Source organism: Pecten maximus, chromosome 15 (assembly GCF_902652985.1).
Source record: "Pecten maximus chromosome 15, xPecMax1.1, whole genome shotgun sequence".
Classification (NCBI taxonomy): Eukaryota; Metazoa; Mollusca; class Bivalvia; order Pectinida; family Pectinidae; genus Pecten; species Pecten maximus.
Window position 1 is genome coordinate 15,742,423 of NC_047029.1, and position 144,179 is coordinate 15,886,601.

The 144,179-nt window shown below is 37.0% G+C and overlaps 6 protein-coding genes and 1 long non-coding RNA gene across 9 annotated transcripts; 5 read left to right on the forward strand and 2 right to left on the reverse strand.

Annotated features, from left to right (window-relative positions):
• The first annotated feature begins 15,200 nt into the window (after positions 1-15,200).
• On the forward strand, positions 15,201-37,458 carry LOC117343250 (uncharacterized transporter HI_0519-like). The gene is made up of 10 exons (XM_033905594.1): positions 15,201-15,698; positions 20,057-20,201; positions 20,743-20,934; positions 25,540-25,701; positions 25,886-26,011; positions 26,961-27,091; positions 27,512-27,680; positions 28,276-28,533; positions 28,976-29,156; positions 34,546-37,458. The coding sequence occupies exons 1-10, from the start codon at positions 15,211-15,213 to the stop codon at positions 34,560-34,562; spliced, it is 1,869 nt and encodes a 622-aa protein (XP_033761485.1). The 5' UTR covers positions 15,201-15,210; the 3' UTR covers positions 34,563-37,458.
• An 899-nt stretch (positions 37,459-38,357) lies between these two features.
• Positions 38,358-52,795, forward strand: LOC117343719 (uncharacterized transporter HI_0519-like). Its single transcript, XM_033906190.1, has 11 exons — positions 38,358-38,396; positions 41,985-42,495; positions 43,605-43,749; positions 43,997-44,188; positions 44,340-44,501; positions 45,140-45,265; positions 45,786-45,913; positions 47,830-47,998; positions 48,350-48,607; positions 48,762-48,931; positions 49,079-52,795. Exons 2-11 carry the CDS (start codon positions 41,990-41,992, stop codon positions 49,122-49,124), a joined length of 1,902 nt encoding a protein of 633 aa, XP_033762081.1. The 5' UTR covers positions 38,358-38,396; positions 41,985-41,989; the 3' UTR covers positions 49,125-52,795.
• Positions 52,796-58,150: 5,355 nt separating this feature from the next.
• Positions 58,151-67,964, forward strand: LOC117344325 (L-galactose dehydrogenase-like). Its single transcript, XM_033907050.1, has 10 exons — positions 58,151-58,263; positions 59,608-59,714; positions 60,471-60,616; positions 61,155-61,316; positions 61,936-62,066; positions 62,974-63,076; positions 63,295-63,426; positions 64,246-64,328; positions 64,811-64,897; positions 65,406-67,964. The coding sequence occupies exons 1-10, from the start codon at positions 58,151-58,153 to the stop codon at positions 65,506-65,508; spliced, it is 1,167 nt and encodes a 388-aa protein (XP_033762941.1). The 3' UTR covers positions 65,509-67,964.
• On the reverse strand, positions 67,146-83,342 carry LOC117344324 (tubulin gamma-1 chain). Of its 2 annotated transcripts, none has more exons than XM_033907048.1 (12): positions 83,189-83,342; positions 82,004-82,054; positions 81,662-81,723; positions 80,934-81,170; positions 80,685-80,764; positions 78,993-79,119; positions 76,037-76,123; positions 75,675-75,824; positions 73,220-73,372; positions 72,424-72,585; positions 71,580-71,771; positions 67,146-69,355 (listed from the first exon to the last, which is right to left on the reverse strand). In XM_033907048.1, the coding sequence occupies exons 1-12, from the start codon at positions 83,235-83,237 to the stop codon at positions 69,332-69,334; spliced, it is 1,374 nt and encodes a 457-aa protein (XP_033762939.1). In that variant the 5' UTR covers positions 83,238-83,342; the 3' UTR covers positions 67,146-69,331. The 2 variants fall into 2 exon arrangements, with proteins under 2 accessions (XP_033762939.1, XP_033762940.1); XM_033907049.1 differs by lacking the exon at positions 67,146-69,355 and adding an exon at positions 70,511-71,008 and having other exon boundaries at positions 83,189-83,237.
• Positions 83,343-83,773: 431 nt separating this feature from the next.
• Positions 83,774-104,080, forward strand: LOC117344326 (reticulophagy regulator 3-like). 2 transcript variants are annotated; one of them, XM_033907051.1, is made up of 9 exons: positions 83,774-84,170; positions 89,440-89,547; positions 89,821-89,927; positions 94,900-94,930; positions 95,787-95,913; positions 96,835-96,919; positions 99,446-99,574; positions 99,764-99,979; positions 102,632-104,080. In XM_033907051.1, the coding sequence occupies exons 1-9, from the start codon at positions 83,998-84,000 to the stop codon at positions 103,213-103,215; spliced, it is 1,560 nt and encodes a 519-aa protein (XP_033762942.1). In that variant the 5' UTR covers positions 83,774-83,997; the 3' UTR covers positions 103,216-104,080. The 2 variants fall into 2 exon arrangements, with proteins under 2 accessions (XP_033762942.1, XP_033762943.1); XM_033907052.1 differs by lacking the exon at positions 89,440-89,547 and having other exon boundaries at positions 83,777-84,170.
• A 5,053-nt stretch (positions 104,081-109,133) lies between these two features.
• Positions 109,134-113,552, forward strand: LOC117343523. The gene is made up of 2 exons (XR_004536039.1): positions 109,134-111,167; positions 113,248-113,552. It is a non-coding gene; the product is annotated as an uncharacterized LOC117343523 (long non-coding RNA).
• An 18,824-nt stretch (positions 113,553-132,376) lies between these two features.
• LOC117343788 lies at positions 132,377-143,459 on the reverse strand. The gene is made up of 3 exons (XM_033906286.1): positions 143,342-143,459; positions 136,481-136,569; positions 132,377-133,352 (listed from the first exon to the last, which is right to left on the reverse strand). The coding sequence occupies exons 2-3, from the start codon at positions 136,539-136,541 to the stop codon at positions 132,619-132,621; spliced, it is 795 nt and encodes a 264-aa protein (XP_033762177.1). The 5' UTR covers positions 136,542-136,569; positions 143,342-143,459; the 3' UTR covers positions 132,377-132,618.
• Between the last annotated feature and the right edge of the window lie 720 nt (positions 143,460-144,179).

Here is a 144,179-nt window from a genome sequence, read left to right on the forward strand (position 1 = left end):
CCCAAAATTTAGCAATGTTCACTTCTTCATCCACATGGTCAACCAATACCTTATACACTCCTGTTTAAAATCAGAGTTGTCCACAGTACTGCTGGGTCCTGATAGCAAGTAGCCAAGTTTTGATTTCACTGCTGTTGGTCCGTTTCCACGTATAGTGTGGTCCATGACGAAATTCCAATAGTAATCACATCCGATGAGTATCTGTATTTCGAAAGGTTGACTTCCCGGGTTTTCATGCGCAAGGTTCAGATTTCGAAGATACGGAAGTCTTGTAATGTCGGTTGAGTGTGATCGTAGCGGAACACCAATGCTAGGTACTACTAATGCCTCTAAAGGTATTCTTTGTTTATCTTCTCCGATTACGTATATTCGTACTTTGTCGAGGTGGCGAATTTCCCCTGTTACCGATCCTAATCCTGACATGTTTAAGATCTCCTTTCCAATAACATTCAACTGGAGTTGATCTGCAACTTTCTTTGTGATAAATGATCGCTGGGATCCTTCGTCGAACATAATATTACTTTCGAATTGATCCTTCTCTCCGATTATTTCTGTAACCGCCGTCTTGAGTAAAATCTGCATTGACGATGATGTGGACGAATGCATACTAACTACTTGTTCCGGTTGAGATGACGTAGATGCGGATACATTCACAGTTTGATCCTTATTCCCTGGACAAATACTGGTATGATGTTTCTTTTCAAATTTTTTGCATTTTTTCGTCGATAGTTCATAGTATTCGACGTCCTTGTAAGCTCGTGGCTTCTGTTGACGCATCTTCATGGTTGTACACTCATTTTCATGTTGCGCAGAGGACACGTATACAACTTTTATATATAAACATTAGTAGCAAGAAGGTAAAAACTTTACTGGATGATTGACCCAATGCTTATTGAGCCTAGATTTAAAAGTATTAAGGGACGGGGAAGTCAATTCCATGTATTTACAATCCTATTTTTAAAAGCTTGTCCCCTAATATTTGTGTTGTACCTAATCTTTTTAAGTTTTTTGGAATTCCCTCTAGTATTGAGGTTATCAAGTGTAGGAATTACTTATTGGTTAGATATGTCCAAATTGTTAATTAGTTTATAGGTTTGAACCATGTCTGCTCTTAATCTCCTATATTCAAGTGATGGGAGTCCCAGATAACGCAGGCGTTCTGGATATGATAGAGCTTTTAGTGATGGAACTAATTTAGCAGCCCTTCTCTGGATGTTTTCTAGAGACACTTTGTCTTTCTTTAACATAGGAGACCATGTAGTGATATTTGTTTCTAAATAGGGGCGTACTAGTGGCTTGTAAAGGTTCAGAAACATTTCTACATTTATACAACTAAATGTCTTGAATATTGGGCCCAAATTTCTGTTTGCCTTTTTGACTACTGTGTTTACTTGCTCACTGAATTTTAAATTTTTTGTCTACAAGTACACCGATATCTCTTTCACATGTTACTTGATCTATTTCATGTCTAACACCTAGTTGTGTTGTTTCATATTTATTTTCGTTTTTCTCTTGGCCCAAGAATAGTCGCAGATGCTTGCACTTATCCGAGTTTAGTTCCATTAGCCACTTATCTGTCCATTCACAGACTTTATCGATATCACTCTGGAGAGATGTTCCATTATCACCTTGAATTGATGGTTTATATAGCTTGGCATCGTCGGCGAACATTTTGATCTTGTTGCATAGTGAATCCTGTACGTCGTTGATTTATATGAGAAAAAGTAAGGGCCCCAGTACACTCCCTTGTGGAAGTCCACTGGTGACATTTCTGGTGGTTGAGTGCTGTCCGCTTACAATTACTTCCTGCGTCATATCCTTGACGAAATCTTGTATCCACTCCAAAAGTTCTCCTTTAATACCGTACCCTTCTACTTTTGTTAACAGCCTTTTATGTGGGACCTTGTCGAAAGCTTTTTTTAAAATCTAGATAAATGGCATCAATTTGTTGGTTTTTGTCCAGGGCTTCTGTCCAGTCTTCCAAAGTTTCTAAAAGTTGTGTTGTACAAGATCGTCCACTTCTGAATCCGTGTTGGTTAGTTGATAGTAGTTTGTTGTCTTCAAGATGTTTTACAATATCATCTCTAATAATTGATTGTAGAAGTTAACCAACGACTGATGTTAAGATGATGGGTCTATAATTTCCTGGATTTTTTTTACTACCTTTTTTGAATATTGGTGTGACTAATGCATGTTTCCATTCAGCTGGCAATTTCCGTGTTTGTATCGATTTCCGAAAAATAATTTACAATGGTTTGATAATCTCATTAGCTGTTTCTTTGATAAGGCGGGGATGAATTTGGTCTGCGCCTGGAGATTTGTTGGCTTTAAGTTTATTTACGGCTTTTCGTATTTTTTTTCTGTGATGACAAGGGAACTGATGGTGTTTTGTGTCCGGGTGGGAAATTCAGGAGGTTCGTTTGGGCCTTCGTCGACAAATACACTGGCAAATTGATAATTCAGAGTCTCTGCCTTTTCCTTGTCATTAGTTGTCAATTCTCCATTTGTTTTTTCTAGCTGTGTAACTTTATCTTTTGTTTTTGTTTTTTTTTTTTTTTTTTTGCGGACGTAATTCCAGAATAATTTGGGATCGGACTTGATTTTACTGGCCATTTGCTTTTCGTAGTGATGCTGTGGGCTCCTGATCGCTTTGGCTGCTTTGTTTCTAGCATCTTTATACTTTTTGAAGTTTTCAGGAGATTTGAGGTGTTGGTATTTTTTCCAAAGAGTTCTTTTTTTCCTAATCACTTCTAGCGTTGTTCTGTCTAGCACATGGGTACCTTTCATGTTGCCTGGTCGTTCTTTGCTCACTGGTATATGGTGTTCAGTAACTATTGATAATGTATCAGCAAAAAAATTCCAGGCTTCATCCAGGCCCATGTTGTCCATAACATCCCAAGTTACTGCTCGGAGATTGTGGCTTATAGCATTGTAGTTTTCTCTGTTATAATTTTTCTTTGAGTTTGAGGGTGGTGGTTTTCACTAAAACATGCGAGTTTAAATCTTAATGACAGATGGTCACTGAGACCTAGGCCGGCATTGTACGAGATGTTTTCTATCATATTTTCCTCATTGGTAAAAACAAGGTCGAGCAATGAGGGTTCATTTCCTTCTCTAAAACGGGTAGGTTCCCTTACATGCTGGTATAGAAAGTTATCCATTGTTAAATCGAGGAATTTTGAAGCAATGTGATCCACTCCTACTGACGTGCTAAATGTTGTCCAGTTAATTTCCTTAAGGTTAAAGTCACCTGTAATCAATAGATGTGATGGTTTAATATTTCGAACAGACCGGAAGTGCTCTACCAATTCTTGGAAATTTTCTTGAGTGCTGTTTGGGCTACGATAAATACATCCTAAAAGCAGGGAGTTTTTACTGCTTAGTTTTACTGAGCACCAGACTGATTCCTGATATTCTAAGTTGTCAATCTGAATACAGTTTATATTGTTTTTAACATAAACTATAACCCCCCCCCCCCCCCCCCCCCCCCCCCCCCCCTTCTACAGTTTGAATATGCGCTGTTATTGAACTGGTTGTAGCCCTCAATGTTGTAAGACATAGACCAGGGTTCGAATTTGGATCTTTTGGGAAGAATTTCAGTCAGCTAGATTATATCCGGATTGGTTTCCTCAACAATAGTCCTTAATTCCTCTAGTTTTGGTGTGGTCAATGTGTCAACGTTTGAATAAAAAATGGATAATCCTTCCACTCGTGCATGGTTAAAAACAGAATCCTAACTCGATTCTAGGAATCCAGTGGTGGGTAACCCTCCAATAACTGTTTCTTCTGGGTCGAGCATTGATTCTTGACTCGATGGTGGTCTACGAAGGCTATATGGTAGTACATTTTGTTCAGGGCTCCAGTTCCTGATTTTAGCATCAACACCTTCATTGTAATTTAAAAATATGGATTTGCAATCCGAAACTTTGTGACGTCCCAGACAATTGAAGCATAGGTTGTCGGACTTGATTTTATTGATTTTCTCTTCTCGACTCGTTTTACAATCAACCGGGGCATGCATTTCTTTACAAAAGACGTATGGACGTCTGCTGAGATCGAATTTTTGAGGTAAATTTGGCTGTTCGTGTGCTTGTTTAGCTCTAGAGAGGAAAGTTGCCGTTGTCGCTTTGTGGAACGCAGGCTCAGAAACGGCGTTTATCGAGTCGTGCACATTTAATTCCCGTTTTATAGCGTCTCGCAAAGAATGAAAATCCCATTTGTCACTGTGGTTTTGGCGTGTAATGTCCCTAAGGAAATCTCGTGGAAGTTTCTTCAAAAGTATGGGTACGAGTAGCGACGAGTATGTTTCTATGTATACGCCGAGCGATTCCAGACCCCGTGTATATGTTTTCGAGTTTTCCTCGATGCGTACGTAGGTGTGAAGTTTGGGGCGTTGAAATTATGCACACTACTCTCGCTGTTTCCTTGTTTTCTGTGAAGCGTCGTCATCGATGAGATGTGGATTTGAAGAATTTTCCGGTTTAAGTTTACACAAAAATTCATTGATTGTAAGATTCAAATTAATGTTATACTCATCTGCTTCTTGAATTTCAATCTCTATTTCATCAGCCTCTGTTAATCTGTCCAATATTTGATCATCCAGCTGTTTGAAAATGCTTTGCTTCGTTGTCAGAGTCTGCACAAACTGCTCTAAACTTTTGTTGCCACATCATTCCGCTATCCGCTATTCTAATCGCCTTTTGTCCGTCGTCGTGCGTCGTGCGTCCGTTAACTTTTTACATTTTCGACTTCTTCTCCAAAACCACTTAACAAAATTCAATGAAATTTGGCAGAAAGTTTCTATAGCTGAAGGTCAACCAAAATTGTGAATTATATGGTCCCCACCCCCCAGGGACCTGAGGGGTGGGGCCAAAAAGGGTCAAATTGACTAAAATTTCAAAAATCTGTTTCTCTACTCTCAGATATGGTAGAATCAAATACTCTTCATAGATGGAAGGGTCTTAAGGTGCTTTACCAAAATTGTGAATTTCATGACCCTGGGGTCTCACGTTTGCCCCTGGGGAGGGGGTAAACTTTACTATAGTTTATATAGGGAAATCACATTTTTGACTATTATTTGTTGGATTTGTATTGGAATTCATTCTAACTTGGTTCAAATTATCAGCATTGGATTACAGTTTGATGATATGTACATGTTGGCCCTGGTTGACCCCCAGGGGCTGGTGGGCAGGGCCAAAAAGGGTCAAATTGACTGAAATTTCAAAAATCTTTCTCTATACTCTCAGATATGTTAGAATCAAATACTCTTCATAGATGAAGGGGTCTTATGGTGCTTTACCAAAATTGTGAATTTCATGACCCTGGGGTCTCACGTTTGCCCCAGGGGAGGGGGTAAACTTTACTATAGTTTATATAGGGAAAAAACATTTTTGACTATTATTTGTTGGATTTGTATTGGAATTCATTCTAACTTGTATCAAATTATCAGCATGGGATGACAGTTTGATGGTATGTACATGTTGGCCCTAGTTGACCCCCAGGGGCTGGTGGGCGGGGCCAAAAAGGGTCAAATTGACTAAAATTTCAAAAATCTTCTTCCCTTCTCTCAGATATGGTAGAATCAAATACTCTTCATAGATGGAAGGGTCTTAAGGTGCTTTACCAAAAGTGTGAATTTCATGACCCTGGGGTCTCAAGTTTGCCCCTGGGGAGGGGGTAAACTTTACTATAGTTTATATAGGGAAATCACATTTTTTACTATTATTTGTTGGATTTGTATTGGAATTCATTCTAACTTGGTTCAAATTATCAGCATGGGATTACAGTTTGATGTTATGTACATGTTGGCCCTGGTTGACCCCCAGGGGCTGGTGGGTAGGGCCAAAAAGGGTCAAATTGACTGAAATTTCAAAAATCTTCTTATCTACTATATGTTAGAATCAAATACTCTTCATAGACTGACCCCATTAGGACTGATGGATGGGGCCAAAAAGGGTCAATTTAGTTGGCCGAAATATTTCAAATCTCCGGTGACCGTTAAGGCCCTTTGGGCCTCTTGTTGTTGTTGCCCTGCGATGGCCCGTCCGTATAGCCTTTAGTTTTCCGATATCCATAGTCTCCTGTGATCACGGCATCATAAATGTATTGTGGTTTGTTAATACCGAATTAACCAGATAAATGATGATAAAAAGAACGCCTTTTCCGTTTGACAATTCAATTTAATATGAGCAAAACGTACAACGTAATGACGTCATAGAGAATGTGACGTCATGTAATCACAACAAATATATAGCGCCAATTTCTATATACATAAAATGTCCGTAATTCTCGACACTTGTAAATCTGTAAATGTTGGTATTGTTTTATTTAATATTACGTTTTTACTAAAGCTCTATTAAAGCTGTATTTTTTACCAAATTACGAAACTGGCCAAGTTTTTTAGCCCACCATCATCAGATGGTGGGCTATTCAAATCGCCCTGCGTCCGTGGTCCGTCGTCCGTCCGTCCCTCCGTCCGTCCGTCCGTCCGTCCCTCCGTCCGTCCCTCCGTCCGTAAACAATTCTTGTTATCGCTATTTCTCAGAAAGTACTGAAGGGATCTTTCTCAAATTTCATATGTAGGTTCCCCTTGGTGCCTAGTTATGCATATTGCGTTTTGAGACCAATCGGAAAACAACATGGCCGACAGGCAGCCATCTTGGATTTTGACAATTAAAGTTTGTTATCGCTATTTCTGAGAAAGTACTGAAGGGATCTTTCTCAAATTTCATATGAAGGTTCCCCTTGGTGCCTAGTTATGCATATTGCGTTTTGAGACCAATCGGAAAACAACATGGCCGACAGGCAGCCATCTTGGATTTTGACAATTGAAGTTTGTTATCGCTATTTCTGAGAAAGTACTGAAGGGATCTTTCTCAAATTTCATATGGAGGTTCCCCTTGGTGCCTAGTTATGCATATTGCATTTTGAGACCAATCGGAAAACAACATGGCCGACAGGCAGCCATCTTGGATTTTGACAATTGAAGTTTGTTATCGCTATTTCTGAAAAAGTACCAAAGGGATCTTTCTCAAATTTCATATGTAGGTTCCCCTTGGTGCCTAGTTATGCATATTGCATTTTGAGACCAATCCGAAAACAACATGGCCGACAGGCAGCCATCTTGGATTTTGACAATTGAAGTTTGTTATCGCTATTTCTGAGAAAGAACTGAAGGGATCTTTCTCAAATTTCATATGAAGGTTCCCCTTGGTGCCTAGTTATGCATATTGCGTTTTGAGACCAATCGGAAAACAACATGGCCGACAGGCAGCCATCTTGGATTTTGACAATTGAAGTTTGTTATCGCTATTTCTGAGAAAGTACTGAAGGGATCTTTCTCAAATTTCATATGAAGGTTCCCCTTGGTGCCTAGTTATGCATATTGCGTTTTGAGACCAATCGGAAAACAACATGGCCGACAGGCAGCCATCTTGGATTTTGACAATTGAAGTTTGTTATCGCTATTTCTGAAAAAGTACTGAAGGGATCTTTCTCAAATTTCATATGTAGGTTCCCCTTGGTGCCTAGTTATGCATATTGCATTTTGAGACCAATCCGAAAACAACATGGCCGACAGGCAGCCATCTTGGATTTTGACAATTGAAGTTTGTTATCGCTATTTCTGAGAAAGTACTAAAGGGATCTTTCTCAAATTTCATATGAAGGTTCCCCTTGGTGCCTAGTTATGCATATTGCGTTTTGAGACCAATCGGAAAACAACATGGCCGACAGGCAGCCATCTTGGATTTTGACAATTGAAGTTTGTTATCGCTATTTCTGAGAAAGTACTGAAGGGATCTTTCTCAAATTTCATATGTAAGTTTCCCTTGGTGCCTAGTTATGCATATTGCATTTTGAGACCAATCTGAAAATAACATGGCCGACAGGCAGCCATCTTGGATTTTGACAATTGAAATTTGTTATCACTATTTCTGAGAAAGTATTTAAGGGATCTTTCTCAAATTTCATATGTAAGTTTCCCTTGGTGCCTAGTTATGCATATTGCATTTTGAGACCAATCTGAAAATAACATGGCCGACAGGCAGCCATCTTGCATTTTGACAATTGAAATTTGTTATCGCTATTTCTGAGAAAGTACTGAAGGGATCTTTCTCAAATTTCATATGGAGGTTCCCCTTGGTGCCTCGTTATGCTTATTGCATTTTGAGATCAATTGGAAAACAATATGGCCGACAGACCGCCATCTTGGATTTTGACAATTGAAGTTTGTTATCTCTATTTCTCAAAGTACAGAATGGATCTTTCTCAAATTTCATAAGTAGGTTCCCCTTGGTCCCTTGTATTGCATTTTTGGACCAGTCTGTCCTGAAAACAACCTGGCAAACAAACAGCCATTATCGTTAAATCTCAAATTTCTTATATAGCTAGGATTCCCTTGTTTGAAAAGTACTGGAGGGATGTCTCAATTTGCACAGATTAGTAAAATGAAGGGAAAAGTAGAGAAAAGATCAATCTGACATGGAACCTATGAAGATCATTCAATGGTGGGCGCCAAGATCCCTCTGGGATCTCTTGTTTTTTAAATAATTTCATTTCCACTGAATCTATTGTAGCTGGGCGAATCCCTTTATACCCAGACTTTACATTTCATCGGTGAATTCATATTTCCTCTAATGGTCATCAGTCTAATGACATTGAAGGAATCCGATTGTTTATAAGTGTTCAGAAAATGATGTATGTTATGCTTCATAGTGTAATGTTTTTGCATTAATCATCAAGATTGCATTTTTAAACGGGAATTATCAAATAAAACATTTTCAAAAATATGAAGTTGTTTGTGATGTTTTGAAAAACTCGCTAATATATTTTAACACAGTGATTTTTTCTGATTTGTCTCTAAATATGATATTACTATGTTGGTTAGAAGAGTATACACACTTCCAAGCATTTGATGCATTGCCATTTTCAGCTCACCTTGTGTCATGGTGTGGCGTCCGTCGTCCGTCTGTCGACTTTTTAGTTCTCCATCATCAGACGGTAGACTATTCAAATCGCCTTGCGTCCGTGGTTCGTGGTCCGTCCCTCCCTCCGTGGGTCCGTAAACAATTCTTGTTATTGCTATTTCTCAGAAAGTACTGAAGGGATCTTTCTGAAATTTCATATCTATGTTCCCCTTGATCCGTAGTTATGCATATTTCATTATGGGACCAGTCGGAAAATAACATAGCCGACAGCAGGCAGCCATCTTGGATTTTTACATTTGAAGTTTGTTATCACTATTTTACTGGGTAATGAAGGGATCTTTCTGAAATTTCATATGTAGGTTCCCCTTGGTCCCTCGTATTGCATTTTTGGACCAATCTGAAAGCAACATGGCCGACAGACAGCCATTATCGCTAAATCTCAAATTTCATATACATGTATAGGTTCCCCTGGTTTGAAAAGTACTGGAAGGATGCTTCTCAGTTTACACAGATTAGTAAGAGGAAGGGGAAAAAGGAGAGATAATCAATCTGACATGGAACCTATTAAGATAATTCAATGGTGGGCGCCAAGATCCCTCTGGGATCTCTTGTTTTTATAAACGGCTACTAGTCCAGAACACCTGAATGGTTTTTGATGAAATTTGGTCTGGTGAATTATTGAGCGAAAGATCAAACGTATAAACGTAGGATATGGCTCCCCTGAAGCCGAAGGGGTGGTGCCCAATAGGGGAAATTGAGGTAAATCCTTTAAACCGCTACCATAGTCCTGAACAACTGAATGGATTTTGATGAAAATCGGTCAGAAGCACCATTGGGCAAATGAGATCTAATGCTATGTAAACAGAGAGTGTGGCTACCTGGGGCCGAATATAAGTGCTCGTTTACTCACGTTCGCTTCTTTTCTCGCTTCAAATCCGCCATTTTTGTTACTACAAACTAAATTAAGACGTTTACAAACTAATTAGGCTGGACCCCCTGTTTCTAATGTTTTTAGGTAATATAAATCATGTAATAAATTAAATGCAGACTTTACTTTCGGGCAATCATTGGTTTTACGGAACTGCCCTAAGGACTTCGTCCTCGGTTGATATTTTTTTCTTATGTTGATATAACCATGTATCGACCTCATCAACATGCCACAATTATATAGCATCAAACATATGATACGTCAGTGATGTTAAATGCTCAAAGTGTGATAATCAAAATGTATCTTCATTTTACTCCTAATTTGTATGTTAATTTACATATATTGGTCCAAAGATAAACGATACCTAGGGAGACTAGACAATGTCTGTAAGACAAAGATGTCCCCACTTGATCCCCCAAAACACATATAAGCGGACATTATATAAAGTTTGATAAAAATCTAGGAAAAAATGTTGTTACTAGATGTTAAAATTAAAAGAGTAAATGATTTTCTATATCTAGCAACAGTAACCTAGACCTTGACATTGGAACCATGAAACAGGATGTGACGAATATTTGAAAGCAGAAGGACTTGTGTGTTAGAAAAGCAGTCTACCTACATATGTACGTCGACAAGACCAGATAAACCACATACATGTTCTTCATCTTACAAAACTCCACATTCTGTTTTCGTTGGTGTTCCTTATCTGTTCTGCCCCTTTCTATCTTTATTCCTGTCTTCGTTAAAATACAATATAAGTTGAAATAATCTGTTGCGTGACGAATTTTGTATATTTCCCTTGTTACGAAAAGGAGGTAAGTAAGATGTACAACTTTTGTCCAATCCATTTGCTTTTATCTGCAATAAAATTGATTTAAACAAACTATGAAACACGGCAATGTCTGTACTAAACTCATACTTGACCTTTGTATAAAGTTTGATGAAATTCTTTCAAAGAATGAAATTTCTAGGTATTACAATTGAATCTGAACGGGGCGGGGCGGACATGGAGAATGATATTTGCCCACCCTCTTAGTATAACCCAACCACATGTACGTACCAATTTCCATTAAAATCGGACATTATATAGATTTTGATTAAACAGAAGCCGTCATTTGGCGGCCATATTGAATCGTAATTTAGGTGGGTTTTTTTTTCATTCGTTTAAAATTAGGGCTGTAATGTTATCATCCCTCGTATCAAGTTTCATTGAGATCCATTAAATAGAACAAAAGTTTTGAATGCATATATATTTCAGCCGATCAGAGGTTGTGGCGGCCATCTTGAATGCTTGATCCATTAAAAAAAGAGAAGGTGCACAACAAGACATCATACTCATTATGCATGCTAAGTTGGTGAGGATCGCATGACATTAGCTAGTTACATTATATTTCATCGGGACGGCACGCGACAGGCCGGGACAGGCATAAGTAACACTGTATGCCCCTCATTTCATGGCAGAGGCATAAAAATGGGTCCTCAGGACTAATTATTGCACAAGGGACTGTTTAGCTCGCCTGTCCAAGAGAGAGGGAGCGTACATGTTGTCAGTCCGGCTTTGGTGTAAGACTTTTCATGTCAAATCTTATTTAGTTTCTGGTGCATATGTCGAAAGGCATCAGCAAACGCCTTTATAATTGTGCCGAGTTTTAATGTTTGGTTTCAGGGTTGCTGTGGGGATTAATTATTACTCCCCAGAGTCAGAATGAATACGTTTCGGGAAAAAAGGTTGGCTTTTCATGTCACCTGAGCGAAGCTCGGACAGCTTTTGCGATCCAGCTTCGTCCGTTGTCGTCCGTCGTTAGTTAGCATTTTCACATTTTCGTCTTCTCAAAAACTCCTCACATTATATGGTCCCTGTTATTTGGGTCACATTTTGAAGAACATGCTCCTATGATGGCGTGCACAACGTTTGAAGGTCAAATCATCAAAAATGACGTGGATATGGCACGTTGAAAAAATGGTTTCCTGCTGATATTCAAAATTATAGAAAAAATGCATCATACAGATTTGGTAGAATCAAATAATCTTAATGGATGGAAGGGTCTTAAGGTGTTATATCAAAATTGTACATTCCATGGCCCCCATGGTTTTACGTTTCTCTCTGGGAGGGGCTTCACTTTTCTTTAGTTTATGTAAGAAAATCACATTTTTAGTATAATTTGTTAATTTCCAATGGAAATGATTAAAAATTTGCTAGAATTATTGGGAAGGGGCGAAACTTTACAATCATTTATATAGGAACCGTTTAGAAATGCATTGTAAATACATAGAAAATTGTTACATGTTTGAGACTCAGGTGACCGTTAAGACCAATGGGCCTCTTGTTTAACATTTTTTGACATAGACTTTTGATATCAAATCTAATGTTAAATTTTTGGTGCAAGCATCAGTCGACTCCTTTATAAGTGTACTAGGGTTTTAATATTTACTTTGAGGTTTGCTATGGGGTAAACTATAGCTTCCCGGAGTCGGAATGAATAACTTTTTAAAAAATGGTTGACTTTAGCCTTTTTGTGCCAAATCTAAAGTTTTTGGTGTAATTTGGGTTTCCATCAATAACGTCAAGCATAAGTGTATGTTCTGACCTCAAGTCCACCAGGAGTATCTACCACCTGCAATCTCAAATAATTATACAAAAGTCACACAGTATATAAATACATTCAATATAAATTGAGCGTAAGATACAAAAGAGCGAAATAATAATTCAAAATGCATCATACAGCTGTTTCGTCCTCTTAGGATTCGTCAGTGATGTTAGATACACCATACAACTGTCTCCTCCTTCTAAGACTCATCAGTGGTGACATTATACAACTGTTTGGTTCCCCGAAAACTCGTCAGTGATGTTAGGGACAGCATACAGCTGTCTCGTTCTCTAGCTATGACTCGTCAGTGATGATAGGGACGCCATACAGTGGTTTCGTCCCTCTAGGACTCGTCAATGATGTTAGGGCTAAAGTATGCCTAAAATATCCAGTCACATGTACCGTGACTTGGTATCAACACTTATGTCCATAACATCACTGTCGTGTCCTGGTGAAAGAAACAGCAGTATGATGTTCCTAACATCATTGGCGTGTGTTGGGGACGAAACAGATGTATGGCGTCCTTAACATCACTGGCGTGTCCTGGGGACAAAACAGATTATGTTGTCCCCAACATTACTGACGTTTTCTGAAGAGACGAACAGATTATGTCCTTAGCATCACTGAGGCTTTCTGGAGGTACGACACAGATGTATGATGTCCTTAGCATCACTGGTGTGTCCTGGAGAGACGAAACAGATGCATAATGTCCCCAGCATCACTGTCGTGTCCTGAAGGGACGAAACAAACGGCTTTATGATGCTTTTAGCATCACTGGTGTGTCCTGGAGGAACGAAACAGATTATGATGTTCTAAGCATCGCTGATGTGTCCTGGAGAGACGAAACAGCTGTATGATGTCCTTAGCATCACTTGTGTGTCCTGGAGAGACGAAACAGCTGTATGATGTCCTTAGCATCACTGGTGTGTCCTGGAGAGACGAAACAGCTGTATGATGTCCTTAGCATCACTGGTGTGTGCTGGAGAGACGAAACAGCTGTATGATGTCCTTAGCATCACTGGTGTGTGCTGGAGAGACGAAACAGCTATATGATGTCCTTAGCATCACTGGTGTGTGCTGGAGAGACGAAACAGCTGTATGATGTCCTTAGCATCACTGTTGTGTCCCGGAGAGACGAAACAGCTGTATGATGTCCTTAGCATCACTGGTGTGTGCTGGAGAGACGAAACAGCTGTATGATGTCCTTAGCATCACTGGTGTGTCCTGGAGAGACGAAACAGCTGTATGATGTCCTTAGCATCACTGGTGTGTCCCGGAGAGACGAAACAGCTGTATGATGTCCTTAGCATCACTGGTGTGTCCCGGAGAGACGAAACAGCTGTATGGTGTCCTTAGCATCACTGGTGTGTCCCGGAGAGACGAAACAGCTGTATGATGTCCTTAGCATCACTGGTGTGTCCCGGAGAGACGAAACAGCTGTGTGATGTCCTTAGCATCACTGTTGTGTCCCGGAGAGACGAAACAGCTGTATGATGTCCTTAGCATCACTGGTGTGTCCCGGAGAGACGAAACAGCTGTATGGTGTCCTTAGCATCACTGGTGTGTCCCGGAGAGACGAAACAGCTGTATGATGTCCTTAGCATCACTGGTGTGTCCCGGAGAGACGAAACAGCTGTATGATGTCCTTAGCATCACTGGTGTGTCCCGGAGAGACGAAACAGCTGTATGGTGTCAATAGCATCACTGGTGTGTCCCGGAGAGACGAAACAGCTGTATGGTGTCCTTAGCATCACTGGTGTGTCCCGGAGAGACGAAACAGCTGTATGATGTCCTTAGCATCACTGGTGTGTCCTGGAGAGGCTAAACAGCTGTATGATGTCCTTAGCATCACTGGTGTGTCCTGGAGAGACGAAACAGCTGTATGATTAATTCAAATTATTTTTGGCTCTACGTTGGCGCCAATATTTCTATGTGATTTGTTCAATCCATTAACTTGACATTGTTGTTTTGAAATAGTTTTCACATTATAGTTTTTATTATATCTCATTTCGATATAGGTATAAACGAGAGTTAAAACCTTTTTATCTAGTATATCTTAAAAGACAGAGAAAGATTGATGTAAAATTGGAGAAACATTTAACTTTTGTCTCGGTATGAATGATTAACGGTTACATATGTGATGTCAGTAAAGTAACACTAACTATCCATTTCGTGATATGTAAATGCATATAACTATTACAAAAATCACGAACAGTGATACATAAGCCTGTTAGTGGAGACATGTCACTGATTACCTAGAATGACATTTAAAACTGTAGGTTTTGTACCATGCATTGCCCGAGGGCATAATCCTTTTATGTAATGCATTTATAATAAAGTAATGCTTGAAGTTTTGTCATAGAGAGGTGTAAGAGGTCCTCACTTATCTTTTATCCAGGGACCTTTCAGCAGTTCGTAGTGGGTAAATATATATACTACCTTAATTTTTTACTTACTAATACAAAAAAATGTGTGTGTGTTTGTAAATAATACGCTTTCCAAGAAGGCATATCAGAACACTACCTTTGCTCTTATTTAATAGTTTCTATTTAATATTGTCAAAGAAATATGCGTTTGGAATTGTATGGGTCATAGCGAGGCTGGAGACAAATGTTTACCTTAATAGGTCATCCTGTTTATTTTACGTTATGTACGCTATATGTACATAAATACCTACAGTATATCTGAGATGTTTTTGGGAACTGTTACCTGGTCGTGACATGGTGACAATGTATTTTTTTTCGTAGATAAACACGTGGACACCGGCATGCAAACATCACGACAAAATAAAGATAATGAAATACCGGTAACAATCATTTCGCTGAATAAATTGGACTCTGAAGGAAACAGAATGCCCCCTGTTAACTCGATAAAGGATGTCAAAATAGCAACAACATTATTGACAACAGATCCGGACCAAATGGATAAAGATGATGATCTGGTGGCTGGAGGAAGAGAGTTCTTCATCGACAGATTATTTGATAAAGGCAAGGACTTTGTTTTAAAGCACAAAAAGAGATTTAAACAGATCGTTTACAGCGTGCTACTACTTCTGTACATAGCGTATGTTGTCTACTCCCTCAGTTTCCGGTTTGGAGATGAAGGGGCTTGGAGACTACTGATTTGTACCATGTTATTAGTGGTGTATCTCGGCTGGGTGATCATCAAAACCTTATCCGGGTACCAGTCATTTAAAAAATCTCTTGGATCGAAGAATCCCGAATCTATTACGAAGGCAAAGAAAGTAATACGATGGTGAGTATTGTCTCGTTAATATTTTGGATATTGATAAACTACAATGCAGTTATGGTTATCCAACTTACAGTTTTTGTAGGTTAAGCCATCCTGCACTGTTGAAGTTAACTAGCTAATGATTTACATATTATTATTGCATATTACCAATAGATATTCATATATATATTTTCAAAGCTGGATAGAAAATTTTCTTGTTATACTCCAACTACTGTACCATTTTAACAGCATATAGGCAAGTTTAGACCACTGTTCCTAGTTGAACTCTTCACTGATTTTAGAACGGCGCCGAAATTACCAACAATTCTACCATGTTTGCTATGTAACGCCAGTTTTGATTGGTTAAAAACCATGTATTATTTTCCAATAACCCACGCTCGTGCCAATAATACACGCTCGTGAGTCACGGCTGTTACAATTTTAAATATCTAATATTCACCTATTTCATAAAAGGTTACTACAGCCGAGTGGGCTAATGGGTTCGTCTTTCAATATATTTTTATCACGACGCGAGTTCGAATCCCACGGAGGCCCCCACTTTTTAGGGCTTTTCACTTTGTGGTGAGATTTTGTTCTGTTTCTTCTTATTATTATTCTTCTTCTGCATTTCATTTTGTAGAAACTGTAACGCCAAACTGGTTAAAGTTATTCAGATTTCTTTTTCAGCCTTTATTATAGAATGATTTGAAGGGGTGCAGGAAATAAAAATTAAGTAGGTCGAAAAATCCAAAATGGCCGCAATGACGTCAAATTTATTTTGCTTAAATGGCCACAACTCAAAAACGGTATGAGGTTTAAAACATTCAAAGGTATATTCATGTAGGATTTACCTGGGGCCAACTTTCACATAATTACGGCTTTGAGGTTAGAGGTCAAACAAAAAAGCTCGCTGGTGGTCAAAGTTATGCTATTTTTAGAATTTTTTCTTTTTTTACTATTTTTGAAAACTTCTTCTACAAATCAATAGAGTATGTCATTCCGATGATATTGATACCTTCGGTGTCTTAATATCACTTCCGGTTAATGTAGTACGCCATTTTGAAAATTTCCCTATATATTCTATATTAAAAATCGTTTTACATTTCAAACTTTTTCTCAAATTCCACCAGTGCGACTCAGCACAAACTTTGATAAAATGACAAGGAGATAGTACTGACCAAGTCTCGTTATCTTGTGGTCAGTCCGAAATCCAATATGGCCAGCATGACGTCATGTATTGAAAAGTTTAAAATGGCCATAACTAAAAGAAATATTCTTCTACACATGTCATGTAATTATGTTATCTGTAGATAATTCCTGGAGCTAACTTTTTGCTACTAAAAGTTTTCAGGTCAGATGTCAAATAAAAAAAGTTTGCTATGGTGTCAAATATGTCTATTTTTAGAAAATCTTCATTTTTCAATCTTTTTCAAAAAATCTTTCAAAGTATGATGCAGTATGTCATTCTGATGATTTTGATGTCCTTAGTTCTTTGGTAACATTTGTCGTTAACGCGGGACGCCATTTTGAATATTTCTCTCTCTATCTTATGTATGCCTACAACTCACATTTTAAGTTTCTTCTCAAATTCCACCAGTGCGATTCAACATAAAATTTGACAAAATGGTTATGAGATGGTACTGACCAAGTCTTGTTATCATGGGGGTCGATCCACAATCCAATATGGCCGCCATGACGTCATGTATTAAAAAGTTTAAAATGACCATAACTAAAAAAGGATTTATTCTAAAGTGGTGATATTCTTATGTTATTTGTAGATAATGCCTGGCGCTAACATTTATTACAAAAAGTTTTCGGGTCAAAGGTCAAATAAAAAGGTAAAATATGGGGTTAAATTTGTCTATTTTTAGAAAATCTTCATTTTTCAATCTTTTTCCAAAATTCTTTTGAAGTATGACGCAGTATGTCATTCTGATGATTTTGCTGTCCTCAGTTTTACAGTAAAATTTGCCGTTAACGCGAGATGCCATTTTGAATATTTCCCTTTATATGTTTTGTATTTTAAAAATCAAAGGAGTTGGGCGAGGGGAGATAACTTGTACAATGTGCTGTATGGGTTATCTCCCCTCGTCCAACTCCTTTGTTGAAACGTTTCATCTCAGATGCCAGATTAATTCAAAACTAGAATGTGGATGACCTATCCAGTGTTCTAAAATAGATTTTTTACGTTTGGAAATACCAAGCCTTTAGGTCATTTATGCTAAGTAGGTGAAAAGCCCGTCAAATTGTTAGCCAACAATTTTTAGTTTTTCTTTTTTTTTATCCTTTTTTTTTTAATTTTCAAAATCAATGCCATATGATAGATGCTCTTGATCGTAGTACTGTATTGCCTGTATATTTCATCAACAAATAATGCAATACTCAAGAAATAAATTACAAGGTTTTCCCGGGGTTTCTTTGCTGTTTTTCTATTAGAAAGAGGTCGATCTCAGAACTAAACAGTACATGGTAGAATAGAAATAATCAACTTTGACTCCTGTATTGTTGCAGGATATACAACTCGGACTCGGATAATTTGCAATTTTAATTAATAACTCAGGCCTGCGGCCTTCGTTATTAATTTAATTGCAAAATATCCTCGTCCTCGTTGTATATCCTGCTATAATACACGAATCATCGTTAATTATTTCTTAAATAACACGATGTGTGACCATTCTTCCAGATCCATTTTTCAAACACTAAATTCGAATTCAAATGATTTCACCTTGCCTTTGGCAACCAAAATCAAACTTAATCGTGGAAGCATTATAATGTTCATATGTTTGGAAGATGAAAATTTTATAACCGTTAAAATGCTGTCAACTGACTTACCTGTAAACTATGAAATTGGGAATATTGATCCTTTAATATATTTAACTGTTGCCTTTAGTCATTTCCTTAGTCATTTCCAGCTGATATAGACAGGCTTTTCTTTTTATTTCTATTGCCTGTGTTTCACGTGAAGTTTTATTAATGTATGCCCCCAGCAAAGATAGATAGGGTCACGCCCTGGGCTTCAATCTCTAGCACAATTAGTGCCCTCACACAGGGGAACTATACTGTAAGGGTTAGATAGCCCTGGGATCAGTCCCTAGCACCATAGGTGTCCTCACACAGTAGGGCCGAACTGCTAGGGCTCGGGAGCATGCCAGGGCTAGAGACCCATGGGGTCATCCCCTTGTGCCCTCACACCGGAGGGCTCCCTTTCAACGCTTTCTCATCTTTTAGAGTATTCTATTTTATATTATGTGTTTTATTTTCAAAGTCGGACGCTATTCTTAATTCTATATATTTTCCCCGTGTTGTTTTAATATGAATAGCTTGTATGCGAGTAGCTGACAGTATTTGATCGATCACTGTCACATGTGTTTTATCAGTAGTAAGGGATACAGATACACAACGGAGTTAGGATATTAAATATCTTCACGTTATTCACTGTGGTACATACAATTTCATGATGTTTATTAAGATCTGTTATTGAAATTCTGCTTAACAACCAATAATTGAAGTGATAATCATATTTTTATTAATACATATATACTTGCCCCGACATTTCTCTCCTCGAGGTGAAAAAATCGTCCGAATTATTGCGGGAAATTTACTATTAAAAAGTACGTTCCGTTCCCAAAATGGGCTTCCGGAATCGGAATCCGAATTTCCGGACTGGTGAGTACAAATAACGTTACGGAAATCCGTTCCCGTGCTATTCCGTCCGGACTGTGAGTTATCCGGACTATCGGCGTCCGGATTATCGCGGGTCCACTGTACATTCTTTTAAAAAGAAGTCTGCAAATTGGGAATTGGAAAGTTCGATTTGATATCGGCAATTCTATGTTACATAACTACATGCAGACTTCTAGTTCGCTTTCTGTCAAAATAAACCAACAAACAAATAAACAAACGTGAAAGCGTTCAAAGATGTTTAATAATATCGATAATACGATTGATTGAATGATTGTTAACTATGTGATTTGTATGTCATCTTTACAAATCGGAGCTACTTTAGACGAAGTTAGCACTCAGAATTTAGAAATAGTTTGTACTCTGAAGAAATAAGGTTCTTAATACGATAATTTAAATCTATATATATATACCTATCAAAGTTATTTACCTTTTTACTATCACAGGTTCCAACCAAAACGTATGGTTGTCTTTTTTTATTTCATTACATAACTAAAATGAAATGTGTGTTCTGTATTCATGTCTTACAGAAAAAGTCGATTTGCTTTTTACACTGATACAACAAAACCAATGGCAATATCATATCTCTTCCTTACACAACTTTTTTTTATCATATTAAACGTTTAAAGACGGGGTTTACTTGTCTATATGTTTATATAAACATACCAAACTATCCGTAAAACCTTAATTATTTCGCTTAGGGCGTTGTATTTCGTGGTGTTGACGCTCATCGGAGTCTACATAGGACTGACAGTTGTACAGACGAGACCTCGAAACCTCATCTCCCTCGGCGGAATCTTCGTCTTTATCCTCATCCTCTTCCTCATGTCAAATAACAAGACGAATGTAAGGTGATATATAACGCTGCAATGTTAGCTTTGAATCACATGCACATGCGTCAACAATAGGTTATGTCCACTACGATAGAGAAACAAGTAAATGATAGAATGAAGCATGAAGTATGGATTCGCAATGGTGACAGCTTGTCGAATAATTAATACACAGATAATATTCACTTTATCCTTTCTGTTGTGAACCTACATTGCAATTTGCAAAGTGCACCTGGCTGTAATGAAACAGTAACATCAAATCCAGCTTTACGTACAGAGTGAACATGATATATTCTCTTATTGTTGGGAATGAAAGATAATACAGGAAAACGATAGTCCATACAACAGAAAAATATCATAGGTGTTACGCTTGAATCCATGCAATGCACATGTAAAATGATAAAGCTCACACAAGTGGAGCAAGAATAAAATGCAGATTATTTATTTATTTATTCGATATCAGTGCTCTTATGCCATATATCATACAATAAAAATACACAATACATAGATACAGTATATAAATTTGATACATTAATGTATTGTTTACATCATCACAGATAAAATGGCACACAGTGTTTTGGGGGTTGTCCCTCCAGTTCGGCTTTGCTCTGGTCATCCTCCGGACAGAATGGGGTATCGGCGCTGTGCGCTGGGTAACCGACAGGTTTATGGAATTCATAGCTTTCTCCGACAATGGCTCAGCGTTTCTTTTCAGTGAAAAGTACAAGGAATTTGATATCATATTCAAGGTGAGTGGTAAATGGAAACGTAAAAACATCTCGATAATTTGTATTTATTCTATCATCTAAACGTTTCTGTGTTAATACTGTCATTAACGACATAACTGTTGCACTTTTATCTTAATTTTATGTCATCGAATAATTGAAAATGTACATATGATAAGTAATATCTCATTAAGGCGCGTATAACAAGCAGTAGCTCTTCTGTCACTTTTTAATTTTAATCAATCTAACCTCAACGAAACCAAAAATGGAGATTCTCAGCCAAACGTACAAATAAGTTATTCCAAGAATGCAGGTAAATATCTATATTCTTTATTCTATAAAAGATTTTCTATAAAAGGTCCGTAAAGACTGCTGTTACAAAATAACCCTGAAACATAGATGCGTTTCACTACAAAATGTTACAATATGGTAATCAGCTATATTTCGATACTGAGTACACAAGGTTCACCTTGATAACAGATACACGCCAGTGATTCCACAAAATATAACATCAACGATCATAGAGAGGACAACCTACAACGGAACAGCGTGCAAAAGCACTGTAGTTGTGTTTTGCACGGTGTTCCGTTGTAGGTTGTCCTCACTGTAGTTGTGTTTTGCACGGTGTTCTGTTGTAGGTTGACCTCTGTGGTTGTGTTGCACGCTGTTCCGTTGTAGGTTGTCCTCTTTGTGGTTGTGTTTTGCACGCTGTTCCGTTGTAGGTTGTCCTCTCTGTCGTTGTGTTTTGCACGATGTTACGTTGTATGTTGTCATCTCTGTGGTTGTGTTGCACGATGATCTGTTGTAGGTTGACCTCTGTGGTTGTGTTTTGCACGCTGTTCCGTTGTAGGTCGTCATCTCTGTAGTTGTGTTTTGCACGCTGTTCCGTTGTAGGTTGTCCTCTCTGTGGTTGTGTTGCACGCTGTTCCATTGTAGGTTGTCCTCGTTGTGGTTGTGTTACACGCTGTTCCGTTGTAGGTTGTCCTCACTGTAGTTGTGTTTTGCACGGTGTTCCGTTGTAGGTTGACCTCTGTGGTTGTGTTGCACGCTGTTCCGTTGTAGGTTGTCCTCTTTGTGGTTGTGTTTTGCACGCTGTTCCGTTGTAGGTTGTCCTCTCTGTCGTTGTGTTTTGCACGATGTTACGTTGTATGTTGTCATCTCTGTGGTTGTGTTGCACGATGATCTGTTGTAGGTTGACCTCTGTGGTTGTGTTTTGCACGCTGTTCCGTTGTAGGTCGTCATCTCTGTAGTTGTGTTTCGCACGCTGTTCCGTTGTAGGTTGTCCTCTCTGTGGTTGTGTTGCACGCTGTTCCATTGTAGGTTGTCCTCGTTGTGGTTGTGTTACACGCTGTTCCGTTGTTGGTTGTCCTCTCTGTGGTTGTGTTTTGCACGCTGTTCCGTTGTAGGTCGTCATCTCTGTAGTTGTGTTTTGCACGCTGTTCCGTTGTAGGTTAACCTCTGTGGTTGTGTTGCACGCTGTTCAATTGTAGGTTGTCCTCTCTGTGTTTGTGTTTTGTACGCTGTTCAATTGTAGGTTGTCCTCTCTGATGTTGTGTTTTGCACTCTGTTCCGTTGTAGATTGTCCTTTCTGTGGTTGTGTTTTGCACGCTGTTCCGTTGTAGGTTAACCTCTGTGGTTGTGTTGCACGCTGTTCAATTGTAAGTTGTCCTCTCTGTGTTTGTGTTTTGCACGCTGTTCAATTGTAGGTTGTCCTCTCTGATGTTGTGTTTTGCACTCTGTTCCGTTGTAGGTTGTCCTTTCTGTGGTTGTGTTTTGCACTCTGTTCCGTTGTAGGTTGTCCTTTCTGTGGTTGTGTTTTGCACACTGTTCCGTTGTAGGTTGTCCTTTCTGTGGTTGTGTTTTGCACGCTGTTCCGTTGTCGGTTGTCCTCTCTGTCGTTGTGTTTTGCACGCTGTTCTTTTGTAGGTTGTCCTCTCTGTCGTTGTGTTTTGCACGCTGTTCCGTTGTCGGTTGTCCTCTCTGTCGTTGTGTTTTGCACGCTGTTCTTTTGTAGGTTGTCCTCTCTGTCGTTGTGTTTTGCACGCTGTTCCGTTGTCGGTTGTCCTCTCTGTGTTTGTGTTTTGCACGCTGTTCCGTTGTAGGTTGTCCTCTCTGTCGTTGTGTTTTGCACGCTGTTCTTTTGTAGGTTGTCCTCTCTGTGGTTGTGTTTTGCACACTGTTCCGTTGTAGGTTGTCCTCTCTGTGTTTGTGTTTTGCACGCTGTTCCGTTGTAGGTTGTCCTCGTTGTGGTTGTGATTTGCACAATGTTCCGTTGTAGGTTGTCCTCGTTGTGGTTGTGTTTTGCACGCTGTTCTTTTGTAGGTTGTCCTCTCTGTGGTTGTGTTTTGCACGCTGTTCTTTTGTAGGTTGTCCTCTCTGTGGTTGTGTTTTGCACGATGTTACGTTGTAGGTTGTCCTCTCTGTGGTTGTGTTTTGCACGCTGTTCTTTTGTAGGTTGTCCTCTCTGTGGTTGTGTTTTGAACGCTGTTCCGTTGTAGGTTGTCCTCTATGTGGTTGTTTTGAGCGCTGTTCCGTTGTAGGTTGTCCTCTCTGTGGTTGTGTTTTGCACGCTGTTCCGTTGTAGGTCGTCCTCTCTCTGGTTGTGTTTTGCACGCTGTTCTTTTGTAGGTTGTCCTCTCCGTGGTTGTGATTTGCACAATGTTCCGTTGTAGGTTGTCCTCTCTGTGGTTGTGTTTTGCACGCTGTTCTTTTGTAGGTTGTCATCTCTGTGGTTGTGTTTTGCACGCTGTTCTTTTGTAGGTTGTCCTCTCTGTGGTTGTGTTTTGAACGCTGTTCCGTTGTAGGTTGTCCTCTATGTGGTTGTTTTGAGCGCTGTTCCGTTGTAGGTTGTCCTCTCTGTGGTTGTGTTTTGCACGCTGTTCCGTTGTAGGTTCACCTCTATGGTTGTGTTTTGCACGCTGTTCCGTTGTAGGTTGTCCTCTATGTGGTTGTGTTTTGCACGCTGTTCCGTTGTAGGTTGCCGTCTCTGTGGTTGTGTTTTGCACGCTGTTACATTTTAGGTTGTCCTCTATGTGGTTGTTTTGAACGCTGTTCCGTTGTAGGTTGTCCTCTCTGTGGTTGTGTTTTGCACGCTGTTCCGTTGTAGATCTTCCTCTCTGTGGTTGTGTTTTGCACGCTGTTCCGTTGTAGGTTGTCATCTCTGTGGTTGTGTTGCACGATGTTCTGTTGTAGGTCGTCCTGTATGTAGTTGTATTTTGCACGCTGTTCCGTTGTAGGTTAACCTCTGTGGTTGTGTTGCACGCTGTTCCGTTGTAGGTTGTCCTCTATGTGGTTGTTTTGAGCGCTGTTCCGTTGTAGGTTGTCCTCTCTGTGGTTGTGTTTTGCACGCTGTTCCGTTGTAGGTTGTCCTCTCTGTGGTTGTATTTTGCACGCTGTTACGTTGTAGGTTGTCATCTCTGTGGTTGTGTTTTGCACGCTGTTCCGTTGTAGGTTGACCTCTCTCTGTGGTTGTGTTTTGCACGCTATTCCGTTGTAGGTTGACCTCTCTCTGTGGTTGTGTTTTGCACGCTGTTCTGTTGTATGTTTACCTCTGTGGTTGTGTTTTGCACGCTGTTCCGTTGTAGGTTGTCCTCTATGTGGTTGTGTTTTGCACGCTGTTCCGTTGTAGGTTGTCGTCTCTGTGATTGTGCTTTGCACGCTGTTACGTTGTAGGTTGTCCTCTATGTGGTTGTTTTGAACGCTGTTCCGTTTTAGGTTGTCCTCTCTGTGGTTGTGTTTTGCACGCTGTTCCGTTGTATGTTGTCCTCTGTGTCGTTGTGTTTTGCACGCTGTTCCGTTGTAGGTTGTCCTCTCTGTGGTGGTGTTTTGCACGCTGTTCCGTTGTAGGTTGTCCTCTCTGTGGTTGTGTTTTGTACGCTGTTCCGTTGTAGGTCGTCCTCTTTGCGGTTGTGTTTTGCACGCTGTTCCGTTGTAGGTTGTCCTCTCTGTCGTTGTGTTTTGCACGATGTTACGTTGTAGGTTGTCCTCTATGTGGTTGTGTTTTGCACGCTGTTCCGTTGTAGGTTGTCATCTCTGTGGTTGTGTTGCACGATGTTTTGTTGTAGGTTGACCTCTGTGGTTGTGTTTTGCACGCTGTTCCATTGTAGGCTGTCATCTCTGTAGTTGTGTTGCACGCTGTTCCGTTGTAGGTTGTCCTCGTTGTGGTTGTGTTACACGCTATTCCATTGTAGGTTGTCCTCTCTGTGGTTGTGTTTTGTACGCTGTTCCGTTGTAGGTTGTCCTCTTTGCGGTTGTGTTTTGCACGCTGTTCCGTTGTAGGTTGTCCTCTCTGTCGTTGTGTTTTGCACGATGTTACGTTGTAGGTTGTCCTCTATGTGGTTGTGTTTTGCACGCTGTTCCGTTGTAGGTTGTCATCTCTGTGGTTGTGTTGCACGATGTTTTGTTGTAGGTTGACCTCTGTGGTTGTGTTTTGCACGCTGTTCCATTGTAGGCTGTCATCTCTGTAGTTGTGTTGCACGCTGTTCCGTTGTAGGTTGTCCTCGTTGTGGTTGTGTTACACGCTGTTCCATTGTAGGTTGTCCTCTCTGTGGTTGTGTTTTGCACGCTGTTGCGTTTCAGATTTCCCCCTCTCTGGGTATGTTTTACAGGCCGTCCCTTGTTCCATTGCAGGCTGTTCCTTCGGTTATCGTGTTTTGTGCCGCCATTGCTGTTTTATCCTACCTTGGCGTTTTGGCCTTCATCATTAAAAAATTTGGTGGTTTCCTTGGTTACTGTCTCCAAACTAATCCTGTCGAGTCCATCAATGCTGTAACCAACATATTCATGAGTGGTGTAAGTGTACCTCAGGAAGAATCCCATTTTAAATAACGCTTAAACCTCAAATACACAAGATTCATTGATTTGTATAGTTACTGAAAATAGTTTAAATATATATTCTAGTTACAGGTAATACTTGTGTATAGAAATATTTGATATGGCACAGAAATTGAAATTAAGTCGATCATGATCACTATAGATCGAGTCCCTGATGATCATCAACGAATATATAGACTCGCTCACTACATCCCAGATCTTCTGTATCTACACGAATGGAGTGTCCTCGATAGCTGGATCTACACTCATCGTTTTTGCTAATTTCGGGGTAAGTGTGCTACACTAAGTTGGATACGGACGCTGTCTCTCTTGAGGTCATGCTGCAAATTACAATAATTTATCAATGCTCCTCTGCATACACATCGAGCATACATCTAATGTGTAAGGCATCAGGTTTGTTTGCAATATGCATATCTACGTACTAATTTTTTTTTTTTTGGGGGGGGGGGGGGGGGGGGGGGGGCGGGTGAAGACACCCTCTGTTGTGCTTTGGATATTTTGATGTCAGTGCTCTTTAAAATTTGTGTGCGTACGTTGCTGAGATAAAACAAAATTTTCTTTGTAAACGGTAAAGCATTTTTAAAGTCGTGTACCGCATCTTTCCAAAACAGATTTGCAAGGTTTTAATCTTAAATCCTAACAATAAACATTGCAAAATTACAATTAAAAGAGAAAGAATTTAAGTGTCTGTAAAATACAGATACACTACACTATTTACCTTTTATGAAATTGAAGGCTTTGCAATATGACGTTATAAATCTGAGAACTAATGTAACGACAACGGATTCACCAGGCACATGAACGAACTCCGAACTTTATATCACAAAGATATTTAGTATTCCATAAACTTACCTAGCCTAAAACCACGCAGTTTCATGAGTGCCGAACTTCAAATCCCAAAGACATTTTATTCCATTAAATTTTCTACTCAATAACCACACAATTTAATGATAGGAGAGCTGAACTTGATATCCCAAATAGATGTAATATTCCATAAACACAATTTCATTTATTGTCATAAAGGTAATGTATATTGTGGAATATATACCAGAATTGTCCAATGCCGTATGGGTATATCGGTTGTTATGATGCGGACGTTGTGCCTCGTAGATGATCCGTCTATGCATACAACCTCTTGTTAATATGAATGCACATTCTAGCTGGTTCATTAATTATGGAATAAGATGTGTTTTTCTTGATTCTAACACACGTCCCAGGTTCCTGTCGAGTACCTCCTGACGGCCTCAGTGATGTCTGCCCCAGCTGCCCTGGTGGCAGCGAAAACGGCGTATCCATCAGAAGAGAGCAACTCAGCTGGTGACAGAAAATGTAGCATTGTGAATCGAGGGTACATTTGAATTGTAGAACATTAGATTACATTTTTCTTGTTTACATTTTGCATTTGTTATAAATGTTGGTTTTGACTTGATTAATTATCTTATATAATATTTACAACATAAGCAAATTTGAATCTGATTCCTAGTATATTTGACACAATTAAACAAAATTATACGAAGCAAGGGGAGATTTTGATGATCAAACTTTGCATTGCCCTTACTTCTTCTTTTTTAATTTCATTGACCTTCTTCAAATCATAGTTAAACTCGCTTAGTACTTTAAAAAAAAATTAACTTTACATGTTTGACACTTGTACTGTCTCATGAATAACGTTTAAAAGACTGTACTCTCAATTATGTAACTCTGACCGATGAACAAAACATTATCTTCGACAACATTACTCAACCTACATCTGTATCACTCTTTATAGAGGCCCAGACAGTTTAATACAAGCCCTGTCGAAAGGAGGCATGCAGGGTCTACAACTTATGGTGAACGTCCTCATCAACCTCCTCATTTACATATCCCTCTTCGCTTTCGTCAATGCGGCTATCACGTGGTTTGGAGATAGAGCGGGAATTGAGGAGCTCACACTCCAGGTGAACAAGCCCGTTCATTAATGTCAATGTTTCGGTTCACAATGATCTGTCCCCGGTTTCGTTAGCATTCCTTAACTTAAAATTTTCCATAGGAAAGAGAGCATTACAGAATTACAGGAAATAGCTTTGAATAAGATTTTTTCTCGTTAAATCAAAATAATCTTTACTAAGGGATTTCCTCAAGTTATGTTGCTACTGTTGCATGATGGTATTTTTTTAATGATATTTGTAATTATTTTGTGCTTGAATAACCGCGAAGTTAAGATATGTTTCATTCTGACTATGGAAGAAAACGGCTGAAATTAACCGAAAATCTTACTATGCCACAACTGGTGTGTGTTTTATTATTTATTTTAGTTCTTTTGATGAATTAACGTATTTTCACGTGCTTTCAAATCGGTTATGTTTAGTGATCTCATGATTTGGTCCTATTATTTTCCATCTTAGAGAACGACATCAATCTATTTACTTTGGATGCCGTATCTTTGATTTACAATATACTAAATTTATGTATTATATGTATATTATTACAAAATATCACGTGAAATCTAAAAAATACACAGACTATATAAATATATTTCTCACTTAATTTCAGAAAATATTTTCCTATATACTTTGGCCACTGGCATTTATCATGGGAATCGATGCTATAGATTGTCTGAAAGTTGCTGAAATGTTGGGAGTGCGCATGTTTGCTACCTTAGCCCTCAGCTACATACAGATGGGATCATACTTCAATAACAAAGACCAATATAACAAATACACGGCATTATACAACAACACAGTGCTGACCTCTAGCGGTGATATCTTCCTCCCGAACTGGAACGAAACATTGAAGAATGGAATTCTAACGGTAATACTTAAAACAGGGATGAATGGATTTTGCTTATTGATTTATATAAGATAATTTTTTTTTATTTCACAATAATACGTACCGACTCCCTATTTTAAGGTGGAAAATCAAAACATCACAGTGATTGGTAGATCATTGAATTACATCACGATATCAAGCAATGATATGCTAACCCAATACATTAATATTCATTAACGACATAAAGTTGTTTTAGAACAAATTTCAACGTCATACTCTGAATATATATAATGTGTTTTAAAACTTTCAATTTATGATACTAAAGTGTGCGTGCAATCGGAAGGAATTCGCGAAAGATAATTTCCATTTATGGGAAAACGCCACCATACATCACAGAAGTCACTCAAGACTTAGATTGATGTCATCCAGTGATTCAGTGATTAGTTGATATATACCACTAGACATTTCGTTTTCCCAATTTCAGGACCGCTCAGAACTAATAAGTACTTATGCTATGTGTGGGTTTGCCAGCTTGCCATCAGTTGGGATTTCCCTTGGATCATTTGCAGCCCTAGCTCCAACCCGATTTAATGAATTATCGAAGATGGCCTTAAAAGGAGTGATAGCTGGAACCATAGCGAGTTATATTACCGCTTGTGTCGCAGGTATGTTTCCTACTCGTCTGTACTGTCGGTACAGCAGCTGGAGCCTTAGGTATTTACTTTTACCTCTTGTGTCACAGGTAAGTTTCCTACTCGTTTGTATTGTCGGTACAGCAGCTGGAGCCTTAGGTATTTACCTTACCTCAAGTGTCACAGGTAAGTTTTCTACTCGTTTGTACTGTCGGTACAGCAGCTGGAACCTTAGGTATTTACTTTACCTCTTGTGTCACAGGTAAGTTTCCTACTCGTTTGTACTGTCAGTACAGCTGCTGGAACCTTAGGTATTTACTTTACCTCTGTTGTGTTTTTTCTATCAAAGAGTCAGAGACCGCCATGTTGCCATTAAAGATTTTTTATTGACTACCCATAATGCCCTGCGTGGCATAGTTTATCAACACAATAAAAGGATCCGGATGCAGTCCGGAATTACAACTGTTCATTACAACAACATTCCTCCACCCTGGCTTTGTTTATTCCACATTTCAATGGGTCATTAACAGAATTACTGTTCATTGTCACACTGTCTATTTGATTAGAATTACTAATGATAAAGTCCACTTTAACAGTAAACAATTCAAAATACTGAAAACATTGAACACAATTATCATTGATTATATCTTTGATATAGGACCTTAGGTCCTGTAATTACACTGGGGATTATTATGCCCCGAGCACAAGTGTAACTATGCCCTAACTCAATATTTCACAAAACCATCACACTTCTTTGGAGTTCATGCATGTCTCCTTGGATTAATTCGCCGAATGGGAGTGTTCACCGTGGATTTCTCAGGTAAGTTTTCACAGACGTTGGATTCACTGGTGGTCTGCTCTACCGGTACATCACTGCTAGAAGTAGGTGGAATAGTTTCCTTGGGTACTACATGATTGTGTGTCGGGCGAGATTGGGTAACAGTAGGTTCGCTCTCGATGATGTTCGGTTGGATGTTAGAGTCTTTCAGCTGATCAAGATGGCGTCGCCAAAATACTCTTGGAGCAACCTCGACACGATACGATACAGGACCTGTCTGAGAACTGATTGTTCCAGAGGTCCACGATGGTTTGCTCGATCGATAGTCTCTGATCGCGACTGTCTGTCCCGATTCGAATGCTCGTTGAGTTACATGCCTTTTCTCAACCATTTTACCCTGAGAATCTTCAACATGGCGTTGTAAATTGTACACAAATTACGGCCCATGAAAAGTTTTGCTGGCGTTTCATTGGTCGTTGTGTGTGGTGCATTTCTATATGCCATTAAGAATTTTGATAGTTTCTTGTTAATTGAACCAGAGTCCTTGGCGCTGGAACGCATGGCCATTTTGAATGATTGCATCAATCTTTCTGCAAGGCCATTTGTAGCGGAATGATATGGCGCTGATGTAATATGTCGAATACCGTTGGATTTTACAAAGTTCCGAAATTCCTCTGGGACAAATTGAGGACCATTATCGCTAACGATCTGTTTCGGGATTCCATTCCTGGCAAAAATGGTGCGTAAGACCTCGATGGTTTTCTCAGAAGTGGTTGTCTTCATCTGGACAACCTCTGGCCACTTCGAGTTGGCGTCTACCATTACAAAAAACATCGATCCGAGAAATGGTCCTGCGAAATATATGTGAACGCGACTCCATGGCTGGGATGGCCATTCCCACGGGTGTATCGGAGCCGCAGGTGGTGCATGTTTCACATTTTGACAACCATTACAACTTCTGGTCATTGATTCAATATCCTTGTCAATACCTGGCCACCATGTGTAGCTCCTGGGTAAAGCTTTCATTTTCACCACGCCGATATGTCCCGAATGCAGTTCATCGAGCACTCGTTTACGTAGCCTGGGTGGAATTATCACCCGAATTCCACACAGGAGACATCCTTGTTGTACAGTCAACTCGTTTCTCCTGGTGAAATAGGCTTCCGTCTCGCTATTACGATTGTCTGGGTTCCAACCCGACATAACACATTCATACACTGATGACAATACTTGGTCTCGAAGTTTGTCATGTCTCACTTGGTCGTGCGTAACCGGAAGTGTCTCAAATTGCGACAAGTTCAACAATGCCACAGCACCAAGTTCTTCTACTTCCGTCTCGCTCTCTGTCCTCACCGGCATACGCGAAAGACTGTCTGCGTTACAATGTCGCTTTGTGTTTTTGTACTCGATCGCGTAATCGTATTCTGCGAGAAATAAGGCGTATCGCTGCAGTCGTGCTGCCGATGTCGTCGATATCCCTTTACGCGGATTAAATATGGATACTAAGGGCTGGTGATCTGTTATCATGGTGAAGTGACGTCCAAATAAGTATGTGTGAAACGGTTTCACTGCCCACACTATTCCCAAGGCTTCCTTGTCAATTTGCGCATAATTTCTTTCAGCTTGATTCAAGGAACGTGATGCGTACGCGATGGGTCGCTCACTTCCATCAGCCATAACGTGAGATAGTACAGCCCCTAATCATTTCGGAGAAGCATCACTTGCTACTCCCAGCGGTAGTGTTGGATCATAATGTGTCAGCACTTCCTTCGATGTGACCATACGCTTGACCTCCTCAAACGCATTTTGACATTCCTCATTCCATTGCCGCTTACAGTCCTTCTGTAACAACTGATGTAATGGGTGAAGTGTTGCTGAGAGGTTTTTCTTAAACCGACCATAGTAGTTCACGATTCCAAGAAATGATTGCAGTTCTGTAGTATCTGTTGGTTCAGGAGCCTTTAACACTGCCTCAATTTTTTCTTGTGTTTTGTGAAGCCCCTCACTGTCAATTTCATGTCTACAGAAAGAAATTCAGTTCTTGAAAAATTCACATTTTCTAAATTTGCCCTCAGACCGTACTGTTGAAGACTTTCCAACACACAACTCACATTCTGAAGGTGTTCCCCAGTCGTCTTGCCCGTAGTGACCATGTCATCAATGATGCATTTTACTCCTGGTATACCTTGTAAGATTGTGTCCATTGTTCTCTGCCAGATGGCTGGCGCTGAGGCAATACCGTACACTAGACGGTTAAACTGGTAAAGACCCTTTTCCGTGTTGATTGTCAACAAATGGCGTGATTCTTCATCTACGTCCATCTGAAGGTATGTCTGTCTTAAGTCCAACTTAGTGTAGTGCTTCCCTCCAGCAAGCGCTGCGAAGATATCCTCAATTCTCGGAAGAGGATATTGATCAATCTCTAAGACGGGATTGACGGTAACTTTGAAATCTCCACAAAGACGGATTTCCCCAGATTTCTTGACCACTGGCACGATAGGAGTCGCCCACTCACTATAGTTTACCTTGGCTAAGATACCATTCTCCACAAGATTATCAATCTCGGCTTCGACCTTTGGACGAATAGCATATGCTACAGGTCTTGGCTTACAAAATTTCGGTGTTGCGTCATCCTTCAGGTTAAGCTTGGCCTTGACCGTTCCTAGGTCATCTCCAAATACATCCTTGTATTTGTCCAAAATTGTTTGTAGTTGATCAGGTGGTTTGGTGTGTTCCGCAATATCACCTGTCTCGCGATGTTTTTCTTCGTGCCTTACTGACACAGATTTGATAGAAGGCCAGTCCAATGTAATACTTTTCAGCCACTCGCGTCCGAATAGCGTTGGTCCACCTTTTTGTACGACATACATAGGTAAATTTTTACATTGTTCATTGTACTCTACCTTCATATCCGCCACACCTAATGGCTTCAGTCTCTCACCTGAATATGTCTTTAAACACACATCAGAATGTGTCAAGGTCTTCAACCGCCCTGGAAAGTGATTCTCAAAGGACTTCTGTGACATGACAGTGTCTAATTCCATTTCAACCTCTACACCGTTCAACTTTGGCTTTAATATAATAGCATCATGTTTTGTCTTTGTAACCGACATAACTTCCAGAGATGCTATATAATCATCATCAGTCTCTTCTATAACCATGTGAACCTTGTTTCCCTTCTTTTGTTTACAAACCTTTTTACAGTGTCCAGTTTTGTGACAAACAAAACATTCTTTGTCCTTGAAATAGCATTGGTTTGGGTGATGTAAACCATTACAACGAAAACATTTTTTCTTTTCCTTTGGATAAGATTTCGGATACTGTTTTGTTGAAACTTTATGGACAAGTGCTGTGGCTCCAGTTATTAATTCATGGGCATCTCGAGCTGCTGTCTCTATGGCTAAGGCTATAGTGCTTGCGGTATCGAGAGTCAATGTAGCCTCTGATAACAGTTTCTTTTGTATCTGTTCTGATCTCAAACCACAGACTAAATGGTCTCTTAACGAATCATTCATGTTATCAGCGAATTCACAATATTCAGGTAATTTCCTAATTGCAGCTATGTACTCACGAATACTTTCTCCCTCTCTCTGTTCTCTTTTGTGGAACCTGAATCGTTCAGCGATGACCAAAGGCTTTGGGCTCAGATGATTTTTCAGTATGGTTACTAAGTCGTCAAATGTTTTTGTAGCAGGTTTATCTGGTGCTGTTAACCCTCATCATTACGGATATGTCGACCCGCCGACTAAACTCAATAACGCTGGGATTTTCTGTGCATCTTTAATACCGTTACAAACAAAATATTGCTCTAGACGTTCACTGTAGCTGTCCCATGTTTCAATGGAGCTATCGAAAATGTCCATACGACCTATCCTTCATGCCATGATGAACTATATAAATATTGGAGCACAAGAGTTGAAAAATTTCCCAAAAACACGTGGTTTTACAGTGATCGAGAAAAGTCAACACTGACAGTTTATTTTGACGTCCTGGCGTTAATTACACACTAGTTATGAGTTCTTTTCTTTATTGTATGAGTCCGTTTCATTCCTCGTCGCCAGATATGTTGTGTTTTTCTATCAAAGAGTCAGAGACCGCCATGTTGCAATTAAAGATTTTGTATTGACTACCCAAAATGCCCTGCGTGGCATAGTTTAACAACACAATAAAAGGATCCGGATGCAGTTCGGAATTACAACTGTTCATTACAACAACCTCTTGTGTCACAGGTAAGTTTTCTACTCGTCTGTACTGTCGGTACAGCAGATGGAACCTTAGGTGTTAACTTTACCTCTTGTGTCACAGGTAAGTTTTCTATTCGTTAGTACTGTCGGAACAGCAACAATAATGATCTACAGGGACGAATGAACAGTTTTTAACCAGCAAGTGGAAGACAAATGCTTAGACTTATGTAGATGTATGTCTGCTTGCTTCATATATGTTGAAAGATAGGTCGGCTGCATCTTGCAGTTTTTAAATTACCATACTTAGCTCTTCAGATCGTCTCATATGGTATGATATTTTGGGAGTTATAGTCAGTTAAATGATATGTTTTGTGTTTGACGCTAGACTTCTATGCCAATATATTAAGAGCAGTGATATTTCAAATATTAGTTTTTAATTTAACTTTTATTTCGTTTTCAGGATTACTGTTTTCCTGATGAGTATTACAGCTGGTAAAACAAGATTGTGTGTAATCTGAAATAAGAAACCAACGGCGCTCACGCTCTCTATCAATCAACCATTACTTTTCTACAGTAAACACGCATGGAACAGTTGCTATTCCTTTCGTACTACAATGCATATTATTATTATTTCTTTCTTTCTTAAGAGTGACATACTAGATTTGACAAATAAAGTACCGAACTAGGGAAACTAGAGGAAGGGATCGACGTGGAGTATTGGCAGCACACAGGTGCCATTTAATATGAAAGATGTATCCTTGACATTGATATACTAAACGCACAATGATATCATATATCTAAGTACATATTGGTATACTTTATATGATCACATAGCAACCAAGTCTGCCTGGAGGTAAAAGGAGACATAAAAGCACATTATTGTTTTAGCAACCAGTCTTGGTCTTTCCTAACCGCCGGTGGAGCATACAACCGCAGCTGCCATTTTGACGTTTACAATGTATTATTAAATTTCAGGCCTTCACGTACCCAATGGGTTTCCTTGGACGTGACCTTAAGTTGATCTTTGAGTAGTGCAAGAAGACGTTCTAGGTACATATCTAGCCCAAACAAAGACACGGCGGAGAACAAAAGTATATTTATGGAGTACCGTACCGTTAGTGACGTCTGTTTGAAGATGTTATAAATCTTGACAGATCTGCAGATGTTAGTGTAGGCCTCAGAAGTCTTAATATTTATCTTACTTGATAAGCAATCGCGAAGAACTATGCAACCGATAAATGAAAAAAAAAAAACGACCATGTCCATGCTTGGACGACTATCTTTGTGCTTATTCCTACTGTGTGGTGGTGACAGTTTGATCCGAGTTTGGTGTTCTGGGTGGATGTTCTTGGTATTTGGGTGAAATCTTCACCCCAAGAACCATGCTCTCATGTCAACAAAATCTCGCCCAAGGACGCCACTGTTACAGCTAAATCGGCTGGAATACAATGGTGTCAAGGATACGTGTCGACACAGTGCACGTGCCGGGACTCGAGCTAGCGAGCCTTTGGTCACGTAGTCATGCGTCCTACGACGAAACCACCGTGACTCCTATTGATCTGGTTTGTTTTGTTTAACGTCCCATTAACATCCAGTGTCATTTAAGGACGTGCCAGGGTTTGAAGGGGGAGGAAAACCGGAGTACCCAGAGAAAAACCACCGGCCTACAGTCGGTACCTGGCAACTGCCCCACGTAGGATTAGAACTCGCGACCAAGAGGCGGAGGGCTAGTGATAGTGTCGTGACACATTATCCACTCGGCCATCGTGTCTCCTATTGTCTCTCGCTGTGACAGAGCACCAGCTAACACGGGACTACGTTGTTCCCCTGTAGATATTACGGTTGCCCATAGTGCATTAACCGACAATAACAGCAGTTCACTTAGGTGCAGTGTGTACTTAAAAGATTTATACAATACATCACGCGTCAAATTAACATGAACTATGTACCGTTGTTTAATGCTACGAAAGATAACATGTATACAAAACGCAGTTATATATTCTGCCTCATTATTCAGAGCACGTATTTCATTTAACGTCAAATAGCACAAGTAGAAAGATACAAATCCCGATACATGTCCTATATTACAACTCCTCCTATTTCATGGGATACTATGCTTTGGATACACATGGTAAACACTATATCAAACAATATATTAACTTATTGTGTTGCATGTATCCAACGCAATAATGAATTCAATGCCATAGCATATAGCGAACATATTATCTAGTATTGTAAATAATGTACAATGTATCGGAATAACTGTATAGTATTTTCCATACAATATATCAGCTTGATAGTATAGTGATAATAAAAACATTTTTCGGCTCAACAGTATTTATTTTTAAACCACAGTCTTCAATATCACAGCTCAGTAGTAAAGTATTTCAAATTAAACAATCTTTCAGTGCAACAGGGTAGCATTTATTAATGGCCATATACCTATTTCATTTGAGGTATTAAACAATACTAGATCCCTGACATGTCATAGAGGGTCACGCAATATGTCCGTATCGAAAAGTGAGCTCAACCCGAGTGTGACATTAATACTGATTTACTCCTTATATGGTCTTAAAATTGCAAGATACACATCATTTTTATATTAAGAAACTAATGTCACCTTTATCGATTGAGGAGTTCATGAGGTTATTTGTGGAGGGAAAAAAAGTGGGAAATCGTGACCTTTGACCCTGTAGCTTTGAACGATGACCATCCATTAAATAAAATAAATCTTAGCCCATTCAAAGTCTGTGATCTTTGGCAGGATATTTCCGGTTCTACTTTTAATAAAAACAACATTGACCTTGGGATAAGGTACTTTTGAAGCCTTTGGGCATATCCGCACAGAAAAAATAACTTTCCGGGTTCAAAGACAATCTTCGGAAACGAAAGTGCTTTATTGTGACAGTATAGCTTCGTTACTATTTAGTACCAAAGACATTGATATTCGAAACTTTATGTATACCTTTCTCAGCATATCCTCATCTGGTATTTCAGAAAGGTTGGCACTCTGTAAGGATATTTCCTGATTCGATTCTAAGTAACAGCAACCTTGACCTTGACATTAGAAGTTTCAAACTCACATCTTTGCATCATAGAGTATCACCATGTGAAGTTTCGGAAAGTTAAACAAAGCTCAACCTATAGGTAATCAGACGAAAGGTTACTGTGTTCACCGTAGGACCCGCAATCATAATTAACAAATACAAAATGTAAATGAGACAGGCTGTCTATACGATGTTTCAAGATTTAATTAGTTCAACTTCATTTGTGTTAATAAACTTATTCAATACATTATACATATAATCAATGCTCGTAGGATTTCCGACGACAGTTTCAAAAAAGGTTGATTAAAGATTTGAATTTTACCTTATAAGCCTGTTTGTTTTTCCTATATCAATATTTGAAGCTGTATAATATACATACCTAGTTGTATGATATAGGACATTGAAAATAGATTGTACAGGTAATTAACCATGATTGCCGATGGGTCTTAAAACAACACAAAACAAGGAACATGACAAAAAGTGAGCGTTGCATCAACAACTACTCGCAGGAAGGGACAAATAGTAATATATTCCTATTCAATCACCTTGATGTTTGTATGCAATTAATATACATCTGTTTATATAACAGAAACTTTCTACCAAATTAAGTAAACGAAAATAGTGGCGTGCTACCTAAAATTGTGACAGAGTATTATATCTGCGTTGTTTACCCCTGGAGAAAAGTGTGTGTCCCATTTGGATGATATAGGAAGTTAAACATTGATTGGGTGTTTACACGGTACAGGTATTTATACACTCGTATCTCATTGTTAGTTTTTATTTGGGTACGTGTAGGTGTCCCATAGTATTTCTATACCCTTAATGTAAAGCTTGTCTTTTTTATTATTCATCGACTAGGTAAATATCCCTCCTGTACAGTAAGGTACATCTACGCTTACATTTTTAACGCTCTACTGCCTGATATATAAAGCGAATATAACTGGTAGTCTGTATTGTAATTTAAGCTCATCGCCAGAAACACTTTTCAGTAATGTCGTCTACCTGTGATGTTATCTAAAGGACCATTTGAGAAACTGAAAAAAGTAAAGTGGATAAAGACACTGTACGCAATTGATCAAAGGCAAAACAGTCTTAATAGCCGACATATTTGGCATTAAAGCATAGTTCACATCTTTGCTACATAATTCAAATTTGTATACGTCATCATTATTAGGAAATCATCTACATGTTAAGTGTATCCATATAGGTTTGTAAACTAGTAGCGTTCCTCTTTCTAGATCAGTCAAGCGAGGAATTAGCACCGGTGAGTATCTTTTTAGTGAATAGGTACATTAAGGTCGAAGGTTTTCTCTTTAGTCATTGGTATTGATGTGAATGTCCTTCCTCGGTATGGTATTATATTGCTGGAGCTGCCTGCCGTCTTCTAACTGTTTGCCTGTTTCGAGGATCTCGTGTGGTACGGTGTAGGATACCAGGGTTCAAAACAACACTGATTCCATTGGTTTGAAGCGGAAATATTATATTGTATTGCCTTACTTAATGGAATATATTGAACATTGCGACGAGAATGTAAGTATATGCATATGAAAAGGGATGAATGCTCATTTTAAGTAATATCCTTTAAATTCTTTCATTTTTTTTTTTTTTTTTATTTCCCATTATAAAGTATCAATCAAGTGTCTGTATATGTGAATCGTGCTGCCCAGCTTCCTGCATGTTGAGTAGACAAAAATATGTTTAAAGTATTATGTTCTTACAGCAGCGAAACATACAATGTTGGAATGATGTTGGATAAGGTAGAACGCCCAATTTCATTCATTATACCTTTCAGTATACAGTGGACCCGCGATAATCCGGACGCCGATAGTCCGGAAAACTCACAGTCCGGACGGAAATGCACGGGAACGGATTTCCGTAACGTTATTTGTACTCACCAGTCCGGAAATTCGGATTCCGATTCCGGAAGCCCATTTTGGGAACGGAATGTACTTTTCATTAGTAAATTTCCCTCAATAATCCGGACGATTTTTTCACCACGAGGAGAAAAAAATGTCGGGGCAAGTCACCCTTGTCGACAGCTGTACAGAATATCGCTTGACACTGTGCGTAGTCATAGCGACCGCTGCCAGGTCATAGCCCCGGGTGTTTACCTGTGTTACAATGTGTAGCTTTTGTTTGTATAACGGTACATTGCTTTTTCTCTACGACCTAATTGTTACAGAATTTATGCACAAACATTCAGTTCAATTTATGATCGGTAATTAACATCATTAACACTTGTATTGGGTAAACACGGATATCGGCATTGTAACACCGTTAACGTTACGTGAAACGACGACTCGTTGAAAGTTGCATGTTATTAATTACATACACATTTACGTATTAAGCAGTGATCACAAGAACTGGGTTGATTACACACAAATTAGTCAATAGTCTTCTGATACTTAACTAAGCGTCACATTGTTAAGTGAATACGGGTTGAATAATTATCGGACATCTTGGGTTATAGTTCTCGCTGGTGTCGCGTACTTTTAAATAGATAGCTTGGGGTTTCTGATACGTAAAAATCATGAAAAAAAACATAGACTGACGGTAAGTTGTAAAATCGGGGTATTTTATTTAAGGTATTTAACGTTTGTAATTTCTACTTGTTTGTGAACCTCCGGGACGTGACACATGTGTGTTGTTTGTAGGTCACATATGCCCGCTATAAATAAAACAACTTTCACTTTACATGTTCTTTTAAAAACAGTTTATTTTTTACTTTCTACTAAACAAAACAAAAGAATCATATCAGAAACATAAGTATATTTATTTGATGTACACTATAGATAAAGCTCATGTTTTTCGTAACTTTTGAAAAATGACTAGCGAGGGTGAAAGAAATAGCATGTACAACAACCAAGAGTTTGTGTGAGTGTTCTACCAAAATTTATAAAAGCTATTTCAAGTATAAATTGACCCCCGTGAGATTCGTTTCGTTTATGATATCATTTGGGGCATAAGGATATGGCCTGTAGTGAAATGACGCTATTTGATATGCAAACCTGACAATTTCAGGTATCTGTGGAAATATTTTAATATATTACAAACCGTCCAAGTATTTTAACGTTTTATTATCTTCAACATAATTTCCGCATCATTACCACAGGCGCTTGCAACGAAAACGAGAATTAAAAAAAATGATATCATTGATATGCTTACTGTGTAATACGGAAGGCCAGAAACTCCGCCACGAGCGAAACGGCACCCCATCTCACTTCAATTGACTAAAACACACATTTATTCAAACTGACACGGCGCATACTAATGACTACCGTCATCTAGAAACATTCATCTTTAACCTACCGTGTCACTCAATACGAATTGTTACATCCAAAACACAATAATCCGTGAAAACATCGCCGAATTCCTCCAACAAAACACCATTTTTCAAACTGCTCCCTCAGCCTGTCCAGATTCGGGGTTGAAAGGTCATGCGATTACATAATCGACTGTCACTAGGTGTACTTTCATACTGTCATATAAAACAAATGAAAATCACGTTCCGGTCAAAGTTCCCCAAGCACCCAATCAAATCGCATTTACAGTTATTCCATGTAAAGTTTAATAACACCCAAAATTATGGTAGAAATAACTTATATAAATTCCGAAATTGATTTAATCAATCTATTTTTAAATTACAATTAAGTTGTCTATTTAGTTTTGAAATTTAAGAATTTTGTGGGTACCACGACAAACTGCTTTCCATTATCGTATCAGAACATCAAAAGCTACCATTCTAACCTTTCCCCTTGGAGGATACCTAGTATATTTGTATGTTACTTAAAATGTTTCGTGGTAATTAGGGTTCAAATATGCATGAATCCATATGTTGCTAACGAATACATGGCCTATTTCTGTACATATTCAAATCCTAGGCTCTACCATAACATACATAAGTTGAGAATCAATCCCCCACCATCCACATATACAGATCCTTGCCATCAAAGGTCGACTGTCTAGGTCAATCCTGGTATGGATTGCGCCGGATATGTTGTTGTTAGTTTAATGTCTCTTGAGCCTACCATTCACCACCTTATTCGGTGGTAATGCTCACTTAAATATATCTAATCTTTTCCAATACACAACTGATATCCTCGTGTATCTTTAATGGAATTCAACTTACGGTTCATACAGGTTATGTGTTATTTTGCTGACCATCATATCCTCTCAGAAATAATGGCTCTTATAAGAAAATGTTTTCTGTCGTTTGCATAAACACAACGAAAAGGAGAAATGTACCATTTTTATGATGGCATTCTCTGTTGTTTTGTTGACAAGGACTCGAGGAGACATTAATATAAAGTCTTGGTCTGATATTGGTTATATCGTTCTTGAGCTCCCATGTGCATACCATCAGTAGCTTATTTGAGGTCGGTACATCTTTATCCGATGTCTTTATCAATAAGTAAATAGTAATTACTTTTAATTTCTGCTTAATTGAAATTAAAAACTTTACAAACCAGGTATTTTCTTCTCGGTAGCGTATATCATCCTTGTAATGCCTTTTTCTTGTTGATTGTTTGTAGATTCTTTTGTATATTTTTCATCTTTTGGGCGTGGTGTATAATTTGTTTTCCTTTTTATCACATGAACATGCTGTTATCCGTATTGAAACACCGATTATATTGCTTAAGTTGTAAATACCTAGCGGTACTGTGATTGTCTGTAGATATCCATTGTTTGTGACGTCTCGTTAAAATCATTTTATATGAAAAGGAAACTCATGTAAGATTATATATAGTATGCATCTTTGTTATTGTTTAATGTTGATGTTTAGAGTTTATCATATCCATTGACATTAGGGTAAAGTTGTCTTATGTTAACACATTAATGCTTATATCTTCAGCAAATATGGATACTGATCTGAGTTCATCAGGACTCAACACTGTAAACAATGAAGCAAAACAGGAAACTTCATTGACTGACCGTCACTCTGTGGGCCGAATACAACCCTCTGAGGACGTCCTACAAACTACTGAAATATCGTCAGAACCTGAAATAGTGGTCCTTGAACCCAAAATAAGAGGAAATGATCAAGATATATCAAATAAAAAGGACAGTTTTTTGATTGACAAATTATTTCATAGGATCCGAGACGCTGTTTCAGAATATAAAAAACTAATAAAACAAATTGTATGGAGCCTTTTACTGCTACTTTACCTAGCGTATGTTGTCTACTCCCTCAGTTTCCGGTTTGGAGATGAAGGGGCTTGGAGACTACTGATTTGTACCATATTATTAGTGGTTTATCTCGGCTGGGGGATCATCAAAACGTTATCCATGTACCAGTCATTTAAAAATTCTCTTGGATCGAAGAATCCCGAAAATATTACAAAGGTGAAGAAACTTATACGATGGTGAGTAGTTCCTGTTGGCTCGTATGTACAATATGGAAGTTAAATTTTCAGCAAAGAGAAATTTTCTTATGATTCGAGTAATACCGAAAAGGAAAGCAGCTTAATAATGACTGAATACTTAGAAAATAACTTAACCATAAGATAACGATATTTTTTGCGACCATTTCTTATGTGTACAATTACCTTTCCTCGTTTAATGAATTTGAGTTATAAGTACATGTTTGGATTATTTACATATTGGATAAATTATGTAAATCTCTACCCGAATACATTAAAATTGAATTAAAGGCGAGGCATTTTTAAATATATACAGCATTGTACATAACCTTATTTTTGGGCTGGCGTTGATTACATAACTGATAATGATATAAACATGATATATCGTAATCCAACGTATTATCTGGCCTTTTCCCAGACTGGTGTACAAACCTGGCAAAACGTACAACAGTGATAAATCAAAGATGGCGGAGATTTTGTAACACGACCCCTATATGCTTGCCTAATTCCATAGTCTGAACATGGGAATATAACTTTTGCCTCTCTAGTTTTACAAACTGTAAGAATGTTTAAGTAGTTAACATTTAAGTGATGATCAACGTGATTTTTGAGTTTGATCTCTTATTGCCATACATAATGCTAATATCCTTATGCGTCCGAGTTGGATGAGTTAAGCACTCATATTTGATATCACGCCTTTTGTATATATAATAAATATTGATAATATTTTCATACCGATACGGGCCTTCAGAGAAACTCCAAACATTGATTGAGTATACAATTTTAAGATAAAAAAAGCTGCTTATTACATGTAACGAACCAGAAATGACACTCACGTTCTGGATGTACTAATTGTAATTTGCATTCTGGTTTAGGATAAAGTTGACAATGTTTGAACGAATGACATAGAAAATCAAGCAGGTTCCCCGCTGTCAAAGGTTCCAGTTGAAACACACAATTTGTCTTCCTCTTATTGTTAAATTATCTAAATACAATAAAATATTTGCTCTATGTTTCTATCATATATATAAGATCTATTTACTTTATCTCTAAGTCTTGCACCATGTTTAACACGTATCAGTAACAGCCAAAACCTTGATCATGTCGACTAGGGCGTTATACTTTGTGGTGCTGGCGCTCATTGCTGTCTACTTAGGACTGACAGTAGTACAGACGAGACCTCGAAATCTCATCTCCTGCGGTGGCATGTTCGTCTTTATCTTCATCCTCTTCCTCATGTCAAATAGCAAGGCAAATGTAAGTCAACCTGTTGTTTTAGGATGTATCTCTGTCTTTCCTGACAATTCTGATGGCATCAAAAAGATATTTACTCCTGATCAATCATGTGCTTGTATCTACTCTAATGTAATGGCCATGGCCATTATATTGTGAGAGGACAAACTGAACTATATAGACATAGCCAGACAATACCTCCATATACCTAGGACCCGAAACATACATGAAGGATATGTTTTCAATATTATCTAAAATTACATTTTCACAGATAAAATGGCACACAGTGTTTTGGGGATTGTCCCTCCAGTTCGGCTTCGCTCTGGTCATCCTCCGGACAGAATGGGGTATCGGCGCTGTGCGCTGGGTAACCGACAGGTTTATGGAATTCATAGCTTTCTTCGACAATGGCTCAGCTTTCGTTTTCAGTGAAAAGTACAAAGAATTTAAAGTTATATTCAAGGTAAGTTAAAACTTTTGTTTAAATTTGATATTATTTAGCTATGTAAGTATAGCTTCCGTTTTTTTTAATTGTAATTAGAAAGTTTCCTTACTATCGACCTTAATAGATCATATAATGCACATGTTACATAGTGGGTATTTATCCATTGTAGGTCGTTCCGTCAGTGATCGTGTTTTGTGCCGTTATTGGTGGATTGTCGTATATAGGCGTTTTGGCCTTCATCGTTTCAAACTTCGGCGGTTTCCTTGGTTACTGTCTACAAACCAATCCAGTGGAGTCAATCAACGCAGCAATCAATATCTTTTTGAGTGGTGTTCGTAAATATTCTTCAACATATATGTGAGCTCGTTCAAACACTTCCTGTTATCTAGTGCTTGTATTCTCTTAATATATAGAGGATATATAACAATGTCTTCAGTAATACCAAATATATTTCACGAGTGGGGCTAATAATTTTATATTTTTCTTGAGTACGCTGCATAAGTGACACATATCAGCTGCATGGGTATTACTGCAAATACGGTTAGATATTCTGTTAATTACATATTATAGCAAATTATATCTGGTCAGTTTTGAGTTTCCCTATTATTGTTTGTTAGCATTGTTTTAATTTGTCAAATCAGAAAACGTGTTTTTTTTTTCACTAATAAAAATATCAGAAAAAATTATTATTAAAAAGAATGTACATGTAATTGTAAAGTTATGATCTCGATGTCCATTAATTTGTCTGTTCTGCTACTCCAATCAGTGTATATGTACATGTATCCATTGCTATCCGATGTGGTCCGATAGTTCTTTGAGAATTGATTTATTGTTAAATATATAACGATATACTTGTGTGATATTTGGTGAAACTTGTTCAAGCGTTATCTCATCCAGACGAATTTCTTTTGAATTAAAGACGAAGTGTAGATAAAAAAAAATCGATATAATGACTTTATGCTGTTGTAGACAGAATCCTTGATGTTCATCAGTGAGTATATAGACACATTGTCAACGTCCCATCTCTTCTGTGTCTACACAAACGGAGTGTCTTCTATAGCTGGCATCGCCCTGATCGTGTTCTCTAATTTCGGAGTAAGTGATTATTATTTATCGATGTCTGTGTTGTGTAGTATATCAGTAGTAAAGACATCAGAATGAACTAAATGAATAAAATACGAATATAGCAGTTCATGATCAACACTACCACACAACTACATACCGTACCAAACAAACTACATACCGTACCAAACAATTGAACATGTATTAAATACATTGATCAAACTCATTTGTACCAAACAAATGCTATATATTCATAAAGTATACTTATCGAGAAAGTGTGTCTGATGCCTTCTTTCATCAACACTCTATAGGTCCTTGGCATCACTGACGAGCCCCCAGAATTACGAACCAGGTGTGTGATGCAGATTAATTCATTTGTAATCTACTGTATCTAACTCTCAATGTGTTCTGGAAGGTACTCTGCTTCCGTTATTGCAACACTTAGGACTTTGATTTCATCCAAGTGTAACTGAATTCTTCCATTAGAACATACAATGGCAGTTTTCAAAAGTTGTTCAAAGAATTTTGGTCCTGATGTTAATACATATTCCAGATACCTATTGAATACCTAATGACGGCCTCCATCATGTCTGCTCCAGCCGCCCTGGTTGCATCGAAAATTATTTATCCGTCTGAGATGAGCGAAGACGAAGACAAAAGATATACCGTTGGGACCAAGGCGTAAGTCGGAGTGAAAGGTCATAACTGTGGTTTGTGATAATTCAGTAAGTACCATACAGAAATAACTTAATCGGTCTTTTTATTAGTTTTCTAGCTTACAACTGTGTTTTCGCTGTCAAGCTGCTATCACAAGGAGGCAAATGCGATCATACAACCCTCTCCCTTAACACACATGTATCACACGCATGCATCCAGCACACACAGACACACAAAGGCCGTCCTTAGATGATCATAGCTGTTGGTAGGACGTTAAACAATGCAAATCAAATCAGACCATCCCCGTTATAATGTAAAAATGGCTGTTTTTATATTATTGATAGACCAGTCACATTTGACTGTTATTATGGTTCCAGTTATAAAGGTATCCGTCGTTTATTTTATCTGTATGAATGAGAAAAATCGTGAGTTAAAGTAAAACGGTGAACATATGACATATAGTGTAGTTAATATAATTGTTTTACTTGCTGTGTGATAACCTATCAGCTAATCGGGACAGAGAACCTAGTTTAAATTATTGCATGCTATTTTCGCCAGCATCACTCACGTAATTTTGCGTATTATACCTTTATGTCTTAGGTTGATTATGAGACCCAGTTGTAAAATCGGTAGAGCGAGCGTGATGTCCATTTTTATCGCAAAAACGTGTTGCTTTTTCATATGTCTCCATGTTTCTGACTGTGACTGTCTCAAGGTCACGGGAATGTTTGTACTCGTGTATTACGTCATTGGAGTTTGAGTGTGAAATGTTCGGCATGACAGCGTTTAAAGATCCTGGTTTCGTTGTATATATATTATGATCATTTTATGTATTAGAATTAATGTTTTCACATTTTTCTGTACTTTATATGCAAGTGTCAAAGAAAACTTCTTTTCCAAACGATCGCTGCTGGGATTATAACTTTTAGGCGGAAGATCACACGGACAACGGCGTTTTACGCAGTTTGACGTCACTGATCAACGTCATAAGTGTATCCAGCGTTCTTTTAGGGGGCGGAACGATTTATTATAGGCAGTTGCTGAAATAATTTTGACGGGGTAAGCAGCTATTCTGTTATTGTCCAGACGTCTCGCATATTCTTGGGTTTCTAGAATCCAGAGATGTCTGAACAACACTGGGGGGAATAATAGATTAATGGGAATAAGCAACACGTAGGATTAGTATCCGGGAGGAAGGAGGATTTTACACATACATTGCTATTTTTGCTGAACTTAGCATATTTTTACATTCAAATTTTGGACGTCTGCTGTTCCACAGTCTTCACATATTCTGGGGTTTCCAGAACTCAGAGGATTTTTGACAGAATGATTCCTGTGTTATTCTGTAACTTTTAAAAACATATTATTCATCTACGGTTGATTATGGCAGTTCGGAATTAATTGTAGCCCAGGCCCCTGTTATATCTTGAGGCTTTTGAGATCCAGTGAAGCTTTGGCTATATCTTAATTCCATCAGGTTTTACAGTGTACCTGCTTTATAATATTATCATTATTAATTGTTACCGTTTACTTACATACCAGACCCTTCATATATTTTGGGGCTTCCGGAATCCTGAACAGTTTGGGAGTATGTATCATAGTTTAATATGTGGAGTAGACTTTAGAAAAAAAACATTAGATCTTGACTTTACACATAGAGATTTGAATTCATTGGCACTCGCAACTCATTCTTTTCTTCATAACTGAATGAATCTAATTCTGTAGAAATTGAACCATAGCTACTATTAATAATTCACTGTTTAGGAGAGTGAGAGATAAATTATTGTATTCATGTATCTAATTTTCCTTTCATAAACGGTAACCAGTTCAGGGTGTGCAGAACCTTATATCATTCGTCTGGTGTTCTATAACTATATTTTCTTGAGGTTAATTCCAAGTCAAAGGTGGGGGACCGTTACAATAAGTCTTGTCTGTTGTAGTGGTCCAAAGAGTCTGGCGGGGGCCTTGACGACAGGTGGGTTGCAGGGCCTACAGATCGTAAAGAAAGTCCTCATCAACCTGCTTATTTACATATCACTCTTCGCCTTTGTAAATGCGGCTATCACGTGGTTTGGAGATAGAGCGGGAGTGGAGAGTCTCACACTAGGGGTGAGATTATCAGTGTTTTTCTTGGTTGAATTCATCCGACTTGTTTTAATTTATATCCACGTTTCCTTTTTTCTACATTAATGGATTTTGCGAAATATTACATCATGCTTTACAGTGAGTCCTAGATGGCGGGTGAACTACAAATTGTTTATGTCTAACGTATTGGTATATCATAAGTGACTATTGTATTGGGTTCCTTCTTAATTTGTACCTCTCACAATGCTTTATATTTTTATAATTGTGATGATTTTGAGTTATAAGGCACTTTATTTTAAAATCAATTAAAAGCATCATGATATTTACTCGTTTATCTTGTCTTAAATTTATGGAATTATATCTATTATATTTCAGAAAATATTTTCCTATGTATTTTGGCCTCTAGCGTTTATCATGGGAATCGATGCTGTAGACTGTCTGAAAGTGGCAGAAATGTTTGGAGTACGCATGTTTGCCACACTCTTCCTCAGTTACATACAGTTAGCAAAATATTTCAAAAACAAGGACAAGTACAACGAATACACGGCATTATACAACAACACAGTGCTGGCCTCTAGCGGCGATATATTTCTTCCCAACTGGAACACAACATTAGAAAATGGAATTCTTACGGTAATGTTTCATATGGAATTAAATTGTTTTTACATAAATATGTTTTTCTTCTTATTAGAACTACTACATATACAAAGGTTTACTAATATACAGTATTACAAGATTCATTCAAAACTGCGTTACCTGTAAAAGTTTATTAATCTATTGATTTCAGGACCGCTCGGAGCTGATCACAACCTATGGTATGTGTGGGTTTGCCAGTATCCCTTCAGTTGTGATTTTACTTTCATCATTTGCAACCATTGCCCCCAATCGACATAGCGAACTAACCAAGATGACCATAAGAGCACTGACAGCTGGAACTCTTGCTACCTTTCTTACTGGGTGTGTAACAGGTATGTTTCGCTGAATTTATACCATATGCACATGGTATACATTCTGTCAAACGGAGAAGATTTTTATGACATATTTTTCATGTGGATGTAGTTTGTTTGTATGATGACATTGATCCTTATTTCATTTTGTTTTCAGGAATACTGTTTGCCTGAAGTATCCCGACCGATTCGTCCATGGTTAAACAGTGGTGTATTATACATGTTACAAAAATAAAGATCAATATCAATTACTCTTTCTGATCCGTGCAGTTTAATTCATCAAAGAGGCAACATAACTGAAAATTGTTAAAACAAAACATAATATGATAAAAAATATTGATTTGTATGCAGACCATAAAAAAATGGAATAAGACCATGTGTTCGGGCAGGGTAAGCATCGTCCGCTAAATCAACGACGCCGGTCATTCAAATATATGTCAAATCTGAGTTAAGTGGGCAAAAAGAAGATTTAGTATGGTGACAACGGAACTGTCAGACATATTTACAAGCATCGCACACGTCGGACTCCATATCTTACATATGAGCATTGAAGATTAATAGAATATTTCCAAAAGACATCGCGATGTCGGCCAGAAAACGTTCAGATGGTTTTCATCGACCTACATCTCTAGTAACTTGGATTGTTAATTTTCCGTCAGTAGTCTACAATTATCTGTCACTCAAAACGTGATGATGGGAACAAACCCTTGAATATTAAATCAAATGGGACGCGTAAGAATCGTAGGTAGGAAAAGTATGGATGTTGCTATTTAGAAATGGGAAATTTAAATAATCACATTTATCGTGCAGATTAGTTGTGAGCTTCCCCTGCTGATTACGCTGTCAGCAAAGATCAAGGTAATCGACTGACGTTAGACAAGATCAATACAGATTTTATTCAAATTTAAAACATTCATCAGTAGATAAATACGTGAAATTTAAGAGATTTGCAAGATCTCTGTTACCAACTCTAATATTTTTTTTCAAAATAATCAGCCTGATATGAAAAAACAAACACAAAAACAAGCCAGTCAACAGATGAGCACAGTTTGCTCCCAATGAATATGCCAATAGTGTGTAAGAAGATCTGGTCGACAACTCAACTAAGATATTGTCGATCAAGAGTCCAATCATTCTAGTTTCATATAGTCGTGTGTTTAACGAAATAGTATATTTCACAAATATGTACTTAAATAGCCATTCGTTTTCCTTGGAATAGTAAACTGTCACCACAAGATAACAAATGTGTTATTTAGGTTGATAGGGTGATAATGTAAACATTGACAAAATCAAACGATGTCATTTTTTATTATAATAAACCTTAAAAAATCTGATTCTCTGTGTGCGTTCAGCAAGGTCTTCCTATCATCTACAGATCACGTCACCCCTGTCGGGACCACGCCTTGTGTATTAGATGTATTACCAATGGGCCACTGCTTACAGGACAAAATGTCACTGGAAAGTAATTTATGTGACAGAGCAACATAGTTGAACTGGCACTTTTAGTCAAATGAAAAAAAATGAAATAAAATCTGCCAAAACAAAAAAACAGTTAATGGGTCATTTCACTATTCCCCGCCCACGAACCATTAAGTATTTTCTGTCGTATGTCCAAGAAACATCAATCAAATTCTCCATGTACATTGCAATTACATCCCTAGCTACGTTCGTCTACAAGTCAGGCATTCTCTGTTTCTGAACTGTAAATATTAAATTTTGTAATTTTGCTACAAATTAACACCTGCTTATGAATATTAAAATAAAAATAGGAGGTGACGGAATGAAGTGAAAATTAGTTTTATGTCAAGAAATATTTTCCAAAATTCGAGGAAAATATAAAATATCAAAACTTATGATTGATGCTTCTTTTATTTCTTAGAAACCACCGAGTTTTTCTCCAGAAAACCATAACGAACGATCGCATGCAGCATATCGTTTTTAAATGTGGCGACGGAATTGTGGTATTACCGAGAAAATTAATCTTAAGCGAAAACCAATCCATATAAGAAAAAACAAAAACAATTTTGTTAAATATTTACATTGATAGTATTTTAAATCAACAGCACTTGTTTATTTCTCAATAGCGTAGTTTAGACGACAGTGACTTAGTGTAAATTATATATTTACACGAAAATATGAGTGTAGGAATCGTTTATGTAAAACTTTGATAACTTACTGTGCAACTCATGTAAGTCTGCCGCTCGAACGAACAAGGGATTGTATTTCAATGAAACAATAAGGTACGTCTGATTTTCTAATCTGTTTAAAAATCCCCTTCGAAAGTAAAATGTTTTGTGGCAATATTTGCTAATAAACACAGGTATCTACATTTGTGTATGACACATTATAAGCAGAACCAGTGGTCGAGTGAAATGTGGGAGATATTCACCGCAATAGTGTGTCATAAATACAGACGTTTTCACGTACAATACATCGGCTACTAAGTGGGTATTACTACCTTATTTTATAAATAGAATTTCGAATGTTCACTTGGCTACACAGCGTGTATAGCACTCGTTGCTCCTCTCCAAGCAGTACTTTGCACACGGGAGGTGTTCATCTTCCAGTGTGTGGATTAAACATTTGTAAAACACTTTACATTCCTCAAAGTATCGTCTGAAATCGAAGCAAATCAGTTATATATAGTTTTTTTTATTTGATATGAAATATATAAAAATATCAACAAATGCATCAATTATGTATTACATTTTACTGTCTTTCATTGTCTACTTTTAATTTTAGTATGTTGATCAAGCTTGTTTTAATATATTGTTTTAGATAAGGGAAGGTGTTTTTTGTTGTTTTTTCCCCCATTTTATTCGGTAAGATGTATTTAAAACAAAATTACATGTATTCCGGTCGAATTAGTTATTAGATATTTTAATTCGTTCTTCGTACGCAAATACAGAGATTTTTTGCTTAGCTGTATAGATTGAATTGCTTATCTGTTAAACTTAATTAAGACTTTCAATATCTCATATATCGCAATATCTGCATTACGTAATAGCTTGTGATATTTGATATTTACAAAGTATATGTATTACTAAAGAAAGATTTGTAATATTTAATAAATTCTTATATCTTAAATACTATCTAATAATTTGAAATATTTGTCATTCTTGATACTAATTTGTAATACTTGATAATCCGAAAAGTTGAAATTTTTGACATATGTAAAAATTACCTTTGTTTCTAGCGCACTTCATTTCACAATAAGATATTCTAATACCTGTATCACTGATTTTTTTTTTTTTTTGTCTTTCATTATATGAAAATACGTATAATTGTGTTCGTTACCATACCGTTTATTTTTAGAAAATCACAATAAAATATGTTGTTAATCTGATATATCAAACATGTATATGTATGAGTGTACAGTTCTTACCTACAATGGGCCCAACATTCGTGCATCAGATCTTTACCGACGACTGATTCACTAGTAGCTTCAGTAGTACTACTAGTACTAACACACACTAAAACAGCAACTAACAGGGACAGTTTTATCGCAGTGTTCGTCATTCTGGATATAAAAACCCATAATACATATTAGTTCAAATGAGACAAAGAAGGAAAAACAAACAATAGACCAAACAAAATGTTATGAACAAACAATAACGCTTGTACACCGCATAGATTGTTGTTTCCGATTTTCTGAGTAATAAAAAAGGCTGGTTATATAGAATCTTTAAAGAGTAGACTCTATGTAGAATTTGAATCGGCAAGACATTATAGCATTAGGACTAGTCGGTCATTGCATTTATGAGTCTATATTTTCTGGTCACTTAATTAGTGTAATGAACATTTTATCATGACGACCATTGTAATACCATACATTTAACAGGTTAGGTATCAATAAAAACTAAATCAGCTACAATTTATCGTTATGTTCTCCATTGTATGAAGGCTTCCTGTATTCGGATTCATCAAAAATGGTTGCACGTTTAACCTTCAACTACTGACTTTTATTGATAATGTGTGTACTTAAACGTTTATAGTGAATGTGGAAAATGAAGGAATTGATTGAATTATGGGCCTTTTGCACCTCTCCATTAAGATTTTTACATTTTCGTTAGAACTCTTACGAATCTTTTGGTTCCATCTTATGATATACACTTTAGGCTCTTACTATCACTGACGAGGCTTATAATGATGAAATTACTGTACGGTGCAGTTTAATGCATTTTAGCTCTGCCTTATATATCTCTCAATTTATTTTGAAAGGTGCCAATAGTCTACAATCTATTGACCAAATCCGATATAGGCTGTTATTTCAAACATTTGTGAAAAAGATGATAAATGAATATACATATATATATATATATATATATATATATTATATATATGGGGCAAAGAAGTAATTCAAACAGTGTCAACAATGAGGCTTGTTAAATTTTCGAGGCAATCCGCCCCTTTGTCAAAACACAAAAAAATACAAATACAATCACATATTATATATAAGAAGTACTGGAAATACAAAAAATTCAATAAGAATAATGTTTTAGTAACTGGAGAAACCACAATGAACCATTCGGCAAACGTGGGCCGAAGGCGGATACTAGCGTGACTGTATCATGTTCAACACTAGAACGCTATGCGACCAACGGCAGAGATATTTTGAATTCCCCCGCACGTGAAAGTATATCGAAGAGTTCAAAGACGATTCGTCCCTAAATACAGCAAGTGGACGACATTGCATTGATTTCAGATTTCAGAATAAAAATGTTGCATTATCGTCTCTACATATACAGTAATAGATCAAATATCGTGTACAAAGTCTGAAAAACTATAGAAAAATATGTTTAAGATCATTATAATTATAGAGAGTGGTGTGAACAAACTACTACGAATATTGATCAAGACTGAGAATACAAGAAATACAAATATATATATAGAAACAAAATTGCAGTTTGGTAAAACCCCGAATAGTGGAACAATTGCAACAAAACAAAACTTTATCGTGTGTGGGATGTCTGATATTGTACCTTATAATAATTCGCTTACCTTATTTGGAGCTGGTAACAGTCGCAATGTAACAAACGTAGCCTTCTGATAATTACAATCATCGTTCAAATATATACCATCTATATCTAATTAATATAATGGAATATAATTTCCAATTATTTTGTTTACAACTCAGAGCAGGTGACCAGTTGACATAGGTCATTAAATCGATAAACACCTATTAAAACCCTGTAAATAGAGTGATCACTCCGACTTTAAACGTCGATCGCCGCTGTAGGATTGAATATTAATGATAGAGATAATTAAATATATATAGATACAATCACCGAGACCGGAAATGAGAAAATTAATGTTTAAGTCGTATTTCAAATAGATTGTTTTTGAGATAATTATCACCGAATGAATTAAACAAATTTGACCTAAGCCGTATCTTCAGAAAGAAACTCGTAGCTTGTGTTTTACATGCATTTATTGTTGTCCAATGTTAATGATGATAATTAATCATTTATTACTTTGTTGGTTTTAATACTTGAAGATACAGAAAAATAAAATGTTTTCTCTCATATCTCGCCATGTTGGATAGAGTTTGCCCATGTAAGATAGCTATGTAAGATTATAAGACTCTTTCATATGTGTATATGTAGGATAGGGATATTCCACCCGAGGGGTCACAAAATGTGGTGAAACCCGAGGCTTGCCGAGGGTTTTACCACATTTTGTGATCCCGAGGGTAGAATACCCCTATCCTACATACACACATAATGAAAGAGTCTTTTTCTCTCATATCATTACCGAATTTCTGGCGAAAGTGTCCCTCAGCCATCCATTTTCTTCAATTTTTTAATTTCTTTATTTGACGTTTTTACTAAATATACTTGTGATATTCTGAAAGATCATACCCTATTTTGACAAACTATGTTTGCACACAAATTTCATTCATTTTGTGGTTAAGTGATGAACGAATGAACAATTCGCCGATAAAAATTACCGTAACTTGACCGACTTTTACGTGGCCGTGATCAAATTGTCAACATCCGAGAAAAAGAAGTTCTATCAACAATACTGAAATCCAACGCTGAAATGAGTTTTCCAACTTCATATATAATTTGATTTGCACCTCGACATATTTATTCATTTCACAGAACACACTGTACTTTTAAATGTCAAGTCAATTTTTTTTTTATAAAATACTACGTCACTGCATGACGTCACGACTGTCATTGGAATTCCATTCATAGTTCAAGGATATTGAGAGTGATGTCGATCTCGATCGCCATGACGCGGCGATGTTTCGTGGCTGGTAATTTTAAATTCACTGTGATTTTGGCAACGTCGTGTGTGAACCAGCGAACAGTGACTATACGAGTATTCGATCTTTTCTGTGACATAGGATTATATGTGTTTAACCGGTTGTCTTGATGGAATGACGAAGGTAGGTCAGTCGATAGGCTAACAATGATCAGAAAGGCTAGGATGGCAGTTAGTTTTCATGGTTACTCTACACAAATATAGACTCTGAGTTACAATTAAAATAAATATTTTTATATGAACATCGAGGGGTGTCATTTTTACCGAATGTTCGTTCATTTAAGAGCCAATTCCCAACTTCCAAATACACAGGTTACTGAGTAGGTCTAACAGTTTCTGACAGTACAGTAGGCTAGAGTAAACAAATTCCCGGGCCCCCTGCTGACGCAAACGGAACCGTTTCATAGGTTGTGACGTTTGACATTTTTTTTTTTTTTTTATGTATGGCTTTTATTTTACTTCCTGTCATTGCCAGGTGATTGTGTGTGTTTACATGTTTTTAATGACAAATGACAAATCTGTCGGATAGGCAAGTCTGTATTGTACTGTAACTGTGCCTACAACAGGCCTGTAGGCGTACTGTAGTCTGTTTGTTACAGTATTCGCTCAGATGAAATGTCTAATCGTTTAACCGTGTAGCCCTATTGATTTACTGCTGATATGATATATATTTATCTAAGAATGTATGTATTTTTATAGTTAAGTCCAACGTTTCAAAACCGACACCGACGATAAGGACTGTCGGATGTGAACACAAGCAGACGACGTTGTGAGAGTTGTCCCCCTTGAACGCAGATTAATCCGCGCGCGTGAAATGCTATGTAAGATAGATTTATCTTACATAGCTATCTTACATGGGCAAACTCTATCCAACATGGCGAGATATGAGAGAAAAATCTATCTTACATAGCATTTCACGCGCGCGGAGTAATCTGCTATCAAGGGGGACAACTCTCACAACGTCGTCTGCTTGTGTTTACATCCGACAGTCCTTATCGTCGGTGTCGGTTTTGAAACGTTGGACTTAACTATAAAAATACATACATTCTTAGATAATATATATCATATCAGCAGTAAATCAATAGGGCTACACGGTTAAACGATTAGACATTTCATCTGAGCGAACATATAACTCCGTTACTGTAACAAACAGTTAGACTATACGCCTACAGGCCTGTTGTAACAGTTACAGTACAATACAGACTTGCCTACCCGACAGATTTGTCATTTGTCATTTAAAACATGTAAACACACACAATCACCTGGCAATGACAGGAAGTAAAATAAAAGCCATACATAAAAAATATAAAAAAGAAAATGTCAAACGTCACAACCTATGAAATGGTTCCGTTTGCGTCAGCAGGGGGCCCTGGAATTTGTTTACTCTACTGTACTGTCAGTAACTGTTAGGCCTACTCAGTAACCTGTGTATTTGGAAGTTGGGAATTGGCTCTTAAATGAACGAACATTCGGTAAAAATGACACCCCTCGATGTTATATAAAAATATTTATTTTACTTGTAACTCAGAGTCTATATTTGTGTAAGGTAACCATGAAAACTAACTGCCATCCTAGCCTTTCAATATGATCATCGTTAGTCTATCGACTGACCTACCTTCGTCATTCCATCAAGACAACCGGTTAAACACATATAATCCTATGTCACAGAAAAGATCGAATACTCGTATAGAGTCACTGTTCGCTGGTTCACACACGAAGTTGCCAAAATCACAGTGAATTTAAAATTACCAGCCACGAAACATCGCCGCGTCATGGCGATCGAGATCGCCATCACTCTCAATATCCTTGAACTATGAATGGAATTCCAATGACAGTCGTGACGTCATGCAGTGACGTAGTATTTTATAAAAAAAATTTGACTTGACATTTAAAAGTACAGTGTGTTCTGTGAAATGATTAAATATGTCGAGGTGCAAATCAAATTATATGTGAAGTTGGAAAACTCATTTCAGCGTTGGCTTTCAGTATTGTTGATAGAACTTCTTTTTCTCGGATGTTGACAATTTGATCACGGCCACGTAAAAGTCGGTCAAGTTACGGTTATTTTTATCGGCGAAATGTTCATTCGTTAATCACTTAACCACAAAATGAATGAAATTTGTGTGCAAACATAGTTTGGCAAAATAGGGTATGATCTTTCAGAATATCACAAGTATATTTAGTAAAATGGTCAAATAAAGAAATTAAAAAAATGAAGAAAATGGATGGCTGAGGGACACTTTCGCCAGAAATTCGGTAATGATATGAGAGAAAAAGACTCTTTCATTATGTGTGTATGTAGGATAGGGATATTCCACCCTCGGGATCACAAAATGTGGTAAAACCCTCGGCAAGCCTCGGGTTTCACCACATTTTGTGACCCCTCGGGTGGAATATCCCTATCCTACATATACACATATGAAAGAGTCTTATAATCTTGTTCAAAATAAACATTGTCTACACCTCGTGATTTCAGGTAGTATATGAATTACTTATTTCGTGTTTCAATATTTCGTGGTGGCATCAACAGTTTAAAGTAAATTGAGACGGACAACAAATCCTTTCTATCCTCAAAAGCAGCCCTCCAAATTGATAAACGCTACAATTTATTTTGGAAAACAATTTTGTAAAAGTACATCAATAAAAAGGGGTACGGTACAGTATACAATATGATAATCTATATGATATTTGTCGGAACCTGTGATATAGTGTTAGGCATATAAGTTCAATCGTCGTTATCGGTAAAGCAGGAGTCTCTACTCTGTCGTTTGTGAACATTAAGAACGAAAATCATTTTTCTTGAGAGTCCTAGAAAAACAAATAACTATACATTCCTGCTTCGTTCATTATTCGATATCTATTGTATTATTTATATATACATTTTTTATGTATTTTGTTCAATCTGTTGCCAAGCAATGCGTGGCGAAGTCCTATAAATAGCTGGGCTATGAGCGTTATCATGACTGACACCTGTATGTCCGTCATATGGATATGTGTAGTTAGGCGTACATATACTGTGTGTTGTCACACCAAGCCGAGAAGGACCATGTCTGAAGTAAATACAGACAAAGGGTACGTATTAACAATTCCCTATTGCTGTTTTGTAAACAAGCTAAATGTATTTGTCTATTTGAGAAATAGCATCTTACTAACACTTCAAGTATACCACAAGTGAAGTAATACGTTTAAACAGTAAGTTTTACAGCATTAATGTAACCCTTTAAGTATCTGGTAAATACAGCCATTTTGAATATTGTCAGTTTGACGCTTTATAGTCAACTTGAAAGAGCATTGACAAAGGGATCTAAATAGGACGCTCAAGTGACTAAGATTCCAGCCGTTTCATTGAAGATACACCTAGGTCCTATACATACATGGTTTAACTTACAAATAAAAATATTTCCCATTTACATAACCTTATCAGAAAATATCTAACACACGAATATACCGCTAGTCTCCTGCTATAGTAAACCGCTATCGTAGGTCTTTTTCATACCCACTGTATAAGATATCGGTTCACTGCTTAAAATTAGTGTCTTTCTTATCAATAAACATTTGAACGTTTAATCTAAAATGCATAAGATATACAGGAATTACAATTCAAATACATTTCATACAAAAGTAAATATTTTAGCGGAAATATTATTTTCTCAATGTAACTCGTGCTAATTATTTACTGTGCTAATTGTAATATTTCCATATTCTATTTCCTATAACTAATCATGAGGGCATGTCAAGTCTTCATTGTATTGAAAGAAGCAAATAAGAACGTGTGTTCAGTGTTTCTGAATACTATCCTCAGCTCAGTGGCACCAGAGACCTATATACTAAATATAGTATATAGGTCTCTGGTGGCACTTATAGTTAATATGAATCAACAGCCTTTTCAGTGTTTTTGAGGTCCGTACAAAAAACACAAAATACATCAACACATTTCAGTTACATAGAATAAACAAGGGCATTACACTATATCAAACATCTTAGTGATTTCATTATATGACTCGTCAGTGATGCTATGGTCTTTATGTGTTATGCAAACACAACAGAAGAGAAAATATAAATATGGATACTGTTATTCATTATTAAACAAAATACAAAGCCGGGATACATTTAGAGTCCACTAACTTGTGACGTATTATAGCCACTAGATATATACCAAAAACAATTAATATCAATGTCACTTGTTAATGCAAATTGCGAGTAAGAAGTGAACATTTTACTTCATCGTAAGCTTAATTCATCCAGAGTAAATGCATGATCCCGGGTGTTTCTTTCCCATAAATGGTGTCGGAAAACGCTTTCTCACAATTATTCATATCGAAAGTTTAATTGCACGAAAGAGACAGTTGTCTTGTGTAAGATGGAATTGTATAAATGTTTGTAATTATAATTGATCTCTGTTGTCTACCTGACCAGCCTTCCAGCTACCTACCTGAAGGATTTCCATGTGGAGGAATCCGTTCGGAAAATGAAATATAACGGACTAGGAAGCACTGATATGGTGGTGTCCAAGCTTAGTTATGGTGCGTATGAACCGCCGTCAAAGTGATATTCAGAAACGATTTCTAAACTTACATTAAGTACTCGAGTTCTTGTCATATCAAATGATCTTATGTTGAAATTATTGATGAATTAGCAATTGTTAATACATTTACGAAACCAGCGTAAAACTATGACAACAAAAGATGCCATTATATCAGGATTACCCATTTATATCTATATCATAAATTTATATGAAACCTACTTCAGTTATAAATGAAATAGACAATAAATGAAATGAATTGGCATTTTATCAAACTCAATAATTTTTTAATAACAACAGAATGCCTTTATATCTCCATAGATATAAACGCTAAAAAACACATAAAAACAAACGATTTCATCAATGTTCTACAGTATAATGTCAATTTTCTATTGCATATCGAATATTTAAATAGAGACAAATATGAATTCAAATTAAAAAAAAAAGAAAAGACATAAATGGAATGAAATACGAATGTGTTATATATTAACCTTAACAAACGTACATCACTTTTACAACTTCTACATTAATTGCATTCTATAAAAGGTCTCTTTTCTTTCCTAAAGTTACAGAGATACAAAATCATTCATGATATTTTATTACCGATATCCAAATGTGCATAGAAAGTTTAAAACTTAGTTACAATCAATATTCACAATACATGTATCTGCATGTCGTATTGATAAATCACTTTCAGTTGCTGACTGATTTTAGAATATTAAATAGCATAAGAATAACAATTGTTTTTTTAATGCAGGTGCAGCGGCACTCGGAAGTGTTTTTAGGGATACTGATGACGCAGAAGGATTAAAAGTTGTAGAATACGTTGTCAAACACGGTGTAAATTATATTGATGTTGCACCATGGTATGGTCATGGAAAAGCTGAAAAAGTACTTGGACGGGTGAGTACATTTCACGACACGGAAAATCATATACAATTTGAACTATATAGTACAATAAAATATAATGAGGATGGTTCCCACCTGGATATGTGAAATGAGAGTGAACTTATTTGCAGTGCATCAACAATATTGTATTTCGTTACACCTTGGTTGAAGAATTGTGTAACATCATACAGTGTAACGTTTAATAAATATCCCTACAGAGCATCGCCGGAGACCACGGTTAAGTTCACTACGCAACTCTACACTTATCACCCAGTGACAACCGTGGGTCTCCAACGATGTCGACAGAGATGATCAATATTGTTATCACCTAGCATAAATCAAACACTGATTATTTTTGCATTGATTTTAGAATAGTCAGAATATGATATGTCATTAAATTACACACAGGATGTTAATAGGTACCTCCGAATCTGTTATCTCCATTGCCGTGATTCGTTTAACATTTCCACAATTGCGTCACTATCAGATAATAATGAACACGCTGTCGACAAACAATACTTTTGTTTATCGGTCATTATGATTTCATTACCAGGCCTTACAGACCATACCTAGATCATCCTATTTCATATCTACAAAGGTCGGTCGATATCTACCAGAAATCGATCAAATGTTTGACTTCAGGGCAGAGCGAACAATCAGAAGTGTTGATGAAAGTTTAACGAGACTTGGTCTGGAATCAGTCGACCTTGTTCAGGTAAATTATTAAATTATTAAGTCAAATAATGGATGGACTCATTTTCTGAATCATTTATTTAATTGTTACAAGCATAATTGTAGTATCAAGCACATAAGCTACGAACATGAAATAAAACCTACGCCTCCGCCGCCATATTTACAATATTTTAACATAAATACACATGTCGAATATTAAAACTTATCGTCCATCTAAACTATGGCTCTCGCAGCAACATAATACGAAATTTATATATTTTGAAATTATCAATACGTTTTTGGAACGTTAATTCAGGATTGAAAGTGTAGATTATAAATATAACCATGTGATTGACATTCTCTATTCATCATTTATCATAAAATTTATTTTATTATAGAGCAATAGCGCCCTCCTATCAAGATTTGTTAAATTTCTCGCGACCTTTCTTAAGTTTTCCCGTCGCCTCCTCGGTACCAACACTTTAGGCCCTGAGTATGAATGACGAAACAGTTTATAATCCAGTTTAAATATTTATGGCCTTTGTGTCTCTAACTCTCAATTTGTGCTGATAGGTGCTAGGATCGGTATAGGTTTTGTACAGTCATTTGATCTAAGCAGTAGAAATATTTATTAAACATCCATACAATACTCGCAATTCTAGGCACACGATATCGAATTTGCTGATAACATTGACATCATCATCAATGAGACATTGCCGGCGCTACAGAAGGTCAAGGAAAGCGGAAAGGCTCGGTATATAGGAATTACAGGCTACCCAACAAAACTACTCAAGTGAGTTTGGTTACCTTAGAGGAACTTTATGTACAACAAACAAAGTGAACTTATACTATAAAATCATTTTCAGAAAGAATACACTAGACAGAGTTTAATATCTCCGATTAAAACCTGGTGTATTGTTTGAAATAATACTAGTAGAACTGCAGTATACTTGTAATGATAAACACAGTACTATGCTGAAAATGTTCAATATTGTATGCTGAAGAGTATGCTGAAAATGTCCAATATTGTATGCCGAAGATGTTAAACTTATACTGGAAATATCAAATATAGTATGCTGAAAATGTTAAATATAGTATGCTGAAAATGTTAAATATAGTATGCTGAAGATGTTAAATATAGTATGCTGAAAATGTTAAATATAGTATGCTGAAAATGTTAAATATAGTATGCTGAAAATGTTAAATATAGTATGCTGAAGATGTTAAATATAGTATGCTGAAAATGTTAAATATAGTATGCTGAAAATGTTAAATATAGTATGCTGAAGATGTTAAATATAGTATGCTGAAAATGTTAAATATAGTATGCTGAAAATGTTAAATATAGTATGCTGAAAATGTTAAATATAGTATGCTGAAGATGTTAAATATAGTATGCTGAAGATGTTAAATATAGTATGCTGAAAATGTTAAATATAGTATGCTGAAAATGTTAAATATAGTATGCTGAAGATGTTAAATATAGTATGCTGAAAATGTTAAATATAGTATGCTGAAAATGTTAAATATAGTATGCTGAAGATGTTAAAAGGCGTATACTGACAATGTTTAAAGCAGTATGCTAGGATATCAAATATTATAGTGTTAGACGGAGCTAGTGCTGTGCTCTCAATACAAGTCAACAAAATATCCTGGTACATTGATAAGACGATGAAAGTGGTTATAATTGTGATTTACAGGGACGTGCTGGACAGAAGTACTATCAAGGTGGACACTGTGTTGTCTTACTGCAGGGCATGCATGCATGATAATTCATTACTAGATTATCTCCCCTTTTTTGAGGTGATTTTTGTGTTTTTCGTAACGGTTTCTTAAAATATATGGATGAATTCATTATAACAAATTTCTTTAGATGTGTTTAAACAGTGACTCAACACCACTATTAAATACATTTCATTGTTACACAATATTTATATTGCATTGAATTTAATTTTGCTTTATAACACGTCATCACTCCAAAACTCCACATATATATATATTAACTATGTGTTCTGTTACAGAAAAGTGGCACCGGCGTGATAAATGCTTCTCCAGTAAGCATGGGCCTTCTCACAGACAGAGGACCTCCGGACTGGCATCCTGCACCCGATAACATTAAACGAAGCTGTGCTGAAGCTTCAGGATACTGCAGAGTAACTGTCAAAACAGGAACTATTTAAGTCACATATTCCCTGTCCATGTGACGTTGAATTGATGACTATTTAATAACTGAAGGACAAGCGCAATACTCAATCGAGATATAGCTATAAGTCGTTAACCCTTTACTTTTTTTTATCATTTAATGTAGAGTAAAACCTCACTATTAAGACCACCTGGGGGTCCGGGTCAAAGTGGTCTTAATAGCGAGGTGGTCTCAATACCGAGGTAGACCAAATTGAGCTAGACCATCAGGAACACGACCAACTGGTCGTAATTGTGGGGGTAACTAACGTTAATTAGTGGTCGTTGGGACTGCCCAAGGTGGTCGTAATACGGAATAGCGGGGTGGTCGTAATAGTGAAGCGACCAATACAAAGATATAGAGAGAAAAAATCGGGACTGAAAAAAGTGCCCGTAAGAGCGGGGTCGGGTCGTTATTTTGAGGTGGTCGTAAGGTGAGGTTTCACTGTATTTGAAACTGTTTCCTAAAAAAACACAAACAAGTAGAAATTAATCGGACTAGAAACTGATAAAATATAGCCTGATGAATAGTTTTAACATTTTGTTATTGTATAGTCAAATAATTTACATGAACACGTCTATTTAAGCGGTAGGAATAACACGTTACATTATGATAACGTGTTATTTGTAGCTTTTCAATATATTGTATTCATTGCATGAAATGAACGTATGCCATATAGTCAATACGTTAAAATGTGACTATGCGCGAAAAATTAGAGTACAGAGAAATACTAGAGTATATACGCTTAGAGTGTATTTATTCAATTTATTTTATCTATTATTTTTTTTAGGAAATTGGAGTGGATTTGTCCCGTCTGGCGCTGTCCTATTCACTTGAACTGCCGCTCCCCACAACGCTGTTCAGCTCAGCTAGGTAAGTATAAAACATTCCTACATCCATATTTCCAATAAACGCATGAACAAATATTGCTGCCATATTTACAAACCCGTTGTTAATGAAATCGGGACGAAATAAGAATAAAGGAAAGATTAATATAGATAAATATGTTAAAAAAAAACTTCGTGGGAAATGCACAAGTGTAAACTCATATGTAAAACATACTATCGTCTTCAGCTCCATTGACGACACCTGTTGTTGTTAAAGATCACAACCATTATCTAAAAAGGGACTCGAGACCATTACATCTAAAGCAGAAAACACACAAATAAATCATTCAAATCATATGACGTAATAGAATATCATATTTCAGGCAGGGAATGACACTAAATAAATGTAGCTCCTCAATCAATTTTTGAATGCCATGCTTACACAGCTTAATGATATTAACACCATTAACTTCAGTCCTTTCTCCAGTAAACAGTAGCATCATACAAATGTATTTTGTTTTTTTACAGCTTAAAGAACGCAAAGAAAAATTTAGATTCAGTATTCGTGCCGTTGACCGAGATGGAATGTAATGCCAAAGAAGACATCATGAAAAGGTAGTGATCATACACGGTGTTACTTTACATGATGCTATTTTCAAGAGCTTCTATTATCGGATTGAAAGTAAAACGAGTATATGTGATCCACTATTTTCGCGAAAATTAACGTCTTTTAGAACAGTAGAAAATAGAATTATCGTAAACAGAAATAAAAAAAATCTAATTCTTGGTAAAATGTCTGTGACAAGCAATTAATATCCATTTTACTCTCTACCTGAAAACTATGTTAAACTTGGGATTAGGCCAACTGCCGTTACAAAACGGGATAAAAGTATATCAAAAGGAGTCAAACATAATCTCTCCTTGGCTTGTGCTTACTCACTTTTCCTGTGTGATGATACGACGATACAGAATAAATGTCACTATTGTATGAACGGTAAAGTGACTAAAGGGAGATATCTGAAAACGAGCATCTACCGATTTAATAAGACAAACAAACAAAACAAAACAAAACTTGGAAAGTGCGCATATATTGCTTTCATGTTTTTTGTGTCGATTCCAACAGATACATGAGACCATTGGATAATCGGAATTGGGAGGTAGTAGAGGTGGAGAAGTACCGTGCTCTGTTGAGGGGAGAAAACGCTACAGCTACCAAACTGGGCTAGACCTGCCATTACCTAATCGTCAAGAGAAACATCACTTTATAGGTAACCACGTTGCTGCTTCCGGTGCAACAATAACTCCAGACAGAGGAACAGCCATAAATAGGGAAAGGAGACCAGTTAAATTGGGTGTGAATTAAAGATTGATGTTACCTTACCACTGTAGGAGTCAGGTCCAAATGATATATATAGATCGCCAGTCGAGATGATATAGATTGCCAGTCGAGACGATATAAAGATCGCCTGTCCATAAGATATAGATCGCCAGTCCAGAGGATATATAGATCGCCAGTCCTGATGATATATAGATCGCCAGTCCTGATGATATATAGATCGCCAGTCCTGATGATATATAGATCGCCAGTCCAGAGGATATATAGATCGCCAGCCCAGATGATATATAGATCGCCAGTCCAGAGGATATATAGATCGCCTGTCCAGATGATATATAGATCGCCAGTCCAGATGATATATAGATCGCCAGTCCTGATGATATATAGATCGCCAGTCCTGATGATATATAGATCGCCAGTCCAGAGGATATATAGATCGCCAGCCCAGATGATATATAGATCGCCAGTCCAGAGGATATATAGATCGCCTGTCCAGATGATATATAGATCGCCAGTCCAGATGATATATAGATCGCCAGTCCTGATGATATATAGACTCAGATGATATATAGATCGCCAGTCCTGATGATATATAGATCGCCAGTCCAGATGATATATAGATCGCCAGTCCAGATGATATATAGATCGCCAGTCCAGATGATATATAGATCGCCAGTCCTGATGATATATAGATCGCCAGTCAAGATGATATATAGATCGCCAGTCCTGATGATATATAGACTCAGATGATATATAGATCGCCAGTCCTGATGATATATAGATCGCCAGTCCTGATGATATATAGATCGCCATTCCAGATGATATATAGATCGCCATTCCAGATGATATATAGATCGCCAGTCCAGATGATATATAGATCGCCAGTCCTGATAATATATAGATCGCCAGTCCAGAGGATATATAGATCGTCAGTCCTGAGGATATATAGATCGCCAGTCAAGATGATATATAGATCGCCAGTCCAGATGATATATAGATCGCCAGTCCAGATGATATATAGATCGCCAGTCCTGATAATATATAGATCGCCAGTCCAGATGATATATAGATCGCCAGTTCAGAGGATATATCGATCGCAAGTCCAGATGATGTATAGATCGCCAGTCCAGATGATATATAGATCGTCAGTCCAGAGGATATACAAGATCGCGAGTCCAGAGGATATATAGATCGCCAGTCCTGAGGATATATATAGATCGCCAGTCCAGATGATATATAGATCGCCAGTTCAGAGGATATACAAGATCGCCAGTCCAGATGATATATAGATCGCCAGTCCTGAGGATATATATAGATCGCCAGTCCAGATGATATATATCGCCAGTCCTGATAATATATAGATCGCCAGTCCAGATGATATATAGATCGCCAGTCCAGAGGATATATAGATCGCCAGTCCTGAGGATATACAAGATCGCAAGTCCAGATGATATATAGATCGCCAGTCCAGATGATATATATCAACTTAATTCAAAGAATGTATCTAATAAATAAACAAATCAAAAATATTTGAAACGTCTTTAAGTTGTATTTATACATATAATTCATATATATGTAAGCAGATGCACAGTTCATAAGACAGTACAGCATCGGTTAATTAAAATGTAAACACAAAACATTGCCAATCACCATTGTCTATCATGGTACTGTCATCAGCCTTAAAAGCATACCCCAATATTTATCATGTCAGGAATTTATCTAGTTTTTAAAAGGTACCACCTTTTTAGAATTATTTATCATGTCGGGGAATAATACATCTTTTAAAGGTTAAAGACGGGAGTGTTATGTGTCGAAATGTACAAAATCACAGGGTTAAAATTGACCAAATTCATTTTCAAATTGAAAAATAATGATATTAAAGATATCTTAATGGACAAATTATCTGAGAAGAGAAATTTTCATTTTAGAGTCCATAGATATGTGTTCTGTTGCATTTCACAAATAAAAAATGTCTTATGTAAAATATCTCCAAAGGGAAACATCTTGGTAGGAAAAGTGAAATAAAGAGGAAAAGGAGAATGAAAACAGCAAATATGGAGAAGATAAATCCCTGCATGCTATCTTCATTAATGTTTTTGAAGTTCACAAAAACTGCTAACATGTGTGCATCACAGAAAACTTGTATACGTGTCTAAACAGGGGTTTACAACTATTAACTGTTATCATATTTACTTCATGACAAATAAATCTCATGGCATATTTTGAATTAATATTCCAGAAATATGTTCAGAATCATTGAAACAAAGATACATGTACAAGTTATGAATACATAAAATGTAAATAATGATTATTTCAGAACTGATATTGATGTGCGAACATGGAGTGTTGTCGCTATGTATCTAAATCAATGACTAAATCATATCTTATTTTAAAAATGTTTCTCCAACAAAAAAATACAGTATACCATAATGCTGGTTATTTTCATGGGTCAAAAATTTCTGGATTTTCGGAATGGAAACGGAAGAATTAAACTTTTAACAAATTAACATTTTATGACATTGCTGCAAGAGGATATCTAAATGTTGCTAAGTTTGCTCCAGATGTCAAAATACAAATTTCTTAACAAATTCATCCCCACGGAAATAACCGACTACATGGTAATTACGCTGATTATGACATCAGTACACTATTATGACATCACCACACAATGTACATTTAATAACCAGTCTATAAAATCTGTAAATGTGATGTTGGACCACACTATTAAAGAGTCAATGTTTTGATCAAGTACAATAGTGTAAAATAAATACATACTGGGTCATTACACATATCTAAAACCAAATACATGGCATCTGTTTTAACATAAATACACTGAAATAACTTCAAACTCACACATAATGTTCTGAATTTAATATAACTGTACAATAAATCATATAGTTTGACATGGTGTACCTAGTACACAGTAATGTGAGTGCCTCAATGAGTGATAATTGGTTATCTATTTGAATTTAACAATGTATGAACTCTTACAGTTTGTCTTTTTCCACTTTTATAAACAATAAATAATCAATCCTTAATATAATGTTATGTCTTATATATCATTATATTGTTGAAAACTAAAGGTAACAAAATGTTAAATTCCATCATAACTCTACAAATAGAGCACTCAAGATGTTTATGTAAATTTAGTGAAATGTACAAGTGATAGTTATCATGATGAGGGTCATCTGTTTATACCCAAATATCCATATATCAGGAAAGTATTATTTAACAAATAATTTACCGTATTTATCATGTAACAAGTTCAAAGGGCAAACACAGAAACATCGATTCAAAGTAGTGCAGGATAGCTAAATAGCATCCCTGCTGAACTGAGAGATATTGGTGGGCTAATAGGCAAAGGCTTATCAGTGGTAATTTCAAATAGGGAAGAGTCCCCGGAAATAACAAATTGAAAATACATTAAGTTGAAAGAACAAAATCTGAGAACATTGTGACATAATTTGAAATATCTCATGCATTGCACTGTATTAAAATGCAACTAACATACAGTAAAGTTTGAAGATTATATGTGATCTGATGTACAATAAATAAGGCACTATTCAGAGACATCTTGTCATTAGTCAACATATCCACCTTCATCCTCGAATATAACACATGGAGATTCTCAATACAATTTGATACATTGTTATCCAAACAGTTTGTGTCTTCATCAACAGCCACCATTACAATCCAGAAAGCTTTTCTGGTCCTCATATTCTTTCAGCAGCTGGTGCCTAGAAAACAATCAAAGGGCCAAAGGCCCGGAGGAACGTCAGGGTCTGAGGTCATATTATAAGAAATTTAAAATTGGATTTTATAGTCAGACAGTTACATTTGTATCAGATGAAATGTCTTCATCTGGCCCTGGTATTCCTATTCTATATATATTCAAGAAAACATGTATAACATATATATCAGCTGACAACTTTACAATAGCTGAGTATAGTTCTTTCCCCATTTCTTTAATGCTTGTGAAAGATTATTGATATACTCCTGAATCAGTAAAGCTGCTTGTAAACTTTGAAAAAAGAATCAACTTAACGACAAATCGGTCTATTAACAAACATGTTGTTCAAGTAACTACAACTAAAGATAAAATCCAAGATGTACACAGCCGAAGTTTTTTTAAAATTTTATTTATACTATAAGATGTTAATAAAGCCTATCAAACATCTATTTTATGACCCGTAGTAACACATTTTCACTCCGATAGAAAACTGTGGTCACGTTGTCCGAGGAGACATATCTAGTTTTGACACCGACGCCAGTACATCATGTATTCATGATCAGTCACGGATCATAATCATTAGATTCTTTTCAAACAACAAATAAAACCTTATTCAATAAAATCCGAACAAAAACGGCAATGTAGTTTGTTATAACTTGCCCTCAATTCCTGGTCATATTTCTTGCGTATTCTAGCGACATACAAATGAATATGAAACTGCGAACGGTCGTTGGTTTAGTTACAGTAGACATAACTGCCATTTTGGCTGACTAGTGAGGAGTCATGTGACAGCTGAAGTTATCTCGTGGAATGCTCGGGTGCATTTGAATACGTAAATAGGATTGGTTTTAAGCTATCAAATGTTCCTGCATATGAACTCAGGATGAACAGATGTGGATAGTTTCTCTGTGAATGCATGTAAATTTCCACGACGATCAAACTGATTTTTCTACTTTCGTTTTCAAGGCAGTATCGAGACAGAACTACGTAATCCTACGCCAACAAAATTGCATATACTGATGAGGAAAAAGGTTGATATTTATACTCTAAAATAGTCTAGAACACCAAACATTTACATTTCATTTTAAATAATTGCAGTAAACACGGTTTACATCACTTAAATTGAGTCAATAATTGCTATCAAAATAGGAACTATATTAGGCTGCGGATGTATATCATTTGTATGACAGAAAAGAGGAATAGTTTGCCGGAACAGATCTGTCAGTAACAACATTTTCCCACCACAACCATTTGAAAGTGGTGAGGTTGTTATACTTGTTGTCAGGCAAATGAATTCTAGCGAATTAAAACTTTTTGTTAGTAGACACATTCTAAATAAATTGGTTAAGAAAAGCCTTTTCAATGGAAGAAACTTATTCACCATCATATTTACTGAAGTAATATCAAGTTTTTGTAGTCAAATGTCTAAAATCATATAATTCAGTGTAAATATTGGATAAAGTGAAACAGTGCTATAATTATGATCATTTTACTGTATAATACCAAACAACAGACAGGTGATGATTAGTTTATGATGGGATAAGGCCAGCTTCCTGGGTCAGATCAGTTGGAAAAGTGGGAGAAAATCAAGGTTAGCAGTTTGCACAGGATATAATTACCATACCTACTGAGATTATAACCTCGTGTGTATTGGCAGTTACTGAAGGCAAGCAAACATACTTGTATAGTCTACAGAACACTTCATTGCATTAACCTCAATTTCACAGAGCTGTGACAGTGTTACTTTTTGAAATAAGCCTTTTTGAATGATTTCATTATTACAGCAGAATAAAATATATACAAGAAATATGTGCAGTAGCCAAATGGAAGGTTGAATTTGATCTATTTGAGTGGTCCTAGGCTGTTTTTCGTTTTTGCAGTCCAAACAGTTGGACCAGTGTTGTTTTTTTTTAAATAAAGACAGACATGGTGATTTTATATTGTTTTCAGATGAGCCTTGACAAAGACTTCCATTGCAGGTCCATCAAGAAAAATGTTTGAAATATTTCATTAAAAACCAACAAACTGGTTTGTCAGCATAAACGAATGGGCCCCCAGTCAAAGTCAGGAGAAAGAGTCCATTAATTTCCAACAAGACTGAATCATTAATTGATTGAATACATTCATTGGATTATAGCTCTACAGCAAGAGCCCTCTCTTCTACGTAAGTTTATAGTAAATCAGCAGTTAGACATTTTAACAATCAAAACCCTGAGAACCTGAGATCATACCTGCTGTGTTCCCCACGACAAATAGTCCGGTCTGGTCGCAGCCTCGTACTCTTCCACAAGTTGTTGAATCACTTCCCTTGAATTATCAAACTCATCTAAATTGTCTTTGAAAATTGATTCCTTCTTAAACTGGTCCATGAAAGCTTCGCGTTTCTTTAGTTTGTCGTACTGCCGTAGAGTTCTTTCAAACAACTGAAAGTAAAGGAAAACATTAAAGCACAGCCTGTAAAAATATGAAATCTTGACAGAAAAGTGATCATCAATGATTTTTTTTTAATGATAGCACTGCATCTTATATTCAATTCCAGATTTTTTTTTTTAAAGCTGGGAGCTAAATATATTTAAATATTCATTACGCTACCTGTCTTGGACACTTATTTTGTTAATACCTTTCTTAACCGATTCAGTTTTAATTCTCTATAATAGTCTGCCACATAAAATTACCCTTTGAATAGAAAAGAAAAACACATAAATCTAACTGGTGAAATAAAAAACAAATACATATAATAGTAGAAAATTGTTGGGAATCAAAGGAAATGTTGTTTAAACCTACTCTTTGACAAAATATGACATATTGTATACTCAGAGCTTTATATATTGATAATTATCTGTAATTTTGAAAGCATGTCTGCACCCAGTTTAGAACATCATACACCTGTATCACCACAGAATAGTCTAAGTGACGTAGCTATTCTTTCAAAATGTATAAAATATGGAAATTGAACAAGAATTGTTATATTGAAATGCTACTTCAGAAACCATACCACAATCCTCCCAATAAAACTTGATGGGTATATAAAGCCAACTATGAAAGTTATTTAGAGTTGTAATGGCGGTGTCTTACAGAGGAAATACTCGTGTGATTGGCCAGCATGAGCCCACTGACTCTGTGAGCTGTCTGTGTGTAGGGTGATTTACGTGAGAGGGCCACCTGGATACTAGCAGGGCCCCAGGGGATGAACTGGGCCAGCTTTCTCTCCCTGATCCGCTGTAAACTCTTGTGCACCTGTATAAACAAATTATTTAGGATCAGGCTACTATTAAAATGCCATTTTAATAGATGAAAATAAGTCTCATTCAAAATCCCTATTAGTCAATTAAACAATCATTTCAAATTTTTAGAGATCAGTAGCTTTCAATTTAACATGGAAGTGATTAGAAATTTAAAATTCTTCTGTTCTATCTAAAATTTTTAACTGGACTCTTGTTGCAGTAAAGAATGTCCAGATGCTGGTTTTTAAATTAAAGATTCTTATGTCAACAATATATCGATAAATAAAATTTCTCTATTACCAGATTTCTTTGTTCGAAGAAAGCAAGTTTGCGAAATTATTACCCCGACTAGCTTCAAAATCTGTAATTTTCCCTGTTCATGAGATGAATACAGATTTATCCAGTACAAGTTTAAGCATAAACAAATATTTTTTGAAGTATGGGCAAAAGTAATGATGACCTAAAATCACTTATCTGAAGTAACATTGATTTTGCAACAGAATTTCAAATTTAAATACAATGAATTAGGGTTTTTCTTCTCATTTTTACAAATTTATGAAAAAAAAGTATCCTGAAAATCCATCACATTTGAACCCTATGGATATGTACAGATAATTGGAGAGAGTTATCACAGGTTTCTCTCGTACCTGTGTTGGGTCGACCTCGCCCTGTATGATGTTTAGGATAGATATGTAACAGTGGGCAGCCTGTCGGTGGACGTGTGTTGATACCATCATGTTTTTGGGCTGTAACAATCGTCTCATCACATCCAGGACTGTGGTCTTCCTCACACTAGCAACCTGCAGTCAAAATCAAATGTGTCAGGAACTTACTTTATCATATTCCTATTCTTAATTTGTCAAGCATTTACTTTATCGTATTCCTATTCGTCATTTGCCAGACATTTACCTTAAATTTTGTTATTGATCTTATTTTTCATTTGCAAGGCATTTACTTTATTGCATTTATCCTTTTTTTATTTTCTATATTAAGTGTCCTTTTAAATCTAACAAGACCTTGATATGACTTTCCTATGTCACATTAACTAGAGCCTGTAAAAGCTACCTCCCCTTGCACAAACCAGGCAGCAAGCATACTAATTTTCACAGAAAATAGTTCTGAACACACTAGGATAAAGCAGGCCAGTAAGTATGTTTTAACTGTTTTTTATAATTTATTTATCTTAAGCAGATTTCTTCAAACACCTAAAATCGTAAATCCCATCACTTAAAAAAATATACAGAGGAGCCCACTTATTTGCATATCGGTTATTTGAATATCCCGCTTATTTGCATAAAAGTCTCAGGTCCCGATTTTTTTCTTCTTTATCTTTGTATTTTAATCCCGTGTATTTGCATTGACTAAAACACCGACTCCCGCTTATATGCATATAAAAATTCCAAAAAATCGAAAAATTTTAATTGATTTTAGGGTATTTTTGTGATTTTCCCGTAATACAAGTTTTAAGAAAAGTGTTTTAGTTTACATATTGATTCGACACGATGTACAACGTTATCTAATCATTGGTTCCCACTTCGTCAAAACAGGTTATGTTCGATGCATCGATATCGACATTTAGTTATTATCCAGACCATATCAGTAGCATTGTGAAGAAAAATATCTATATGCCTCATCTTTTGATGAGATTTGTTTATTTATTATAGCATCGATCCAAACCTGTGTTCTGTGCACTTGAACACTCGCTGAGGCAGGTTGCGATCGCCATGATTGTTTACTAGGCGCATTGCATTGTGGGGGCATATGTGTAATGAACGACAACACTTTGTGTGTGTGCGCCATTTTCCAAAACGAACCCAAACGACAATACACATCTCACAGTCATTTAAGACAGTCTATTGCTTAAGCAGTTCATCATCTATTATCAAACAACTAATATACTCATAGCAGGAACAAAACGCATCTCGAGACGATAATGAATGTTAATTGAAACGATCACATTGTACATCGTAGTGCCAACCCACGCGTGTATGACCGATATCGGACCCACAGACTCGGAGTGACAAGTAGTAAACGATGAAGTATATGCAAATATTTGTACATTTACAAAGAATAACAACCCATTTATTTCGTATTTAGTCTTATATTTTAAATAATGTTTTTTTTAATTATATTTTTAATGCAAATAACGTAAACAATCATATATAGCGCCCATTTTGAGTACCTACCTGATGATCTACATAGTGTATAAGAGGGGCCAAAACCCAACTCCGCCTATACGAATACTCCGGTTATTTGCATATTTTGTCATGGAAAAAGGGCTATGCAAATAAGCGGGTTGCTCTGTACTTCGCAGATCTAGAAGGAGATAGATTGTCTAGTGCGTTTTAAGCATTTTTTGGGAAAAAGTATTTCCGGCCCCATTCTGAATGCATCAGGATTTATCATAGAAATAAGCAGTATTTTGATTCCCTAATAGTTCCAAATGCCACGGAACCTAATATATTTATATCAAATATAATTTAAGACATTATCCCATAAATAAGAGGAGTACCATATTTGCCATAAAGCATTTGATTGTATTGTGCAGTATAATATTTTATGTGGCACTTTTAACAATAAAAGCATACGTGACTCTGGTTGCTGATTTTTGCCACTGTAATTGAAGATATGAAACAGTGGATTCAATGAGCTACTTGATTTCCAAAAATTAAAGGAGTATCATCGACTAATTGAAGGGAGAAGCAGTTAATTGTAAAAACAGATACAAGCTAATACGATTTTCATATAACTTCTTGATTTGGAAAACCAATAAACAGTGATTTTTCCACTTTGATTTTGAGGCAAAAATTTGGCCTCATTCCTAATGCCAAATTACACCTTTTCCCCCAATTTCGTATCCAAAGGCTTTGTTGTCATTAGTTAGTGTAGATGTGGTTTGAGCAAAGATGTTTACCTGTTAGTTTGTGTTATTTAAGGAGTGTGCCCGAGGACATTTTCCTGTGAGTTTGTGGTGAAGGCATTGTCATCATTAGGTAGTGTAGATGCGGTTCGCGATATTTATTTAATAGTTTGTGGTAAGGAGTGTTAGAGGAGACATTTACCTGTTAGTTTGTGGTAAGGAGCGCGACAGGAGACATTTACCTGAGAATTTGTGGTGAGGGGTGTGTATCCTGTCATTAAGTAGTGTAGACGCGGTGTTGGTATGAGGGAGGCTATTAAGCCAATCAGATCATTGTTCATGTAGCCTGGGTAACGAAGTGTTGTTGTACTGGTGGACATCACTGTTGATACCTGTTAAAAACAAACATACACAAAAACTAAAATTACATTTTCAAATGGAAAAGGACAAGATCATGTTAACCAAACACAGAGTTACATTTTTACTGAAATATTTGTTCAAGTTTATGCCAAATAATAATTTATTTTCAAATGGATTTACATATGATTTATCTAATCTTTGCACGTATTTATATCTGAAAACAAAATAGTGTGCGATTCCATACCAGCTGGTTAATTTGGGCAAATGATGGCGTGTCTATGTGCAGTCTGTCTGCTGCTATCCTATGTAATGCTGTATTGTCCAAAACCACCTGGAAGATAAAAACCAGATGAAACACGCAAGTACTGAATCTATTCTTTCATTTCCAAAGTTTTTCATTTTACTTGATTTTAGAATTTAGTCACTGACAAAGAGTTTGGGTGCTACAAGTTAAGAACAAATGAAAAGTGCATAAATACAGGAATTAATTAGTGCTGTGGATAATAATAGTGTTAAGAATCCGTTGGGGAAATAATAATCGATAATAGGTTGAACACAACTTACTAATTATCGATTATATAATCGGTTGCTTAACCTTTTTCTGAATTGACCTATCGTTTTGCTTCTAGCATCACAGATGATAAGTCCTGGGATTGAAACAGTATTGGAAAGATCCATGTGATTAGTATGATTTTTGAAAAAAAAATATACCAGTAATCCATATTCTAGATGTAGACTCTTATCATTTACACATTTCAACAAAAACGTACACACTACGAGTCTAACGAGTCTATATCTAAACAAGAGGCCCATGGGCCTTAACGGTCATCTGACAAACACTTACAGCAGGGACACGACCCTCAATCCAGCATTATTACCATAAATTATCTATACGCAGCCAGTTATGTTTCAGATCAATTTGGTTTTTATCCATTTAGCTTATCAAGGAAGAGCAGCATCTTAAAGCAAAATTTTAGTCAAGTTCCCATTTTTGGGGCATGCCCCTCTGTCCCAATGGGTCAGACAAGACTCATTTATATTAATTAGGATTGCCCTTCCCCAATGATGTTTCATACTAAATATGGTTGTAGTCAATTAAGGCATTTAGGAGGAATAGCATTTTAAAGAAATGTTTAACCTAAGCGCTCCTTTTGCCCCATCTTTCTTTCCCCCGGGGTCAGACCTGTCTCATTATAAAATATGATTGCTGCACCTTATGTTTCACATCAAATTTGGTTGTAATCCACCAAAAGGTTAAAGAGGATTAGGATGTAATAGAAAATATTCACCAACGTTCTCCTTTTGGGGCCCCGCCCCTCAGGCCCCAGGGGTCACACTAGCCTCGTTTATATAATATATGACCACCCTTCCCAAAGGATGTTTCACACCATATTTGGTATTAATCCACCAAAGGGTTAGAGAGAAGTAGGATTTTTTAGCAAAATTTCATCAAAGTTCCCCTTTTGGGGCCCCGTCCCTCAGGCCCCAGGGGTCGCACCAGCCTCGTTTATATAAAATATGATCACCCTCCCCCAATGATGTTTCACACCATATCTGGTTGAAATCCACCTAAGGGTTAAGGAGGAGTAGGATTTTATAGCAAAAATTCACCAAAGTTCCCCTTTTGGGGCCCCGCCCCTCAGGCCCCAGGGCTCACACCAGCCTCATTTATATAAAATATGACCGCCCTCCCCCAATGATGTTTCACAACAAATTTAGTTGTAATCCACCAAAGGGTTAAGGAGGAGTAGGATTTAATAGCAAATATTCACCAAAGTTCCCTTTTTGGGGCCCCTCCCCTCGGGTCCCAGGGGTCAGACCAGCCTCCTTTATATAAAATATGATTGCCCTCCCCCGATAATGCTTCAAACAAAATTTGGAAGTAATCCACACAAGGGTTAAGGAGGAGTAGCATTTTGAATGAAAAAGTTTACGGACGGCGCACGGCGGACGGCGACGGACGACAACGGACGAAGCACGATGGCTATATTGGAAATTGGAAATAACAGTAACCACCCTGACGGGCATTTCACCTCTCTAGTAATAAAATCGGTAACGTTACTGTACCGAAGGCTATGGCTAATGTGACAAAACGGAGGTCCAAAACTAACAAACTTACATAGATCTATCAACAAGCAAGAACGTCAATCTAACTTCTGGATTTTTCAAATTAATTTATGAGTAACATTTCAGCAATCGTAAAACAGATCAGACAACAGTATAAAAAAACGTAAAAAGTTTTATTCTCCCCAACTTCTCGTAAGCCTAGCCTGTGTAATGTGTAGTAGGAAAACGAAAGTGGAATTCCCAATGATCTCTGCACACTTACCGTTATTGGCATATATTCATCTACAGATTTTGCAAACTGCTTTTGTCATATCCAAGTTTACCCCAAACCCAAAGTGTTTCCATACCCGGGATCGGACTTTCCCTCTCGGGTATGGATAAATAGTTTGTTTGTCGGCTTGCTCCACTGCCGTGGCATCCATTACTGAAACAGGATGTACCTTCGGATTCCCCCGTTATTTTTCATTTAAGTACAACACAGACAAAACGTACTCCGAATGTTTTCTTCCAGCTCCTCACACCTCCGAGAAATGCGAAATGCGAGATTACTGTGCACATTTTGGGCGATTTCTTCTATATTTTTCTATATATGGATTCAGTACAGCAAGTTTTAAACTCATACGAGTTACCTCCCCTACTATAATCGATTATTTGCTTTCATAATCGATAGTCACTGGCGGGATATAAAGTAATCAATGATCGATTAAAATCGAGAATCGTCCCAACACTAATATGTCATACAGTACTCAAAATACTGCAGGGCTATTTCTCACTGGTTTGGGAAAGGGCTGTTTTGTCACATATTGGGGAAGAAAATTGGTGAACTGGGATAGATTTGTTCAGGAACAAAGTGCCAATTTTGGGAATTTGGCTTAAATATGAAATAATTTCATTTGGGAATGGGGCCCATAAACGGCCCCAAAATGCCCCCAGAAAAAGCCTTGTACTGAAACCGATCGCGAGCCCCATGTGGACTACAAATCGAGTAACAGATTAAAAGGTATTCATGTTTCAATAAAATACCAGTATTTGAAAACTATAACGATACATCATCGCCAATCAAACAACAGCAATAACCGATATTGGCGATATTATTTCATGTGGATACAGGAGCACGAGTCGACAGAACTCACCACACAGTCAGCGTTTTGTGTGAGACGCTTCAACGTCAAAATAGAGTTGTAGGGTTGTACCACTACATCAGAGATCTCATCCATATTGGGGAAAACAGAATAAGTTTGGATCAGTTTCTTTGGAAATCTGAAAATATGAATAAATCTGATGTATATCATGCTTCATTCACAATAGTTTTCTATATAGGAAATGCTGAGCAGGCTGAACACATCGGCCACCATGCAACAGAATAATAATAATATGACTCCTTTAATGTTTATCTAAATATTGATATTTTTAACAGATTTGTGTCATAAAGTATCTATATTACTGGTAGACAAAATATGTATGGACTGCAGAATGTTTGTGGCCAGTGTATCTTTTCCTTACTTCCTTTTAATGAGTAAACCTAGTATACGTAGTTTTGTGTTTTCAAGGAAACCAAAACCGAATTATGTATATACAGTGGAACTTCGTTAACTCGAACTCGGATAACTCGAATACCCCGCTTAACTCGAAGTACCTCGCCGGTCCCGGCCAAATTCTCTCTTTATCTTAGTAAAATAAACTCGGATAATTCGAATTCGGATAACTCGAAAAACTCGGATAATACGAAGTAAAAATTTGGTCCCAACAATAAAAAATCCTACTTGAAATGTTCGAATAACTCTAAGTATAATTTTCGTCGATCGGTGGCAAACGCTGACATTTTTTAAGAGCTAAATTCCGTTTGTAATACTGAACATATCGGCACTACTAACCTACATGCTATTATAAGTGTTTCATAAATTCATAAAAGAAATTGTCGGTTGAATCTTATAACAACAAGTCTTGGTGATAAAAAGTACTGCTTTACTTACATCAGGTAATTTCCCAAGGCGGTCGCCGATATCAGTACACACGATAGTCAACAACTCATCTACCCGTTCGCTCAAGCGGAACTAATCTCTGACACACCGGTAGATCTACCCGGCTGATGTTTTTACAGGTGTAGAAATGACACAGTCACCAGCGCCTATTAAATCTTTAAACTGCTGAAACAATAGCGTAATTACTGCCGAGGTGTTCAGAGTACAACTGTAACGGTCAGTGCTGTCTATTAAATCGGATAAAACGCCAGCTCAGTTACAGTAACATTTTATACGCACATGCGCAGCCCAACTTCCGGTGCTAATACACATGGAAATGGTGTGGTTATCAATAAAAAGTAAGTAGGCCGATCAAACAGTATTTTATATATGTGCAATAAAAGGTAATGGTTCTGTTACGTTTTGTATGCAATCTATGTTAAACTTAAATGGTTATTTGTTTCGACATTAATAACTTGTTATTTTGTCGAATTCCGTTTTATCGTTTACCTTTTGCAAACATGACTTGCACATCAGATCGTTATTGAAGTGACTAAGTGAAAGAAACTTTATCGTGACTGTATATCGGCAAAACTACACCAAATTACAAGTGACATAACGAAACATTACATATATATTTACATGTATTGACCAGTCTTCACACTAAACTGATGAGCGACAGAGCAAAGTTATAATGACTATATAATGTTGACAAATATTGACCAAACTTTTCACCAAAAACGATAACTCGCTTAATTCGAACACTCGGATAACTCGAAGTTTTTTCGTGGTCCCGTCGACTTCGAGTTAACGAAGTTCCACTGTATATTATTAGTCTGTAAATCATTGAATCATAAAAGTTACCTGTCATTAAGTTTCTCCAGTAGGTACGACCCCATACCAGATCCAGTACCACCTGCTATAGAGTGACACACTACAAAACCCTGTAAGTACACACAACTCTTACCTTGAAATCTTATTTCAAACATATTTTTTCATTATCATTATAAAATGATGAGCTAGTCTAAGTTTAAAAAATAAAATTTTGCTTTTTATGAAATTAATTATTTTTTCTTTAAAGAAATGTCCCACACAACTGTAAGATATATTAACCTCCAAACTATCGCTGCCATCAGCTTCCCTGTCAATGATGTCGAAGATTTCTTCATATAACTTCTCTGCCTGGGCATAGCCACTGGCCCAGTTATTACCAGCTCCACCTCCATGTTTAGACAAATACACATTCTCAGGGTTGTACAAATTGGCATAAGGTGAATTCATAATAGTGTTGATGACCCTGGGTTCCAGGTCCAGTAAAACTGCTCTGGGAATGTAGTGCTCGTCATCAGCCTGTCAAGTATTAACAAATGTACATGCTCATGTTTCTATATACTAAACTTATCTAGACCAACGGATAAAAAAAAAATGGTTAAGCCGACAACAAATTTTGAAAATTAACAAAAATAATTGCCACTTGAATCTCAGTAATTGAATTCACCACATTCTTGAAAAGGTCAAGGTCACAGAAGACCTGGTAGGAGCTGTTGAAGTTTTCTTACATTCTAAGGAACAGTATTCCAAATGATTTGCAATCTTTTCATTTACTAGACTTCAACATAAATGGCACCTGCAGTTATCTTAACATAAAATCTGAGTAAAATCCTTAATAAGATTTTTTTACTTGAATCTGACAATTTATTCTGTATTTTCCCCCCAGTTCCTTAAGTTAAGGAACGTTCATAAAACTAAGGCGTGGCAATGAATATAAACCTAAGCCAACTTATCGTTTTGATTTTGCTTGAAGAGATCTACCTACATCTACTCTAGAGCTAATAACAAACCTGGTAAAAGAACACATCTTTTCTATCAGTTCCTTCTGTGGCATATTCTTCTAAAATACCCTCTGCAATACATAAACCATGAAAGATGAAAGTCTGGCAAATGTTTGACAATTGAATTACACTTAATTTGATATCTATGGTTCAATTTCAGCTTCCAATCCATTTACTTGCATGTACAGTACACTTTGTATATGAAAAATTTCTGCAAGTTTTTTTTATACATCAAGAAATTACCAAAGCTTAAAGATACTTTAAAAATACACTCTAAAATGCCACTCAAAATGAGAATATGATTCAGAAATTGATCAATGATACATTAATAAAACAAGAGAAATTCTATACCTGGGCTAATCCCATGCTCCGAACAGAGTTGCTTCCAGAACTCCATGCCAACTTAAAAAAAAAAGTTTATTAAAATTCTTTCATTTACACATTATAATTAGCTATATACATATATATAGTAACTAAGGTCAGGGGAAATCCACTAACTTACATATAATATGCAAGGCATCTAGCTGACCCTTCACTTTTAGCAATTTCCCTTCAAACCCTTCAAACTGAAGAGTTAGATCTCAACTTGTGGAATCGAAAACATAATCTCAAGGGTCTACAGCTGGATGCCCTTAATTACAATAACTTACACCCATTGATTGGGGATATATATCAATTTACATTATTACTAAAATTAGCCAAAACTGCGGTAAAGGAATAATTTTGTTTTCAATTTTTTGTCCAATTCTCATACAATTTTGCCCACGGAAAAAACACCAAAAATAGATACAATACACAATACACCAGACATGGTGTCAGGGCCAGAGGAAACATGGGCTAATGATAGGTGAATCTATGTATTATATGCAAGTTGGCAGTTTGCCCCAATTTGATTAGTACAAGTCCCAACAATTATGCATGATTTGGTTTGTTTTTGTTTAACATCCTATTAATTAACAGTCAGGGTCATTTAAGGACGTGCCAGGTTTTGGAGGTGGAGGAAAGCCGGAGTACCTGGAGAAAAACCACCAGCCTACGATCAGTACCTGGCAACTGCCCCACGTAGGTTCCTGAGATTATCTAGTAACATTGTCATTGCATCGGGAGGGGATGGACATGTTTTAAATGTTTTAAAAAATTGGTCTATGGAAAAATGACTTTGGCTATGGGATTTCAATTTTCTGTAGACATATTGTCTAAGGAATTTTCATATATAATTCCATACACTGTTGATTTGTAAAAAGATTATTTACAGAGGCACTCAATAAAAAACAAATTGTAAACATCATATGAAAATATATTGTATGCATAAATTCTAAAAAAAAAAAAATACTCCCGCCCCCCTCCCCCCGCCGAAAATTATCGTCTCCTCTTTTAAGGGTAATCCTTTTATTAATACGAGGCACAACACAAAATCCAACATCGTAAGACATTTTATGATTTGAAAGGGCCTTATCGATCGATGTGGATTTGAGGGAGATTTAGAAATGTCTAAATCAAATGAAAATGGCAATTAACGAATAAAATGTGCTGTACTTTGATTGCCACATTGTCCCAGTTGGAGGGTTATGATTTCGCGTGGCATTTTGATTATTTGCTGTAATCCTGTCACACCATCACATTCTGTTGGAATCTCGATAGCAAACTTGTTGGTACTCGAAAAATGGCGGCAGAGAAAGGAAGAACTTCCGGCGACGCCTAAAAGAAGAATAAAATGACTGGTTAATTTTGACGGAATTCTATTTAATTTCCGTGTTTAGTTTATTCAAAGTATTTATGCAAAGTTAAAAGGAAAGGTACACAATACAATGATTCGAAAGCATGCATAGAATAATCATATGAACAAATGTTATTAAAAAACTTGAATACTTACTGCAGTACTGCTGTGATTTAGGACGCCCCTGGATTTACTGTAACATTCTTTATGACTCTGACCTAATGAATATTTTCGTATCGATTTCTACAGAATGAAACATATCTATAAATCTGGAATGTTCTTTCAAAAATGTGTGATTGATTTACACAATAAAACAAAATAATCCACATATTTTCCGGATAAAAGTTTGTGAACAGTATTTTTATTAGAATTTGTATTGCACTTCCTGTTCTCTGTCAGGCGAGAATTTTGTTGATTTTACATAATTTTTCATATTTCCCCTTTTGTACATCAACAGAAGTGTTTACTATCACATTCACTTTTTATATGTGATGTAAAGGAAACATCGCTAATTAGGTCATACCCTAAATGCCTTGACTGTCACATGGTCTGACGTCATATCCAAAACAAAAATATTGGGGCACTGACTTTGATAGTTTCAGATTGTGCTGAAGGATAAGTGTCGACCATGGAAAATTCAAGGACTCGAAGCAATGACGATGATGTCCAACGAGCAGAGAACATGTTCAAGAACATTCTGAATCCAATTGAACCTTTAGTGATGCGCATTCAGAGTTTGCTTGTGTGGGAATATCCAAGAAAAAGCGCTGTCCTATTTATTTGTGTTCATGGAATATTTTGGTAGGTTACAAACTCCGATCGGGTGTACGCTAGACCTTGCATAATTATTACTTTTGCATATACTATTGAGGTGGTTTTTGATTACATTAAATTCATTTTCATTCATCAAAATAATGCGTCGCTCCCAAAGCGTCATAGAATACATGTTTATTATGCGAAGCATGGGAGTTTTTGTATGGAGAGAAAAGATGATCGCTGATTGGTTGATTATCCTTTGACAGTTGATCTGGCTCAGAGAATGTAAACATCAGCGTTACGTCATCAGTATAACAGCTGTCAGGTTAGGCGATTGAGTCACACTGTGACAGAATAAGATGTACATTAAAGTATTACTGTAAGAACATAATTTATGAAAACCAAGTTATTTTATCCATGAGCACAAAAAGAAGTATGGCCATAACTGTATGACTTACCCCGTAGACCCATGCAGTTATTTCTTTCACACAGGAACATACAATTTACCTGTATATGTATATATGTATCCATCATAGGAAGGAGTAATAAAAAGCATCGGTACAAGTCGTTCCGGCCTCTACCAGTTCGGCCCTTAACCGGTCCGTCTGTATTCGTTCCGGCCCCTTAGTCATTCCGGCCCCTAAATCGTTTCGACCCCCCCCATGTTGTGTTTTTGATCTTTTCTGGTGTTACATACATATATATATGTAATATAATATATATATATGTAAACACATAATAATTTTACAATTTTATTCAGTACAGGTTGTCGCCCCTTAATCGGAATATACAATTTTGTCTCCGTCATTGTTGTATAGCGTGAGTAAACGAAGCTAACAATATATCGTGTTTTCGCGGTGTTGTGATTGGATCCGTGTTATCATCTTTTGCCTCATATGTGATAAGTTAAACTAAATTTTTGATATTTTTTATGATGAAATGACTTTCAGTGCAATGAAACAGAGGGGGGAGGATATTATAAAACGTCCCTGTGTATAACAAAGAAAACTACAGAAAAGAAAAGGCAAGAAAATTCAGTAGATGAGATATATATTATTTATGCCTCATTTAACTGTTAATACATGTAGTTTGCAATCATATTTCCAACTTTCAACTTCTTTCTCTTCACAAATTTACCGGTGTACAGAAAACATATTTACAACAATGTACAAAAGCATATATATATTTACATCAATGTACAAAAGCATATACAAATCTGACTTTATTTTGGTGAAAAGGATACATTTCTTAACTGTATTTATACTTTTATAGTTAGACTGATATTAATATAAAATACTTTAAACACTTTTTTAACAATTATTTCACAGTTCTACCGGTATACACACTTTTCACTTTGAAAATAATATTGCATATAAACGTAGATATTTACATACAATAAACAAAAAAGAGATGAAAGAAGGACATAATTCAGCACAAATATATAATTTCCTTTCATATCATATAATACTTACTAGATGTTTATGTAAATGAATTTTATTTAATTAAGACACTAGAAACACAAAACACATCTTTCTTCTTAGCAACGTCCACAACACTACAAAGTTCTATACACATTTCTACGATACACTTCTACTCTGGAAATCCCGGAGCACAAAGCTTCGAGATACCCCTCAGGAATGCTGAAATCTGCACTGTCTGACTTTCGTAGTCCTTCCACAGCTGCTCCACCTTGGTCTCGCGGAGATGGTTCTGTGTGCGGCGGTGACGGGTGAGGGTCTGCTCCTCCACCAAATGCATGGTTACTTCGATGGAGTTTGCTTCCTTCCTCAAAAGTAGTACAAGGAGGTAGAAATGGAGCATGGCCCGGCCTGCCTTTCCATTCAATCGTCGGTGCCAGCCTGTTAAAAAAATAAACAACACATTGTGAGATATTATCGCTAGAGTACGTTTTTTTGGGTATTACATGTTGCATTTCTTTGTTTTGTATATGACATATTGCATTTCGGTGCTAAATAAACAACACATTGTGAGATATTATCGCTAGAGTACGTTTTTTTTTTGGTATGACATTGCATTTTGGCGCTTTTTAAGTATAACATTATGACAACATTTTCATAATTCCATGTGCAATACCATCATATGATTTGTATAACCTACCTTCGCAGTCATTGTTTGTTCGGATATCATCAGTTTTACCTTAGCGGTCAGGCTCTGGAATGCCTTCTCGATATGTCCTGGCGGGAGGTAAGGAAGGCCGAGCAGTTGCTGGACGAAGACGTAGAGACCCTTCTTCTCACAGTAGGTCGTCTTGAGTCCAAGTGACTGTACCCTTCGCATCACTGCCTGTGCCCAGTGGAAGTAACACCCCATGATGTCCACCTCCTTGTAAACAGCTTTGACTGCGGACCACACAGCTAAAAAGAAGAAATATTACGTTTCAACTAAGTTCAATAATTTCTTAATTATTACGTTTCAACTAAGTTCAATAATTTCTTAATTATTACGTTTCAACTAAGTTCAATAATTTCATAATTATTACATTTTAACTAAGTTCAATAATTTCATAATGACACCGTACAGTAACTTCAATGTTTAAAATTAGCCGTCATTAAAACATATATTAAGATATCTTCATATTTCTTTCGGTCCTCACCAGCCCTCACCAGCTGTCGATACAGTTGTCTGCTGATTCCTGAAAACAATTAGTTGCACAATAAAACTACTTTGATCATATATATATACCATACGTGTAAGTAAAAGTGATTACTTTTTGTATCATTGACAAATACAACATGGTTTAAACTAAAACATGTCTAAAGTATGCATAACTACTATCATCAAATATACGTATAATTATGAGAAATATATTTTAGGATTTGATGAAAAATGTCTAGTGTACTTATGACGTAATGACAAAATATATCTTATATTTATCACAGAATTAGATTTTATGTCGGTGCTAAATTCTTTAATGAATATTGCCTACCTGTATCACAAGTTCTGTGTGTCCATCTCTCACATGTGCTGCAGCAAATGGCTTCTTGACGAGGCCGCACAATCTTCCGACACTTGCAACAGTCGTCAGACATGGTGACCGTAATGAACTTTCCATCGAAATATGCTCCTTATATGACAAAACTAATCTTTTTAAGCTGCCGACTGTCATTTTAGTTAAAATCATACAAATTTGCATATTTAAACTTGAAAGATAGACAAAGCTCAATTTCAACAAGATGTGATGATAGAAAAAATAAAACGTCTTTCATCTACTGCAAGTAAAAACAACGACACCTTTGGTGTTTACGCGCATTTTGAATGAAGCCATAAAATCATCAGCCCACGAGGTGCTTATAGACAAACAAAAAACGGTGATGGTAATTAGTCTTACTAGTGTACAATCATACCGTGCTGATGTGTTTACACAGGTGTATTTTGCCGTTACAGCATAGAAATTAAAAAGAAAACAATTCAGAGTATGTTTTTTTAATTCTTTAATTTTTTATTTCATTCCTTTGCTTTAATAAAATATAGTAACATATGAGTAAATAGAATAAATTTCAATCAAATTTTAAACATTAAATTTGCATTGAATATTGTATTAGCATGGGGACGGAACGACTAAGTATACGGGGCCGGACCAGGTAGGGGCCAGAACGACGATGGCCGGAACGACTCAGGGGCCGGAACGACCTGTATTCAAAAGTATAGGTGCCCTTGCTGGGGCACAAATTATATATATCAGAATCACACTTTTGTTCCAATCGTACGTAGATAAACCATGCAACAGCTGACTAAAAGGGAAATTCATGCTGGCCTATTATACAATCTCCACTTACCGTATACACTTTTGAAGGGATTGGTAGCTTATATTAATATGGCCCATGGCTGAATTGCAACTCATGCCAATTCACACAATATTCACAAAAATAAGTAAAGCATTTGATAATAAATGATTATAATGAGAGAAGTTAGGTGGTAATATAATATTATTATAGCAACCATTCACAATACCAGGTAGTGCAGGTACATATATGTGTAGCGATAATATTCATAATGCAGGATACAGAATTAAGTTCAGATGGCACTCACAGGTAAGACAAATTCAATGTCCAATAAGACGCTTCATTATTCCAAAGCAATAGTTTTAGATAACAGACAGGTGTTCAGGAGTACTTAAGACTTTAAATCAGATTTAATGTCCTTGATATTGGAAACTTAACTCTTCTAATAACTTTTCTATGATAATCAATTAATTGTATGATTTTGTAAGAAGAAATTTGTCTTTGAATGCAGCATTTAAACTTAGCATTGGAAATTTCAGCTTTTCACCTGTTGACAATTTCTTTTTTGTTTGGCAGCTAGATAAGTATCCTCCCAAATGTACTCCCAGAGGACACTTAGACATGTGGGTTATCCAGTTGTGCATTCAAATAATCTTCACATCATAGTATACGTAGCTGAAATAATATCGAGCCTCATCTTAATTACTCAGCATAGCTTTCTTCAATAACTCTGATGCTGTGGTATGGGGGTCAGTCGTCCATGCTCTCCCCCTTCCCCATACCCTCTCATTATTAGATGGTGGGCTGCCTTAAGCTTGTTATCAATATTTCTTAAGAAATGCTGGTTGTATATTTGCCAAACTTCATGTATATATATATCATATGTAGCCATTGGTCCCCAGTTACATTGTATGCCCATCCGATTTCCTGTGTGATCAATCAGAAATCTTTGATTTTGACATTTGACAGTTGAAGTTGGATATCAGTGTTTTTAGAGAAGTAATGGAACAATGTTCTCAAACTTCATATGTTCTTCTTGGTCCCTTGTTGTGCCCATTCAATTTTGTGTCTGATCCGAAAACAAAATGACTAAAAGGTATAGGCATCTAGGATTTTAATAGTTGAAGATTGTTATCATTATCAATTCTTGAATATACATGTTAATGCATGGTAATAGCATTGGAAGAATGTTTTCTCAAACTTGATGTGTAGGTTCCCCTTATGCAATTGAATTTTGAGTCGTATTGAGAGAAAAAAAAGACAAACAGCTGGCAGCCATCTTGGACTTTGATAGCTGAAGTTTGTTATTGCTATATTTCTACACACTCGAAGGATATTCCTCGAACTTGATATGTAGTTGCTTGTTGGTCCCTAGTCTTACCTAGAACTTTTATATCCACGTATTTAAAAATGCTTTGTAAAAGATATGTGTTTGTTTTGTGCTGTGAAATCTTCTAAATTTGATAGCCATCACAAGCCTTTAATTAAATAAAGATTTATTTTATACTATAGGAAAGCTGGTGTATATTCCTGTTTCCTGTGACATTAACACAGCATTTCATTGATTTCAGGTTTTTCGCAGTGAAAGGATGCCAGTTTTACTCCATCGCCAGTACCACCCTCTTCATAGTGTACTTGGTTCTGACGTGGAAGTTAAAAATATGGCCAAAAATTTATCGGTAACAAAACTATACCCACACCTGTATTTCTTATTGCACCTGTAGATTCAGAAATTTTCGTTGTTCCTTTCCAATTTTTCAGTTTTCAGAAATCCTTGATTCTCTAATTGAGGAACTGAACTGAAAGCTATAAACGAAAATCTCTGACTGCAGCCATTTTAATCTTGCTTGTGAACTAACTTAATATTCTAGATAGCTTTACTAACAGTTAACCCAGAAGAAGTTGATTTAAATAGATATGTAAATTTTAATGAAAAATTTGGTTATTTTCAGGTTTTTAGCAGCAGTAGGGTGCCGATTTTATTTTGTGGTCAGTACTGTCACCTATATTGTTTATTTGGTACGGACATGGAAACACAAGATATGGCCAGAGATCCGAGGTTTGTATGATTACCAGTGGGGCAATACTTTTCTAACTTGTTCATATACGGTAGGAGGGGGAAGTCAGAGGTCAGATTAGTATGACCGACCGGCGTTGTCGGCCATATAATCATATAATTGATCTCCAGGATGATGTCACCTTATGTGTCACAAAATATCATACCAGTCCAAGGTTGTCATTCCTCATGTTTTATTTTAACTATAAACATGAATACATTATATTGATGTACATAGTTCTCCAATAGCTCTCGGTCACACCCATATACATCATCCATACTTGGAACATAACGGTTCACTGTCGACTCTAAACCAGAGTCTGAATATAATATCAAAGTATCCAATAAATATGAATGTATCCAAGAAAACCTCCTAATTGATTCTCCTCCTTTTAATTGATATAGTCCTTCTAATGGAATCTTCCCTTCTAATTCATTCTTATTTTGGGTTGGTTGGTTGGTTAGTGGTTTAACTTCTCCTTCCACGGCGTGGGCTGTGTTCAGGCGACGTGAGGGGGCCGATGGTCGAGTGCCTCCGGTGCCTGTGTCCCCCTCAGTTGAGTCTTGTCCTATCCATCTGGTACGTCCACAGGGCTGAACATCTCCCTGGGACGGACATGGGTGGGCTAGGTGGTCCTTCTCGGTCCGATGTCGAACTCCATATGTTATTTTGATTGATCGATTGATGGGGCTTAACGTCCTTGTTCCGGTTATAGAGCCTAGGACACTAAGGGGGAAAGGGGCACTAATAGGGAAAACAATTTTGGACTGTCACTGAATTGTCTTAATACCTACGTTATCCTAATCTAGACCTATATAAACGTATACTCTGTGGCGGCTAGCAATTAGCCTACTCTTGTTCGAATACCAGCAGAGGATCTTTAACGTGCACGGCGTGACTCACCGTACACCGGACCCCCGGATTAACGTCCCTTCCGAAGGACAAGAAGTGTAGAAGATAGCGTGAGATAGAGTATAGATTGGTTGAAAAATTAGGTGTAGTTTGTTAGTGGGATATAGTTTTGTTATTGATTGTAGGAATTCTAGACACCATTTTGTATTGCTAACCATGGTGTTTTCGAATGGGTAAGGGGTAGGGTATAGATCAGACTAGTTTGTAATGCAGAGTGTAGTGATAGGGTGATTGTAAAGGGGTAGTGCTGGGCTTGGGCTAGCATAGGAAATTCTGATTACGTGATAATGCGAGTTATTATACAAAGACTGTTTTTCGGGAGACTGTTGATTACTGTGTATAATCATCTACAAGCCTACCCTACTGGAGCAGTGCTATGTACATAAAGCACAGTTGATAGCGATTAGTAAAAAATAAGCGGAAAAGATGGGGGGAGGGGGTTTAGGAAGGGGAGGTTTTTGGCCAAATGATATTGGCATGGGAGGCCCCCACCTCTATATGTTATTTTTGATTGATTGATTGATGGGGCTTAACGTCCTTGTTCCGGTTATAACCGAGCCTAGGACACTAAGGGGAAAAGGGGTGGGTCGGGGCGCTAATAGGGAGCAATTCCGCATTTCGTCATCGCCAAATGATCTAATATGGGAGGGACAGACGATTATCTCTATGTCTTTTGTCTATATGAAAAAAAAAAAGGAAAAAAAATTGGACTGTCACTGAATTGCCTTAATGCCTACATTATCCTAATCTAGACCTATATGAACCTGTACTCTGTGGCGGCTAGCAATTAGCCTACTCTTGTTCGAATACCAGCAGAGGATCTTTAACGTGCACGGCGTGACTCACCGTACACCTGACCCCGGTATAAAACAAACACAACCTCTTAAACTATCTTTAGCTTAGAAAGTCTCCTGTACCATATGGTCACCATCAGTTGCCAGGTACTGACCGTAGGCCGGTGGTTTTTCTCCGGGTACTCCGGCTTTCCTCAACCTCCAAAACCTGGCACGTCCTTAAATGACCCTGGCTGTTAATAGGACGTTAAACAAAAACCAACCAAACAGCTGTTCGGAATTTTTTTTTTTTAAGTATATGTGTTCTGTTTCACTGTAAACAATATGCAATCTTTGAATTCCCAGTCAGAATTAAGTTATATCATAAACAAACTTCAGTGTATTTTTTTTTTTGACTTTCAGATACAAATGGTGAGATGTGGTCAGGTCATACTTTGAACAGTTGTTTCAATACAATAATTATCTAGACCTGCCGAGTCAATTATCCATTGACCCTAATAACCTTGTATTCATTTCCTCTAATAGAAATACCAGATAAATATAGATTTCTCCATAAAAATAATGTACATTAATTTAAGTTAGAATAATGTTGTTTTTTGATTGGAGATACGGAGAAATGTGATTTGGATACATGTCAATTCAGGTGTAACATGCATAGCTTCATATCTGACAAGAGTGGATCATTTTTTAAATTACTTTGATCTGACAGTAGTTAATAAGATCAATACTGCTTTCACTATTCATTTTGGAGGTTATTGAATAAGAACTGTACGTATGATTTATGTTTAAATATAGCCATTCTATATCTGTGGGTATACTAAACAATCGTGTATGAATCATTTACCTTATATGCATCTCCTGAACCTCATACAAACCAACTCTAGGTATGATAATATAGATTATCTGGCCCCCAGTATTAATTGTTAATTAATCAGTTATAACATGTATATATTTGATCTAATAAGCAAACCTTACATTTTGAATAACACAAGCAGACTGAGCCCTTCATTATTGGTGGGAAAAAAAACACCACCAGCAATTCTTAACAACATAGGTTGCTTTTATGTTTCTCTGAAACAAAAAACTGTAGATCAGTATGTATGAATGTAAGTAATAGTTGTATATTTTTTCTCACAGAATATATTGAAGTCCATCAATCAATCCTCTGTTAAATATGGTTATGATTTTCACTTTCCTGGTGGTAATTTACATTTTCAACTACCTGTAATCTGTGTTCACATGTACATTCAATAAAGCTGGGTGGTGATAGAGGGGTAGAATGATTCCAGAAATCAAAGGACAGATGAAAATTATACGTACAATATTAATGTATATGATCATGAATTGCTAGTTTGAATTGCTGCAGTTCACAAGATCAGGCACCAGGAACATGAAATGATTTTCAGTCTAAAACGTTCATATTTGGACCTAGCCAATCACAGATAGCATTGATATACTCATAATTCGGTGATTGCTATAACTTAATTAGTATAAGTAAAAAAATAAGTCTAAAATGATTTCATGATCCTCGAACCAGGTGTAAATAGATTTTAATTATACCCCCGCAACAAAGTTAGGGGGGGGTATACTGGAATCAGGTTGTCTGTCCGTCCGTCCGTCTGTCTGTAGACGCATTTTGTCCGGACAGCTCCTCCTAAACTGAAGGGCCGATTCCAATGAAACTTCACACAAATATAGAGGACCATGTGTAGATGTGCATGTCACTTTCTTTTTCTCAAAATTATGGTTGCTATAGCAACTGGTCACTATAAACAGGTTTTCCGATAAAAACCCTAACTTTAAGTTTGTCCGGACAACTCCTCCTAAACTGAAGGGCTGATTTCAATGAAACTTCACACAAATATAGAGGACCATGTGTAGATGTGCATGTCACTTTCTTTTTTTCTCAAAATTATGGTTGCTATGGCAACTGGTCACTATAAACAGGTTTTCCGATAAAAACCCTAACTTTAAGTTTGTCCGGACAACTCCTCCTAAACTAAAGGGCTGATTTCAATGAAACTTCACACAAATATAGAGGACCATGTTTAGATGTGCATGTCACTTTCTTTTTTTCTCAAAATTATGGTTGCTATGGCAACTGGTCACTATAAACAGGTTTTCCGATAAAAACCCTAACTTTAAGTTTGTCCGGACAACTCCTCCTACACTAAAGGGCTGATTTCAATGAAACTTCACACAAATATAGAGGACCATGTTTAGATGTGCATGCCACTTTCTTTTTCTCAAAATTATGGTTGCTATGGCAACTAGTCACTATATCACTGGGTTATCTTAGTTAGCCTCTAATTAACAGTTCCAATTCACCATTGACTCGTGCAGATTGCGGGGGTATTAGTCAGCCATCCTGGCGACAGTTCTAGTTTTAAACTACTGGTCATGTAAAAACAGTTTAATGAATATACAAATTTAAGGCTTTTAAAATAATGTCAGATTTTTTCCAGCATAATATTATGACCTGTAAAGTTCACATTCATAAATTGAATATGTATTACTAACTGTTGGTTATTTTCTTAGTGTAGTAGCTGAAGTTCTCTGGTCTGTTCTGTAATAATGTCAGGAAAATTCTCATATAAACATAAAATGTATTTTTTGTCTGGATTTCAAAGACAAACTTTTTATTAGTGGTGAGAAATCAGTTACAAATCCATAACCAATTATCAGTGATAATCATATAGACTTTCCATATTGTTTTCCATTTATCTAATCGACTGACGGTTTTCAAATGTTCCAGTCATATTATTTTTTAACTTTAACCCAAAAATATTAAGTAGCATTTGATAAGGAATGAAACTTCTTGGAAATACATATGTTTTGATTTTGTATTTTATGTAGGCTACTGATCATCACAGGAAATTAGTGAATGTATTGCTTACCAATTATTGGATCAGTTAATTGATGCTAACTGATTATTAATTAAATTAGCTATATCTGATTATTGATACCTACTTTAATTTCAGAAAAAAATGTTGCAACTATATCATAATTTACAAGCTAGGTATTAATATAAATCACAAAAAAAATAGAAAAATGATGAAAACTGATATAATTATAGAACAAAGTTAACCAAGTTATGTTCTGGGAAATAATATAAACATTTAGTTTACATCCCCTTAGATCTACTGGTGAATGTTTTACAATAGTTACAAAATGTTAATGACATATTTATTTGATATTATCATCTGGAAAAAGTTTTTCTATTACATTGTAAAACTCCTTCTGACTGAGCTAATATTGTATGTTTCAGTGCCTCCAGCTGTTCCAGAGGACCCTGACAGGTAATTATATATAAGTCTTATCATACTGGATATATAGCATTGATCACAAAGCTGCTATTTGGTTTTTAGCACCTGGTCCGATCAGTTAAGACACAATCCTGATGTAAAAATTGGCCCAAGGTTCTTTCCCCACCCCAAGGGATTTATAGCTTCTTCAAATACAATCATGTTGAATCTTGACTTTGTTTCTGGGTTACATATTTGAAGCAGTTAAGATCCCCACAACATAATTATATATAATCATACATCAACAAATAAAGCTGTTAGCAAATGGACCATAAACATTATCTTGATGTTTGCCCAAATAAACCAGGTGAGCGATACAGGCCCTCTGGGCCTCTTGATAAATGATATGATCATGATGCCCCAGTTATGACCTATTAATAGACTAGTGTTCTCTCAATGGAATGAATTGATTGTAGATCATATTTATTACAAGAGTGCCAAGATGGAGAGAATGTAAGAATGTAATTGTAAAAGAACACAATTCATGATTAATTTAATTTGAATTAAAAAATCAAATTCCAACCTGGGACCTCTGGCTTACTAGTCTTATGTTCAACCGATTGAGCTAAAGAGAAGATTTCTTTGTAGCCGAGCAGTATAATGTTGGTAGTATTTACCAAGGATACATACTCCCCCTCCAAGGAAGAACTCGTCCTCAAGTTTCCAGGAGTTAGAGTGATGTTTTTACAAGCAAAGCTGAGTAGAATTCTCTACATGGCCCCAATGTAACAGAGTGCATGATTAATTAGTTCAAATCATTGCTTCCGCTAGGGATTGAACCCAGGCTGACCAGTCTTACGCTCAACTTTCAAATACTGTATACATTGTTGGAATCTGTTTTCCCTTGTAGCTGGACGCCGGTACATCCTCGTCTGCTGAGTGTTCCTGAACTAAGTAAATACATGGCTCATCTATGGTGCTCATGTTCAAACATTTTACATTATTGGCTGGCGTTTAGAAGAGCATATCCATTTTTGGTAAGTATCCATGGCATGGTCTATCTTCTTAGCTGACTAATATCCACATCTGATGTAGTTCTCCTGTGAATTTAGTAGAACTGTGTATCGCAAGGCAGGCAGTGATACGATCGGTACCAGTATCGGGATGCAGGGATCACGATATGATTATCGCAGTATATGAGAAGCTGATGACCTATCAGATATCTGATATTCCATCGTACGGTAGTCATGTTTTGTTTGTGGTATTTCTGATATATTAGAGTCCCACAAAGCGTTCTTGAATTTAGATCATTTTGATTTGAAATAACTCCATCAGGCAGCTTTATAAGTCGCTAGAATGGCGCTGGACTTGTCAGCCATCTTGGTCAAGGGAGATACATGTGATAACACATTTTCAAGTAAATCGAGGATAATCGATGCACCACACTGTGATCAAATACATTGATGTATCAGTGAATCATTACACCACTAGAATTTAGGGGCATTGTTAATGTGCCACCATTTATCAGTGTTGAATAAAAAAAAATAACGTGTTCCAAATTACGACATCCTGATTACCTTGATATTTATTATGCTAATGTTCTGAAACAGGATTATCAGTGTAAAGTATAATTGTATGTATTTGATTGTCATAATTGTTTTGCAGTTAATATAAAAATGCTTTAAAACTGCCATTTTCCAAGCAACTCCCAGCAGTAGGAATGGTAACTTGAAAGAAGTGTGATTAAGACACCCATAGTATACTTATTATGATATTGTAATTGTTGCCGTGCGAACGGTGATTTTAATGTCACAATAGCTGTTCTATGTAAAGGACAATGTGATATTCACTGTCTACCAAGGAAGTACTGGGGTATGTAAAATAATTATCATTTTAGTATAATTAATTAACAAATTGTACTACATTTATTGACCCTTAATTCTTTTTATGTTTTACAGTTTTGTGTTGTGAGCAGTATGTTTTTCTTAACTCTGGCTCTGATTGGGCATTATATACCAGGAATAATGCTAGCTTATATAATAGGTAAGTACTAGTATATTACTTCTTTACCTACATACCTCAGTGATTTATTGATTACATAAAAACAGATTATCTTATTATACCCCCCGCAACGAAGTTGGGGGGGCGGGGTATACTGGAATCAGGTTGTCCGTCCGTATGTCTGTAGACACAACAATGTACCGGCTACTCCTCCTAAACTATTGAGGGAATTTCAACGAAACTTAATGGCAATAACCCTTAAACATTGTAGATGTGCGTAATCTATATCATGTTGTTATTTTTTGGTTACCATGGTAACCAGGGCACAAAACTTAGTTTTTTGGGCGAGTTTGACGCAACGATGTACCGGCTACTTTTCCTAAACTACTTATCTGATTTCAACGAAACTTCATGACAATAATCCTTATACATTGTAGATGTGCGTAATCTATATCACGTCGTAATTTTTTGGTAACCATGGTAACCAGGGCACAAAACTATTTTTTTGGGCGAGTTTGTAGACGCAACGATGTACCAGTACTCATCCTAAACTACTGCTTCGATTTCAAAAAACCTTAATGACAATTACCCTTATATATTCTTAGATGTGCAAAACCTATACCACATTAAAGTTTTGTAGTTACCATGGACGATTTCGAAAGACTTAAATGGTCATTATGCATTATGATGCAAGTCTGATTACGTTAACGTATTATTATTAATTGTCAGCTGTTTATTACATATATGATGTCAAAGCTTGTGTATAAGGACCAGGTTAGCTAGTTTTGTCCAGTTATGCATTTCCTTAGTTTTCACAAAATTTGTGTATAGTTAAAAGACCATATGGTGTTGTGATTTCCCCCAAGTAGTCCTTTTAATCAAAGTATGCCACTTTAACTCTTTTTAACAGAGTTATGCCCCTTTTTCATACAAAATGTGTCATAATTTTGCCCGGCTATGCATTCACTTAGTTTTTGATGGATTTTCTTGTAACTTTATACAGAGTTGAAGAATGGCATGAAGTTGTGTCTCCAGTAACGGCTTCTTCCGAAAAAACCCTTTTTACAGAGTTATGCCCCTTTATGTAAAAAATGGTTACTAGCTTGTCCGACTATGCATTTGCTTTGTTTTCAATGGATTTTATCAAAATTTGTCGAATTAGAAGTTCTAATAGGGTTATGGCCCTTTTTCTTTAAAAACGAGCGAAATGTTGTTCGGCTATGCATTCACTTAGTTCTTACCGAAACATAGAACATGTTTGATTTGGTTTTAGTACAATAAATAGGCAGCTTCATAAAGTATCCAAACCAATCATGTAAAAGCGGGGGGTATACTTGTCACTCCCTCGGTGACAGCTCTAGTTTTTTGGTTACCATGATAACCAGGTCACTATACTTCGTTTTTTGAGTGAGGGGGAATTTTGTCCAGTCAACTCCTCATAAACCTGCGAACTGCTTCAAGTCAAACTACACAGGAGTGAGGTGGGTATAAGTTAGCCCTCTGGACGACAGTTCTATTTTATTAAGCAATAAGGTCATCAAGCCATGCTTACACATTACCCAAGTAGTGGGATCCTCAGACCTCTTAGAAGTCAGTGAAATTGTGTTTGTTATTTAAACACTTATCAGTAAACATATAAGGTTCTCTATGTACAGGTTGTGTAACAGTTATCAGTACATTACATTGTGATCCAGGTTCTCTATGTACAGGTTGTGTAACATTACGTTGTGATCCAGGTTCTCTATGTACAGGTTGTGTAACATTACACTGTGGTCCAGGTTCTCTATGTACAGGTTGTGTAACATTACACTGTGATCCAGGTTCTCTATGTACAGGTTGTGTAACATTACGTCATGATCCAGGTTCTCTATGTACAGGTTGTGTAACATTACGTTGTGATCCAGGTTCTCTATGTACAAGTTGTGTAACATTACGTTGTGATCCAGGTTATCTATGTACAGATTGTGTAACATTACACTGCGATCCAGGTTCTCTATGTACAGGTTGTGTAACATTACACTGTGATCCAGGTTATCTATGTACAGGTTGTGTAACATTACGTTGTGATCCAGGTTCTCTATGTACAGGTTGTGTAACATTACACTGTGATCCAGGTTCTCTATGTACAGGTTGTGTAACATTACACTGTGATCCAGGTTCTCTATGTACAGGTTGTGTAACATTACACTGTGATCCAGGTTCTCTATGTACAGGTTGTGTAACAGTTATCGGTACATTACGTTGTGATCCAGGCTCTATATATATTTTTTACAGTTATCAGTACATTACGTTGTGATCCAGGTTCTATATTTATTTTTTACAGTTATCAGTACATTACGTTGTGATCCAGGCTCTATATTTATTTTTTACAGTTATCAGTACATTACGTTGTGATCCAGGTTCTATATTTATTGTTTACAGTTATCAGTACATTACGTTGTGATCCAGGCTCTATATTTATTTTTTACAGTTATCAGTACATTACGTTGTGATCCAGGCTCTATATTTATTTTTTACAGTGATCAGTACATTACGTTGTGATCCAGGTTCTATATTTATTTTTTACAGTTATCAGTATGTTGCTGTGTCCCAGTGTTCTTTATCACAATCTCCTCAAGAGAGTCTACCTCAAATTTGAACCAATATTCATGAAAATGGACTATTCCATCAAGCTGAAGAATAAATGGTCTTTCAAAGGTAAGTGAATATAATTGTTCTGCTGTTCTACTCTTTTACACATCTTCCAAATAATTGAATACTGTTCATTAATCTGGCAATGAAAAATTGACTAATGTTTTTAGAAACAACTTGAAAAGCCCAGGGTTCATTAAAAGATACTGATAGTGTAAGTTTGTAGCATTGTTATGATTGTGATTTTTCTTCAAGTGCCCCGGTCCTCCAAGTCGGTTGACAGTACTGGTCAGATGGAAATTTCTGAGACTGACAGCGAGACAGAGTTCACACCATCCCTTGACCCTGTAACCACCGCAGCGCTGGCCCGTGCCATTACTGACAGTGAGGACGAGAGTCTGGACCCTTCACTCTCAACACCCCTCCTGTCCAAGGAACCCTCTATAGATTTGGAGGACGAAGATGACCAAGGTAACATCACATCCCATAAAATCTTATCCATGTTATAGCCTAATTAACACATGAAAAAATTTCTTAAATCTGTTTTCTGAGTAGCTTTGCAGTGAATCCGTCATTCAGTTCATGTGCAGGTATTTTCCTACATTAGAATCTAGGTCTGTTAATAGGACCCATTCCTCTAAAAAAAATCTTTGAAATGAAATTCCCCATGACTTCTGGCAATTTTGAATGAATAACAGAGGTAAATACCAAATAAAATGAAAAAAAGAATGAAGGTAATATCTATTAAGAAGAACATGAATTTGTTTGAATTTCAGTTTCCTCTGTTTTCCCAATTTCACATTTTGTCTCTTGCAAAATTCCTCATTTAATGGACACTGGAACAGGACAATAAATTATAGGAAAAATCCTGATGTGTTGCTTTATTTAGGGTGTAAATCTGACAGGGTCAGAGGTAAGAGTTCAGGATATGAAAATATCATGTTTCTGTATAGAGTTATTTCCCTTTGTTCATTGTGATGCTGAAAGGGATTTAGACACAAAAAGGTTAAAGTTGTCTATAGGTTGGTTTTCTGAAAAGCCAGTCAAATTACCCTCACACTCCTGGGGTTGTGTATATACACGCTGAGATACAGGGCACAGCATGGGCCCATCTGGACAACTGACCTATATGCAAAATTTCATTCTGATAACGAGGTCGGTCAGCCTCCTACGTCACAGGTTCACTGCTGCCGAGATGATAGTATAACAAATGTTATGAACACCCAAATGTGTGTCGCATTAAATCACTATTTACACACTATCTACCAAAGGTTTTGTGATGTGGGGATACTTTACATTAATATATTGGGTTACAACAGTGAATTGGTTACATGTACTCCAGTGATGATTCCGTTATTCATTTACAACTTATTGGATAAAATAGTATATAACATTAATGGACAAAGGCATCCACTCTTACATGATTTATAATTCAATAAGCTAATTTGTTAGATTTGTTACAGGGAAACAGAGAAATAATCATTAAAAATGAATATATTCTAATTAAACTCTTATAAAAACCTTTCCTTTAGTTTATTTGCTGGTGATAAATATTTTTCTAAATTATTAAGTTCTTTTATATTTTCTACTTTGAGTAACTGAATACGTTTAAACATACTATAGTATTTAAAATGATATGTTTTAATCAAATCAATACGAATGTCTGCGTAACATTTTCACCACATCAAACACATTTCTTTCATAACCTTCATAAAACATTCTTTAAGGAAATTGTCAAAAAAGGATGTTGTTTGAATGCATTACTGTAAAATTGATCAGAACAGTAACTGATTTCTTCAAACATTTACCCAAGACTGACAGTTCAAAGTTACTGATTTAAATAAAGAATCCAAGGATCTTTAGTTTCCAACATGTCATCATAATATGCTTTGAGTAAAAAATTATCTGGACGCTTTAATTTCAACCAATATTTAAAAATTCTTGATTTAATATGTACAAAGGAAATCCTCAAAGTTCAATGTACAAAAAACCCATGTATCGTCTCAGATAAAAAAAAAAATCAGTTCTGTGATTACGTACTATCTTATTAAATTACATCAGGATGAGACAACTGTATTTCAAACTACTGCATTTTTATCAAATCTTTATCTTGCAAAATTAAGAAATGGATATTTTTATGTTAATATTACGTCAGGAAAGGGTAAAACATGTTCTTAAAAGTGTACAAGATCTTATCAAATTATGCCATAAATAAAATGGTTAACAAGGTTAGGATCATTTTGTCACCTCACTGTATAGTAGACCAGAGATGTATATATCACATATGTGATATTTACATCTCTGAGTAGACCTATAGTGTATATGCCATTGTTTGAGTTTTTAAAATAAAAAAAAAAAATAAAAAGATGACATGTGATATTAGTAAATTACCAAGGTTATGATATTGTCCGCTGGTCTACTATTTTGATTATACATGTACAATTACAGACGTGAGGTGTGGAAAGAAAATCTAAACATGTAAGATGATAAAATCAGGACATTCACTGTCATTGCTTTCAATGTTTACAAAATAATATGGGGCTCTTTGAAGTTTCCCTCTATAAATGCATATAACAAGGCAGATGCTAGCCTAGTGATACTGGTGAGGTGAACCAGATGACGCGTCGGACCACGTGACCACCTAGCTCATTAAAATTGTTCAGCCAGCAGCAATATCCCCCTACTGGCCTAAATTAGATAAACAGCTTTGTAAGGCGAGGTAAAACCTGTGTCAGCCAACATTTATGGGGTCGGGCTAACAGAAAATGGAAAAATACCCTATGTGTCCAAAACCCTTTGAATTAATCCTGAGATGGGAACTACAGTATGGTACTTTGTTTGAAAAAAAGAATGACTTAGAGTGACAATATGAAGATTTGGAAGCCATTGATCAATACATTAAATTTAAGGAATAATGATTTTATAGTATGCAACACAAAAATATATTATTGTTTATCGATGTCACTAATTGGTCTTCGTGATAGAGAGCTTGATTAAAAATGTCTAAATGGAGAAAGCAACAAAGATGTGGGTTATTATTCCATGTTCTGTAATTCTGAAAAAAAATGTTGAAATCAAAGTTATTTCTTTTATATAGTTATTAATGTATTGATTCTATTTCAGAACGCCAGGTCGATTTGGACGTAGATTTTGAGGAAGGGATCCAGGAGATGCCATCATTTGATGACGTATTAGATAACACAGATGATGAACTGCTTGAGCTGCATATTCCGAAAAAACCTTCTAAACACAGACGACAGAAACAGGAAGATATGAACTTCGTATCGGAACATTTTGGTGACACATCTGACTCGGAAGAAGAGGGAAACGACTTGAATTTCCCGTCTCTGATGTCAGATAGTATGTTAATACCAGACTCAGACTCCGGAGGTATCTTATCGTCTGGGGCTGGTGCTTTTGTTTCAAACACTCTGTCATCTGTTGTCGGATCTGCACTCGGATCTGCTTTGTCTGGCATATCAAACTTGAAACCAACCTCCACCAGGGGAGAAAACTCTTATAACGTTCCACAAAGTGTATCATACAAACAACAGTCCGGTGATGAAGTAGACTTCAACGTGCCCTCTAACAATGACAAACAGACAGGACCAGGTCATCAACAGGAAGCAGATGATGCTAGTGACTTAGACATTGGAGAGGAGTTCGAGTTTTTGGACCAGTATGACTTGGAAGAAGAGGAAAAATAGCAAAAATCTGTAATGAATTATCTGCATTTTAAGTAATGCTTCAAGGTTGGATTTTATGCAGCTATTGTTTTTAAAATCTACAAGTTAAATGTAAAAAAAAATAAAGTGATGTGTGACAGCGAACATAATTGCAATGGAATGTCAAATTTTGCTATTAAGGTTAACACAAACTTTTTCATCCATTCCTTATATGTCTTAAATGTAACTATTTGAAATCTGGTCACACAAAACAATTTGAAAATCTGGTCTCAAAAAACAATTTTGACAAAATTTAAATAACCCGGTTATAAAGTGATATTCATATTTTATCAAGTCACAAACTCATGCCATACCAGATATGTTATATAATTTAGATGTTTCTTAAAGTAGTACCTCCTATGTTATGTGCCAGTATTGGGTTGTTAGACTACATGTATCTCTTCATGCATGTGCATAAAAAAACTGTACTTAATATACTTTGAACGCTGTTGCATACATGCCATACTTTCATGAGACCAATAAGGGAGATGGATGATTATTTTAAGGGAGTTTTGCCTAAAATAAGGGAGATTTGTGCGCAACATAAATATCGACATTTTTAACCCATTTTTGTGTCGCCTTTGAAAAAGGAGACATATAGGTATAACTTTTCGGCGGCGTCGGCGTCGTCCGGAAAATGGTTTTCGTGCGATAACTTTAGTAGTTTAGAACGGATTAATTCGAAACTTCATGGGAAGGTTCATTACCATGATAGCTCGAACAAGTTCGATAACCAAAATTATTCGCACCTTTTTAAAAGAGTTATAGCCCTTTAATTTTTTGCGAAAATGGTTTCCACTCAATAACTTGAATAATTATTGCAGGATTAATTTGAAACTTCATGGGAAGGTTCGTTACCATAATACTGTGGACAAGTTCGTTAACCAAATTTATTCGCACCATTTTAAAAGAGTTATGGCCCTTTAATTTTTTGCGAAAATGGTTTCCACTCAATAACTTGAATAATTATTACTGGATTAATTTGAAACTGCATGGGAAGGTTCGTTACCATAATACTGTGGACAAGTTCGTTAACCAAATTTATTCGGACCTTTTTAAAAGAGTTATAGCCCTTTAATTTGTTTTGCGAAAATAGAATGTTCGTTACCATAATACTGTGGACAAGTTTGTTATTGTTTTTTTTTATTCAAGTCCTAATTTTAAAGAGTTATGACCCTTTAATTATTCGCATACACAGGCGACACCTCCACTACCGTGGAATTCTTGTTTAAAGCATTAAATTCATTTTGAAAGTGATAAAGAATACAACATATTTGTATTTATTTGAGATATTAATCATACTATATGAAAACAACAAAAAGTTACATAAGGTAAAATGCAATTAGTATACATTCTGATAATATAAAATCATTTTTCATTTGTTATGTGACACAAAAAGTCATGAGACTGCACTGCAGTAAATCTTATCATGATCATTCCAGATTTGGTACATTGTCAACAGGCACCATTTTGACTGAGTGATCACATGAACAGATTGATCAAGTGATTGCTAAATTTAGCCAAATCTCATAAAGTCTCGTGGAAAAAACTAACGAATTGTTACAAAAATGATGTCAGCCAAAATACGGGAGGGAATTACAAAATACGGGAATTCAGGCTCTCTTCCCGGGAGGAAATAAATAACTTGAAAATAAGGGAGATTTTGTCTCACGCCAGGTGGTATGGCATGTATGCTGTTGTAGGATTTGAATGGATTTCTTTCATTTAAATACATGTTGATCTTGGTCCATGGATGGAAGTTATCTTTGATAAGTATTAATCATGAATTTAGCATTTTAGAAAGTTAATGTTTTCCGCTATAATTATGAATTTTGACAGAGACAGCTCTTTCAATATTTCAAAAATCAGGACATTTTCACCCATGTTCTTTCAATTTATTGAAAAAGAAAGACAGTTCATGTTTTTCACCTTTTAATCGTAATTCATAGCAAATGTGTAATGTGTGATTTTTGTTCCAATTTGCTAGTTATTAGATTTCCATAGTGCTTATAAAGGCTGTGCTTTGATTTAAGGTAATTGTAATTAACTTGTATTTGTAATTCATGATGAAACGAATAAGCAATCAACTGTCCAATTTATTATTTGTTCCTTTATTTTTGTAATAGGCCTTGTGTAACTACTTATTTATGGTTTTGAAACTTCACAAGTTTGGCTAGGCAATGCATATAAAGATTTCCTGCTGGTTTCCAGTTAAAAACCAAATTGCTTTGTCAGGGTATGTTTTTTATTTTAAGTCAGTTCTACTGCTTCAGAAATGTGTTTTATTTAACAGTGAATCTTTGGCACAATTTTCTCATATTCTGCAATGCTTAATGCTTAAAATGACATTTAAATTAGCAACTAGACAGAGATAAAATGTTCTATAATCATCTATTATTGGGGAAAAAAACAACCATTAATTATCATCAGTGCTTCTTCGCCTGCATCTGAGCAGAACATCTGCATTTAAATGCAGTAAATATTAAGTTGTGTTCTCATAGGTCAGTTACTAAAAGTGTGATATTTAAAAAGTTAAGAGAATAAACCCCAGGTGTTTCAGTTAGCGGGATATCATGGTACAGTAAATATGATGTACAAAAATTACTGTATTAATAATATGGTTTGTTTAAAATAGGTTGTTGAAGGGCTGGGCTATTAATGATCAATCTCAGACTTGTGGATGTCCTTGTTTTAGAAGGGAGTCATTTTAACAACAGTAAAATATATAATTAAAATGAAATTAATTAACTTTGCTTACTAATACATAATTAGGAAGTTCAATATTAATAAAAACTAATATCAAAAACATGAACTTTTCCTCAGATACAGAAAGTCCTCAAGACATAAACTATTAATAATTCAAATTATAATGATTATTGTCATATTATACAAAATTACCTCCCTGTGCTGAATCTCATGCAACTAGAAGGCCTTTGTGTTATCTGTAAATTTTAACAGATATTGTAAGGACTGGTACATGTGACAATATTTTGTACATTTTTCTTGTTTTCACTTGATAACTGTTAAATCTGTGCACATTTCTATCATGTGACAAGATGGTAAATTAGTAGCACTAGAATTATAGTACATTTGTGTACTACTAAGAAAACTCAGTGTAATAATGTCTTTGATGGAAGCTGTCACTGTGAAGATTTACTTACAACCCAATGTAGACGTTTTTAATACTCTCTGGTTATTTCTGGCCTGTTTAATTAAAGAAACAAGGATGGTATGCTTGGATGCATTAGAATCGATAATATGATGATTTTTAGGTCACCTGAGACAAAGTCTCAAGTGACCTATTCTAATCCCCTTTTGTCTGTCGTCGTCCGCCGTGCGTCCGTAAACAATTTACATTTTCGACTTCTTCTCCAAAACCCCTAAACCAAATTCAATGAAATTTGGCAGGAAGCTTTTATGGCTAAAGGTCAACCAAAATTGTGAATTATATAGTCCCCACCCCCAAGGGGCCTGAGGGGCGGGGCTAAAAAGGGTCAAATTGACTAAAACTTCAAAAATCTTCTTCTCTACTCTCTAAGGTGCTTTACCAAAATTGTGAATTTCATGACCCAGGGGTCTCAGGTTTGCCCCTGGGGAGGGGCTAAACTTTACTATAGTTTATATAGGGAAATCACATTTTTGACTATAATTTGTTGGATTTCTATTGGAATTCATTCTAACTTGGTTCAAATTATCAGTATGGGATAACAGATTGATGGTATGCACATGTTGGCCCTGACTGATCCCCAGGGGCTAATAGGCGGGGGTAAAACGGGTCAAATTGACTGAAATTTCAAAGATCTTCTTCTCAAGACCCAATTAAGACAGAATCAAATACTCTTCATAGGTGGAAGGAGCATATGGTGCTTTACTAATGTTATGAACATCATGACCCTGGGGTCACAAGTTTGCCCCTGGGGAGGGGTTAGATTTTACTATAGTTTATATAGGGAAATCACATTTTTGACTATTATTTGTTTGATTTCCATCGGAATTCATTCTAACTTTGTTAACATTATCAGCATTGGATGACAGCTTAATGGTATGCACCTGTTGGCCCTGACTGACCCCTACATGCTGATGGGTGGCCTCAAAAAGGGTCAATTAAATTAACTGAAATATTTCAAATCTCAGGTGACCGTTAATGGCCATGGGCCTCTTGTTATGTATTAGTCTTTCAATTGTATAGTAGGCTACACCAAATTCTGGGGTTACAAAAATGTGCCCAAACTCCCAATATTCATATATTCAATAGTTCTGAAAATTATGCCATGTACTCGATGGTTGACACTTTCGCACTGTTTAGATGTCTTTGTAGTATTGTTCACAATTATGTAGTGTAAAATGTCACAATAGTACCAGCACTATTTCACTCTTTGATTACAGCTACCATGTAGATTGGTAGCTGTGATTAAGTACAAAACCACAGACACTCTTGTTCATTAGTAAATTGGAACCTTTCAAAACAAATTCAGAACACTGGAAAAATATATCTGCAAAGACCTCAATGGAGATTATATTCATTTATACGGGGAAAATGTTTGCCTTCATGCATACTGTCCGACAAAGCACATATCTGATGTACTAACATTTGGTATTGGGGTCTCCTTCATAACAATTATACCTTCCTTTACATTTGAACTAACATTTGGTATTAAGGCATCGTTCATAGTGTTTATATTCACCTTATCTTTTATTTTCATGTTTTTGATTTTCTCTAGTTTTCTTGAAAATATAATGCTACAATTTTTGTGTTCATATTTATTTCCTTGCTAATGAGAGCTGTTGATCCTCAGATATTTTGTTCTAGTCTTCATTTGACTGTACCTGCAGTCTGGGCAAAATGTCAGCTGTTGCTATATCTTATGGTATTCCACAATTCAATATTGACATAAGGCTGCTGAATTCTGATTGGATGATGGTTGCTGTACATTTTCCAACTATTTGTCTCTACAATTATATACCCGGTTCAACCCTTGGTGACTTGTCATTTTTTTTACCAGTATTTTGCACCTTGAACATTTCGTTTCAAGATTTTCGTATTAAATTTAGTAATGCAAAAATGTACCTGTATATAATATTTATATATCATGATTAAGATATATTCCATTCTCAAATGCAGAATTTATGCTATTTGAGCATGCTAGATGCTACTCTTCAAAATAACTGAAATTCAGTTTTTTTTAGGTCACCTGAGACAAAGTCTCAAGTGACCTATTCTAATCCCCTTTTGTCTGTCGTCGTCCATCGTCTGTCATCCGTCCGTAAACAATTTACATTTTCAACTTCTTCTCCAAAACCACTGAACCAAATTCAATGAAATTTGGCAGGGAGCTTCTATGGCTAAAGGTCAACTAAAATTGTGAATTATATGGTCCCCATCCCCCAGGGGCCTAAGGGGCGGGGCCAAAAACGGTCAAATTGACTAAAACTTCAAAAATCTTCTTCTCTACTATCAGATAAGGTGGAATCAAACACTCTTCATAGATGAAAGGGCCTTAAGGTGCTTTACCCAGATTGTGAATTTCATGACCCTGGGGTCTCGCATTTGCCCCTGGGGAGGGGGTAAACTTTACTATAGTTTATATAGGGAAATCACATTTTTGACAATTATATGTTGGATTTGTATTGGAATTCATTCTAACTTGGTTCAAATTATCAGCATAGGATGACAGTTTGATGGTATGTACATGTTGGCCCTGGTTGACCCCCAGGGGCTTGTTGGCGGGGCCAAAAAGGGTCAAATTGACTGAAATTTCAAAAATCTTCTTCTTACAACCCAAATAAGGTAGAATCAAATACTCTTTACATGGAAGGGTCTTAAGGTGCTTTACCATAATTGTGAATTTCCTAGCCCTGGGTTCTCACATTTGCCCCATGGGAGGGGATAAACTTTACTATAGTTATAGGGAAATCACATTTTTGACTATCATTTGTTTTAGTTGTTTTGAAATTCATTCTAAATTTGTTAACATTATCAGTATGGGATGACTGCTTAATGGTATGCACATGTTGGCCCTGACTGATCCCAAAAAGTATCAATCAAATTTACTGAAATATTTCAAAAATCAGGTGACCGTTAAGGCCCATGGGCCTCTTGTTTTCTAATTAATGTATTTTTGATAAGGGTATTATTAGCTTGCCATCATTGCTTTCCACTAAGAATTTTGGTTTATTTTACTGGTGATATTTAGATAAGCCCTGGTTTCTTCAATGTGTATAAAATCAAGAAAATTGTACATAATTTTTTTCAAAAAAAAAAAAAAACGTTACAAAATTTAAGAAAGTTTCCTTAACTAACAATTTCTTTCTTGTCTGCAATATAATGCTTAAAAATGGTAAGGAATTTCTTTAAGGAACATTGAAGAAACCAGGATTAGACTATGGCTGTTAGCATTTATTATTCCAATGTGTTGTTAATGTTTTATACCGTGCGTTGTATACCTTATACCTCTGCATAGTTAGTATGAATATTTCCTTTCATTTTTACATAACCAGTGCATGCTTAAGATGTTTTGTTTTTGACTTTCAAACGTTAGTTCTGTGATAATTTTGTTGTATTTTGTTATAATACCTTTCTGTGGTAAGACTGTTGTAGCATGTAAACATATCATATGCTGTATGTAAATATTATTATTTACACTGAACTTTTGTAACATAATAGATAACTTGAATATAAAGTTGGACACTTTGTGTATAAAATCTCATATACAATATTTGACTTCCGACGTGTGAGTAATTAATTCATTGTGTGGTTTGATTTTGGTTCATTGCTTAATTGGATTATCAAAAACAATATCTAATTTATTTCATCCACATCTTTTATTATGATTTAACATTTTAAAGCCAGTATCAGTCATGTGTTCCCCAACTTGTTGCACTTTCAAAACATAAGGTTATGTCCTATATTCGCCTGCAATTAACAGTTCTGTAATTTCATTGGTGTAGACTCCCAGCCTTGATCAAGAACATTATTAACAGAAATTAATTTAAAATAGCAACATTTTAAGTTCTTTTTCTTTTTTCGTGTTTTTTTTTAATGTGTGTGGTTTTTTTCCCCTTATGGTGAGGGTTTATAGGGAACATTCATCTCTTTACATAGAATACAGTTTTCCCTTTATGGTGAGGGTTATAGGGAACATTCATCTCTTTACATAGAATACAGCTTCCCCTCTTGGTGAGGGTTTATAAGGAACATTCATCTCTTTACATAGAATACAGTTTTCCCTTTATGGTGAGGGTTATAGGGAAGATTCATCTCTTTACATAGAATACAGCTTCCCCTCTTGGTGAGGGTTTATAAGGAACATTCATCTCTTTACATAGAATACAGTTTTCCCCTCTTGGTGGGGGTTTATAGGGAACATTCATCTCTTTACATAGAATACAGTTTTCCCTTTATGGTGAGGGTTTATAGGGAACATTCATCTCTTTACATAGAATACAGTTTTCCCGTCTTGGTGAGGGTTTATAGGGAACATTCATCTCTTTACATAGAATACAGTTTTCCCTCTTGGTGAGGGTTTATAGGGAACATTCATCTCTTTACATAGAATACAGTTTTCCCTTTATGGTGGGGGTTTATAGGGAACATTCATCTCTTTACATAGAATACAGTTTTCCCTTTATGGTGGGGGTTTATAGGGAACATTCATCTCTTTACATAGAATACAGTTTTCATCTGAAAAGATTTTTTATTTTCTCCCACAGTTCTTAGGTACATCACCAATTAGGTCAGAAAATGAAGGTACAGGAAAGGGAAATTCTATTCAAACAATTTTAAAATTGGTTTCTAAACCTTTTTTGAAATTCTGAGGTAAAGATTTCCCTATCCACCAATCCTGAGGTATAAAAAAAAACTCATTTCTCTCATTTCTTTTACCAGAACTAACAAAGACACCGTGAAGAGTCTTTAACTGGTTAGCATCTACCAGGTAAGAAGTTATCTTTTCCTCTCTAGCCATATTGAAGCATTGGCATTCCTAGTTTCTTGACATGTCACATCATTGGGACTTTATGCAGGTGAAATTACTTTTAAATACTTTCTTCTTTTGGCCTCTTTCTTACCCTATGCAGTCAAACATGCATATGATTGAGAGAAAAAAATCTGTTCTTTACCTATCTCGGGGAGAAAAATTTGTTTTTGACTATCTCGGGGGGGGGGGGGGGGGGGGGGATAACTAACTGGTGCCTTTGTTCTGTATCACCAATCCATAGCAAGAGTACATCACCAATATTGTCACACATTTCATGAGGTGGTGATGGTGATCTGACATCATAACATCTGATTCTGTATGGAACAAGAGAGCAAGGGGTTATTAACCCTTTCACCCCTTCTGACCATATTGGACTTCAAATGATGAATGAATGGCTGAGTCCATTAATGCTTCTTAGGGTTGAATGGGTTAAACCTTGTAAATTAAACTTGACAGAAGTTAAATCCAGGTTGAGATTTTCATCTGTCTTCATCACATGGGAGTCGTATGTTCTGTAGTTCTCTGCACGTTATAGATACATGTACATATTGTATACATGTGGAAATGCAAGTAAAGTATGCTTACTTCTTGCAGCTGTCAATCATGCTTTTTCTTCAAGAATATTACTACTTGTGTACTTACAGGTATATGCTATTGTGTCCATTGTCATTTTATTACACCTGTACTTCTCTCATGCCTTCAGTGCTAATGGTTAAGGTATGTTTTGTTAGAGTAGACAGAACTAGAAAACTTTTGTACTGGATATATTATTTCTGTACATTGTAGTGTAACAGGTCATTTACATGGTTACTATGGGAATCAGCCGAATAACTCATCTCAAATTAAACCTCACACAACCATATACAGCCCTTCATCACAATAATTTATACGAAAACAAAAAAACAATTGGGAATGATTATTGTTTTACCCATTTACAGATTATTTTTGTTTTGTTCCTTGCTAGATTCATTAAAGTATAAAATAGGAATTTTCATAGGTGCCAGTTAAACTTTCATAGATTAATTAACAGATAAGATATTACAGAATCTACATGAACCGCATGGATGTGATTTTGATACAATAATCTGACATTGTCGATAATTGTCTATCATTGTTCATCTACAATTCCTGGTCAATCCAGCCACCACTAATTCTAAAGTCCAACTCATAGGTGTCAACCATCCAAGATTACATGGGAAATGCTCGGAAAATCATTAAAATTTCCCCTAAATCCTGATTTGGTACATTTCCCGAATCTGGGGTAATTTGTTGTCAACTGTCCAGTCATTGATAAAATAAAGATATTTGACTCATAATAGTATGTTATTGGTTATGAAGGTTTATAATTACTAACTATCTAGTGGAAATAAAATAGACGGATAACTGTGAGAGACTGAAGAAAACTGGATGACTGAGAATAAAGTGGCTGTATTGTCCAAGATTCATTGTAGTTTTGTACAATGGTAAAACTTTATATAAGTTATTTGTATTTGTGTGTCAAATTATTTAATCACATGTTTTTAACTGTTTGTAATCATTACAATATATTGATTCAAACTAACAATATATTTGATTAAATACATGAAATTAATCCTGACATTTGATTTCTTTGTTTTGTTTTCTCACTATTATATGAAATCTATTTATAGCACAATGTAGCGGTAGCTTACAGTGTGACCCCTGGTTTTGAAAAAGCACCTTGTTGACAGGATATCTCAAGTTATATTTCATCTATTGCTATCAAATTTGGCAAGAATGTGTATTTATAGAGAAGGGCTGATAAGATCTGGAGACAAACAGACAAACTGTGTTTTTAAAGTATTCACAAAATTTCATTTCTCCTATTTCTACAGTAAAATTGATTGTCAAAACAATCCATTCTGGGATCAAACTGAATGTTTGCTAAATTTTAAACATATTTATGATATGCAAAGTGCTTTTATGTATGTCAGATGTTTTAAATTTCTTGGATGGCATCTCGGTCGATTGTTAGGACTGATCAGACACCCTGGTTTCTACATATGTGCTTTTGTTGTAGGAGGTGACAAAGGAGTTTCTTTAACTGTGGATAGCTTGACACAATGTATTCTGTTATGGAGATCCTTGGCCGGGACTACATTCCAGAGCTTTATGTTGATGATACAATTTGGTTGTTAACAAATGTGTTTTTGGACAGTAGACACACCAGGTGCACATTTCAAATGTAGTAAATGTGAACAGATTTCGAAAAGTTTGAAATGCAAAACATGTATCAATTGATAAATGTAAAAAAGTCTGCATTGCTATTAATGAAGAAAGTGCCATGTTTATAAAGAATCATCAATAAACAAGTTTATATTAACAGGGATTCTTATGTCATTCTACATGCATAACTTGAATTTGGCAAATTAAGTCACTGTGACCTACTTTTCAAAACATTAACACAGAACAATGAAAATTGACACCTGGGATGAGCAATAAATGCTGTACATGAATTTTGCTAAATTAGGTCACTGTCCTACCGGTACTTTTCTAAACATTGCCATTGGACAATGAAATTGACATTTGCAATGAGCAAATAATGCTGAGCTTGAATTCTGCAAAATTAGGTCACAATGGCCTTTTCTAAACATTGCCATAGGTCAATGGAAATTTACATGTGATGGTATAACGTCACTATGACCTACATTTCCCAAAAATGGCATAGGCAATGAAATTTGACATCTGGAATGAGCAATAGATGTTGGATCTTTAATTTGGAAAATTAGATTACTGTGACTTTTTCTAAACATTACCATGGAACAATACAATGAAAGTTGACATCTGAGGTGAGCAATAGATGCTGAATGTCACAGTGACTTACATTTCCCAAAAATGGAATTTGACATCCGAGATGAGCAATAGATGTTGGACTTTAAATTGATAGAATTAGGTCACTGTCACACACTTAAAAAAAATGCCACAGAGCAATGCACATTTATATCTTGGATGAACATTGGATCCTAAACCTGACTTTTGCAAAATTAGGACATTGTGACCTACATTTCTATACAATGCCATTGAACAATGAAAATTGACCACTGGGATGAGCAATAGATGCTGAACTTGAAATATGCAAAATTAGGTCACTATGCCCTACTTTTGTAAATAAAATGTCATATGATTATGAAATTTGACATTTGGGATGAGCAATAGATGTCAAATTTTAATTTTGCAAAATTACGTCATTGTGACCTAATTTTCTCAACACTGCCATAGGACAATGGAAAATGACAACTGGGATGGCAAAAAGATTATTAGCTTTTTTTTCTTCAAAATCAGGTCAATGTGTGTCTTATAATTGTCATAGGACAATGGACATTTATATCTTTATCTTGGATGAACAATGGATGATGAACTTGAATTTTTAGCCCACCATCATCAGATGGTGGGCTATTCAAATCGCCCTGCGTCCGTGGTCCGTCGTCCGTCCGTCCGTCCGTCCCTCCGTCCGTCCGTCCGTCCGTAAACAATTCTTGTTATCGCTAATCCTCAGAAAGTACTGAAGGGATCTTTCTCAAATTTCATATGTTGGTTTCCCTTGGTGCCTAGTTATGCATATTGCATTTTGGGACCGATCGGAAAACAACATGGCCGACAGGCAGCCATCTTGGATTTTGACAATTGAAGTTTGTTATCGCTATTTCTAAGAAAGTACTGAAGGGATCTTTCTCAAATTTGATATGTGGGTTTCCCTTGGTGCCTAGTTATGCATATTGCATTTTGGGACCGATCGGAAAACAACATGGCCGACGGGCAGCCATCTTGGATTTTGACCATTGAAGTTTGTTATCGCTATTTCTGAGAAAGTACTGAAGGGATCTTTCTCAAATTTTATATGTAGGTTTCCCTTGGTGCCTAGTTATGCATATTGCATTTTGGGACCGATCGGAAAACAACATGGCCGACGGGCAGCCATCTTGGATTTTGACCATTGAAGTTTGTTATCGCTATTTCTAAGAAAGCACTGAAGGATCTTTCTCAAATTTCAAATGTAGGTTCCCCTTAGTGCCTAGTTATGCATATTGCATTTTGGGACCGATCTGAAAACAACATGGCCGACAGGCAGCCATCTTGGATTTTGACAATTGAAGTTTGTTATCGCTATTTCTGTGAAAGTACTAAAGGGATCTTTTTCATATTTGTTATGTAGGTTCCCCTTGGTGCTTAGTTATGCATATAGCATTTTGAGACCGATCTGAAAACAACATGGCCGACAGGCAGCCATCTTGGATTTTGACAATTGAAGTTTGTTATCGCTATTTCTGTGAAAGTACTAAAGGGATCTTTTTCATATTTGTTATGTAGGTTCCCCTTGGTGCTTAGTTATGCATATAGCATTTTGAGACCAATCGGAAAACAACATGGCCGACAGGCAGCCATCTTGGATTTTGACCATTAAAGTTTGTTATTGCCATTTCTGAGAAAGTACTGAAGGGATCTTTCTCAAATTTCATATATAGGTTCCCCTTGGTGCCTGGTAATGCATATCGCATTTTGGGACTGATCGGAAAACAACATGGCCGACGGGCAGCCATCTTGGATTTTGACCATTGAAGTTTGTTATCGCTATTTCTGAGAAAGTACTGAAGGGATCTTTCTCAAATTTTATATGTAGGTTTACCTTGGTGCCTAGTTATGCATATTGCATTTTGGGACCGATCGGAAAACAACATGGCCGACGGGCAGCCATCTTGGATTTTGACCATTGAAGTTTGTTATCGCTATTTCTAAGAAAGCACTGAAGGGATCTTTCTCAAATTTCATATGTAGGTTCCCCTTGGTGCCTAGTTATGCATATTGCATTTTGAGACCAATCAGAAAACAACATGGCCGACAGGCAGCCATCTTGGATTTCGAAAATTGAAACTGGTTATCACTATAACTAAGAAACTAATGAAGGGATCTTCCTGAAATTTCATATGTAGGTTCCCCCAGGTGCCTAGTTATGCATATTGCATTTTGAGACCAATCGGAAAACAACATGGCCGACAAGCAGCCATCTTGGATTTTGACAATTGAAGTTTGTTATCACTATTTCTCAGAAAGCACTGAAGGAATCTTTCTCAAATTCCATATATATAGGTTCCCCTTGGTGCCTAAATCTTAAATTTTATATATAGGTTTCCCTTGTTTGAAAAGTACTAGAGGTTTCTTCTGAGTTTACACAGATTAGTAAGACTTAGAAGAAGAGAAAAGTAGAGAAAAGATCAATCTGACATGGAACCTATAAAGAACATTCAATGGTGGGCGCCAAGATCCCTCTGGGATCTCTTGTTCAAAATGAAGTCACTGTGACATCTTTTCCAAAATGTTGTCATTTAAGAATGGCATCCTTATGTTTTTGAGTGTTGTGGAGCTAAGACTGGTATGTTGGTTAAACCTTAAATTGACCTTAGTAATTACACTTACTCAAAAACTCGCAACAACTAAAACAAATTTTTTTTGTTTGCAAATTCATCAATCAAGAATCTAGTCTATACCCTTCATTGAACATTAATTAACTTGACTATCATTGTGTGAGGCTATTGGCCTGTTATTAACTTCATATTGATATTGTTCTGTAAAGGTTACTTGTTTCTGGGATAGGGGATGCTATTGACCTAAAATGTCAGAATCAATAAAACTAGGCAATGGTAGCATGAGTCAACAGTCAATGGTACTATGGGTTAACAGTCCAGACAATGGTACCATGTGTCAACAGTCCAGACAATGGTACCATGTGTCAACAGTCCAGACAATGGTACCATGTGTCAACAGTCCAGACAATGGTACCATGTGTCAACAGTCCAGACAATGGTACCATGTGTCAACAGTCCAGACAATGGTACCATGTGTCAACAGTCCAGACAATGGTACCATGTGTCAACAGTCCAGACAATGGTACCATGTGTCAACAGTCCAGACAATGGTACCATGGGTCAACAGTCCAGACAATGGTACCATGGGTCAACAGTCCAGGCAATGGTACCATGGGTCAACAGTCCAGACAATGGTACCATGCCATGGGTCAACAGTCCAGACCATGGTACCATGGGTCAATTATCCAGACAAGGTACCATGGGTCAACAGTCAAGACAATGGTACCATGTGTCAACAGTCCAGACAATGGTACCATGGGTCAACAGTCCAGGCAATGGTACCATGGGTCAACAGTCCAGGCAATGGTACCATGGGTCAACAGTCCAGACAATGGTACCATGGGTCAACAGTCCAGGCAATGGTACCATGGGTCAACAGTCAAGACAATGGTACCATGTGTCAACAGTCCAGACAATGGTACCATGGGTCAACAGTCCAGGCAATGGTACCATGGGTCAACAGTCCAGGCAATGGTACCATGGGTCAACAGTCCAGGCAATGGTACCATGGGTCAACAGTCCAGACAATGGTACCATGGGTCAACAGTCCAGGCAATGGTACCATGGATCAACAGTCCAGACAATGGTACCATGCCATGGGTCAACAGTCCAGACCATTGTACCATGGGTCAACTATCCAGACAAGGTACCATGGGTCAACAGTCAAGACAATGGTACCATGTGTCAACAGTCCAGACAATGGTACCATGGGTCAACAGTCCAGGCAATGGTACCATGGGTCAACAGTCCAGGCAATGGTACCATGGGTCAACAGTCCAGACAATGGTACCATGGGTCAACTATCCAGACAAGGTACCATGGGTCAACAGTCAAGACAATGGTACCATGTGTCAACAGTCCAGACAATGGTACCATGGGTCAACAGTCCAGGCAATGGTACCATGGGTCAACAGTCCAGACAATGGTACCATGGGTCAACAGTCCAGACAATGGTAGCACGAGTCAACAGTCCAGGCAATGGTAGCACGAGTCAACAGTCCAGGCAATGGTAGCATGAGTCAACAGTCCAGGCAATGGTACTATGGGTCAACTATCCAGGCAATGGTACCATGGATCAACAGTCCAGACAATGGTAGCATGAGTCAACAGTTCAGAGAAGGTACCATGGGTCAACAGTCGAGACAATGGTACCACAGGTCAACAATCCAGGCAATGGTACCACGGGTCAACAGTTCAGGTAATGGTAGCATGAGTCAACAGTCCAGGCAATGGTACTATGGGTCAACTATCCAGGCAATGGTACCATGGGTCAACAGTCCAGACAATGGTAGCACGAGTCAACAGTCCAGGCAATGGTAGCATGAGTCAACAGTTCAGAGAAGGTACCATGGGTCAACAGTCGAGACAATGGTATCATGGGTCAACAATCCAGGCAATGGTGCCATGGGTCAACAGTCCTGACAATTGTACCATAGGTCAACAGTCCAGACAATGGTACCATGGGTCAACAGTCCAGACCATGGTACCATGGGTCAACAGTCCAGACCATTATGATATGCAAAGTGCTTTTATGTATGTCAGATGTTTTAAATTTCTTGGATGGCATCTCGGTCGATTGTTAGGACTGATCAGACACCCTGGTTTCTACATATGTGCTTTTGTTGTAGGAGGTGACAAAGGAGTTTCTTTAACTGTGGATAGCTTGACACAATGTATTCTGTTATGGAGATCCTTGGCCGGGACTACATTCCAGAGCTTTATGTTGATGATACAATTTGGTTGTTAACAAATGTGTTTTTGGACAGTAGACACACCAGGTGCACATTTCAAATGTAGTAAATGTGAACAGATTTCGAAAAGTTTGAAATGCAAAACATGTATCAATTGATAAATGTAAAAAAGTCTGCATTGCTATTAATGAAGAAAGTGCCATGTTTATAAAGAATCATCAATAAACAAGTTTATATTAACAGGGATTCTTATGTCATTCTACATGCATAACTTGAATTTGGCAAATTAAGTCACTGTGACCTACTTTTCAAAACATTAACACAGAACAATGAAAATTGACACCTGGGATGAGCAATAAATGCTGTACATGAATTTTGCTAAATTAGGTCACTGTCCTACCGGTACTTTTCTAAACATTGCCATTGGACAATGAAATTGACATTTGCAATGAGCAAATAATGCTGAGCTTGAATTCTGCAAAATTAGGTCACAATGGCCTTTTCTAAACATTGCCATAGGTCAATGGAAATTTACATGTGATGGTATAACGTCACTATGACCTACATTTCCCAAAAATGGCATAGGCAATGAAATTTGACATCTGGAATGAGCAATAGATGTTGGATCTTTAATTTGGAAAATTAGATTACTGTGACTTTTTCTAAACATTACCATGGAACAATACAATGAAAGTTGACATCTGAGGTGAGCAATAGATGCTGAATGTCACAGTGACTTACATTTCCCAAAAATGGAATTTGACATCCGAGATGAGCAATAGATGTTGGACTTTAAATTGATAGAATTAGGTCACTGTCACACACTTAAAAAAAATGCCACAGAGCAATGCACATTTATATCTTGGATGAACATTGGATCCTAAACCTGACTTTTGCAAAATTAGGACATTGTGACCTACATTTCTATACAATGCCATTGAACAATGAAAATTGACCACTGGGATGAGCAATAGATGCTGAACTTGAAATATGCAAAATTAGGTCACTATGCCCTACTTTTGTAAATAAAATGTCATATGATTATGAAATTTGACATTTGGGATGAGCAATAGATGTCAAATTTTAATTTTGCAAAATTACGTCATTGTGACCTAATTTTCTCAACACTGCCATAGGACAATGGAAAATGACAACTGGGATGGCAAAAAGATTATTAGCTTTTTTTTCTTCAAAATCAGGTCAATGTGTGTCTTATAATTGTCATAGGACAATGGACATTTATATCTTTATCTTGGATGAACAATGGATGATGAACTTGAATTTTTAGCCCACCATCATCAGATGGTGGGCTATTCAAATCGCCCTGCGTCCGTGGTCCGTCGTCCGTCCGTCCGTCCGTCCCTCCGTCCGTCCGTCCGTCCGTAAACAATTCTTGTTATCGCTAATCCTCAGAAAGTACTGAAGGGATCTTTCTCAAATTTCATATGTTGGTTTCCCTTGGTGCCTAGTTATGCATATTGCATTTTGGGACCGATCGGAAAACAACATGGCCGACAGGCAGCCATCTTGGATTTTGACAATTGAAGTTTGTTATCGCTATTTCTAAGAAAGTACTGAAGGGATCTTTCTCAAATTTGATATGTGGGTTTCCCTTGGTGCCTAGTTATGCATATTGCATTTTGGGACCGATCGGAAAACAACATGGCCGACGGGCAGCCATCTTGGATTTTGACCATTGAAGTTTGTTATCGCTATTTCTGAGAAAGTACTGAAGGGATCTTTCTCAAATTTTATATGTAGGTTTCCCTTGGTGCCTAGTTATGCATATTGCATTTTGGGACCGATCGGAAAACAACATGGCCGACGGGCAGCCATCTTGGATTTTGACCATTGAAGTTTGTTATCGCTATTTCTAAGAAAGCACTGAAGGATCTTTCTCAAATTTCAAATGTAGGTTCCCCTTAGTGCCTAGTTATGCATATTGCATTTTGGGACCGATCTGAAAACAACATGGCCGACAGGCAGCCATCTTGGATTTTGACAATTGAAGTTTGTTATCGCTATTTCTGTGAAAGTACTAAAGGGATCTTTTTCATATTTGTTATGTAGGTTCCCCTTGGTGCTTAGTTATGCATATAGCATTTTGAGACCGATCTGAAAACAACATGGCCGACAGGCAGCCATCTTGGATTTTGACAATTGAAGTTTGTTATCGCTATTTCTGTGAAAGTACTAAAGGGATCTTTTTCATATTTGTTATGTAGGTTCACCTTGGTGCTTAGTTATGCATATAGCATTTTGAGACCAATCGGAAAACAACATGGCCGACAGGCAGCCATCTTGGATTTTGACCATTAAAGTTTGTTATTGCCATTTCTGAGAAAGTACTGAAGGGATCTTTCTCAAATTTCATATGTAGGTTCCCCTTGGTGCCTGGTAATGCATATCGCATTTTGGGACTGATCGGAAAACAACATGGCCGACGGGCAGCCATCTTGGATTTTGACCATTGAAGTTTGTTATCGCTATTTCTGAGAAAGTACTGAAGGGATCTTTCTCAAATTTTATATGTAGGTTTACCTTGGTGCCTAGTTATGCATATTGCATTTTGGGACCGATCGGAAAACAACATGGCCGACGGGCAGCCATCTTGGATTTTGACCATTGAAGTTTGTTATCGCTATTTCTAAGAAAGCACTGAAGGATCTTTCTCAAATTTCATATGTAGGTTCCCCTTGGTGCCTAGTTATGCATATTGCATTTTGAGACCAATCAGAAAACAACATGGCCGACAGGCAGCCATCTTGGATTTCGAAAATTGAAACTGGTTATCACTATAACTAAGAAACTAATGAAGGGATCTTCCTGAAATTTCATATGTAGGTTCCCCCAGGTGCCTAGTTATGCATATTGCATTTTGAGACCAATCGGAAAACAACATGGCCGACAAGCAGCCATCTTGGATTTTGACAATTGAAGTTTGTTATCACTATTTCTCAGAAAGCACTGAAGGAATCTTTCTCAAATTCCATATATATAGGTTCCCCTTGGTGCCTAAATCTTAAATTTTATATATAGGTTTCCCTTGTTTGAAAAGTACTAGAGGTTTCTTCTGAGTTTACACAGATTAGTAAGACTTAGAAGAAGAGAAAAGTAGAGAAAAGATCAATCTGACATGGAACCTATAAAGAACATTCAATGGTGGGCGCCAAGATCCCTCTGGGATCTCTTGTTCAAAATGAAGTCACTGTGACATCTTTTCCAAAATGTTGTCATTTAAGAATGGCATCCTTATGTTTTTGAGTGTTGTGGAGCTAAGACTGGTATGTTGGTTAAACCTTAAATTGACCTTAGTAATTACACTTACTCAAAAACTCGCAACAACTAAAACAAATTTTTTTTGTTTGCAAATTCATCAATCAAGAATCTAGTCTATACCCTTCATTGAACATTAATTAACTTGACTATCATTGTGTGAGGCTATTTGCCTGTTATTAACTTCATATTGATATTGTTCTGTAAAGGTTACTTGTTTCTGGGATAGGGGATGCTATTGACCTAAAATGTCAGAATCAATAAAACTAGGCAATGGTAGCATGAGTCAACAGTCAATGGTACTATGGGTTAACAGTCCAGACAATGGTACCATGTGTCAACAGTCCAGACAATGGTACCATGTGTCAACAGTCCAGACAATGGTACCATGGGTCAACAGTCCAGACCATGGTACCATGGGTCAATTATCCAGACAAGGTACCATGGGTCAACAGTCAAGACAATGGTACCATGTGTCAACAGTCCAGACAATGGTACCATGGGTCAACAGTCCAGGCAATGGTACCATGGGTCAACAGTCCAGGCAATGGTACCATGGGTCAACAGTCCAGACAATGGTACCATGGGTCAACAGTCCAGGCAATGGTACCATGGGTCAACAGTCAAGACAATGGTACCATGTGTCAACAGTCCAGACAATGGTACCATGGGTCAACAGTCCAGGCAATGGTACCATGGGTCAACAGTCCAGGCAATGGTACCATGGGTCAACAGTCCAGGCAATGGTACCATGGGTCAACAGTCCAGACAATGGTACCATGGGTCAACAGTCCAGGCAATGGTACCATGGATCAACAGTCCAGACAATGGTACCATGCCATGGGTCAACAGTCCAGACCATTGTACCATGGGTCAACTATCCAGACAAGGTACCATGGGTCAACAGTCAAGACAATGGTACCATGTGTCAACAGTCCAGACAATGGTACCATGGGTCAACAGTCCAGGCAATGGTACCATGGGTCAACAGTCCAGGCAATGGTACCATGGGTCAACAGTCCAGACAATGGTACCATGGGTCAACTATCCAGACAAGGTACCATGGGTCAACAGTCAAGACAATGGTACCATGTGTCAACAGTCCAGACAATGGTACCATGGGTCAACAGTCCAGGCAATGGTACCATGGGTCAACAGTCCAGACAATGGTACCATGGGTCAACAGTCCAGACAATGGTAGCACGAGTCAACAGTCCAGGCAATGGTAGCACGAGTCAACAGTCCAGGCAATGGTAGCATGAGTCAACAGTCCAGGCAATGGTACTATGGGTCAACTATCCAGGCAATGGTACCATGGATCAACAGTCCAGACAATGGTAGCATGAGTCAACAGTTCAGAGAAGGTACCATGGGTCAACAGTCGAGACAATGGTACCACAGGTCAACAATCCAGGCAATGGTACCACGGGTCAACAGTTCAGGTAATGGTAGCATGAGTCAACAGTCCAGGCAATGGTACTATGGGTCAACTATCCAGGCAATGGTACCATGGGTCAACAGTCCAGACAATGGTAGCACGAGTCAACAGTCCAGGCAATGGTAGCATGAGTCAACAGTTCAGAGAAGGTACCATGGGTCAACAGTCGAGACAATGGTATCATGGGTCAACAATCCAGGCAATGGTGCCATGGGTCAACAGTCCTGACAATTGTACCATAGGTCAACAGTCCAGACAATGGTACCATGGGTCAACAGTCCAGACCATGGTACCATGGGTCAACTATCCAGACAAGGTACCATGGGTCAACAATCCAGACAATGGTAGCATGAGTCAATAGTCGAGACAATGGTACCATGGGTCAACAGTCCAGGCAATGGTACCATGGGTCAACAGTCGAGACAATGGTACCATGGGTCAACAGTCCAGACAATGGTACCACGGGTCAACAATCCAGGCAATGATAATATGGGTCAACAGTCCAGACAATATTACCACGGGTCAACAGTTCAGGCAATGGTACCATGGGTCAACAGTTCAGAGAAGGTAACATGGGTCAATAATCCAGGCAATGGTACCATGGGTCAACAGTCCAGGCAATGGTGCCATGGGTCAACAGTCCTGACAATGGTGCTATGGGTCAACTATCCAGACAGGTACCATGGGTCAACAGTCAGGCAATGGTAGCACGAGTCAACAGTCCAGGCAATGGTACCATGGGTCAACAGTGCAGGCAATGGTACCATGGGTCAACAATCCAGACAATGGTAGCATGAGTCAATAGTCGAGACAATGGTACCATGGGTCAACAGTTCAGACAATGGTACCAAGGGTCAACAGTTCAGACAATGGTACCATGGGTCAACAGTTCAGGTAATGGTAGCATGAGTCAACAGTCCAGGCAATGGTACTATGGGTCAACTATCCAGGCAATGGTGTTATGGGTCAACTATCCAGGCAATGGTACCACAGGTCAACAGTCAAGGCAATGGTGCTATGGGTCAACTATCCAGACAATGGTAGCATGAGTCAATAGTCCAGGCAATGGTAGCACGGGTCAACAGTCGAGACAATAGTACCAGGGGTCAACTATCCAGACAATGGTACCAGGGGTCAAAAATCCAGACAATGGTACTTTGGGTCAACAGTCCAGACAATGGTACCATGGGTCAACTATCCAGACAAGGTACCATGGTTCAACAGTCCAGGCAATGGTACCATGTGTCAACAGTCCAGACAATGGTACCATGGGTCAACAGTCCAGGGATGGTACCATGGGTCAACAGTCCAGACAATGGTGCTATGGGTCAACAATCCAGGCAATGGTACCATGGGTCAACAGTCCAGGCAATGGTACCATGGGTCAACAGTCTAGGGATGGTACCATGGGTCAACAGTCCAGGGATGGTACCATGGGTCAACAGTCCAGACAATGGTGCTATGGGTCAACTATCCAGGCAATGCTACCATAGGTCAACCATCCAGGCAATGGTGCTATGGGTCAGCTATCCAGACAAGGTACCATGGGTAACCAATCCAGACAATGGTAGCATGAGTGAATAGTCCAGGCTATGGTAGGATGAGTCAACAGTCCAGACAATGGTAGCATGGGTCAACAGTTCAGACAATATTACCACGGGTCAATAGTCCAGACAATAGTACCATGGGTCAACAGTCCAGACAATGGTAGCATGGGTCAACAGTTCAGACAAGGTACCATGGGTCAACAATCCAGACCATAGTACCATGGGTCAACAGTCCAGGTAATGGTACCACGGGTCAACAGTCCAGACAATATTACCACGGGTCAACAGTCCAGACAATGGTACCATGGGTCAACTATCCAGGCAATGCTACCATAGGTCAACAGTCCAGGCAATGGTGCTATGGGTCAGCTATCCAGACAAGGCACCATGGGTAACCAATCCAGACAATGGTAGCATGAGTGAATAGTCCAGGCTATGGTAGCATGAGTCAACAGTCCAGACAATGGTAGCATGGGTCAACAGTCCAGACAATATTACTACGGGTCAATAGTCCAGACAATAGTACCATGGGTCAACAGTCCAGGCAATGGTACCATGGATCAAGAATCCAGGGATGGTACAATGGGTCAACAATCCAGGGATGGTACCATGTGTCAACGATCCAGGCAATGGTACCATGAGTCAACAGTCCAGGCAATGGTACCATGGATCAAGAATCTAGGGATGGTACCATGGGTCAACAATCCAGGCAATGGTAAGATGGGTCAACAGTCCTGACAATTGTAGCACGAGTCAACAGTCCAGGCAATGGTAGCATGAGTCAACAGTTCAGACAAGGTACCACAGGTCAAAAGTCGAGACAATGGTACCAATGGTACCATGGATCAAGAATCCAGGGATGGTACCATGGGTCAACAATCCAGGCAATGGTAAGATGGGTCAACAGTCCTGACAATTGTAGCACGAGTCAACAGTCCAGGCAATGGTAGCATGAGTCAACAGTTCAGACAAGGTACCACAGGTCAAAAGTCGAGACAAGGTACCATGGGTCAACAGTCCAGGCAATGGTACCACGGTTCAACAGTCCAGGCAATGGTACCCTGGATCAACAGTCCAGGCAATGGTACCCTGGATCAACAGTCCAGGCAATGGTACCCTGGATCAACAGTCCAGGCAATGGTACCATGGGTCAACAATCCGGGCAATGGTAAGATGGTCAACAGTCCAGGCAATGGTACCATGTGTCAACAGTCCAGGCAATGGTACCATGAGTCAACAGTCCAGGCAATGGTACCATGGATCAAGAATCCAGGGATGGTACCATGGGTCAACAATCCAGGCAATGGTAAGATGGGTCAACAGTCCTGACAATTGTAGCACGAGTCAACAGTCCAGGCAATGGTAGCATGAGTCAACAGTTCAGACAAGGTACCACAGGTCAAAAGTCGAGACAAGGTACCATGGGTCAACAGTCCAGGCAATGGTACCACGGTTCAACAGTCCAGGCAATGGTACCCTGGATCAACAGTCCAGGCAATGGTACCCTGGATCAACAGTCCAGGCAATGGTACCCTGGATCAACAGTCCAGGCAATGGAGCATGGGTCAACAGTCCAGGCAATGGTACCATGGGTCAACAGTCCAGGCAATATTACCATGGGTCAACAGTCCAGACAATGGTACCATGGGTCAACAGTCCAGGCAATGGTAGCATAAGTCAACAGTCCAGGCAATGGTACCATGGGTCAACAGTCCAGGCAATGGTACCACGGGTCAACAGTCCAGACAATGGTACCAAGGGTCAACATTCCAGACAATGGTACCATGGGTCAACAGTCCAGACAATGGTACCATGTGTCAACAGTCCAGACAATGGTACCATGGATCAACAGTCCAGGCAATGGTACCATGGGTCAACAGTCCAGGCAATGGTACCATGGATCAACAGTCCAGGCAATGGTACCATGGATCAACAGTCCAGGCAATGGTACCACGGGTCAACAGTTCAGACAATATTACCACGGGTCAACAATCCAGGCAATGGTACCAAGGGTCAACAGTTCAGACAATATTAGCACGGGTCAACCATCCAGGCAATGGTAAGATGGTCAACAGTGCAGGCAATGGTACCATGGGTCAACAATCCAGGCAATGGTAAGATGGGTCAACAGTCTTGACAATTGTAGCACGAGTCAACAGTCCAGCCAATGGTAGCATGAGTCAACAGTTCAGACAAGGTACCACAGGTCAAAAGTCGAGACAATGGTACCATGGGTCAACAGTCCAGGCAATGGTACTACGGGTCAACAGTGCAGGAAATGGTATCACTGGTCAAAAGTCCAGGCAAAGGTACCACGAGTCAACTATCTGGGGAACGGTACCACGGGTCAACAATCCAAACAATGGTACCACGGGTCAACAATCCAGGCAATGGTACCAAGGGTCAACTATCCAGACAATGGTACCAAGGGTCAACAGTTCAGACAATATTACCACGGGTCAACAATCCAGGCAATGGTACCAAGGGTCAACTATCCAGACAATGGTACCAAGGGTCAACAGTTCAGACAATATTACCACGGGTCAACAATCAAAAAGAATAAGTCCAACATTAACCTCACTTGGTATATAGTTACAACACATTTCGGGCGTACCAACACACTCGTAATTGATGGACTCTCATCCAGTGACTTAGAAAAGTCGGGCTGCTGGGAAAGTATTGTGTTAAGATATTTGTATGCAAATGTATTTCATTTTGTAGTTTGTTTAATTACGTTTACTATGCTGACAAAGCGGAATAGGCTTGATATATGGTGACACACAATTACTATGTTAGTACAAGGAACTGTAACATAATTAATACCTCTGACATCTCAGGCCGATGTCATTTACACGTTGATAGACACCGCCAACATACCTCACCTATTATTTCATTTTAGCAAAATAACTGATATTTACTACTGTAAGTAGGAAATAATAAAGATCACACTATGTGTTCACACACGTATATTTCATAAACCAATAAACCTAAAGATATTGCTTACTGCTACAGACGGGTAGCTTTCATGGTTGATTTTCCTTTAGGATAAAAAAACAAAAACAAAAATAGTCGTGTGTGTTTTTGTTTTTTGTTTTTGTTTTGTTTTGTTTTAATTCTTGTTATATGCAATCAAGGATGTATTTCATTGAATATGACTATCCAGAGAGCAAAATGCTGCTCACTTTACCCAAATTTCGCCAAGCTTTGAAATGTCCATTAGCACTATTACGGTATGTACACTCGTTTTCTAGGCCTCTAGCCATATTGAAATAGACATATCTGGTCAAAAACTGTCTGCAATGTTAATAATGAATATATACTTTAAGATTGGGATATCTGGTGATCAAACATTTTAGTCTGACGTGATTTATATTTCCGCTGATCGCAGGCAAGAATGGGGTGAATTTGGATAACACGTTAAACTGATGTGCATTTATATTTCTGGTGATCACATACTAGGATAAGATATCTGGTGATCACACACTAGGATTGGATATCTGGTGATCACACACTAGCATTAGATATCTGGTAATCACACACCAGGACTAGATACTAGGATAAGATATCTGATGATCTCTTGTGATCACACACTAGGATTAGATATCTGGTGATCACCCACTAGCATTAGATATCTGGTGATCACACACTGGGATTAGATATCTGGTGATCACATACTAGGATAAGATATCTGTAGATCACACACTGGGATTAGATATCTGGTGATCACACACTAGGATTATATATCTGTAGATCACACACAAGGATTAGAAATCGTATGAAATCTGGTGATCACACACTGGGATTAGATATCTGGTGATCACATACTAGGATAAGATATCTGTAGATCACACACTGGGATTAGATATCTGTAGATCACACACTAGGATTATATATCTGTAGATCACACACAAGGATTAGAAATCGTATGAAATCTGGTGATCACACACTGGGATTAGATATCTGGTGATCACATACTAGGATAAGATATCTGTAGATCACACACTGGGATTAGATATCTGGTGATCACACACTAGGATTATATATCTGGTGATCACACACTAGGATTAGATATCTGTAGATCACACACAAGGATTAGAAATCGTATGAAATCTGGTGATCACACACTGGGATTAGATATCTGGTGATCACATACTAGGATAAGATATCTGTAGATCACACACTGGGATTAGATATCTGGTGATCACACACTAGGATTATATATCTGGTGATCACACACTAGGATTAGAAATCTGATGAAATCTGGTGATCACACACAAGGATTAGAAATCTGATGAAATCTAGTGATCACACACTAGGATTAGATATCTGGTGATCACTCACTAGGATTATATATCTGTAGATCACACACTAGGATTAGATATCTGTAGATCACACACTAGGATTAGATATCTGGTGATCACACACTAGGATTAGATATCTGGTGATCACACACTAAGATTAGAAATCTGATGAAATCTGGTGATCACACACTGGGATTATATATCTGGTGATCACACACTGGGATTATATATCTGTAGATCACATACTAGCATTATATATCTGGTGATCACACACTAGCATTAGATATCTGGTGATCACTCACTAGGATTAGATATCTGGTGATCACACACTGGGATTATATATCTGGTGATCACACACTAGGATTAGATATCTGGTGATTACACACTAGGATTAGATATCTGTAAATCACACACTAGTTTTATATAGAAATCTGGTGATCACACAACAGGATAAGATATCTGGGGATGACACACTAGGATTAGAAATTTGATGAAATCTCGTGATTTCACACCAGGATTAGATATCTGATGATATCTTGTGATCACACAATAGGACTAGATATCTGGTGATCACACACTGGGATTAGATATCTGGTGATCACACACCTAGATTAAATATCTGGTGATATCTGATGAACATACAATAGGACTTGACATCTGGTGATCACACAATATTATTATATATCTTGTGATCACTCATTAGGATTAGATATCTGGTGATATCTGGTGACCACACACTAGGATTAGATATCTGGTGATCACACACTAGGATAAGATATCTGGTGACCACACACTAGGGTTAAATATCTGATGATCACATACTAGGATTAGATATCTGGTGATTACACACTAGGATTATATATCTGGTGATCACATACTAGGATAAGATATCTGAAGAACACACTGGGATTAGATATCTGGTGATCACACACTGGGATTAGAAATCTGATGATCACACACTAGGATTATATATCTGTAGATCACACACTAGGATTAGATATCTGGTGATCACACACTAGGATAAGATATCTGGTGATCACACACTAGCATTAGATATCTGGTGATCACACACTAGGATTATATATCTGTAGATCACACACTAGGATTATATATCTGTAGATCACACACTGGGATTAGATATCTGATGATCACTCACTAGGATTAGATATCTGGTGATCACACACTAGGATTATATATCTGTAGATCACACACTAGGATTATATATCTGTAGATCACACACTAGGATTATATATCTGTAGATCACACACTAGGATAAGATATCTGGTGATCACACACTAGGATTAGATATCTGGTGATCACCTACTAGGATTAGATATCTGGTGATCACACACTAGCATTCGATATCTGGTGATCACACACTAGGATAAGATATCTGGTGATCACACACTAGGATTATATATCTGTAGATCACACACTAGGATTAGATATCTGGTGATCACACACTATGATTAGATATCCGGTGATCACACACTAGGATTAGATATCTGGTGATCACACACTAGGATTAGATATCTGGTGATCACACACTATAATTAGATATCTGGTGATCACAAACTAGAATTAGATATCTGGTGATTACATACTAGGATTAGATATCTGGTGATCACACACTAGGATTAGATATCTGTATATCACACACTGGGATTAGATATCTGGTGATCACACACTGGGATTAGATATCAGGTGATCACATACTATGATAAGATATCTAGATCACACACTGGGATTAGATATCTGGTGATCACACACTGGGATTAGATATCTGGTGATCACACACTAGGATTAGATATCTGGAGATCACACACTAGCATCAGATATCTGGTGATTACACACTAGCATTATATATCTGGTGATCACACACCAGGACTAGATACTAGGATAAGATATCTGATGATCTCTTGTGATCACACACTAGGATTAGATATCTGGTGATCACACACTAGGATTAGATATCTGGTGATCACACACTAGGATTAGATATCTGTAGATCACACACTAGGATTAGATATCTGGTGATTACACACTAGGATTATATATCTGTAGATCACACACTAGGATTAGATATCTGGTGATTACACACTAGGATTAGATATCTGGTGATTACACACTAGGATTAGATATCTGTAGATCACACACTAGGATTAGATATCTGGTGATCACATACTAGCATTAGATATCTGGTGATCACACACTAGCATTAGATATCTGGTGATCACACACTAGGGTTAGATATCTGTAGATCACACACTAAGATTAGATATCTGGTGATCACACACTAGGATAAGATATCTGGTGATCACACACTAGGATTATATATCTGTAGATCACACACTAAGATTAGATATCTGGTGATCACACACTAGGGTTAGATATCTGATGATCACACACTAAGATTAGATAGCTAGTGATCACACACTAGCATTAGATATCTGGTGATCACACACTAGACTTGTGTGTATGATACACAGCTGACATGCTTTGATACCTAGTTACCAAATATCGTATAGTCATCTGATACATTTTGATCTGAACCTTCTCTGTTTATATTCCTTGCTCAACAGATAATTGCGATTGGTGTGTACATCCCAAGTCAATTCATTAATCTCATTGTTGCGAATCTACCTTAGTTTTCTTAAATAGCTTTCCAAGTAGTGGACTTTAAAATGTTTCATGGCATTTTAAAATTAAGCATCTGATTGTTTCCAGATTATTAATACTCTTCTTACTTACCATATTAAATGAAAATAATCTCACTCACTTCGACAGGTACCTGTGATTTAATGAGGCAAATCGGCACACATATAGCATTATAATTAGCAACTCTCTTTTAGAAATACCTTAGTAGATTAGGCGTTAATCACAGTCAGCTTTTGACTATATTCTTTTCATATAGCAGATCAAAATGTTGTCACGTATCCCAAATATTGGCTTTGTGGGGTAACTATGTTATAAAAAATGTTTTGTTTTTGCCCTGGGTGGTTATTCAATATATACAAATGTACGAAATACATATCGATATTTATAATAACAACTTTAATTGTTATGATTATATTTATTAATTTTTTACAGATATATTACATGACAAAGTACAGCAATTCAATAGCTGATCTTCTAATACCCGTTCTGACACGCGCGCTTTTTCACCTTTACTCTAATGTTCATATACACACAAATTCGATTATATTACAAGAACGATATAAGTTTTAGGCTAATTGCAACCATGGCTTGTTAACATTGTCAAACAAAATAATATTACTTATTTAGCCGCCTTTTGTTTTGGGATATCTCGCCTCTTGCGTGCTGTATACGCGAGGTTATTTCTTTTGTCCGCGGTGTACGCATTTCCAAGATCTCGCCTCTTGCGTGCCGAATATGCGAGCTCATTTCTTTTGTCCGCGGTGTACGCATTTCCAAGATCTCGCCTCTTGCGTGCCGAATATGCGAGCTCATTTCTTTTGTCCGCTGTGTACGCATTTCCAAGATCTCGCCTCTTGCGTGCTGTATATCCGAGTTCGTTTCTTTTATCCGCTGTGTACGCAAGGTCACGCCTTTTTCGTGCCGTGTATCCAAGTTCGTTTCTTTTGCCAGCAGTGTAGGCATTTCCAAGATCTCGCCTCTTGCGTGCCGAATATGCGAGCTCATTTCTTTTGTCCGCGGTGTACGCATTTCCAAGATCTCGCCTCTTGCGTGCCGAATATGCGAGCTCATTTCTTTTGTCCGCGGTGTACGCATTTCCAAGATCTCGCCTCTTGCGTGCTGTATATCCGAGCTCATTTCTTTTATCTGCGGTATATGCCAGATCACGCCTTTTTCGTGCCGTGTATCCTATTTCGTTCCGTCTTTGTGCAGTATATCCTAGTTCCCGTCTTCTTTGGGCAGAGTATGGGATTGGATCACCGATTTTATCCACAGGTTTGTCGTATATTGTATACGGAGGGACAATTTCCTTCGGAGCTGTTTTCAATGCCGCAAGGTTCTCTTCTGTCGTTCCTGAGTTAACATATAAAGTTTTTGTATTTTACAAACAGAAACTATATTGAAAAATTTACATCAATTTCTTATAAGATTCAAAAAAATGAGTCTTACGAATTTTTCATTTTATTAAGTTACTGGTGAGGTGAAGCGAAGAATTGCAAATGTCATAATCACATACGACATTGAAATGGATGTAAGATTTACATACCTTTGATATGTTTGTATTGCCTGTTGTTTTTGTTTTTAATTTTTCTTTTTTATCCAACAGCATTCTAGGCAACTGACATGGAAATCTGACAGACAAGATATTCACACCCTTACCAGATCTTGTGATATGTCTAACACCTGTCGTGCCTTGAATCTCTGATATCACAATTGAAGCACTTCTATATCCTAATCGCCAGGTAAATGTGCTCCCCTGGGTTTGTTCATTATTCATCAAAGAATTATGTCATATGTAGTGTGACGTCATTTATTAAAACAAGGTAGTTATAATGTAATGTGACGTCACTGATTATAACAGGGTAGTTATATTGTAATGTGACGTCACTGATTATAACAGGGTAGTTATAATGTAATGTGTTGTGTGACGTTTTTGATTATAACAGGGTAGTTATAGTGTAGTGTGTAGTGTGACGTCACTGATTATAACAGGGCAGTTATGATGTAGTGTGACGTCACTGATTATAACAGGGCAGTTATAATGTAGTGTGACGTCACTGATTATAAAAGGGTAGTTATAATGTAATGTGTAGTGTGACGTCACTGATTATAACAGTGCAGTTATAATGTAATGTGTAGTGTGACGTCACTGATTATAACAGGGTAGTTATAATGTAGTGTGAAGTCACAGATTATAACAGGGTAGTTATAATGTAATGTGTAGTGTGACGTCACTGATTATAACAGGGTAGTTATAATGTAATATTTTCTGTGACGTCACTAATTATAACAGGGTAGTTATAATGTAATGTGTAGTGTGACGTCACTGATTGAAACAGGGCAGTTATGATGTAGTGTGACGTCACTGATTATAACAGGGCAGTTATAATGTAGTGTGACGTCACTGATTATAATAGGGTAGTTATAATGTAATGTGTAGTGTGACGTCACTGATTATAACAGGGTAGTTATAACGTAATGTGTAGTGTGACGTCACTGATTATAACAGGGTAGTTATAATGTAATATTTTCTGTGACGTCACTAATTATAACAGGGTAGTTATAATGTAATGTGTTGTGTGAAGTCACTGATTATAACAGGGTAGTTATAATGTAGTGTGTAGTGTGACGTCACTGATTATAACAGGGTAGTTATAATGTAATGTGTAGTGTGACGTCACTGATTATAACAGGGTAGTTATAATGTAATGTGTAGTGTGACGTCACTGATTATAACAGGTTAGCTATAATGTAGTGACGTCACTGATTATAATAGGGTAGTTATAATGTAGTGTGTAGTGTGACGTCACTGATTATAACAGGGTAGTTATAATGTAATGTGAAGTCACTAATTATAACAGGGTAGTTATAATGTAATGTGTAGTGTGACGTCACTGATTATAACAGGGCAGTTATAATGTAGTGTGACGTCACTGATTATAATAGGGTAGTTATAATGTAATGTGTAGTGTGACGTCACTGATTATAACAGGGCAGTTATAATGTAATGTGTAGTGTGACGTCACTGATTATAACAGGGTAGTTATAATGTAATGTGTAGTGTGACGTCACTGATTATAACAGGGTAGTTATAATGTAATGTGTAGTGTGACGTCACTGATTATAACAGGGTAGTTATAATGTAATGTGTAGTGTGACGTCACTGATTATAACAGGGTAGTTATAATGTAATGTGTAGTGTGACGTCACTGATTATAACAGGTTAGCTATAATGTAGTGACGTCACTGATTATAATAGGGTAGTTATAATGTAGTGTGTAGTGTGACGTCACTGATTATAACAGGGTAGTTATAATGTAATGTGAAGTCACTAATTATAACAGGGTAGTTATAATGTAATGTGTAGTGTGACGTCACTGATTATAACAGGGCAGTTATAATGTAGTGTGACGTCACTGATTATAATAGGGTAGTTATAATGTAATGTGTAGTGTGACGTCACTGATTATAACAGGGCAGACGTCACTGATTATAACAGGGTAGTTATAATGTAATGTGTAGTGTGACGTCACTGATTATAACAGGGTAGTTATAATGTAATGTGTAGTGTGACGTCACTGATTATAACAGGGTAGTTATAATGTAGTGTGAAGTCACAGATTATAACAGGGTAGCTATAATGTAATGTGTAGTGTGACGTCACTGATTATAACAGGGTAGTTATAATGTAATATTTTCTGTGACGTCACTAATTATAACAGGGTAGTTATAATGTAATGTTACGTCACTGATTATAACAGGGCAGTTATAGTGTAGTGTGAAGTCACTGATTATAACAGGGCAGTTATAATGTAATGTGTTGTGTGAAGTCACTGATTATAACAGGGTAGTTATAATGTAATGTGTTGTGTGAAGTCACTGATTTAACGGGGCAGTTATAATGTAATGTGAAGTCACTGATTATAACAGGGTAGTTATAATGTAGTGTGTAGTGTGACGTCACTGATTATAACAGGTTAGCTATAATGTAATGTGAAGTCACTGATTATAATAGGGTAGTTATAATGTAGTGTGTAGTGTGACGTCACTGATTATAACAGGGTAGCTATAATGTAGTGTGAAGTCACTGATTATAACAGGGTAGTTATAATGTAGTGTGTAGTGTGACGTCACTGATTATAACAGGGTAGTTATAATGTAGTGTGTAGTGTGACGTCACTGATTATAACAGGGTAGTTATAATGTAGTGTGTAGTGTTATGACACCGATTATAACATAGTTGTTACATGATAAACACATATTTACAGTTATAGAATCGATAGCATACGAATTTGACGGCACATTGACCACCCTGTATAAACATTTAGTCATCGTCAGGATTGATTGTACAATGAATTTGTATGAATATTTGTATTCAATGTCCATATGCTACCTTTTGCGGACATAAATCAGCTGCCATTTCTAACTATATGCATAATACACATTTATCATATTGTCGCCCATTTCGTTTCAATACTCACCAGTGCCAGAAACAGCACTTCCACACAAGCAGAATATGACTAGAGTGACGAACGCACTCATTTTTGCAAATGATTTGCCGACGAAATACCTGTAACATATACAAGAATAAACTGTATCATTTATACAATAATGTATGAGCTATTCTTTTGTTTTTGTTATGTACAGGCACATTGCAAAACCTGAGGATTCTCCGATGTCAATGTGTCCTGGGTCGCTGACATAGCGCCGGCTTACACCACACATTTGGTTGTTGAAGTTTCTAAACGTAATAAATTTCAATGCATCCTGATCTGAAAACAGTAAGAACATAATCTGTTATCGAAACCGTAATTCTAACTCAAAATCGATCAAACAAAGGCAAGCTATTAAAAAAGAGATTCACATGGATATCCATGAAAGGTAAAAGCGTATGAAATGTTCATATCGCCAGAAAACTAGGCTCAAACAGATAGAAAAATGCTATTATCATCTTTATTTCATCATCACAACAGATTATACAATCATAATGAAATCGTAATGATGGTATTATACAAATAGACTCGAGATCGAATCTAAACGATGTGTGTGATTTAGTGGAAATCTCAATTACTAATCACAATAGGAAAATGCAAATCAATTCAGGTACATTTAACAAAGGAAAGCATAATGGTTTAATATAAGATACAATTACATTAAAAAGAAAATAATGATATGCTTTCTTGTCGTAATGGCTTTTGTCTCTCATTTGATGATACACTGGGCATTTTTGAAATATGATTGCCAGACGGAGTCCCGATAGCGCCAATGCAATCAAACCATAATTGTAACTATACAATCTACATAAAACGTGTATTAACGAATTGAAATCCTGTCTGATCCTTAGTACAAGTATCGTTATCAACTAGTCCACGATTATGACAAGGTTCTGTTTTTGTGAATGTTTAAGGGATACAATCAATTTCATTGTACAATGTACAGATTCTCTACTTTATGTTTTTTTTTATTAACAGTGTCCACTCTATGTGAGGTTTCGTTTGGTTTGTATTGCCTTTTAAGGACAGTCTTCCCTGTGTGCCAAACGCATGCGTGTGTTTTGACAGGCAGTGGTAGCTCGTGTTTGTTTTCCAATGAGAGTACAGAACTGATCCAGTCTTATACTACTACCTCACTGAAACATCCTGCCAGCATGTGAGAAAATCTATAAGAATCACGGTCACAACGTTCTCTCTTTCGGGGCTATTTTTTCTGGGAGCCTGAAGTTGGTTCCGAGTTCCGTTTAAGTAAAACGGAACTCGGAACCAGTTCCGAGTTCCGTTTAAGACCCGTTTAAGAAAAACGGAACTAGGAACCAGTTCCGAGTTCCGTTTAAGTAAAACGGAACTGGGAACCAGTTCCGAGTTCCGTTTAATAAAAACTGAAATACTATGAATTAGCTTTATTGATTAAAGTCCCAGTTCCGAGTTCCGTTTAAGAAAAACTGAAATATTATGTATTAGCTTTTTGTGATTTTAGTCCCAGTTCCGAGTTCCGTTTAAAATAAACGGAACTAGGAACCAGTTCCGAGTTCCGTTTAACAAGTTCCGAGTTGCGTTTAAGGTAATGTTGGTATTTATAAGCTTTACGGGTTTTGGTCCCAGTTCCGAGTTCCGTTTAGGAAAAACTGAAATACTATGTATTAGCTTTATTGATTAAGGTCCCAGTTCCGAGTTCCGTTTAAGAAAAACTGAAATATTATGTATTAGCTTTTTTTGATTTTGGTCCCAGTTCTGAGATCCGTTTAAGATAAACGAAACTAGGAACCAGTTCCGAGTTCCGTTTAACAAGTTCCGAGTTCCGTTTAAGGTAATGTTGGTATTTATAAGCTTTACGGGTTTTGGTCCCAGTTCCGAGTTCCGTTTAGGAAAAGCTGAAATATTATGTATTAGCTCGATTGGTTTTGGTCCCAGCTCCGAGTTCCGTTTAAGATAAACGGAACTCGGAACCAGTTCCGAGTTCCGTTTAAGAAAAACTGAAATACTATGTATTAGCTTTATTGGTTTTGGTCCCAGTTCCGAGTTCCGTTTAAGAAAAACTGAAATACTATGCATTAGCTTTATTGGTTTTGGTCCCAGTTCCGAGTTCCGTTTAAGATAAGCGTATATGGGTTATATTTTGGTATTTGACTATGCTGAAAATCTTGAAAAACAAAATAAATACAATTTTTTTTTTAATGGAGACGATTTGTTAACAAGAATACAAAATATCGCACGGAAACAAAGTTTAACGTATGAATAAATTTAATATTTTCAGTAGCAGATCATGTGAGCTCTGACTTACAAAACTCAAATGCAATCCCAAGCATACCCTCCTCGCGGGAACAAAGCAATATGTCTCTCCGAAACTTACGGGGGCGACATAATTAATGGTTATCATTTATTCGATTTATTTATATGAATAATTCCATTATTGATATCATTAATTCAAGGAATAAAGTGATATCAATACGAATTGTTGATGTAATTTATTCATTAAATGATATCATAAATTAGAATTCATGATATCGTTAAATCATTTAATGATACCATATATTCGAATTAGTGATATCACAAATTGTAGATTTAATCTAATCAATTAGTCTAATCATTGACAGCGAATAACAAGGAAGGCCTTTGGCAACAGCTCCGCGTATTTCTATGTTTCCATGTGCCAATGAAAGAACTGTTCAATATTATTCAATGAAATTGTATTTTTTTTTATTTGTGTTGAATAAAACTTCAGTAATACCAATTAAAGATTTTTTCCCAGTCGTCATATAGACATTTCACCTCAACAGTAGAAGCCATATTGAAAAACAAAATGGTGTATGAAATATACTTTGCAGTTATTGCTTTGTTTGTGTACTTTAACTTCACACATATAGATATATTAACTACAAATAAAAACTCATATATCCCTCCATGGAACCACATTTCGCGATATCTAGAAAGCTGCTTTAACAAACTACTTGTAATTTACGAAAGGGTAAAAAAAGGAAATGTACCATGAACGAAAACTGCGTTGTAACATTCTCTCTTGGAGGTTACAACACAACAATTTCTCGTAATTTTACAACACCAGTCGTGTTGTTATCCTTAAACGGAACTCGGAACTGGTTCCCAGTTCCGTTTTACTTAAACGGAACTCGGACTGGTTCCGAGTTTCGTTTTTCTTCAACGGAACTGAAAACCAGGACCAAGTCCCTTAAAATTCATACGTGAATGATAAATGACTTTGCATCCATTTGACACATGTAGTTTTTCTTCTTCAGATTCTGGTCTCATATTGAGATAAAGTACATAGAATATTTTCTTAAACGGAACTCGGAACTGGTTCCTAGTTCCGTTTAGCTTAAACGGAACTCGGAACTGGTTCCTAGTTCTGTTTTACTTAAACGGAACTCGGAACTGGTTCCGAGTTTCGTTTTTCTTCAACGGAACTGAAAACTAGGACCAAGTCCCTTAAAATTCATACGTGAATGATAAATGACTTTGCATCCATTTGACACATGAAGTTTTTCTTCTTCAGATTCTGGTCTCATATTGAGATAAAGTACATAGAATATTTTCTTAAACGGAACTCGGAACTGGCTAATACATAGTATTTCAGTTTTTCTTAAACGGAACTCGGAACTGGGACCAAAACTCGTAAAGCTAATACATTGCAGTTCCGTTTTTCTTAAACGGAACTCGGAACTGGTTCCGAGTTCCGTTTAAGTAAACGGAACTCGGAACTGGACCAAAACCAATCAAGCTAATACATAGTATTTCAGTTTTTCTTAAACGGAACTCGGAACTGGACCAAAACCAATCAAGCTAATACATAGTATTTCAGTTTTTCTTAAACGGAACTCGGAACTGGGACCAAAACCAATAAAGCTAATACATAGTATTCAAGTTTTTCTTAAACGGAACTCGGAACTGGACCAAAACCAATCAAGCTAATACATAGTATTTCAGTTTTTCTTAAACGGAACTCGGAACTGGACCAAAACCAATAAAGCTAATACATAGTATTTCAGTTTTTCTTAAACGGAACTCGGAACTGGGACCAAAACCAATAAAGCTAATACATAGTATTCAAGTTTTTCTTAAACGGAACTCGGAACTGGACCAAAACCAATCAAGCTAATACATAGTATTTCAGTTTTTCTTAAACGGAACTCGGAACTGGACCAAAACCAATAAAGCTAATACATAGTATTCCAGTTTTTCTTAAACGGAACTCGGAGCTGGGACCAAAACCAATAAAGCTAATACATAGTATTTCAGTTTTTCTTAAACGGAACTCGGAACTGGGACCAAAACCAATATTCTTAAACAGAACTCGGAACTGGGACCAAAACCAATAAAGCTAATACAAAGTATTTCAGTTTTTCTTAAACGGAACTCGGAACTGGTTCCGAGTTCCGTTTATCTTAAACGGAACTCGGAACTGGCTAATACATAGTATTTCAGTTTTTCTTAAACGGAACTCGGAACTGGGACCAAAACTCGTAAAGCTAATACATTGCAGTTCCGTTTTTCTTAAACGGAACTCGGAACTGGTTCCGAGTTCCGTTTAAGTAAACGGAACTCGGAACTGGACCAAAACCAATCAAGCTAATACATAGTATTTCAGTTTTTCTTAAACGGAACTCGGAACTGGACCAAAACCAATAAAGCTAATACATAGTATTTCAGTTTTTCTTAAACGGAACTCGGAACTGGGACCAAAACCAATAAAGCTAATACATAGTATTCAAGTTTTTCTTAAACGGAACTCGGAACTGGACCAAAACCAATCAAGCTAATACATAGTATTTCAGTTTTTCTTAAACGGAACTCGGAACTGGACCAAAACCAATAAAGCTAATACATAGTATTTCAGTTTTTCTTCAACGGAACTCGGAACTGGGACCAAAACCAATAAAGCTAATACATAGTATTCAAGTTTTTCTTAAACGGAACTCGGAACTGGACCAAAACCAATCAAGCTAATACATAGTATTTCAGTTTTTCTTAAACGGAACTCGGAACTGGACCAAAACCAATAAAGCTAATACATAGTATTCCAGTTTTTCTTAAACGGAACTCGGAGCTGGGACCAAAACCAATAAAGCTAATACATAGTATTTCAGTTTTTCTTAAACGGAACTCGGAACTGGGACCAAAACCAATATTCTTAAACAGAACTCGGAACTGGGACCAAAACCAATAAAGCTAATACAAAGTATTTCAGTTTTTCTTAAACGGAACTCGGAACTGGTTCCGAGTTCCGTTTATCTTAAACGGAACTCGGAACTGGGACCAAAACCAATAAAGCTAATACAAAGTATTTCAGTTTTTCTTAAACGGAACTCGGAACTGGACCAAAACCAATCAAGCTAATACATAGTATTTCAGTTTTTCTTAAACGGAACTCGGAACTGGACCAAAACCAATAAAGCTAATACATAATATTTCAGTTTTTCTTAAACGGAACTCGGAACTGGACCAAAACCAATCAAGCTAATACATAGTATTTCAGTTTTTCTTAAACGGAACTCGGAACTGGGACCAAAACCAATATTCTTAAACGGAACTCGGAACTGGGACCAAAACCAATAAAGCTAATACAAAGTATTTCAGTATTTGTTAAACGGAACTCGGAACTGGGACCAAAACCAATAAAGCTAATACAAAGTATTTCAGTATTTGTTAAACGGAACTCGGAACTCGGAACCAACTTCATGCTCCCATTTTTTCTTGTACTTTATAGTATTCTTTTCATTCGTTTTCTATTTATCCTAGAAATAACCCATTTTAAAAACCTTCTCTTACTTATTCAGTTAAATCCTAACTAGTGGTGAAAATATTAAAACTTGTATAATTACGGATGCGTTATTTCATCAAGACAATCAATCTACTATAGATAGAAGTTTTACTATGCACATGTTTACAGTGTATTCCATTTTAGTGATGATTCCAAATAATGTATTCAATGTATTGTTTATGTCTATATTTTCGGCACTGTAATTTATCTTTGTATATTTATCACTGTGATTTATCTGTTTATATTTATCACTGTAATTTATCTCTATATATTTATCACTGTAATGTATCTCTTTATATTTACAACTGGAATTCATCTCTGTATTTTCGTCTCTGTAATTTATCTCTGTATTCTAATCACTGTAATTAATCTGTATATTTATCACTGTAATTTATCTGTATATTTATCACTGTAATTTATCTGTATATTTATCACTGTAATTTATCTTTGTTCTTTCGTCACTGTAATCTATCTCTGTATATTCATCACTGTAATTTATCTCTGTATGTTTGTATTTTATGTCCATTAATTCAATTTTAATCGCAGATATTTGCTTTTGCATATATTTGTTGAAGACTTTAGACCATTCATTGGCGTATAGAGGTAGATTAAATAGAGATATTATTTCCTTAAACTGAACCAGTCATCTGCTATTTCTCTGGTCTGTCTTCCTGGGTTAAATCATGCTCGATGTTTAATGTTGTTATGTATTTAAACTGGTCAAAGTTAACCATTTGTATGCGAAATTGATGTTCAAGTGTAAAGTAACAAAGTGTAATAAGCCCTAAACATTGAACATTGGCAACATAATGCTTATCACGACTTCATTCCGTGAACAAGTTCAGGTTAAGAAGAGAAAAGCGCATTTTTGAATATAAGAAAAAATAGAAAACGATGACAAAACAATTAGAAAATGTTAGGACTGGCATTTCAAAAACGTAAAATTAATTGGTACATTGTTTTGGTTTCTTTGAAAATTCAATAAATGACATTTCCATTCTAATTATAATTAGAAAGTTGAACAGAACAACTAAAAAATTGTTGAAATATTTGTTAACAGTCTAATGCCATACCTTTTTTGTTAGCAGGTAGCCTGAGTGGTGCGTGCTCTCCAGTACGTGTAGAGGTCTGTGTTAGCGGTATGTTTATGACAAGTTTACAGTGTGCTGTCTGGACTACTGTAAGTGGTTGACGAGAAAGTTTTGACAACACATTACTCTTCACTGTACACCACATTACCATATCTCGAGATAAACACATCAGTCAAACACGATTTAGATGTGACCTTGGGAGCAAAAACATTTTTCTATTGTCAGACCCGTGATTACTTAATTTTTTTTTAAGTACACGAAGTTTGATGTGTAATATAGAATTCACAAAGTGTAATGTGTAAAATTAATAATTAAGTTAATTATTACAAAAAATATCAATTTTTCTCTCATTTTGAAATAGATGGTCGCTTAGTAAAATTGATATAACGATCAGGCAGTTGCTGATGAAAATATATATTGGGTGGTTGGATTTTTATTAATCTCGTCAAAAAGATCGGTGACGTTAAAATCTAAAAGTACAATAAAACAAGATGACCGCCATTACCATTTGTCGCTTGGAGAAAAGAGGAACATTTTATAATAGAGACAACGTGGACAGTTCGTGGAGGATTATAAACAATAGGATTTATATATTTGTACGTAGCACAAGTATAATCTACGATGACAATTTAACACTTGCTAATCTAGCATTACCAAATCATTACCTACAGTCATGCCTGGTATGTAGACCACCTGTAAAGCGGTTTCAGTATGTCAATTTATCAACAAATGAAAAAAAATATAACAACTATAGAAATGTTAATCATTAATTATTCAACGGAAAGAATTTTTTTTACGGAAATGTATTTTGGAAGATTTA

Coding starts and splice junctions, on each gene's coding strand:
- LOC117343250 (XM_033905594.1), top strand. CDS start 15,211: ATGCAAACATCACGACAAAATAAAGATAATGAAATACCGGTAACAATC. Junction 26,012..26,960: donor TCGTTTTTGCTAATTTCGGG/GTAAGTGTGCTA, acceptor CACACGTCCCAG/GTTCCTGTCGAGTACCTCCT. Junction 28,534..28,975: donor TGAAGAATGGAATTCTAACG/GTAATACTTAAA, acceptor TCCCAATTTCAG/GACCGCTCAGAACTAATAAG.
- LOC117343788 (XM_033906286.1), bottom strand. CDS start 136,541: ATGAGTGCGTTCGTCACTCTAGTCATATTCTGCTTGTGTGGAAGTGCT. Junction 133,353..136,480: donor AAGTGCTGTTTCTGGCACTG/GTGAGTATTGAA, acceptor ATGTTAACTCAG/GAACGACAGAAGAGAACCTT.
- LOC117343719 (XM_033906190.1), top strand. CDS start 41,990: ATGGATACTGATCTGAGTTCATCAGGACTCAACACTGTAAACAATGAA. Junction 44,189..44,339: donor AATTTAAAGTTATATTCAAG/GTAAGTTAAAAC, acceptor TATCCATTGTAG/GTCGTTCCGTCAGTGATCGT. Junction 44,502..45,139: donor TCAATATCTTTTTGAGTGGT/GTTCGTAAATAT, acceptor ATGCTGTTGTAG/ACAGAATCCTTGATGTTCAT.
- LOC117344326 (XM_033907051.1), top strand. CDS start 83,998: ATGGAAAATTCAAGGACTCGAAGCAATGACGATGATGTCCAACGAGCA. Junction 89,548..89,820: donor ATATGGCCAAAAATTTATCG/GTAACAAAACTA, acceptor GGTTATTTTCAG/GTTTTTAGCAGCAGTAGGGT. Junction 96,920..99,445: donor AATGCTAGCTTATATAATAG/GTAAGTACTAGT, acceptor TATTTTTTACAG/TTATCAGTATGTTGCTGTGT.
- LOC117344325 (XM_033907050.1), top strand. CDS start 58,151: ATGACTGACACCTGTATGTCCGTCATATGGATATGTGTAGTTAGGCGT. Junction 59,715..60,470: donor GGTGTCCAAGCTTAGTTATG/GTGCGTATGAAC, acceptor TTTTTAATGCAG/GTGCAGCGGCACTCGGAAGT. Junction 63,077..63,294: donor ATTATCTCCCCTTTTTTGAG/GTGATTTTTGTG, acceptor GTTCTGTTACAG/AAAAGTGGCACCGGCGTGAT.
- LOC117344324 (XM_033907048.1), bottom strand. CDS start 83,237: ATGCCACGCGAAATCATAACCCTCCAACTGGGACAATGTGGCAATCAA. Junction 80,765..80,933: donor ATGGCAGCGATAGTTTGGAG/GTTAATATATCT, acceptor GTGTACTTACAG/GGTTTTGTAGTGTGTCACTC. Junction 69,356..71,579: donor TGTCGTGGGGAACACAGCAG/GTATGATCTCAG, acceptor ATTGTTTTCTAG/GCACCAGCTGCTGAAAGAAT.